The sequence below is a fragment of the Pholis gunnellus genome (genome assembly GCF_910591455.1).
Source record: "Pholis gunnellus genome assembly, chromosome: 7".
Taxonomy (NCBI): Eukaryota; Metazoa; Chordata; class Actinopteri; order Perciformes; family Pholidae; genus Pholis; species Pholis gunnellus.
The window spans coordinates 13,133,091-13,277,269 of record NC_136533.1 but is presented as its reverse complement, the minus strand read 5'-3'; the positions used below and the strand labels follow the sequence as shown (position 1 = coordinate 13,277,269).

At 42.1% G+C, this 144,179-nt stretch overlaps 3 protein-coding genes across 9 annotated transcripts; 2 read left to right on the top strand and 1 right to left on the bottom strand.

Moving 5' to 3' along the window:
- Positions 1 to 1,448: 1,448 nt before the first annotated feature.
- Positions 1,449 to 10,629, bottom strand: ttc23 (tetratricopeptide repeat domain 23). Its single transcript, XM_079163096.1, has 11 exons — positions 10,355 to 10,629; positions 9,926 to 10,100; positions 8,945 to 9,068; positions 8,492 to 8,658; positions 8,278 to 8,393; positions 4,544 to 4,715; positions 4,288 to 4,393; positions 3,851 to 3,978; positions 3,408 to 3,557; positions 1,678 to 1,760; positions 1,449 to 1,586 (listed from the first exon to the last, which is right to left on the bottom strand). Exons 1-11 carry the CDS (start codon positions 10,399 to 10,401, stop codon positions 1,472 to 1,474), a joined length of 1,383 nt encoding a protein of 460 aa, XP_079019222.1. The 5' UTR covers positions 10,402 to 10,629; the 3' UTR covers positions 1,449 to 1,471.
- Positions 10,630 to 33,890: 23,261 nt separating this feature from the next.
- Positions 33,891 to 94,088, top strand: mef2aa (myocyte enhancer factor 2aa). Of its 6 annotated transcripts, none has more exons than XM_079163079.1 (11): positions 33,891 to 34,098; positions 54,416 to 54,618; positions 61,930 to 62,133; positions 77,970 to 78,104; positions 79,464 to 79,677; positions 81,134 to 81,193; positions 86,678 to 86,862; positions 88,304 to 88,327; positions 89,864 to 89,984; positions 90,131 to 90,254; positions 90,445 to 94,088. In XM_079163079.1, exons 2-11 carry the CDS (start codon positions 54,565 to 54,567, stop codon positions 90,779 to 90,781), a joined length of 1,458 nt encoding a protein of 485 aa, XP_079019205.1. In that variant the 5' UTR covers positions 33,891 to 34,098; positions 54,416 to 54,564; the 3' UTR covers positions 90,782 to 94,088. The 6 variants fall into 6 exon arrangements, with proteins under 6 accessions (XP_079019205.1, XP_079019207.1, XP_079019210.1 ...); XM_079163081.1 differs by lacking the exon at positions 77,970 to 78,104 and adding an exon at positions 77,771 to 77,902; XM_079163080.1 differs by lacking the exon at positions 33,891 to 34,098 and adding an exon at positions 37,261 to 37,402.
- Positions 94,089 to 96,612: 2,524 nt separating this feature from the next.
- Positions 96,613 to 128,103, top strand: mctp2a (multiple C2 domains, transmembrane 2a). Of its 2 annotated transcripts, none has more exons than XM_079163831.1 (23): positions 96,613 to 96,725; positions 97,333 to 98,328; positions 99,257 to 99,313; positions 99,401 to 99,506; positions 101,895 to 102,037; positions 102,153 to 102,229; positions 102,336 to 102,450; positions 102,546 to 102,569; positions 104,914 to 105,087; positions 105,798 to 105,928; positions 106,035 to 106,221; positions 106,412 to 106,505; positions 106,607 to 106,709; positions 106,802 to 106,904; positions 107,012 to 107,113; positions 107,228 to 107,302; positions 107,591 to 107,710; positions 117,532 to 117,651; positions 118,723 to 118,764; positions 123,489 to 123,598; positions 123,703 to 123,812; positions 124,997 to 125,094; positions 127,231 to 128,103. In XM_079163831.1, the coding sequence occupies exons 2-23, from the start codon at positions 97,345 to 97,347 to the stop codon at positions 127,288 to 127,290; spliced, it is 3,135 nt and encodes a 1,044-aa protein (XP_079019957.1). In that variant the 5' UTR covers positions 96,613 to 96,725; positions 97,333 to 97,344; the 3' UTR covers positions 127,291 to 128,103. The 2 variants fall into 2 exon arrangements, with proteins under 2 accessions (XP_079019957.1, XP_079019956.1); XM_079163830.1 differs by having other exon boundaries at positions 104,911 to 105,087.
- Positions 128,104 to 144,179: the final 16,076 nt, after the last annotated feature.

Below are 144,179 nucleotides of genomic sequence, written 5' to 3'. Positions count from 1 at the left end.
AGATCGGGGCTTTAACTTTTCTTTTGACTTAGGCACTGCTGCCAAATATACATAGCTTTAGCATTTACTGTGTCCTGTAGCAGCAGCAGAACATAGTGAAGCTTGTAGCTGAGGACAGTATAGTCGGGATGGGAAAAAAAGATGGTAATTTGTCTTAAGAAACTTTGCAAGTTTTAAATACTGAAATCAAAGTGTAGTGCAGTAAAAGTGGCACTTAAAGTGTTTTTTAAATAACCGGGTTATCAATGTAATCGATGTGAAACGTGTTTGTAAAATATGTATCTTTAAAGGGTATGTGTGAATACCACACATTTCAAATTTTTTCGACGAGTAAATTAGATTTTACTCGTGAAAATGGTGAATTATACCATTTAGAACACCAAAAAAGGATTTTCAATTTTAAAAGCTAATAGTTAGATGAAAGAGTGAACAGCAGTAGTATAATCTTAAGGAACTGAAAGGATTCAGTGATTGTGTTGTTAAAGGAAATATAAATCACACCTGGTTTTGATGTACAGTATGTCTTGTCTAGATGCCCTGTTGCTGTTATCACAGTGTTGGCTGGAAGCATTCACCTTTACTGGAACATACCGTGGTCCATGACCGTGACTATTTCTGGATCATCAGCTTAGTGGCATTGACTGTCCATTAGGGTTTGTTGTGTTGTGCACTAGTTGCAGAGGCAGAAATGGTCCACTGGGTCCAGTGTGGTTACATGTCTTGCACATTTAGTCTAAGTGAATGCAACATGTACAATGTGTAACCATCGAGTAATGCATTCACTTGGCACTTTCACGTTGACGAAATGTGCAGAAATGTAATGTTGAGCATGTCATGCTTTTATAAATGTGTTAACTGTTAGAAATCTACTAAGTTAAACCTCAAATAAAGACATTTCATTTAAGTGCCCAGATATAGCATATTTCCATACGTTCTCATCTGCAAACTGCAGTAATTTAAAACAAAAACCCTATTACATCAGTGCACTTCAATTGTGGCTTCATAACAAATCTTACTTTACTGTTTATGTATGTACAGAATGTAATCTAGATCATGTGCAACATCCAGAAAGTATGTATAGAGACTTTGTAATGAGTCAAAGGTTCAATAAATATTGGTCACCATGGATAGGCCAACGTCATTGCTTTTATTAACATGTTTTTTGTTGAGCACAAATCCAGCCCTTCTTTGGAAATTGATTAATATCTTAAAACAACTATTAAAACACACTGTTGGTACGTTTTCTGAGTAAGAGTATTTCTTTTAAGCTGACTTATGTTACCTAATGTACAAAATGACACAAGATCATGTAAAAATGCCAGTGGACAGAATTAGTGCAAATGAAGATGATTTTCAGCAGTGCATTATCTAACAGCCAGACAAACTGTTACTGGCATTCTAAAATGAATGGCAGTAAATATTGGTCAAAAGTTGCAAGATTATTGTACTGGCAAAATAAAGAAAGAACATTTCAAGAGTCCGACATTGAGTTTCCATCATTGCCACTGCAGGGTTCAACTGAAAGTGTGTGATGTTTTGTTTTCCTTCTCCCTTGCCTGTGTTGTCTCTCAGCCACCTCTGGTGCCCTACAAAACACAGATTACAAGGTCGCACCAGGAGAATAAGATGTCTTGATATAATATAAAGTACAGTTTAATTATAGTTCAGCAGAATTACCGCGCCAGCATGTCCACTGCTTTTTGTGTAGCTTTTGTCTTCTTGTGCTGAGGACCGTACAACAAACTCTGGATCTCCAGGCACTAAAATAGAAAATATTATTAAAATAAAACCTAAAACAATAATGACAGCAGAGTGAGTGGTCAGTGGAAGACGAGAGGTGAAACTCATACTCAGAGGGGAATAAACACTTCCTAGCAACATGTGGAGGCACTAAACATCCCAAAATAACCTCTGTTGCAGCCCAAGGTTTGGAGAACACCTGTGCTGACCACTCGGGAGTGTCGGGTCAACAAGGGAGATCTGCTAGATTTATTACGAGGACTCCAAATCAACACCCCAGAAATCTGAGGTAGTAAACAAATTTAAGATGCAGCCTGAGCCATTTCCCACCCTACAGTTAGTTTGGTCCTATCACATGAGAGGAGAACGAGCAAATGACTCCGCTCTATGACATGAGAAAAGTATTGCCCAATTTTAACAGAATCCAGACAACTTTTAACCATAAACATGTATTTGATAACACAGCATGCGCATACAGTTGCGCAACAGACATGATAAAAGGCTGCCAATTCTGCAATCGTCATAAATAACAAGATGTGAAGAGAACTTTGTTAAAAGTAGGGAAAGAGTGAGCCAAAAGTTTCCCTCCTCACAAGGGAAAGTAAAACACACTGTTATCTGGAACAGATCCATTTGGCCTCCTGGATGTTTTCACTGTTGCTAAGGTTGATGTAATGGAAGGCTTTTTGCTCAGCAGCACTACAGAGGAAGGGGTAAATGTCAAGTGTATGTGTGTGTGTGTGTGCGCGCGATTGTTCTCCATGTTTTTTTAGTATATCTAAAGTTCTGTATCTTATGTATGAGTCAAGTTTCCTTTGGAAAAACTAAAGTTATTCAGTAATTGTGCAGATGGTGTCAGGATGACAGGAAACACATGCTCAGTGTCAGGGTACTTCCCAAAGGTTACTAGTTGGACGTGGTGTGGAGAGAGTGAGCCCTGATGCACCCTGTCAGTGGTAGTACCCTCTCCGCTCTTAAATGTCATAACAAAACAACATAGCAACCGGGCTCCTTCACTTACAGGCATGTTATTACTCGTTTGAAGAAACCCCCATTTACTGGTGTATTTTAGTACGTGTGATGGGCTGCAGAACTGAGCTCATACGGCAAACATGTGCAGTCATACTGTATGTGAACATAAACACATTCCATAAGGAATAAAGTAAAAGAGTAGCAGAAGAGGAACATGGTCAAATTAACTAAAAGGCTGCTGTTCTATCAATGCATGTGTGCTGAAAGACTAAGAATGTCACTTTTGTTTCAAAGGACATAATGGCATGCCTCACTAATTGGGGTCAGTGTCCCTTTAATTGACAGCAGTTAGCAAACTGTTGTTGTCCATCTGTCGGGCTCCATCCAGACTGAGGAAACACAGTCACTGTGTGTGATATTTTACACGGCACCCTTCCAAGATTAGCATGCGACTCGGATCTTTAGGAAGGCGGGTTGAAATAGCTCACCTCAATCTGACAGGGACTCTTTGTGTGTTTATTTTGAACTGGCCTCTCACTGGTATAAATGGACACACCCGCTGACTCCTGCCCTTTTATTAAACCCTCCCAAATGCAGCACATTGACAGGGACAATGTCATCTCCATCATTTCTAACATGCATTTACAAGTTGTAGCCAAGACGTTGTGCCGTTTGTGTTCTGTAACTTGTGATACCTTTCTCATGGTCCTGTGGGCCGGCTTCAGTCTGCCCTCACTCATCTCCACGCTGCCTAGAAGCTGAAGGGTGTCTGCCACCTCAGCACTCAGGTCACCAAAAGTAGATCTCTTTGTAGCGAGAGAAGCTTTCTGGATCTCCACACATCTCTGAAACGTTACATTGAAAATAGAGAAGTCATCTCTCTCCATCAGTGGTGGCAGCCACATCCCGTTAAGCAGGTGAAAGAAATGCCCTAACAATCACAAACTCTCAGGGTGTTTCCATGGTGCAGCTCTCTAAACAAAAAGTCTATGAAAATCTGCTTTGGGTTTCAAAATTACATGAGCAAAAATATGAGACTCTTTGTCTGGAAGAAATGACTGTATTGGCATTGTCTGTAAATGTGTGTGCGTGTGTGTGTGTGTGTGTGTGTGTGTGTGTGTGTGTGTGTGTTTGTAACCTCTTGCTGGCCACTGAGGAGGAGGAAACGACAGAAATCATCCTGGGCCACGAGAAAGGCTGGATCCTGTGAACCTGCAGAGTTTTTATATGCACTGAGACTCTCCTCAAAGTAGCAACCTGCAGATTCTACACCAGCATGGGAAAAAAACACACAAAATATGCAGGTTAACTTGTATAATATAAACGGCAATATGATTTTGAGATTTAGTTAGTTTCCAGATGTGATGTTTTGCAAAGCTACCATGAAGCACACATTTGTATTGAGACAGTTGACATGGGTGAATCATACTGACATGACTGAACCTCAACATGTCTTCAATGAGACTAGTCTGGTTTCCATAACGCCATGTTATAGAATTTCACATAGAGAAAAATCCTAATTAACCCGTTGATGCATATCGCACAGGCCTCGTCTGTGCCTGAGAATAAACCCACCATTGTGATGCGGCTCTGCAGCAGCAGAAAGGATGAGGGCCAGGCTGTGGGAGATCTGAGCCCCCTCTAGCTCCTCTGGGCTGTGACTCATAGCAATGGCATGGGCCTAGCAGAAACCCCCACGTGAAATAAGGCAGATCACATATCACCAAATAAGAAGTGTGGGAACGTTACCAAACAACAAAGCCCGGCACCATCTCAAGAAGCCCTCGTGTGTATACAGCGTGTCGTGCTGCGTGAGTGACATGCCCCTTGCCTTGGTGAGATGCTCTACGGCTCGGTCCAAATGACCTTTGTCCTGTTCGATGGCGGCCATGTCCCGATAGACCGAACACGTCTTCTCTGGCTCGCCACAGTCCTTCAGCCGCTGCAGGGACTTCTCACACTGGCTTAAGGCCTCCTCTGGTCTGTTCTGTCTCCTATAGATCCTATAGAGCAGAAAGGACATATAAATGGAGAGACTGTCAGAGACTGAAAGACAAGAATAAAGAGAGTCCAGGTCAGCCCACTATAGGAGGCAGCAGTAAAAGTAATGGGTACAGAGTGTACCCCTCAAGTAGAGTGTCTGCATCGCTGTACTGAAAAACATTTGCTCTGCCAAAGTGTACTTGACTAATACTCTATAACCATTAAAGATGTTATAATTAAAGAATGATATCTAATAACATTCTGTATTTAGAGTATCACTTCAGTAAAGTATATACCCATAAGCCTCTTACTTCATTACCATGAGCCTGTTCTACATTACAGAAGTAACTGCTTGGTCTCTAGCCAAACCCAGATCCTGCAGAGTGGTGAAGGCTTGTGGCTAACGGCTGCAGTTGAGGCCTGCAGACTATATTAGGGAAAGCTTGCACATTGCCCTTTTTAAATGTTTTGGGCTGCATCCTATCACTAGTCTCTTAACTGTCTCCTCTGGGACTGAAGGTTACACTGCAACAACGTCACATTAACTACAATAAAACTCAATTTGTCACCCATCTCTAGATGTGTTGTTGCTACCAAGTGTCTTTGCTCTTTTTAAAAGACGGTCACTTCCTTTCGTACTGTACTATTGGGTTGATTGGGCCTCAACAGAGCAACAGGGTGAGTGCGTGGGGGAGAGAGGATGAGACGATGGCTGCAATAACCACTGTAAGGACTCTGGATCCCATCAGGCTTCTCTGCTAACAGCTTGAAACCATCTAATGGACTCTAAATTAAATTCAACTCTCCAGTCAAGGGGGTGGCCTTTCTCAGAGGATGCGCCACTCACTGCTATACAATCTCTGGCTGTACATTGTTGTCACAGGAAACTCCTTCTCACAGTCTCCCACATCCACACTGAGCAGAGTATGTGTTACCGGAGCAACAATTCACTTACATACAGAATCCACACTGAGGTCACTCTGTAACAGCATGGCATTAGATTTACGGTTTTATCCATTGTGCCTTCCAGTATCATGAGCACAAGTTTTAGCAGGGGCAGCCTGTGTGGGAAGCTAAAGTCTGAGCTTCACAGTATTATGTCAAGCTTACATCCCAGGACTGCATGGATTTGGAAATTCACGGCGCCGCGGTTAAAGGCCAGCAGCACAGGTTACAAAAACACTTTGATTACTTTGAATTTCCCCATGAAACCAAGATTATCCTAACATGCTGTGATGGATAGAAGGAGTGCCCCGCCCATAAGTGTTCATTAGGCGGGCACTTCAGGTCCTTTTAGGGCAGCAGCGATGGCTGAAGCAGAGCTACATTCCAGCATGGCTCGAGTCTTGCCTATTCTGCCTGCATGGACAAACAGAGACAATACCTCTCTATCCTCTCATTCACTCTGCATTCTTACGCACTTCCAGGCAGGACGGTAATATGCCACATCCCACTGAAATATACCAAGAGTCCACAGGGCAGGGAATTTATATAATTAAGGATTTGTAGATGTGTTGCCAAAGCAAGCCACACAGCCCTCTTTTGTAAGCATTTCCAGAGGTGACGTAAGGTTGCTCTGGGCTTTCACTCGGAAAATGACACAGTAGGCCAAGCCCATAAGTGAAAACAGAGGGACAGAAACATAACAGCCTTCTCCAGCAAATCTGTGTGGTGCTTTAAACTGATGGCATTCTGATCGACGAGGCTTTTCATTGAGTGCCTCAGGAAGATGTCGGTAAAACACTGTGGAGAAAAATACTGAACTACCTGATCAGTCTTGATGTCATGGCCATTTACAACTAAATCCCTGCCACAGCAGCCATGCTGTGTGTTTATACTATGACTGTGGATCAAGTCAATAGCATACATATACACGAGGAAAGGGAGACAGGGCATCTGATTACAACAACAGCACAAAGTTGGTGAACACAGAGTGCAATTCAATCAATATGTTGAACATGATAATTAAGGGTGGAGAGGATATGGAAGATTGTCAATTAATTCATCATTCTAAAATAATTAATCATTTCGTTAAATAAAATCTGTTGACTAAGATGTAGATTTAAGGCAGCTGTTATAAAGAAGTGAAGAAAATAAATGATCTTAGCAGCCATGGCCAAGTCTGAGAATAGGAGAACACACAGATTTGAACCCAACAATAAATATCCCACCTGGCTGATCAGAAGTGCACACCTTGAGTGTGAATCTAAAGCCGAGCAGAATGTTTGGATCTAATGGAGAGCTGAGCGTACTTTATTGTTGCGGGCTTTGGTGGGAACATTACCCTCCATCAAAACAGTGTTCACTGACAGAGCTTTAGAAGCACGCCAAATCCGTAGTCATCGCATAACAAAAGAGATTTAGCAAGCTTACACACCAGCCAGAGTCTGCACATTTTTTCAATTACACACATCATGTCAACAAACTCTGACTCTCTGAAACAGACCAAGATGGCATCGTTTACAAATTCCTATCAGTGTAGCTAACCTCAGCCACTGACAAGGCGCGTTTCTCTGTAGATGCTGCAGGATTATTGTTTCAATTTACCTAGCAACAGGATTTTCAAAACATTGGGTCATACATAATCTCGGCTGTAAAATGGGGTCTCCTGTTAATATACTGCCACCCTACTACTGTCTTTGCTTGCATACTCATTTATACGGCTGTAAATGTTTTTTTCGAGCTAAAACAAAGATATTCAATTTAAACTCTGTGAGGTTGTCAAATGCTTTGAGGGAGACCGGCCTGTATTTTTTGTTGTCGTTTTGTCTTTTAGACATTAGCGGGCTGATCTCAACCCAGGTAAGACTATACTTTATTTGCTGCTAACTTCACCCACAGTAATCTAAACGATGACAAGTAGCTGCTATTTTTATGTTTGCCGGGCCACACAGTTCCTTTAACAGACTATCAGTCTCTCCTAGGTGTGATGTCTGTGCTTGGTGTCTCCACCATGATCCACTTAGTATTTAATCTTTTCCTGAGCATGTAATACTGCACTTGGGACCGCTGTTGTCAATACCACCACCAGGTTACAAATGCATATTGTAAAATGGTAGACACAGATCAATAATGAGAGGGAAAATACCTCTCTTCCATCTGTGCCGAAGAAAACCCAGCAGGTCTGTAAGCAATCATTACAACACACCCACGCTGACTGGACAATAACAGGGGGAAATCCTGATGTTTTACGTTTTACGTGTTGAACATAGGATACTGGTATTTTTAATAGCATAACCAAGTTAGCAAAAAAAAAAAAAACATGTGGAAGGTTGATTTCATGCCAATTGACGTGAATATATCACCATCTTGTGGCCAAACTTAAATGTAAGGCACTGCATTTGAAATGAAAAGGGTTTGAGAAAAACAAATCCATTAACAACTTCAAAACAAATGTAATGCCCTCCATGCTGTACTCTGGAAAGACCTGCCTTGTTACCTTTTAATTGGCAAAAGCACCACGGTTGGCTCAGGTATTACATACTATAGGCTACAAATGCTGCATTAAAGCCTTATTTTGACAACAGATCTGCTGTGTGCTGCTATTAAGACATTTCTAGAAAAATGTTTCCCCAACTGAACCTGGATAGACCAGCGGAGATTTCCAGCTCAGTCTTCATCTTCTCTTCCTGGTTGATGCCACTGAGTTGATGAAGCTCCTCAAGAACTTGTTCTGCCTCCAGAAAAGAGGATTCGGCCTCGTCAAGAGTAGAAAAGAGTCAAGGAACTTTTCAGCTTGGGTATTTGAGTAAACACTTCTATTAAAATCGCATACATTACTGTACAACATATCATGGCAAGGATATTTGGCTGTAAGCAGTGAAGCGCCTCCCTGTGTGAGGTGTACGTTCAGGAGACACATAAGGACATCGAGCTTTTCACCTCTGCAGGAGGAGATGGAGGAGCAGAAAGGCAGCAGCTCTCTGGCCAGAGCGGAGTGCTCCTGGGCCTGCAGTCCCCAGCCTCAGGGAACAAAGAACCATGATTGTGTGTAAATTAAACCGCATCTCAACAGTAACAATCCTTTCATTTTAGTTGGGCCTTACTGAAGCAAAGAGTACAATTACAAATGTAGAAGCTTAATCTCTATAACACATACTACAGCTACATGGATTTATCATACTAGGCTGAAGTGTGTGTCAGTTTTTAATAAAATTGTCTTAAACTGTTAGTTTAGTAACAACAGGTTCCTGAATTTCATAATATGCAATTTTACAATGTGCTCACAGTATTATCTTTTCAACATTACCTTTGAACTGGATATATGCTTTAGCCAGTCTGGCATGGGCCTGGGCTAGTTTCAGATGTCCGTCCCCATATACCAGCCTACACAGAGCCGCACAACGCACCAGGTCCTGAATGCAGGCATCAAACTGAGCGGACACAGTAAATAACTTTCAGGATCACTTCTCTTGATAACCCACTGTGCCATGTATCAAAACCCATATCAATAATACATCTGTGTTACACTTTAGAGCTTAGATTAGCATTTAGAAACTAATGTCAATCATTCACCTGCCTGGGTGTTGACCTTACTGAAAACTGTATGTTTGAAGACAGGTTCATTTGAGTGTGTTTACAGCTGAAACGATAAGTCAATTTATTGATTAGTCGACCAACGGAAAACGAATTGCCTATAAATGTGATTATCAATTGATTGTTTATCATGGAGATAGACAGCAATCGCTGGTTCCAGCGTCTTGGGTTTTGAGGATTTACTGTTTTTCTTATATCATTATAAACTGAATATATTTGGGTTTTGGCATGTTGGTCACACAAAACAAGCTACCTGGAGAAATATTTTTATGATGGACATTTTTATTTATTTTTTACTATTCACTGATATTTTATTGAAAAAAAATCAATAAACTTTCAACTTTTTAAGTTGATTCAATTTAATTGTATACATTTAAGTTGATTCAATTACATTTTTGAAGTTGATTCAATTCAATTCCATACCTTTTCTAAGTTTTATTTGTTTACATTTTTTTTTTTACAATTGTTTTACAATTGATTCAATATTTTTATTTTTTTATTTTCAGCAGTGCAGTTTAATGCTTTTAGCCTTCAACATTTTTCAAACAGGTAGTCTCCCATCTCTGTATTTCCAGCAATTTTTTTGCGATTCATTACAGCTTTCAGCATTCAAACGCATTTCCTCCAGGAAATTCATCTTCATCAATATGCATCTGCACAAATACCTCCAAAATGAATTTGTGGCTGAACCCACCTCTTGGTTGTCCTCACGGGCCTGAGCTCGGCAGTCAAAGTATTTGAGCTTTTCTTCAGGTGCCATCATAATAAATTCCCTCCGAGCATATCCTGTCTGAGGGGCACTCAACACTGAGTAACATGGAGGCGATGCAGTCACGCCTCTGCTGGTGCTTCCCAAGCTTTCAGGGGATCTACAAGTTTGATCAAACAAGGTAGGTCAGTGAATTTTTTGAAAAGGTGGACGTATGAGAGTAAAACACCTTTTTTTGTTGTATCTGTGAAGCTCCTGAAAACCTACAAAGATAGATACAGATCGAGACACAGTTAATACAGTTATAATACTCTTTTTGTCTTTTCATCTTCTGTTCAGTGGGTTAGTACCGTCAACATCTACCTTCACTGGTCAACGGATTAAACAGAATGTTAGAAAGAAGTAATCACTCACTCGGAGGAACTGGCTCGTGTTTTGGTCTTTGAGTGAACATCAGCCATTCTAACAGACAAGCGATGACATTTGTGTTCTCTTCGTTTTTGTTGTGGTTACACTTCGCGTGCTACTCTATCTAGCGTTCGCGGAGCGTAATTTACGTGCCCACAGTCCCTGACGCTCCTCTCTCCGTTTCACCGAAAACTACCTTACCTTAGGTTACGGTACGTCAAATGTGACGCAAAGTATTTCACCTACAGGAGCCAGTCTCCTAGACACTGTTCTGGACTGTGGTATCGTTGCGGAAGAGTTTCCATCTGCAGAAAATGCCTTTCCTTAAGGTAACGTACATTTACGCTGCGTAAAGAAGAAAGTGGGGTGCATTCAAGAGCCACGATGTTCTTAAAAAGTACAATTAACGCTTTAATTGACTTTGCAGCAGTGCAGCACAACAAATGGCATGATGAGGGCCTTATGGCAGGGCTTGATGTTTAGCTCCTGTCTTTAAAAGGGCCACTGTGTAAAAATATGGTTTCAAAAGCTTCATTTTTTTTAAAGTTGTGTTGCTATATGTTGCAAATTCCTTAATTAATGTGTGCTAATCGAGTTAATACACAATAAGCCTATACCTGGAGCCAGGTAGTACTCTTGCATAGAAACAAAGTTCATATTACACAGAGGAAGGGGTTAATGGTGGGTTAACAGTGGCGTATCATCTTAATATGGCCCCAGGGCCCCCAAGCTGGTTGACTTTCATCTTTACTGAAACGCCATTCAGTCTAAAGTATTTAAAACAAGGTAGAAATCTCATTAAGGCAGGCTTTTTCCTGGTATTGTTCAAATTCATGCGAGAACTCTTCCCGTTTTGAACATATGAATTGTAGTATTCTTATATGTCCACAAGATGTCAGTAGAGTAATACAAGAGTCCCAGTACCAGATATACTGTAGTTTTTAATGTTGTGCTCAAGGGAGTTTATCATTTTGAGGGATTATAATATTGTTTTGCTCTTTTAAGAAGTGATGGCTGGGATGTTGGCCTCTCCTTAGGGCACACTTCAAAGTGTTTCAACTGGCAATATGAAAACCCCAGGGCCGCTGTTCTTTTTTTTTTTCCCAGTGTTATCCAAACTGTCCCCTCAGTGCTTATCAGACCATTTAGTTTATGTTTTCTCAGACCTTCCTTTTGTCACCTACTCATGCCAGCCGTCTACAAAATAATAAAGCTTCAATGTAACTTTTCTTGTAAAAAATGTTATGATGCCAAATCCAAAGCATCATCACGAATAGAAGAAAAACATGCAACATTGTCAGTGAATCAAAACCATAGATGACTGTAACAATGACCGGTTGTACAGAGTTAGCTGCTAATAGCTCATTAGTTTTAATGGGTGGGTGCTAATTGGACTGAAGTCATGGCAGTGCACCGGTTTAGAGGTGCCACTCAGACAAAATGGTAAACAACGAATCTGGAAGCGTCAAGAAGAAGTTTTGTAACCTTTAGTAAAACAGCACATTTTCCTACAGTGCTTTCTAATTGGTTGTGGTTTCCTGAAACTACACCGAAAAAAAGTTATTTGCTAACAGACAGTCTTTTATCCAAATCCACTTCAAATTACACAGATTACATCTTCTACATAGCAACATGCTTTCCCCTCTCTTTAATTACTTATTATATAACAAGGAGTTTATGATTCATTTCAGTGCTGCACAATGTTCATTCATTTTATAATGTGCATACAATTTAGTAATTAAGTATAGATCTGAACTGTAAGTATAGATGAGGATGAAGAAATGGAAAGATTTTCAGGATTGAAAGAAAATATTGTTTAAAAAATACAGATAAGGAATACTCGTTCCACATCGTTCTGTACTTTCATAGACCTAAATGCTATATGCCCATTTAGCAAGAAGAGGAAATGTACATTTCCTTGTGAAAATATCCTTTCTTACATCAGCGCCCCAAATCCTTGCCAAATAAACAAGAAGTAACGTCTCTGTGGCTGCTTTGAGAAATTGGTCTCTGGAGAGCGCTTTCTAGGTTAATTTATTCTGTATCGGGCTGGCAGTATGTTTACTGTCACCACTTTTAAACTCGGGGCAAGGCGCATTTTGTGTGCAAGACTGCCTAAGATAACTTCTTATGGCTCCTTGGGATGGCTGCTGCCGGTTGATTCTGGCAGACCATGAGACAACCAGTTTATTTGTTTGTTTGTCCCGTGAGTTTTTGGCTGGCCGTTCAGGACTCTCTTTGGCCCCGGTCCCTGTTGGGCTTCTATTTCTGAAACCCAAGTGGCTCTTAATGAAGCTCGTAGGGTTGGCATGGGCCCTCAGCAAACGCAGGCCTGATCAGACCCTTCTTCTTCTGCCTTGGCAGCCACACTCCATTTGCTCCCTCTGGCTTCCTAATTTAGTAACGGTGGGTAAAAATATGTGCTAACGAACAAGGTCTGGTATGTCAGGCTGGCGTCCAGAGAAGAGGGAGAGAGGGGAGGAGGGGGGGGGGGGGGGGGGGGGGGGGGGTGAGGAGAGGAGGTGTGTGTGTGTGTGTGTGTGTGTGTGCGCGCTGTTTTCACAGCAGGGACCCAGTGACAGGGGTAGAGTCACTCAGACCTCGCTGACATCTGTGTGTTTGCGTGTATGTGTAGACGTTCAAGAGAGCGTGTGGGGGTGGATGATGAGAGGTGGAGGGTGAGCACTTAAAATTTCTCACCCTTGCCAAACCCCTCTAATCATTCTTCTGTTTTATTCCAACGACACTGTGAGGCTGCAAGGTATGGTGTACAGTGCAAATGGAGATTGTATAGAAATATGATGCATTTTCATCTTAAGTTACTATCTAATGGTGTTTTACACACTGTTAGCGGTTTTCAGAGTCAGGCTAAAGGAGGCTAGCATCTGTAAGTGACATGCTTTTAAAGTTGCAATTTAGGCACCATAGCGTATCGTGTAACGTGGTGCTTTTGGTTATTTTAAGCCCAACTGTTACCTTCTCTCAATGAAACATTAAAGTGGAAAAGCAGCAGCAGCAGCAGCAGTTGGTCACGCTAGCTGGTGTTGCACGCGCTGTTTTTAAATATCCTCTCTACAGTCCTGCAGTCACATCTATTACTTTTGAAACAGTTTTCTAATAAGGCATACTTTATAAATGCCATTTGTTAGAATAACCTTTTGGGTTGCTGGGTTTTTAAATATTTGGACTTTTTCACAAGAGCGGGCAAACACATACATGGTGACACATAAATAGTTTTTTGACTGTTTTTTTTTTGGGCCGGTGTGTATCCTCACATGTTTAATTAACTTGCGTACTTTCTGTAGAAGAGCTTCAGAGAATCCAGACCATAAGATATTACTTAAAAACTATGACACCTAAAAGCCATGACACCTCGGTGAACATTTTGAGTTTTAATCAGATGATTTTGAGCGGATGTATTTATTGCTCACTGCAAATTATTTCTGTTCAGCCTCTGTAAGTGCTTACTGGATCTGTAAGGCAACCCTTTTACATGATACAGAGCTTCCTGATTCAACTCTATGTATACTGCAGGTTTAGATTACCAACCATGCAGGCAGCGGAAGAAAAACATGTTTTTAATGTATGTTTACCCTATTCACCTCAGACTTTCAAAGTTCTCCATTTTCCATGGACCTGTTCCAACAAACATTAACGGTGAATAACTTTATTGAAGCATTTTCGGTGAAAGACACAGGAGAAGTGGTTCCAGTAAACTTTTTTTGTGGTCATTCAATGGCTCTGAATATTTTATTCTGAAAACATGTTTTCTTTTTAAAATGACAGGCCTGCTTTGAAATGACACCGAAGTGTTGACTCTTAAAAAAAACCCCAATACAGTGTGATGGTAAAATGAGCTTTTAATTCTTTGTTTGGGAGCTTAGAGCGCCCACTGCCCGAGTCTGTGCTTGCAATTACTCCATTTTCATCTGTCAAGACACTCGACCATCGAAATCTGCCCTTAAGCGCTTCATCACTTGCCCTTCCTGTTCACAGTTTAAGAGGCTCATGGCAACCTTGTCAACTTCACTTGTAAAACCAAAGCTTAAGATGAAAAGAGAAAACCTCCTTGTCTGTTGGAAGGCAGCACCAGCAGAAGCTCTAAAGTCACGGGAAGGATAACAGCTGCTCGATTTAATAGAAAATAATAACATGATACAACTAATTACACCGAGAGTTTGGGGGGAATTCCCTCAAGCTGTGCCCTGAACTTTTGCCACACAACTGCGCGGTCACAGACGGGCTCGGTAACAAACCACACCGCCAGCTTGTGCAGGAACAGTGTTTGATTGACATGCAGCACGACTCCTAACGTGCTGATTCAATACTCAATTCAATGCATCATTATGGGTTTGAATCCACAAAATGTGTGTTTCATAATGTTGTAGTTTGATATGCGTCTCAATAAGATAATAGAAAATGTCATACATTTGCAAAACTCTTTTTGGAGCTATTGTACCAGTTTTTTAAAGACATCATTTGTTGTTTGATTGTTCCCACGTAGTAATGGTCTAACAAGGCAATTGAGACCAGTTATCATTATGTCTTGATGAACAACTCTATCCAGCTAAGTGCCTTACCGCTTCACAAGAAAAGCAAGAAAGCAATTTATGGATCCACTTCTCAGATAAACACACAAACTCTGCCCTGTTTGGAGTAACTTTTGCTCGTCAGATATGTCACAGTTATTTGTTAGTACCACAAAGTAGCACCTACTTTTTTCATACAGCTGTCCCCACTTCCTGTGTTAGTTAACCCACAGACACCCTCCACTCAGCAATGAACATCAGCCCCTGTCATAACAAATGGTGTTTAGACTAGGAGTAGACAGTGTTTTATGTGATATCTTTTCTATAGTCTCTTAGATAATTGAAGAAAAAAATGTATTTGCTCTTTATCTCAGCTATTATAGCAATTCTGGAGTTCATAAAGTACACCACTACCTGTATAACACTTTCAGATATTCCTGTCTTTGAGTTCAACACAGTTTGAGTTTATTTTCAAATCAAATTCCAAAATTGGTGAAAACAGGCACATTTCTATAGCTGTAAAATTGTATGACTGGTTTACCACTTTAACAGAGTTATCCTAGTCTGACTCACAGCTACTACGCCAATGTCTTCACAGCTGCTGCACTTCAGATAAAGCATGTTATTTGCACAAAGAATAAGAAATGTGTTTCAGTGCCGTAATCAAAGTATTTGTGCAAGTAATGCCGCTGTAAAGAAGAAGAAACAAAGCCAGGCACTTAAGCCAGGCACCCCTTCCTTTGAACTGACTGAAGCTGTCCACAGCAAAGACATGATAGTCACAGTGCGATGAGATAAGCTCTCTTTCCATGCAGCAGCATCGCTCCATGCCAGTGCTTTGTTTGACAATAGTTTTGAATTCGAATGTGAATTGTTGTCTGCTATGGCAGAGACTTAGAATGGCTTAAACTTGTGTTTATCCTTACCCAAACCTTGGCCTAATTTGAAGCATATGCAGAAAACAAATCTACTATTGTTTCACCACTAAATCTTCTTCTCTCCTTTCTATTCAATGTCAAAATCAAAGATTACGGAGAGCTTTGGAGGTGATATATTGCCATTCTTTGTTTAGACAATGGCACACTAAACCAATAACTGTGTTTTGTGTGCTGACAGCGTGTACGTCCCTTCATAATTGCAGTTTTAGCAGCACTGTGACAGGGAGATATGTGTATGGGGGAGTTTCATCTTCTTCCAATGGCCCTGCAATCAAGCTTTAGCTGCTAAAAACATGGATCAGCAACTGTTTGCCAGACATTTTCAAAATGATGTAGAGGGGTTTGTCTGTAACTCTGGCCCCTCAAACACTCAAACACAAAGATAGCGCTGCCAAGGACATCCCTCCAAATAATGAGAGAATGGTGCAGCTCCTTGCCTTTGGTACACTGTAGTCCAGCCTTATACTCCCTTGTATCACCTTGTTTGCAACCAGGGGAAACGTCTGCAAGTTGCCCATTCGCTCACTCGGTGCTGCAAATCACAGTTAATTGTGCTACAGAGAGGTCCAGCATAAGCACCTTTCACCTGCTTCTTTATGTGTAAAATGTACATTTTCTGTCCAGGAAAAAAGCGAAACCAAGAACCACTCTGTCAGCTTTTGCAGTTATATGAACTTCAGGTTGTTTGTCCTTCTCGTCGTAACATATAATCTGTGATGCACATCTAATGTCCAATTATTCAACCAGTAATATTGCAAAGGACTTTTTCTGATATCATGATGAGAAAACTTGGTGAATACGGCACTTTTGTATGGTCGCTTTGAGCAGAAAATTGATGCCTTCTGCTTAAAACTGAAATGAATCACTCACGTTTAAGACTTGGCCAAACCGCACATTTAACCCCTACCCCTGTGAATACACTTCCAAAACCAATGGAAGCCATGGGGATACGAATATCAAAAGCGGGGGTTTTGTCACTTACCTTTTGACTATGAATGTGAATGAGAGGCAAAATGTCTGCCTGTGGTTCTTTGACCTTTGTGGCGCCTCTGCTGACTTGGTTCAGGTAAGTGCAGGTTGTGTGATGCGGTGGTATTAATAATGGAAGAAAGGCAACCCCCTCCCTCTGGCTGCTATGTGGGTCAGAGGAGGCTCTCGGTGGATGGGAGAGATTGATGAAGAGCACCAGGGAGAGCGTCGGAGTGCCTACCTCACAGCGTTGCAACCCGAGCCGCTCCCCCTGCACTTGTTCAGAGGCCCCCCCCCCCCCCCCCCCCCCCGAGCCGCACCGCCTGGCGCTCTTTAAATGACCTTCAAATTAGCCTTATATTTCAGGGCTCCAAACCATTCCAGGTCCTTCCTGGAAGGATGGTGGGTCTTGTTCTCACTCTCTATCTCTGCTTTTTCTTTTGTTGACCACAGATGGAGTAGAAAACAACAGAGCTTGTGTAGCAAAGGTGAGTGATTTTCGCTCCTGTTGGTTCTGTGAAGTGAGCTTTTTTACCCTTTCGTTACACCTACTCTTTCAAACATACCGTATTCCTTTGTCCCACATCCTCATTTCAGCGTCTGCAGACAATGATACATGTGGTGTTTTGAGAGGTTTGTGTGCGTGATGGTCGATGGGAGTCACAGTGGGATCCTTCTTCCACTACATCACAGAACAACACTCTGTCAAGCCAGCCATCCATCACTACAGCTGTGGTTTATGTACACACAGCAGGTCATGCTGGTCCTCTGTCCAGACCTGATGCAGAGCTCTTGATTAACCATTTGCATTAAGAGAAACACACCCTTTCTAATGCAACTAAATGACTCATATGCTGCAATTTGCAAGGTTATGCTTTGATGAAATTGCTATTTGCAAGGCTTTGAATTATGACATTTTTCAACAATTTGTAGGATGATTTGTTCACAATGTAGGTCTATTAGATCTAATCTCTCTACACCTGTGACAATATGTGAAGGGTAAAGAAGCTCTCCGCAAACTCACCTCACCAATCTACAATATACAGCTTGTGAAAGGAAAAAACAAACACCCAATCACTACGACAGTGAAACTTAGTTGATGCTTAGCTAAATCTATCTCTGAGCTGTGTAAACACGAGCAGCCTTAAAGGTGACCTTCTACAGTACAGGCATATGTTGCGCCCTGTTGGGAAAAGCTTTAACTTTTGTTTCATTTTTTGAAAACTGGGGTGAAAGCTTCAGTGTCAAGAAGACAATACACCTCCATGCATTACTAGCAATATAAATGTTATTTGCACAAGTGGCAATTTGTCATAGAGAGCTTTTTAACATCCTCCCCTTGTTTTAACTGACCTTGTGCAGAATAGTGCATGGAAACTTTTAACTTGCCAAGTGCAGATAATGTAGTGATTGCACGACATTATGCCCTCATCAGAAACCTCTCTGGACATATTAAATATAAACATATATTCATTTTTTGCGATAAATATCACTGATGAAGGTGAATAAGCAGAAAAAAACAAGATCAAAATTCAAAGCAATCTCTTTTCCTCTGCTTGCTTTTGCCAAACATTTGGAGTTAATTCTCCAGCTATCGTGATGGAAAATCGACAGGCGGGATTGTAACTCACAGGCAGCTCGAGAGTTGGAGAGCAAACATCAAGGGGAATCAAGTTGGAAAACATAATAAGTCATTGTGTTAGCTGTGTGAAGTGAAAGAGATGGTGTGAAAATAGGCAGGAGGACAGCCAGAGGTGGGGCATGACTGATGGCTGGGTAGGATGGGGGCTTGTTGCTCCAGAAGGGCAAACCTGGCCTGATTGATTGGCTAGTAGTTCAGAAAGGCCCCATGCCCATTTGCTTATGATGCTGGAATGCTTTGGTAGCATTTTGTAGAAGGAGTAAAGACAAATGATGAAAAGCAACCAATTTCCAATAAGATGTCAAATTATAGGGTGTGAATTAGCAAAAAGGGACAAACCAGTCATGGGAGAAGATCATCATGGTATTGTTTAAGCTGCGAGTGCTGTTCAACTGTGAATGCTGTCTTATTATGATAGATTTAAGTTCACAGGAATAGTTTTAATAAATAGTTGTGGCACTTTAACTCACGTCAGTCACTTTCACATGGTCAATTAATGTTATACTGTTATATTTGCAGGTATTTTGACATCAATCAAAGTATTGAACAAATTGAAATTTTGACCTGATGATGGCGCAAGATGAAAAGTTATCAAGGTATCAAAGTTACTTCAATTTTCCTGAGAGAAACATGAATGTCTGCACATGGCAGTCCATCTCATAGTTGTTGAGATACTTCAGTCTGGACCAAAGTGGTGGACCGACCGGCCAACATTTCCATCCTGAGAGGCGTGCCGCTAACATGGCTAAAAAACATGATTTTTGGTTTATTAAGCTTTCCTTTTGTCAGCTTAATTTTTTTTCTCGCAACACTCCTTCATTACAGTATTTTAATGAGAGGCTCGTGCATTAAACTTCATATCTAATCCCTCCAGTCTCTCCTAAATAGTGTATGGCTCGGTTCCATGAACTACAACAGAAAGAAACACTTACTTCTGGAATGTGCTTCACTGAAGAGCTTTTCTCCATCTGGATAGTGGGATTGCTGTTTCCTGACTATCTAGTATCTATCCAGAGAGGTTATTACAGAGAGAGGGATATCACGGTGCATTATCCACAGACAACGTATAATAACAATCATGGAAATGTACTGAGCACTTTGCAAAGAACATGGCCAGCTGTTTATAAGGAGGAAAGAGGATACACGCTGCTTCCACGTTGCACTTTTCCTCTGCTTTGAACTTACTTCAAACATTAGTCAGTGTGTGTTTAGTGTCATGCCAGCCATGTGGATGGCATATGCTAACATTGCAATTGGGTTGGCATGGTTAAAGGTGTGTGCGGTGACCAGTAGCTCTTGGTTATGTCCCTGAGGTGTAACTTTGATGTGTGGTATGGATGCCAGTGGTTGAAAGGTTGATGCCTGAGGTAAACGTGTGCATGGAAACAATTCAGAAGCAAGCAGTGTACAGCAGTAGCCACATGAAAGGCCCCTTTGTGGGGCTCTGCTACCTTACAGATGGTCAGCTTCCCTCGTCCATTAAATAATGCTCTGAACTCTCACCGGCCCAGATGTGCTGAATCTATGATGCTAAATGGAAACAAATCAGCCCGGCTTTACTCTTTAATTGAGCACTGGAGTGTTTATTTTCTTGAGACTGTCATAATAGACTCCAAAAATTCCCATAAAACTCAACTGTGAGGGCAGATTAGCCCATTTAACACCTCTAGACAGCATTTTCCACATGAGACGAGTCTTAAGTGCAGTTCTGCTGGTGGCAAGACTTCCACACGGGACTGGCCACATCTTTAGTCACTCCTTATTTCTGCTCTGTGATCTTGCACTTAGAGGCAACCCTTGTAAAAGCAGCAGTCGTGGGGAGGTCGCCCTGACATCTTTATCATAATTGCCCTAAATACCCCCATTAGAGAAGCTAGCCAGTATCCTCAATAACACTAGTCATCCCTGGTAGCACTGGTGCATCTAATTGCCTGGGCCTTTTTTGAAAGATTGCCTGACATCAGCACGGGTCCCTGTGGGCTGGCCCTCTTCATTCTCTGCCCAGCAAAGCATATCGTTATCGCAGCCAGCAAAGAGACCCGGCCTCCCTGCTCCTGGATAATTAACTGTCTGGCTTAACTGCATAATGGAAAAAAGGAACATTGGAGGTATGGTAGTTATTCAAGCAGGCCTTGGAGAGGAGAGGTATAAGACAATACTGGGGTCATCCATGCTCACCATTTTTCAGTGGGATGGGTGGTAATGTAGAGGGATAGGAAGTCATATTGTAGACTGGTTATGGAGGATTGGTTTCATATGATAATTAGGCCCATATGCTAATTGTTGAGGAAGCTTGATGAATTCCTTCAGCCCGGCTCTCCACTCCTGGGCTGGCTCTCTCTTATCAGCCGTCCCCAACGTCCCCCACTTCAAAAGGCTCAAACCATCTTTACATAGCATTACTTTCACTCTGTGTCTTTCTGCTTCAGAACAACAGTTCCCTATCGGTGTCTACCCCCCCATTCCAAAACATTTTAAAAAGACAAGAGCAGCAACAGCAGGAGGGGGGAAGTAAAGAGGCGTCCGCCGTAGTTTGACATTTACAAGTCTCTTAATAAAATGTGTGATGCACATCCCTGCGAGTGTGTGCGCACAAGTGTAATTAGAACACGGCAGGCATGTGTTTGTCTTTGTGTTGTTGTATGGCGGAGGTATCAAGGACAAGTGCATTAATGAGCACCTGGAGAGGAACAGCTTGTGTCTCCTGGTTAGTGTGACCGCGAGCAGGGCGCAGACTCCTTCACTGACTCAGATGACGTGACTGATGGAGGGGGAGGTTTCTGTCAGATCTGGGGCAGTCCCAGGAGCTGCAGTTTGTCTCGGCTGACAACGGCGCTCACCAAAGGGGCCCCCCCATCCCACACATCAGCTGGAAAGGCGAGAAAAGATGTTGTCCTTCGTTCTCTACTTAGAGACTGCTCTTCCTTTACAACATATTTGTATTGTCTTTTAGATGTGCCTCTTCTCTCGATATCCTTTTATTTCCTGAAAGTATGACAACAGCAAAATGTCAACCATGAATTCAATTAACTTGGTACTCATGACATTTGAAGTTTTATAAAGAAAAAATGATCTCATCAACACACTTTTCAGCGGGACAATATATAGAGCTTCTATCAAATCCTAACTCTCATAACACAATTTGGTGTCTGCACAACAGATGGGTGATGTCCATAAACTGGTCTTTTCACATACAGACACATCGATTAGATGTCTGTTCTGTATTCTAAATAGTCAATGTGAATTACAACTGTTGTTAGTCTCCAGCAGTAGAAGTCAAACCATATCATCATGACAACTTTGTCCAAATAAGGACAAAATTAATATCCCCCAAATGTCGTATTGATTCTTTGTGAATGGCAAAAGAACAAAGAGACTGAGTCATATCCTCAGTTATATATGGATGAACAGGATGCATATGGAACAAGAGATATGAGAAACCAGCTGGACTTTAGAGTTTGGCAATGCTTGAAAGTGTACTGAGAGACCGAGTCCAGCCCATAATGAAGAAGAAAATGTACAGTCAGTTCAAAATCATAACACGGCGTTTGTGCTGTGATATTGATACTAACTTATTAGAGTTGCTCTGTGGTATTACATTGCACTACTAATAGAATTACATTCACTGAAGTGTCTCCTATCGTCATCAATAGCACAACACAACAATGCCTTGTCTTGTTCCCTACAGTAGCTCTGGTATAAAATACTCAAATGTACAAGCATGCGTAGCAATATTTAAACACTGAAACGGATGGTTTAAGCCTGGATTTGTTACGGTGCATGTCTCATTTAGAGGCCACACTAGTGCTACAACTGTCTCTCTCATTCAAACGAGATGTTTAAGACGGCTCAAAGGCTCATTATTGCCCTGGGAACAACTGTTGACAAAACAGCCACTCTGGAGCTTTTTATCATCTTTATCGGCAGATAATTTTTCGTCTATAGATGATTCAATCTTTTTTTTGGTCGGTGCTTCTTTTCAGTGTAAGCTTAAAATTCCATGACAACTCGGCGAATTCCATCTGCTGATGAATATCGTGTAATAGAATTGATCTTGCCCTTGTTGCGAGAATATTTAGTCAACAACAAGATGTTGCTGTAATTTGTGTTCTATAATGAGGGGTGGCATGAAAAATAATGACAGACGTGTAACAACTTCATTGTACTCTCATTGAAGTTTTACAAGTTCCAGTCAGTGATGGGTTTTCCAGATTCCAGTTTGCTGGTGACAGAGCTGCTGGTTTTAAAGGTACAATGGCCCCTCTAAAACGGCTTTAAACACATGATACTCAGTAAAGTAGAGCATCCCTTCAACTGTTACGGAAAAATGAAGCTTGGAAAATTGGAGCAGCATATCACATAGTCCTTCTCCTCTCTGTGACTTCCTGCTTTTATTCAGCACACTTTGCTTTGGTGAACTAAATACTAGAACAGGAAGAAAAGGCTCACGGTGTTGAGATTGCATTCCGTTTTAACCAGAAACAGGCTTTTGAAGTAAGTTTTCCATCCAGTCAGCGAGGTTGGAGCTACTTTGCCTGCACTGCGTTGGTAGTACGGTGTTTTGAAATTTGCAGAACAGAACCTGTAAGAAGTATTCTCAATGCTCAGAATGTCCACAGACTTGATAAGGTTATCAATACAGTGCCTCCTCCTAGCAATTTGTCCATTGAAAATCCCCAGCCCAGCCCCCATTGGGACATTTGTGCTTGTGTTACAGCTGTCCATGTTTACCATTCTCCACCTCAGGCTCTTTCCACTGAGAGAAAGACGCTGGCTAGGGTGCAACTCTGCAAATCCCACCTGGATGTGGCATTTGTGACAAACAACCTAGGGGCATGGCTGCCACCCTTTCTCTTTTCACTCCCGGGCCCTGGCGCTCCTCCTCAAGCCCCTTCAACACTCTTCATAAGCTCCCCAAACAACCTCTAATTTGTGTCTTGATTAGTGCCATATCAATTGCGGTGTGTTGTTTCCCAAGTAACTCTAACGTGTGACATGGCTGTGTCACTGCATGCTCTCTTTTTCTCTCTCTCTCTTTCACACACATGCACGGTCTTCATCGCTGTGATAGCACATGAGGGGGAAGATATAGTTATTCAGGGAATTATCTGCCTCATTGGTGCCATATCTCATCCAATGCTTTTCTGCCAAATGGCCGTGTTTCCATGGAGCCTGCCTATGTTTACCGTGACGTGCCATGGCAGAGCCCTTTCTGGTACAGAGGGACTTAGAACACAGCAGTGGAGGGTATTTCAGTCCCCGTTTGGAGTTTTGGGGCTTACTTCTCCAGCTCTCCCCTCTCCTCCCACCTGCTCTCCTTGCTGTTCCTTCGCTGTGTGGCTGTGCTGGTGCTCCTGGCCCTGTTCTTGGACAGACAAGGCTAATTGAAAGGGAAGGCTGCTCTCTGCTGATCAGCTCTGACAGCAGTGTCTTGCCAGAGGTGGGTGTGCCACCCCATGCTGAGAGTTTTCACAGCAAAATAACAGTGCTGTCGTGAAAAACACAGGCCGTGCCACGATTACCCGGGCAGCTTGCCAAAGGAGCCAGATGAATTTTGCGGACGGAAGAAAGAGGGGAAACCCACTTTGTCTGCTTTGCGACTTTAGGGAGGAGAGCTGTGCCAGCATTTAGTGAAAAATCTCCCATTTCATTCAGGGTTAGAATGAAATTAAAACACATTTTTTTTTTAACAAATGCAACAATGAATGATCGTGTTGGATCACAGATGTACAGTCTGTCATTTTGTGTTGCTTTCCAACCTTACAGAATAAAATTAATTGTTCACAAAATTTGATATTGAGTAGTTAACAACTCACTCCCTTATCATCAAAACAAAACATTTACATAAAAGAGCTTTCTCTTAAACTATTAAAGAGAACAAAGACTCAAAAGTCCAATATCTACCTTAAATTTGCCTATTGGGTTTACATATCTAATGACAGGGTTTAGGATTTTGGCGATGTTTTACGGAGGTGAAAAAGGTGAAGGCTGATGGCAGAACTATAAATTAGCATCCATAGGAACTGATATTGAAGTATCATAACTGAATTGTCATTTCCAGGTGAACTATTCCTTTAAGTCAGACTTCAATCGTCTCATCCAGCAGATCGTTTTCATTTGCTTCAGGTTCTTCGATAAACAGAACCTCTTTTAAACCTTTGTGTTGTGTCTTAGCCCCCTCGCAGGGTTTTCCCACTGCCCGTATCAGAGGTGCCATGATCCAGTGTGACTTGATGCACCAGGACAGGTTGGTGCCCCTCAGCAGGCCCACATTGGACAGCTGTGATTACTGCTGACAATAATTTATGGTCCCCTCTGATTGAAAACATGAGAGCTTGAGATAGAAAGGCTGGTGCGGAGTCAAGGCACCACCTTAAGATATAAAACTGAGGCCACAGCTGCTGTCAGAAGCAAGACTCCTGCCAAGCTCTGCAGGCCTTCTGCCCATCCAGACGAACACAAGCTCTCATTTTGCACTCTTTTCTCTTCCCTTATACTTTCCTTCCTCTGTCTCTTTGCTTGGTTATAATCCTCTTCTACATTGTCTCTCTCGTAATTTATATCTGGCTAACACTTCTCTTATATTTTGTTCTCCATTTTCAACTTCATGCAAAAGCAACCTACATGTCCATCATATTTTGGAGGTACGCTCTGTGTAATAATTGTCTGAAATGAAAAAGGAACAAATACTTATCCACTCTGTCTGATCAGGTGTCTCTACAGTGAGCTTTTCCGGCCCTGAGATTACCATGCTAATCCCAACAATAGCAATGTGCAGCTGGTTTGAACAACTATCTGCACCATTGTTTATGTTGTCGTCCCCGCTGGATCGCACCGTTTGAGTGGATTTGCATTTACTATTTCAATGCCATATCCAGGGATGAGGATCTCTTCCGCTAAAAGGATGTATGTTCTGGGTATTATGTTCTATTTCTAAAAGAGGCCTTGAACCAAAGAGAAGGGGGAGCAAAGCTCTTGTGGATATGAAACTGAAATGAATCAATCTCTAGATTGAATTGAATTTTTTTTAATGGAATCAGATGGGATGAAATCTCAAATACACTTGAGTAAAAAGATTTGCTTTTAAAAGTGGTCATAGCTCAAATTCTCTCTTTGAGTTTTGGTTTCACCAAATAGAAAATTGATTGTATATTTAATACATGTTCATCTATAATTAAATCTACTTCAAAGTAGAATTACAGCCATTTCATACTTGTGTTTATGCACAGTGTTTTGTACTGTTTTGAATTCTAGTTATATAACAAAACAATATCAGCCATGTCCTGATATACAATATTCATCACTGTGACCTGGTATTACTTTATGTAATTGGTGCAATTTTACTAAATGGTTTGTGTTGTGTTCTAGTAAAGTCTTATTCAACTTATTACTCTGAATCTCCACACAAGTCTGTTGGCGACCTGTAAAAATAGCACCTCAATCTAAGGACGGAATATGTTTCCTCTCAGAGCGAATGGTGTGCAACAGCCTCACAATTATGTCAACAAGAGAGGAAATGGAATCGCTCCAAAATTCAAGGTGCACTGTTGTTCAGAACAACCATTTGTATTTATATGACCACAGTATGTAACAAAGACACATATGTATTGACTGCATAGAGGAATGATAAAAACATCCCATCAATCAAACGAGGTGACAATTACTCTCCCAGTTCGTCCTCCCCACTACTCTGACGAGCATAGAAAATGGATGGGTGACAGAGAGAGACACAGACCGAGAACCCGACCACCGATCAGCATTCAGCTGTATCAATACCATATATGCCAATGATCAAAACAGAACTATCTGCCACCTCAAACAATGTTAACTTATATGAACAAAGGACCTCTGGGCTTTGAGGAATCAACACAACGACCTTGTTGGTCGCACCAGGGTCAGTTTGTGTTTTGAAACCCTATTTTCTCTATGTTTTATTGAGACATAAGCCCGACCAGAATGGCTGCTGATATAAGTTTTATCTTCATGCTCCTGATTACAGAGTCAAACGTTGCACCTTCTACGCCTGAAGATGTATTTTTTTTCTTAATCTCATATGATTACCCTTTGCCACTAGATAGTGGTCATTAATTATTCCTCCTATAGTGACTGACAATAATGCCTGCACTTTGTCCCAGAGACAGCACAACCATTCATCACGTTGTCACCTCTCACGAGGGACTCAATGGTGTCCATTTATCCAGTGTAATAAAAAAAAATCTGACTTTACTGTCTGTACGTATACTAGCACCCGTGACCATGTATGACAAAGTAAGCAAGAAACCCCATCGAGACCTGTTAAAGTGGTTCAAGATTAGGTATTAATGATATTTCAAATATCCATTATACTATTAGAGAAAATGCGAAGATGCAGAAAGTGAAGCCAACATTGTGGCAGGGTTTGCAGTTTTTTTCATGGGTGGTTGTTACCGGTTGCTTGATATTTTTTAGCTCAAAGGGGCCTGATACTATCAGACTTCCTATCTCTTTTTCCCTCTCATCTCTCTCTCTCTCTCTCCCCCTCCGCCTTCCTCGCTCACATTCACTCTCTGCCACCTGCACACACTCGCACTCGCACACATCGATGACATAAAAAGACTGCTTTCTGATGAATAAATTTGTATATTTTAGAACCTATCCCTGTTTCAGCAAGTATTCTCCAGAGGCCCTGGCTTCTCCTCTCCTGAGTTCCCCTGCAACCCAGTGGAGTCATTAGTCTGCTTGCTGTGTTGAACTCTTTAATCATCTGTGTGTTACATAAAAAGAGGACTATTCCTCAGTGACACACAACGGCATGCTCAGCTTGGTTGGGGCTTGCTTTGATGTGCATAGGCTGTTGTGTTGTGTCTGTGCTATAGGCTTCTTCAGGCTCTGTTTTTCCATTTCTCTGTGGAGGTGAGATAAGATGTCAGTCTTCCTCTTGTTGCACTAAAGATGCGACTGCGAGTGTATAGTTTGCTACTAAATGGGAGCATTGGGCCTTTTTAAACATACTTCCTACATAGTCCCAGGTTTGAGCCTCTGCCTGCGGCGCCTGGATCATGTTTATTTTTTTCTCGTGTGATAGTGAACTACTTGCATAGTTCTGATTGATAAAAGCCCCTCATTATAGTTCACATATTTACGTCATTAACGCTTTCCTTGTGGTTATGTTATAACCGCAAATGTTGTCCGAGTACATTTGATCAAAACTTGTACTCAACCCATGCACATATACATTCTGCATCAGTGTCCCAAAGGGACGGAGGCAGGCGCCTGCTGCCATGGTATCAGGTTGCAGGTCTGTCAGACACAATGGTGAGGAGTTGCCCCGCGGCTCGGCCTGAGCGGGCAGAACAATGGAGCCGCAGTGCAGACGGAGCAGCAGAGGGCACGACGAGCCGATCTGTCAGCCTGGTCGAGCTGCATAGGCTACTCCGGCCCCAGACCCTCTCTTTCGCACATACAATGGAGAGTGGGAGGTCAAGAGCTTGAGGAAATGGAGGGGAATTCCCAGCGTGCTATAATAAAATGGAGTCCTCTATTTCGGTGACTGGAGGAATAGGACACAGCTAGGCTACACCCAGAATACATCATAACATTCAACGATTACAGTGAAGTCATTTCAGCGGGTCAGCATGCAGCTGGAGATAATCAATTCACGGGTCAGCGGTTCACTCTCGTGGACCATTGCTCATTACTTTTGCATGAAAGTAAATGTCTGTCTGACAGCTGAACTTGTACCATGAGACCATTCCCATGCTCTCTTCATGGTTATCAGAACTTGTTAAAAGTAATGTGTGGTAGTAAATTACATTTTCAGAGGGGGGGGGGGGGGGAAAGCATTTTGAATGTTATTGGAATAATGTGAAGGATTTTGTGGTGCACATCTAAATAGGCAGTACAATACGTTGAAAGATAAAATTGAATCATGTCGAGGCATGACATCGGATAAAGCTGAATGTGTCTGATCTCCTACACCAGTTACAGGAATAAGCGTAATCACTTCAGACCAATTCTGCTATGAGTTTATACAGCGCCGCCATAATATCTCCATTCTCGCCTTTTATCTGTCGAGCACATGTACACTGCCGCAAACTGTTTAGGGGGGGGACTAGGCGTTCAGACGGGGCTGTGGACAAACCGAGGTCCTGAAGACGGCTGCCCTCAGACTGGTGACTAAGGGGGGCTAGTGAGAGCCAGATTTTGTTAAAGCTCTTAATAAGGCACAGTGTGATATATAAGCCCGCAGGCGGCAAAGCTCTGTGTGCAAACACTTCGGCAAATCGTGTGATAGGGCAATCTGTGTATGGAACAGCGGATGGCCTAACAACTCTGTTATTTCAAACACGACCCTATTTGGCCTCTCTGATATCCTTAATTTTGTAGCTGAATTTGATATAGTGCTGCAAATATTTGCTTTGGCACACGTTAACTCTGTTTGCCTGGTATGTTACGATAAACAAACCGCAATGGTGTACTGAATGTAATAAATGTTAAACAGTGCATGCAATTATACACTTCACATATCTGGCCCTCCACACTGAAAGCGCGCTTTGTGGACCCGAGCTCTATTTTGACAGATCGTTATTCCCCTTGCTGACCACCTAGGTTTACATTTAGAAATGAACTGTTTATGAGATGCCTAGGGTAGACGGCACATTTTAGCTCATATTTTAGTGTGAGGAAAATATATATTTTGATGTCAAAAAATTCACAGTTTCAGGGAGCAGAGGTGCACAGAGAAAACCGGTTCATGCAGACGCTTTAGATCAGAGTGTGTACTGCATAACTGGTAGGTTGTTGTTTCATGCTGTACTGTGCTTTCTGCTTTGCCTCTTTTCTGAATTCATTTTTTTATTAGGACTTAGGAGCCCGTATGTCCTTTTTGCCTCTACCATTTGTGCTCTTTCTATGCCCTCGCCATTACTGTACACAATAACAGGTTTTATCTCCTTTGTGTATTACCTTTATTTGACCTCTCTGGTCTCATAAAAAGTATTTTCCTCCTGCCACAGTATCGCTAGTTATTCCTATTAAGTCCATGAAAACCAGGGATGTTTTTTTGTATTAGACAAGGACTTGATAAACTTTTGCTACAGGACAACAATATTTGAGATCATGGAGGGACAAACATTTAGTTGTTTGTTTTGGAAGGGCTGCACACCCATTGTTCCCATGGAGGTTAAAAGCACATATTGTATGTTTCTTTGGGCTAAAGCATCAGCCAAATGAATGCAATCTAATGGCAATAATGTTTTGATGCCTCCTTGCCGGCGACAGTCGTGGCCAGAGGCATTATGTTTTCGGGTTATCTGTCCGTCCGTCCGGTCAATTCTTCATGACTAATCGGATGAAATAATGAAGTGATGACATTTCGGACAGGCATGGATGTAAACTGCAACATGACTGGTTGGCGGAGGCAAACAACCAGGAGTCGGTAATTCTAGTTTGTTAAAGTTCAGCTATAAGTCAAGAGTCACCTAATCACGCTGAAATACAATCTCTAGTTTAATGCTACTGCTGTGATTAATTACCTCAAGCTAGAAGGAGTGTGTGAGATCAGTAGAAAGTGGGGCATCAGCGGTCAGCTGTATTTGGATTATAAGTCAACATGCTGTTAGCTGCACTGCTTGCTGAATCAGCCGTTTCTTCGTAAGGATAGTGAATGATCTTAATCCTGTATATCCAGGTAACCTTCTCTGAAGGAGGAAGAGAACAAGAGTAGCGCCTACATTATAGTCAGACAATGTCTAGATAAAAAGCACAACATATCTATGCAGCTACTCATACGTAGGTTTAGGATCTTTTGGTTTTTATAGCTTTTTTTTTCTTCCCGTGACTGCAGAGGTACTGGCATGCCACAGCTACCATAGAGGAAAATGAGTGAGGCGTCCTGTTTTTGTGTTGCAACTTCTCTGTGGGAATACATATATATATATATACCCTGTAGTTTCAGAGAGGCACCAGCAGTTTCTATTACTTCTTGATAGTTGTTCTGAAGCTTTTCTCAGGATGGTGACAGCCTGTAGCACTGGTGTGAGAGGAGGAGAAGACAAAGCACTTTGTACTCCGAGTCTGTGTGTGTGATTAATGACAGAGGTGTGTGTTGCAGTGGGCACCCTCGGAGCAGCTACAGATCAGTCTTCCTGTAAGTCAAATCTGACACTCACCAACCCGCCGCCCCACCTTCTACCCCCTCACCACCATCAAACCCTCAGCACCTCACAGCCAAGTGCACCCAGCACGACATCGCACTCATAAATCATCCCAAACAAAGCATGTTTAATCTGTGACGCGCAGACCTGACACGCAAATTTATTACCTGTTGTAGGAAAACTGCATGTGCCCCACTGAGTCAAGCCTCTATTTACCTTTGAGAAACCAGTGAAATACTGGAAAGACAAAGTCTGCTACAAAGAAAGCTGATGATGGCGGTGTCTTTCAGGCTGAAATCAGGAGACAAAGCCCCGCTTTACTCAACCATCCCGCTGCCTTTTCATGGCGGATGACATGCTTGCACGACTTTCTCGACTGCACTTGCCAAAAAGATTTAGGGATTTTTCTCAAGCACATTTGTAAAACATGAATACCAAATTATCTCTTGTGGATTAGACTTGGATAGCTGCTCTATGCGCTGGTATGAGTCATAACGCTTAGTGAGAAATGGGCACCTACTACCTACAATTGTGTGATATGGTAGGTTTTTAGAAATCAACCGGGCAGCGATAGAGCATTGTGAGGGAATATGCATTTAATATTGTGCTTGCCTTCAAAGGCAGCAGCATAGAAGCCATTCAGAGAATATGACAGCAGAAACAAAAGTTTGGATGAGGTGTTGGAACTACTGTATTTTCTATTAGGCCTCATCAGTGTGCCACCTATCGGATAAAAAGGTCTAATGTGAAAAATAAAAGTGTAATTTGGATTACAGTGAAAAACACCTTGTTTTTTGTAAATACTGCCTACAGGTGAACAGTGACAGCATATTCAGATATCTTATGCTTTCATGCTATATAGTCTGACAAACTGAATTACAGTAGCATTAGCTTGATGTGAAATCGTTGCTAAAATGCCAAGAAGAACTGGCTGAAAGGCAGAAATTATAGAGTGGTTTCTCCCACACATTCCCTTTGGCAGTCTCCCTTGATCCTGCTCGTCCTCAACATGTCTTTACACTGTAAATGGTGGGAATGAGAAGTGATGGCACCTGCTGACTGGCTTTGGGGATGTCAGAAAATCCCACACACGAACACACACACACACACAACAAGGTTTTTGCATATGATGCAATCGTCGTCAGAAAATCTGTGAAATTAGCCAACAGTGAAATGCATAATGATCCTTATGCCTCATAGAACGTCAACGTTTTATCCCTTAAAAGACAGAAAATGCATCATGAATGTTCTTTTTCTTTTTTAATAAGTGTAATCACAGACATTTACAGATGTCTCTTAGTTTTAAAAAAAGGAGGAAATTAGAGAAAGTGTCTTGTTCCATTTCGCTCACAAAAGAAACGTGTTTGTAAGTATGAAAACCGCTAATATCTCCCAGCAACTTATGACATTGTGAATTATTTGAGTCATTTCAGGTGATTAATTAAATAATACTTGAAATTAGGGACAAAATGAATAATGGTAAGAGCAGTTTCATTCCTGACCTTGTTGAATTTTTAATGAGCTCAGTACGGCGGAGACTACATTTTATAAATGGAGCTATAGGCTCATGTGAATATTGGAGATAATTAAAAGAGCGGATCTCTGTACATCTGCAGGAAAAGAAGGGGGCTCATCAAGCAAACGGCTCCACCTTGCAGTTGATGAGCATTCAGCGGTGTGATAAACAGAGAAGAATACTTGAAGCAACCCAAGAGACTGGTAATCTCAAGAGAGATCATCAACTCATCATAAGGACCTTTGTGCTGTCGTTCTCTGCCTCAGGAAGAGCACAGACGCTCAACAAAACCTACTGCAGCGTGTCAAAGTTGTACAGAAGTGAGATATAAACAAGATGAAAAACACCACAGAACATTTGAGGAGTCGTGTCGATCATTAAACCTGAATAACAAATACACACTGCAACTGCGTTGCCTCGATTTGCAAAGAACATTTTTCTGCAGTTGACCACAAAAGCTAACTGGACGTTTCTCTTCTGACCCACATTCACTGGAGATCTCATAGCTCTGTGCTATCTGCTCCACTTTCCTCAGCAAAGTGACATCATGAGGGTTTTCATTTCAAGTGTCATTCGCTCACATTAACAGTTGAATGCTATTCTGTGCTATCAGTTACTTTTAATTACAGTGGGTAAAGGGAGAAGAGATCCAAACTGTGAGACATGGAGTATATTTAGATCTCGATCTTGATTATCCAACCTATTGCTGTGTTCTCCTCAGATATGACTTTTTTGGAAAAGTTTTGTGCCGTCAATATGATTAAAATTACTGTGGACGGAGAGTTTTAGTACTTTAAAACCATCAATTAAATGATTTAACACATTTTTAAGTACTTTACTAACTCTTCTAGATTTGTAATACTTTTGTATTCATTTATTTTAACCACTACTTGCACATTTGTTTCATAAACTGGTGCTTATGTCGGGAACTCACACTCGAGAGTATGCAATGGGTAACTTTATAGTTCAGAGTCGTTCTCTGAAAAGTCACTGAGACCACAGTATGGCATTTGTTGGCAGTGTTTGTCCCAAGACTGAATGTGTAGGTTGCAGCGAGTGGAGGAGCAGGGATTGGTGAGAAGTGTTGAGGGCTTTTCACAAAGGCTGTTTTAATGAGCTTCAGATAATGAATTGTTATTTCGGAGCTCGGTGGTCAGACTGCTGTCTCAAAAAGTTGTGTGACTCAGTGATCTGCTTGTGCTTTTCTCATTTACAAAATAAACATCTATTTCTTTCCCCGCTATCATATTGTAGATCAAACTTGACTTATATAGCCTAATAAAGCTCGCTGTATGAGACGACTGTTTTAGTCCCTTTTTTAATTGGAGAGAAAGAGTGTCTGGGTCTATTTGTGGTCTGGTGCAATGTTGGAAATGCCAGCTGTCGTGCATCAAAGCCCTGCTGGAACAAACCGTTATTTGGCATGTAACTTGTTGAAATGCATCACTTACTATGTCATACAAAATACATTTTCACCTATAGTTTTAAAAAAAAAAGACAATCTACCTCACATGAACATTTGATAAAGTTTAAAAACAGTGTAATCTACATGATAATACCTTTTATTATGAAGATTCATTTTTACTATGAACCAAAACAAATTCATTTTACTGCCAGCTTTCTGTGGGAGGAAGGAAAAATATTCAACACTTTCTGGAGTTATGACTGACAGCTGTGGCTGGTCCAGAGAGCGCCGAGCCAAGCCCCGTCACACACAACGCATGCCCGACATATCTATGTCCATCTGGGGTCCTACCTTTCAAACGACTGCCCCCCTTGCTCTCCGCCTACAGAGAGACCAAGGGACAAGCGGAGGAACAGCGTGTGAAGACGGGCCTCTTAGGTCTCTGAGGGAAGCATCCAAAGCCAGCTGGTCTGGCTTTGAGGTAAATCAATGGACAGAGTGAAACAAAGGCAGCCGAAAGAAGAGGAAGTGTTGTAGACAGAAAGAAAGGAAGAGAGACAGAAACTAGTTTTTTCTTGATTGAAACAGCAGGTTCTGTGAACAACAACGGCAAACAGGTGAGACACAGGTGTCAGGACAGGTCTTGACTCCTTGCACATCATGGAACTGTGAAGCCAATTAACACTACTGTCATTCTTGTTTATAGTGAATCTACAAGATAGTATCTTTGGTGTGATTGTGTGGATTTGAGAAATTATCCCACCACATATACTGTAAGCGTCATGTTGAGGTGAAACTTAATGAGCTGATCATGTAAATCACTACCTTGGTGTTGTTTGTATTTTTTGTTAACATCACAGTTTTTTTTTGCTGGCATCATTTTTGGGAAGATGGGAGGCAGGGGTGTATGTCGAAACAAAACTGCTGCTGAAGGAGATGCTGAGAGCAATTTGGATCCACACTGTCAGTTGGCATCAGCGTGAACTCACTAAGAACCACCGCACAGCAGAAACTTTACTGATTGAAAACACTCCAAGAAAACAGCTGGGGACGGCTTCTGTCTAATTCTTTGTTGTTGTGACTATTGTTGCTCACAATGCAGAGGAAAGTGCAGAATACCATGCATGACAATAAAATGTGAGCAACATGCTGTAAAAATATTTCTTTATAGAAAATAAAAAATATTTGATGTTCTTAAATAATGCAATATTGCTAACAGGCTTTCAGTTTTGGACCAAATACTTTGAGAAGACGGGAAACAATTTACAGATTTTAGGCAGGCAGGTAGGTAGACGGGTATGAAGCCTGTCCAATCATTACATTTGGGCCAAATTAAATTATCGTACAAGCTTTTACAGTCCTGCGACAGCCACAAAGGCTGGATTCTTTTCTTTTTTTGTCAGAGCATTTGATTTATGCTGTCAAGATGTGATGGGAATTTCAACAACAAAAAAGCTACCCAACAAACAAATAAAAAGTAGTGTATTGTGATACAATGTAGCTGCAATGTTATGGCTTAAAATAAAGGACTGATGTGGGTGTGAGAAGCAAAAGGGAGTACTAATCCAGCATCACTGTGGCCACCATGGGAACAATAACGGTGCCCTTCTGGTTTAGCATAAGTCTCGATTTTTTTTCTTTTACTTTGAATGGGCATGCATGTGTGATTACATGTAATATGCAATTATCCTCAACTGGCAGAGATTGTAATGGACGAGTAGACTCTTATATCTCCACTGGCCTGTTAAAAATTCTGGCAGGTGGTAGTTTTGCTTTTGGAGCCTGAGTTTGTACGGAAAAGCAAAAGTGGTCCAACGCTCGCGTAAACTGCAGGAAGAGTCAGCCCACATCGCCTCATGTGGCAATAAAGCATGCCCTCGTTTAACGTGAACCGGTGCATGACTAAAAGCCAGGAGCAGGATTATGCAGATTACATTTAATAAACTTTCAAGCAATCGATTTTTAAACTCCAGCTTCTGAATTGTGAATTTAACACACACACACATACACACGTATGTGTGTAGTGGTAAAGTAATGCAGGGACTGTGTTGGACAGGTATTAAAATCCATTAAGGACAGTTGTGAGTCCTTGGCCTTGAGCCCCGAGGAGGAGGAAGACTTTCCCTATGGGACTGGGACTAACTGGTGAAAAAAGGTAGCACAATACACCAGGGACCAAGCTATACTAGACTAATACAAATGAGCTACATACAGCTGGAGCCATGCTTTGTGAAAACTCCTTCCCTTCATTAGTGAGCATGCAGTGTAATATAACAGGATGCCATTAGAGGAGGATGCTAAAATAATCACGCACTGTTTTACTCCTCTGCCGGGGCAATGGTGCCATCAAGTCCTTGATTCTGGTTTCAGGGACACCAGATTGCTTTGGCTGCTATTTCAAAATCATAGAAAGAGAAGTAATATGACATGGAAGCAGTCATTCAAAAGCAACATGACATGCCTTTGATGATGAGTGCAACATGTGTAATTCATCTGACTCCCATGTGATAGCAGGTGTGGAAGCAGAGGATTCAGATCCTTTGTTCAAGTAAAAGATACTGCATTATAAGTTAAAGCCCTGTAATTGGAATTGTACTTGAATGAACATAATAATTGTATGCAAAATGAAGGCTACTTAAACTATCAAGAGGAAAAATCCTCATTATGGAGGTTAAATTACCACTTTTTGTGTTTGTTATATAGATTTGTACAAAAATGATTATGGTTTAATATACATACAATCTTAAACTACAGTAACTATATCGGGATAAAAGTACATTTACTTGTAAAATTTAGTGGAAGTGTAAAGTAGCAGAAAATGAATAATACTCGAATAAACTGTAATAAATGTTGTTATTTGTATCACTGTATTCACGCACTATGTGAAACAGGTAGCCCTATTAACTTGACATATGTATTTATAAAATGTGCCCAGGTGCATGTAGTTACTATATCTAAACCTGGCCACACGTGCCTCCCATTCATATTAAATTCATAACTGAAGCAGAGGATGATAATTGTGCTCAATTTCTATCGCACCTGCTTCCAAACGCCAGCGTAAACAGTCCAATGAGCCAAGCACTCCACTTCCTCTTATCCTGCACGTACACGTGCTATGCTCATGTGCGAGTCATCCAGGTCCCGCCTCACTCATCTAATTGGCTGCTCAACAGATGCTGAAGATTCTTATTGGCTATGGGACGTGCCCTTTAAATCAAATTCCATTGCTGTTGTCTTAGAGATGTGACGTCAAATGTGTCTAATGTGATGAGGCCAAGCCGAGTAATTTGGGAAAGTAGTTGTCCTAAATTGGTCTTAAAGAAAACATATTTTACTTCAGTAATTATTGTGTTTGATTTAGTTGTGTATTTGGTTTTGTTAGTTCTTTTGACTAAGTTTAGTCTGTTTTATAACTGACTGGTCCTCGGGGCTGTCTGGAACAAAGTTGTTATGACACGAGTCAAACAACAGCAATGCATTAAAAACCAATGTAGCATATATATATTATAAAGGCTATAAACAGTAAACTATTGCGCAACTTACATGGCTCAGATTCATTTTCACTTTATTTGCGTTTTTTTACGTTTTTATTTACATTTGTACTACTTATTCTAATGTTTTGACGGCGGTTTGTGTGCGCGCGCGTGTGTGAGTGTGTGTGTGTGTGTGTGAGAGAGAGAGAGAGAGAGAGAGAGAGAGAGATAGAGAGTGAGCGAGAGAGAGAGAGAGTGAGCGAGAGAGAGGCAGTTCGTCATATAAGGGGAGGAGTCTCTCGCTGACAAGAGGGAGACTGGCTTTTTCTGAGTTTGTCAGCTCCCCCTAAAATAGCAGGCGGCGTGTAAATGTGAACTGAAATTACGTTTATCCACTGGAGCCACCGATATAGAGTGTCTATACACGGCGACTGAGTTTGGAGTAAAGGTGAGTAACGGAAATAGAAACAATGTTGCTGAGTGTGGCAGCGCTACAGTGAGTGAGAGTAGAGGAGCGCAAGAGGGAGACGTAGAGAGGATTTGGGAGACGGAGACGTTATCTGTCTCTCTCTGTATCTGTCCTCTCCGGGGTACGAGGGGAATGTGAGACAGGCTACAGATTGCAATTCTGTCGCACTTAATAACATCAGTCATGTTGAATTATCAGTTAGGTTAAACGTAATACGTCCAAGTGTGTGTGCGTGTGTGTGTGTGTATGTGTATGTGTGTGTGTGTGCGTAAAGGGTGCAGTCAGACGCGCGCGCGCTGTTGATATCAGTCAATTGCGAGAAACTTTTACAGGAATCATTGTCAACAGTAATACGCCGGTGATAAGCCTAACTGTAGATCCTTAAAGATGGTTCAGTCGGGAGTTGTGAGTCTTAAAACTGCCTCGCGTGAAATCCTGGGATCGAAAGTGCGGATCGTCAAACTGTAACTTTGTAAAACATGCGCGTCGTTTGGGTAAAATAATAATCGATGTGTATATAATAACACCGTTGATCCATCACAACAAGAGCGGGCTACGGTTCACAGTAGTGGAAGTTGAAGTCTGAATTGAAACTTCTAAAAACGTAAACCTTGCCAACACACTTCTAATGTAGCAAATATTTTGTATTATATTTAGAGTTTTAGCATGTTGGCGCGTGTCAGCTTTGATCATTGCTTGACATTATTTGTACTGAAATCTAGGTGGTGCTGGTCAGCCTGTGCACGGTGACATCGCTACACTTGCTTATTGCCAAACATGTTGTTACCAGTGGTGTCTGTATAAGCACAAGTAGCTGCATGACATCACGCCTAAGTTCGTTTTATTCTAGCAATTTAACATGATATACAGTGAATCAGGCTGATAGTATAGTTCCTGGTTATAAAGTAAACCACTCAGTCATTAGTTTATTTAAAGACATGATGAGGGTTAAAAACTGAAATAAGCTCAGCTGAAATGTTCCTACTCGGGTGAATACATGTGACACATTTTGGAGCTTATTATTGTATTGATAGACTTCTTTTTATTTTTGAAAGTGACAGACTGTGGGACAGTACATTTTCGGATAAGCTGTACGGTCAGTCTGGTCACAGAGCTTGTGAGAGAGGATCTTTGAATCTGTGGGACTCTTGTGACCTTAACCCCTCGCCAGAGTGGGCAGTGGCCATCAGTAACCTGACCTTCTCAAATTTTTTCTAGTGTATGCGTACACTGTGAACGTCTCACTAATATTGTACAGAAGTAGAAGACTATATTCAGTTGTAGCAGAAAATACAGCTATCATAACCTGAAATTGTGCTCTATTCACTTCTCTTTTACAAGTTAATTCTTGCTTTGGAAATTGTTTGGTTGTCTGACATGTGGCAACTCGTAAAGTGTGTTTTGTGTTCCTGTACAGATGACACACAGTATATTTTGTAGATCGGTAAATCCAAACTGCATCAGCATCCATAGAAGCTGTGTATTCGGTGTATTGTTTATTATTATTATTATTATTATATATAAAAATGATGTCTTTGCCTTTTACCCCAGTAGTAAATATTTTACTATACATCCCTCAGTTACCAGTGCGATCCAGTGACACATTTTATTGTGAAAGTAATTCTCCAGGGACATGAGTTGTTGCAGCACTATTAAAGCATGCTTGTATCTTTCACTGTCCATTTACTGTTACCGCTGCTCTGACGGCGTGTACATTACCATACCAGCTGGTTGCCTTTGATTTCTAAAGCAAAGCAGTAAAACACCCTTCAATCTGCAGTCATTAGCTTCTGTACTGCCCCTGGCCTCGCCAGTAATGGGCCTTGTTGCTCATGATCCACATCACGTGAGCTCTTATGTCTAATGTGTGGATGAGGGATTCTGCCAGCGCTGCTGAAATGAATATCATTTGAACAATTTATGTTGGGTATTAGTCAAAGGAATGAATATGATGTGTGTGAAGGCAGGCGCAGGGAAAGCCATCACAAATGTCTCTCAGTGAACTGTTGCTCTAACCTCAGAGAGCCCAAATGTTCTACCTTTGCCATTACGCAAACACACACACACACACACACACACAGAGGTTTGATAAAACATCTATTAGATTCCACCCTGTATCATTTAATCACCGACGTGGTGATGAAGTGAAATGGACGGAGGATCTTACACGATGACTACCACTGTTTATTAAATGCTTTAGCCTTGTTACATGTTATGTTTGTGTGCCCCGGCATGTCTCTGTAAATGTGAGTAAGTGCGCGTTAGCGTCTCAGCACAAGTTCTCGGTGGAAAGGGAGAAATGAGAGGTGGCGACGGTGTGAGGAACGGGCAGCTGCAGCATCTTTTACTGCACTCCTCATCCCACTTCAATCTCGGTGTCTCAGCTTCTCCTTCCAGGAGAAATGTGGAGTGTGTGGGCGAGTCGGATCTGCAATTAACGCTGGTTGTCAGAAAGAGAATGCTGGCGTTTACACGATGCCTCTGAATCACTGAGTGAAAGTCTATCTCCTCCACTCTCCTCCTCCCAGGACATTTTTCCAAGGAGGACAAAAACACCAGAAAGCTGAAAGCCAAGGATGTATCGAGTGAAAAATAAGCGATAGAAGCCGAACATTCTTGGTCCAATAAAGAGGATAGTGTTTCTTTCATTGTTTGGTGAGCCAAGATGTTCTTTTATACTGCAAATTTTGCTCTAATCTAGCAATTATGGATAAAACCATTGTTTTCTTTATAACTTTAACATGATTGTGAATCTATTTTTCCAATCTTTTGGCTTTATTTAAATACTATGGATCGTTTTCTTAAAGTGAGCATTGTGTGCTGTTGACTTTTCTGGTGAGGAATGTGAACATTAAATAGAGTTTCTTGGTAGATGATCCGGCTCTTTTTAGGAGCTGAAACATCAGAAAGGTTGCACGAGTTCAAAGGCAAATGTACTGAGGTGTTTGGAGACTCTTAAATTAATAATTTTTTTTTTTTTCATTTTTCTTTGTGCACTTACTTTAAAAACTGGTGTTTTGTAAAAAAAAGAAAATGAGGATCACTCAGCATCTTAGTAACATGATTCATTGTTTATTGGAGCTCTATCATCAATATGGAGATTCCAGCGTTTTCCTGTGAGACCTGGAGGTTGGATGCAGAATCTTGAGCCTGGCAGATAATGTTTCTGACCGCAGTTAACTGTAGACTGTCCCCTGTAGACTAAAGAGAAAATACTTTTGTAAACAGATAGCAGGCGGTTGGTGTACAGCAAACCATTAATATGCCCTTAACTGTACATTTAAAGCAGAAAACTTCAAATCACTTTCAAGTCCAGAGACACATTTTTAATAAAACCCTTTTTTCTCTCTGTGTTTGCTTCATGTTATATAGGTCACTGTGGGCCTTGGTTATCACGAGTACCTCACTGCGAAGAGGTCCTGGCTTTAGTTCCTGTGTTTGCATGTGCTGCCTGTGTTAAACAACATCTTCATGTGCTGTGATCATGAGCCGTGGGTCTGCTTGAGAACTAGCACTGGGTGTCAGACAACATCAACTTGCTAAATACTACTTACCGTTTTACATGGGGTGGTTGATTCTAGGTGAAAGGACTGCTCACTTAACCATTAAAATACAGTGTTTACATTTGAATACAGCTTTAAATATAATTGAGTCAATTCATAGAGCTCAGACTCAGGTTAATACTTACTAAATAAGTGTTTTACTTTCCAAATATCTATAAATAAATGGCATAGATACTGCAATAAAAACATGAAATAACTCAATATTAGTGTCTGTTGGTTGTCTTCAGTATTGTTTAAGCCCTCTAATAGCCCGGGGTGAGCTCAGAGGGTAAATGTGTTACTCGCTGAGGCACTGTTTGTATAGCAAGACTGCTCGCAGTGACCTTTCAACTGTCCTGCCCTTGACTGAGACCTCTGGTGGTTAAGCCACCCAGTTTGGCTCACTCAGCACATGTGCTGCTGAGCAGGGCAGAGCAGCTTAAGGCCGCACCGTCTTTTCCTGTCGCCCCCCTGCTCTTCCAAAACGAGGCCGATCGGAGGTCTCTTCACCTCCTCCACCGGGACCACACGCAGGAGAAGCAGCAGGAAGATCCTCAAGCGGAGCCGCACTCTTAACTCATGCCGTCGATCCGCTTTCGCCGCTATGACCCCTAGTCTGTCTCTCACTCCAAATCCATACTGGACACTGACTGTGACTAAATACAAGCACACAAACGCACGGTGTCACAAAGCCAGCGTAGCAACAGTAGCGTCCTAAAATAACACCGTAGTTGCTTTCTTGTATTCTCTAATTATAGTGTTTTTAGCGTCTGTTTGTAAAGCACCATACCATTACTTTTGAGTTCCATCAGTTGCTGGCAACTGTGTTAAGTTTTGACAGGCCACATTCTGTAACGGGCAGACAGAATAGCACATGCACACTCTGTGGTTTGGGAGGTTAGACTGTGAAAGCATGCATTGGAGCAAAGGGGAGGTGACTTTGAGAAGTCAAGTCATTTAGCACCCTCGCAAGATGCCTCATCCTCGTTTTGGCTCTCTGGAGTGCAAGAAAAAAACCACAGCATCACACCGTGCATCATCCTGCGAGTGAGTTGGCCACATTTACAGGGCATACAAACCAAACGTGTGTGTCCTGTGGTTTGGTTAGTCATTGTTTTTAAGCTTGTTTTCTTATTGTTGTTCCATGAAACAGACGTTTGCCTACACGGAGATGTAACAATAGCGAGTGACTATGTTGCGACTCAATACTGTGGTTATATTAAGTTGAATCGTGTATAGAGCAAAACTGATAGTTGAAAAGGAAGTTAAGAAAGACATCTCTTTGCTGAGTTGCATTTTATGTGAATTTTAATGAGACTCTGGAAAAAAAAAAAAAACATAAATCAAAGGAATATATTATAATCTAATTTACTAGATCAAAAGATCTCCCATGATTGCTAATATACCCCACTGTATTGAATGCCTGATGTTCTACAGTAGATCTTAAAAAGCATCTCTCACTGGAGATTTATCTTCTCTAACTTTGTATCGAAGTGGAAGTGGAAGCATCAGGAACAAACAATTGAATTATGTGCAAAGTAAACTTCCTGCAAAGTCTGGTAAGCTCTGTGAGATGAAGATGTTTACGCTGTTCTAACCAAGCGCTAAAGTAAGTGATTTGAAACATTTAATTGAGCCTCCTATTATGTTACGCAAGATAGCAAAAAAGTAGAGTCCACGGAGAAGTGTTAACCAGTGGCTGGTGTAGTGAATACAGCTGTGAGACCTCGGTGTCACATCTCCGCATGATGACTAAAAGTCCAGTAGCTGCTGAGAGGAAAAGTAGAATCTCCCGCAGCTTGAGCGGCCCTGTGGCCGGAAAGAGGTCTGGCCCGCGATATCGTTGTTTTTCTGTTTGTCTGAGAAGCCTGAACCAGCTGGGGGGGGGGGGGGGGGGGGGTGATTCCTCCTATTATTCTGCAGCACACCAGCCATATGAACAGTGAGGGGAAGTGACCCAGCACCCTTTGCTCTCTGGAAGCTGCCCCAGCCCGCCACAGGGCTCTGACTTGTAGTTCAAAGTTGTCTTCCTCTCTCTGCTGTCAGGGCTTAGCTCGAGCAGCGGTAACACTTTTTTTAGCCAGAGCACCAGCTTCAAAGCTGTTATGCGACCGAGGTACAGTTTGTTGTGTTTATGTTGTGTGTGTGTGTTGATTCTGGGTGATAACACCATGTCCACTTTAGGGGAAGTGTAAGCCTGGTCAAGTATCACTTTTACAAGTCATGGTATCTTCTACAGACTTGTGCAGTTAAGACGGCATCCTAAAGGGTCAACATTGCTCCTCCTCCCTATTTAAGTGGACACAGTTTCAAAATCTCTCGCAAAGTTTCTAATTCAGTCAAAATTAGCCTTTTTAAAATCAAGGACGATTCTGAAAGTATTGTCATTGCATCTCCAGTCTCTAGATCCCAGCTCTCCATAGTGTGACTGCGATTGTGAGTGAGGTGTTGAGTCTGCCCGCTGTTTGTGCGTCCGCCCATCTGTCCTCTCCCTTTCTCCCAGTCCACTTTCCATCTGCGGGCTGTGGGCAGCAGATCTAGTTGAAAACGGCGTAGTGTTTCCACCAGTGAGCTGTTGCCAGCCTGTATTCATGTCAGACTCTGTTGTTGTTGTTCAACCCCCCCCCCCCCCACCTGCCCCTCAACCTCTGTCGCTGGTCCAACAAACAGAGGTGTTCAGAACAGAGTTCAGGACCAGAGGCTATCAGCAAACAGTTTGACTGAAAAGATTCCTGGAGAGGCGAGCAGCAGCAGGCCCTGTAGGGGTCTCTCCCTCTCTTTCCCTTTCTCTGTCGGACTCCCCCCCCCCTCCCCCCTCTCTCTCTCTCTCTCTATCACACTGTTTGCGCACAGTGTTCATGTGACAGCTCGCACACATCATCTGATTTGGGAGAAACCGTAGGCTATAGCTGCAGAGATTTCTATTTTGCTCAGTGAATGCTGTTTATTGATGTCAATAGAGATACAAAATGAATGAATATGAAAACTGTCTTCTCAGTGTGACCGTACAGAAACCTAGTAACGTGAAAAAAAAAAAAACCCATGACAAACATTTACAAATGCCGTTTTTCTACATTTCCAGCCTGAATGTGTCACCCTGTATTTTCAGAAATGGATGAGTAATTGCTTTATTGGTAAATTGTTTTACATGAAACAAAATGTGTGAATAACAGGCCTGGGTGAGATCATTAACGGCCTAATTCTATAACATGAAATTGTAAGAAAAAAAAATCAATGCAACTTCAGCTAGCCTTTTTCCCTGTTTGTTATGACTCATGGCCATCCTCACTGCTCAGATTGCATAAACCTTTTATGTAATGGAACACTGTGGGAAAGAGGCATCGAGTGAAAGATAAAAATGTGGAGAGAAAATCTAATATTTATTCTGAGCTTTTTAATTTTTTTTTCCCATTAAAAGCAGACAATTCTCTGAAGGCAGATAGTAAATATAATCCCAAACATATGGACTACATCTACGTGTACCAAAAACTGTTGTCTTTCTACAGCGCTCAGTGTTTGTTTGGTTAAATCTGCCTGCTGATCATCAAACACTGGGGGAGAGTTGAATATCTGGAATCTCAGTGTCTAATCTGTACCCACAGTGTTTCCAAAGATGTGTTGAGATCGAGTAAATGCGCTGCTGCTGAGACACATTATGCATGACGTCCCTAATATCCTTACAGTGTGGATTCCCCCTGGAGGAAGATCTCGGTTCATCCTCGCTGTTTACCATTTCTGAGTTTGCGGTCTGTGCAACATCAAAAGGCTGCCATGGCACTTAACACAGCTCGCAGGGATCCTTGGAGGGTGGGGGACTGAAGCTCCCTATGGTGTTGGCATTACTATTGTTCCCTGGCGAGAAGTCCATCTGATGATAGACAACCATGCAAATGGACACATGCCATCGCACCACATCAGACCGCACAGCACCACACTTTAATGCTGCGCACATTTATAAACCTCTAGGACCAGGCTTTCATTAGTTTTATATATCCGTGTGTGTGTGTGTGTGTGTGTGTGTGTGTGTGTGTTTTATGTGAGTGTTAGAAAAACAGAAGTTTCTTGTTGATATTCGCTCCACCAGTTTACAGCAAAAAGTAATGAAATAGTGGACCGCGAGATTTCAGATGTGTAACAAGCAACGTGTGACACAGGAAGTGCCATGTCAAGACATTGGCTTGTTAAACTGACATACTGTCATAAGGAATGTTGGTGATGGAGGGCTTTTGCTCAGAGACATAGTAGTTTGTTAAACTGATCGCATTAATATAAAGTGAGTAGTTAGCTATTAGTCTGTCCATTGCATTTTACAGATGGCATACTGTAGATTGGCTTATTAATATTTACTTCTACGGGTAAAAAGTATGGAGAATATAGGCTGCTCGAGTTGTTCTGATACCAGTATCGGCAATGCCTGCGACACAGCCTAACATTCTGGATCAAGTATTGGCGAGTATGGGAGTCTATGCATTGATCCGGATATCGCATATAATTTATCAGCTCATTTCCTTTTACATAGGAACAACAACAACACGTGTCACTTTCTACCCGATCCATACACCCCGCCTGATCGCATGTGCCACTCAACAGATATGAGAGAGAAGCGAGACGGCTCACTCGTTAGCTACTTCCAGCATCGACTTCCGACACGCCGGTTGTATGTCTCCGGAGCTGATGATGGAAGTAGCTAATGAGTGAGCCAGCTCGCTTCTTTTTTCTTTGTCTCTTTTTATTTTTTAGAGTTGCACGTGCGCAGTACCGACTCTGTACTGTGTTTGTCTGTTCATGTTTTACTAAGGGTTTAACCTGAGGCAGGCCATACAGCCATGATAGCAATGTTAGAATAATAATAATACGTTTTTTCTTTTGCTTTTAACATACTGGTAATAGATTCGTGATGGGTATTGGCCGATACGCAAGGTCAGTTATCGGAAAAAATAGTATCGGAACATCTCTAGTATTTACTGTACCATTATTAATTACAAATATAATGTCATTTCCAGCTACCACCTTTGCTTGGATTGGAAAAAGATGAAACCGGTTTTAAAGGTATTTTGCCGTGGGCTGGATGGATCCTTTCATCCAGTTGGTTTGTCTTTAAGAATTGTGGAAATACCTTCAGAACGGCATTAAGTGTTGTTAAACAATCTTTTTTCAAAGATTGCTGCATAGTTAATTTTCCCAAACTTGGATGCTTAGCTCTGTGGCTCGAATGTTAATGCTAGAGGCACAAACTAGGGCTAGTTGGACATTATAGCAACTGTACCTTAATGTCTATAATCTCTCAGTTATCAAGGACATTCCTTTTTTTATTTAACATAATTAATCACCCTATTCTTGCATCAGGGTAGTTATTATCATTTTCTTTGTTAAAAAAAAAGTTTTCAAGGGATTTACCTTGAGGAGAAGAGCAGCTTTTCAACATGAAATGGATATAACTGTTAGGAGAGGGTCATCGCTTTATCCTTGAGAAACTGAGAATCCATTCATTGGCTGAGCTCGAGAACCTGACTGACGCAAATGGATCATTGGGAATAGAAGTGTCCCAGCAGTAATTATGTTACAACGCCGCTGCCGCACACTACCACTGAGGTGGGATGGGATGGGCGCGGGGTGCTTCTTTTAGTCTTGTTTCCCTTACATCTTTCCACAGAGTTAACACAGTCATACTGGTCGCTCTCTCCCACTCTCTCTGTCTGACCCTCCCTTCCTTCCTCTCTTGTTTTCTGTCTGTCTCTTTTCCATACACACACCTGCTATCAAACCCAAACACACACATGAGGAGCAGTGGAAAGTTTCTGACTAACGTTTATCCTGCTCTGTTGAGCGAATGTCTCCTCCCTGTTAAACGACTCTTAAAGTAAGGAAAAAGTTGGTAGCTGATCATGTCACCCATTTGTCACTGTTGTCTTTCTGGCCTCTAGAGCTCAGCTGCCTCTGCCTCGAAGCTGAAGCAAAAAACGTTCTGTTTCGTTTTTTTTCCCGTGGTATCCAGGGCTCTGTGGCACTAAGTCAGTTAAAAAAGAGACACGAAATTAATGTAATGTCAATGGCGTTTTCTCGTGAAACCCCAAAGGCACTTAGTCAAAGTCACCTTGCGTAGTCCTCCTGACAGTACTGTGAGAGTGAGATGGAGGATGTCTGTCTGGTAGTGCTGTCAGCACATGATGCCCTGTATTATTGGTTGTTATATCCACTCATCGGCATTCAGATTTTTTTTTTTTTTAAGATTGGATAGATGTCTGGTATTCATCTGAAGAGTGACATCGTTTCCATTCAGTTGGGCTGTGTATCGTAGTGAAACATTTTCTCAGCGAGAGCAGGTTCATCCTGTGGGGTTTTCTTTCCTTTTGATGTCATTTCGGAGGTGATAAGTAGCTTTCCGTCTGCGGGTCCCTGTCTTACAGCACCCATCCCCCAGCCCGAGCAAGGTGCTAGCAGCATGGAGGATTGTTTGAACTTGCATCGATCCAATGTGGGATTACAGCTGGGTCATTGGAGAGTTGGACTGAGCTACCAGTCATCAGGGCAGATTAACCACTCGCTGTCTGCTCAGCTGCCATTTCAGTGCAGGCTCTCACTGCATGTCTTTGTCACTGTCCCTACTGTGCAGGTCACCGTCTCCCTTTGAACAATGCGTTTTTACATTTTACTCGATTGAGTTAGGTTCAGACTAATTCAATATTCCGAGGAAACATATTGCCTCGTGAAATAAGACAAGACAGATGTTTGACGACCTTCTGATGGCTTAGCTTTACATCTGTAAGCAATTTATGAAACAATTGTCTTAATTTTACTGTCTCAACATTCTGGCCTGCAGGTTTACCATAAACCAGGTATATGTGTTTGATTTTCTTTCGACACCTTCGGGGAACTCGTGTCCTAGTCATTTTACCCTCTCCTTTAAATGTTATTAAAATCATTCTCCAGTGTGAGAAATGTCACCCCAAGCAACGCTTTGCAGAGGAAGGGGAAGTGCTGCAAGTCCATGTTTAGCAGACCGCCCCACCTCGCCCTTTACATTTCTCAAAGCCTCGCTTTTTTCACTTTTTTGTTCGCATGCCCTTGCGATAGCTCTTATTAATTATATCTCATTAGTTGCCGTGGAAACTGAGGTGAGGGAATGTATAACATGAGTTCAAAGAAGGAGAGAAAGAAAAAGAAAGCGAGAAATCATGAGAAAACGAAAAAAAGAAAGAAGGGGGGAGGGTTGAAAAGAGGGGATGGAGAAAGTGGTTGTTGAGGGATCAGCCATGTGTCAGATTAACATCAGGAGACATTAACACTAGTGATGCTGCCGGGGCCACAATCCTGCTTTTCACTGCTGGAGAGGGAGATAAGCGCGCTCTCACAAAAGGAGACGAGAGAGAGAAAGCGTGAGAGGGCTGGCTTGCCTCCACTCCCCTCAGGCCAACAGCCCCATTTACAGGTACAGCACCTCCTGATGAAAGCGAGAACAAAGAGGGGGATGTTCATTTCCAGCCGCGCTGGTGTCAAGGCTCCATTGAAACAAATCGGTAAAACTGTGGATTTAGGCTGCTCCGCTTTATGTCTCCAGTCAGCCAGAAGCTAATCAGAAACTGAGCCACAGTGTTGACACTTTGAGTTCGATACACTTAAGTACGTTTTCATGGATTACTTCACAGAATCCGCATATCAATGCGCATCAGTTTACAGCATCCTATCAGAAATGTACCTCTCTCATAATCGTGTTGTTTCAATGCATATTTACTCGTATTGTCAGAGCTGTGATTCATTCTTATGCAACCGGTGGAGTGTTTGAATAACAAGGAAAGGTCTCTGCCTACTAATTGTAAAGTGAGTGGCTGAGAGCAGCGTGTGCACGCCGTCCAGCCTGCGTAATGATCCTTCCAGTAAACATAATAAGCACACAGAGTGAAGCCACAGGAGATGAGCCTCTGTTGTTGTTTAGTCTCGGACTCAGTCGGGACGATAATAAGGGGAAGGATCAGAGGGGAAGGGTGTCCCCAAGGTGGTCCCTCCCTTTCTTCCTCCTCTCCATCTCCTACCAGGCTCCCCCTGACTCCCCCGCAGAGGGGTAAGTAAAAGGGTCGTGAATAACAGGAAGTGGAGGGGCAGGAAGTTGAGTCTTGTCTGCCCACGGCCTGCGGTAGGATACTGAGGCTAACAGTGCCTCGCACAGGAAGAGCAACTGTCACGGCTATGCTCAAGACTTTGGCTGCTGTCCATCACCTTCAGAGAAGTGAAGGCTTGCTTGCTTCTTTGACACAAGTCCGATAGAACGAATTCTCGGAAAACCTTTTAATATATTTATATGAGATGAGTAGACTGGAAAAGAGGCGGTGTGGTGTAGTTGATACAGTTTTGTTACAAACGTACAGAATAACACTGGCCTCGTTTTTTTTTGTTCGTTAGGAAAACATAAATCTACCTCTGTCATTTGATGTTACCTTTTATATAGGACAACGGTTGAGGAAGAAATGCCTCAACTTTGTGTGGAGTGAGCACAGGCTCAAACGCAGAGAGGGAGGAGGACGTGCCGGATCCAGTAATTACACTGGGAATTGAGCATGTTTTATTGATTGTGAAAGGGCCAGGCCTGTCACCAAGCCTCCCAGTCTCTCTCCATGGCCTGTCTTAAGGGAGAAGGAGGCAGACTGACCCACCTGTCACTTGACCAGTCTCACACCTCGTCATGGAGAATCAAATCGGCTCTGGTCAGAAATGATTGTAATGCTTAGGTACTTCCATGGATACAGCGTGACAGTCTATTTAACAGAAGGTACAGTACGGCACGGACTCCCTCTGTTAGACACGTCATATTGGCTCTCTGTCAAGCTGACGTGGTCGTTCCTATGGCGACATATTCTCTGCACATCGATATATGTGTTACTTAAAAATGTTTGATAAGCGACTTTCAAAAGTGCTGGACTCGTTTATATCGAAGTGGACCAGGTGTAATGTATCAAGGGCTTTTAAAAGAGTATGGGAGGAGATGCTGTTAGATGCTTTGTGTGTACACATTAGGGATCCACATACAATTTACCAACCTCAAAACAGCAGACGGACCATCACGTTGTGTCTATGGATGTTGTACACGGTTTGTGCTTTAGGATTACTGGTGTTGTGAATACAGACATTTCAAATAGCTCTGAGCTGCTGTGAGCAGAGATGTTCACACCTGATGCTGCACTTGTTGAAAGGGCCACATTGAAAGGGCCCCTCTTGGTATAATTACAAAACTGACCTGTTAGACAATGTAGCTCATCCGTTTTTTAATTTCAGTATCTAAATGTTTGCTGTAAGGTCAGTCCATGTTTCTTCAGCTTTTCGAGCTTTAGTAAACACGTATAAAAAAGTAAATCATCCATGCAAAGATGCAAAACAACAAGTTTCACATAAAAGTGCAAACCACAAACTTCAAACAAAACAGCATCAAGTTAAAAACAACATAAGAGCGTGTTAGCTTACTGCTATAAATGAATGGAGTGAAACAGAACACTGTATACTTTTAATGACCGACAGCAGTGGCCAGATGCATTACGGTTTTAGGTTGTCCGTCCCATGCTCGTGTACGCGATATCTCAAGAATGCTTCGGCCATCTCTTCAAACATCCACCTGGACCCGAGGGGGAATTGATGACATTTTGTTTTTTTTTGGCCATCACTCAAGAATGAGTATGCTAATCATGACAACATTTCACACAATGTAGGATACAATGGTGAAGGGATGACATTTTCCATCCAAAAGGTCAAAGATCAAATTCAATGTGACATCATAAAGCTACATAAAGCTAAATACTTTTATGGTCATTATTCAACGCCATAACTCAGGAACAGAAGGAGAGATTGTGGCCATATTTCGCATTTGGCTGGATACTAAATTGGTGACACTAAGCTTAAAACTGTGGGGAATGTATAGATCTTCAATGCTGGTGGGTTGAAGATGTGAGAGAAGGATCCACATTTTAGAATTTCAAGCTTCTTTGCAGCACCATCCATATTTGAAGCATTATCCACTATCATGGCTACAACTTTGTGTTCAATTAGAAACTGCTTTATTGGCCAAGCATGTTAACACATTTGGAGCCAAGGTACTAGTATGAGATCACCCTCTTCACTTATTCTCTCTGGATGACAACCAGAACAGGCTGTTCCTTTGGTAGCTCGAATGGTTTCGCTGATATTGAGCTTCAGGTGATTGTCGTTGCACATGTGATGAAGCTCTCTATCGGTCCTCTGTACTCCTCTCTAAAAATAGTCCCTATGTGAAGACGGCATGTTCCTCTCTGGAAATGATTACATTACATTACAGTCATTTAGCAGACACTTTTATCCAAAGCGACTTACAATTCAGATTCTATCATATTTCTACACCGTAGGCCCGGCTACGGGAGCAATTTTGGGGTTAAGTGTTTTGCTCAAGGACACATCGACATGCGACTAGCGGAGCCGGGAATTCGAACCGCTGATCTTCTGATTGAAGGACGGCCCTGCTCTCCACTTAACCACCGTCGCCCATATTCACTGGAATTATACATGTCAATTTAGTGATAACTTCAAATTTGCCAAAAAATACACTTAAAGTTACAGTGTAAAGGATTTATTGGAAACAATTGATTGTGATATTCATAATTATGTTTTCAATGGTGTATAATGACCTAAAACTAAGCATCTTTTTTGTTAGCTCAGAATGATCCTTTTATATCTATATATGAAGCGGGTTCTCTTCACTGAGTCCGCCATGTTGCACCGCCATTTCTTTCTACGGTAGCCCAGAACAGACAAACTCTGAAGGCCTCCACAGGGCGGAGATATGTTTTTCTCTTTGTCTCCGTTTCTCTCTCTCACACACACACACACACACACACACACACACACACACACACACACACACACACACACACACACACACACACACACACACACACACACACACACACACACACACAGAGCACATGATTTAGGCCACAAACAGATACTCTGTCCCCTCCTAACACTCAAGAGAAGTCAGAGTGTCACACACAAACATGTAAACTACATGTTTACAAACTACAAACTCTGCTACAGTGCGGACATTGTTCTCCTTTGTAATCTGACCATCTTCTGACATGTCTATCGGTACCGGTGCCAGCTGAAAATGTCCCAATTAGTTCTGGAGATCAAAATTGCGTTATTTGAAGTAATATGAAGTATGTTGGGATTTGGGCAACGGCAGCATTAGATAGAGTGATAATTCAAATCCTGAAAATTAGGTTTTCTCAGCTAAATGTTTTAGCTTTCAACTAACACTAAGTCACAACACTAAGAGTGCAGCACACCTGCAGTCTGAAGGCCCTCTCAGCTTGTCATTTCGTATCTGTGTTTCAGAAATGTAATGACACAGTCTATTATGCCTCTAGACTTGAACTGTCCTGCTGTGACAGCTCGTCTGCATAAAGAGAGGAAAGGATGTGTGAGAGTGTCTTGATTCTTTCTGAAGTACAGTTTCATGCTCCGGTTACATTGATGAACACATTCACAAACACAGCTTGCGGTAAGTATATTCAGACCAGTCTCAGCAGATGATTACAGATTAGTCCACCTCAGATAAGCTCCCCCAACACCAAGTTCACACTTAGGCGCAAGGACAAAACTGAAAAAAACTGTTAAGTAGTGCATCAAAATTCATAAAAAGAAAACAGTACAAACCCCAATTACCACAGATCACATACTACTGCATACAAACAGAGAAAGAGATTATCTCTTTACCTCTATGCAGATTATAAACACCACAGTGGTCAGTTGTCTGTCAAGTTCATCACTTGCTGCTCGGCACAAAGCAGTGAACAAAAAGTGTCATGTGACGCTGTCATGTGATCTGAAGTAATGAATCTCCATTACCTAAAAGAAAAGAAAGAAAGAGTCAAGAATCCTTGAGAAATTTTGTTTCCTGTCATTATATTTACTTTTTAAATACACAAAGAATTCACCAGCAAACCTGTTATTTCCAGTTAATTCACTGAAGGTTTCAATATTATACAAACACAATGAAATATTATGAACTCATCACTTTCTGCAACTTGCGCTGCTATTGCTTTCAGGGTGGCTCAGGTATCTCTTTGGGGGAGCTGAACACCCCCGATTTCCCTCTTCTTCGAACACCACTCTGTCAATGTGTGTGTGTGTGTGTGTGTGTGTGTGTGTGTGTGTGTGTGTGTGTGTGTGTGTGTGTGTGTGTGTGTGTGTGTGAAATGGGGAATGAACAAGAACGTCGTCATTCTCCTTGGCCTGTTGTGATGTGGTTTGGGGAAATTCTTTGTGAGGGTGCAGGCGGTGACTTTCCTGGCGCAGACAGCCGTGCGTGGGTAGTTAGCGAGGTGATCTCAGTCAAGTTTGCCTACAGTGGAGCCCCGATTCAGACAGCCAGACACCATAATGCCAGTCCATCTGTAACCCATAATGACTGTGTGCCACTGGAACCGGTCATTTTCGTTTTCACTGCCAATCCGGCCCCTGGCGTCCTCGCCTCACAACTGCTGACTGCATCTAACGGCCTGAGTTGTTAACCTTTCTACATTTGTACTCATATGGGAAATGTAGTTGTTTAGACGTTTTTTATTCGCTGGGTGTAAGTGATGGATGCGCCTCCAGGGAGGGGACTATATCTCTTCTTGCAGAGAAGCAGAGACAGGACAGAGTAAGATGTTCCCTGGGGAACAGTGCGATCTGAACCACTGGCCAGGTTACAAGCTCATGTGGGAATATAAACCCCACCCTCCTTACCCCCACTGGCTTTTCCTCCAGCCCAGGAGATTTCAACTACTGTCAAACCCAGACTGGGTGCTCTCTTAATCATCTTAAGAGCAAAGCTGGCATCAGGGCGGGTCCGCTCGAGAAGAACAATGAAATGTTGCTGTTCTTTTTCTGCAGGAAGGGAAATGTAGACAAATTATTTCTATTGAGGTGAACGTCGCTTTGTAAAATGCTATAAAGAAAATATAGACGTTAATCTAGATGCAGAAACATCTCTATGGGGAAAATGAAGCTACAGCCAGCAGCCCGTTCGCTTGCCTTGGCGCAAAGACAGGAAACAAAAGGAAAACATATTTTATTACTGTTGGAGAGAGCCAGGCTAGCTGGTTTCCCTTTATGCTAAGCTAACTTGCTGCTTTCTTTAGCCTGGAATTTAACTGACAGATAGTGGTATCAATCTTTTCATCTAACAGTGCAAAACACCTGTTCAGTGAGTCTGGTGTAGCTGCGGCCCTGTCAGTGTGAAGCCGTCTTTCATTGACTTCAGCTGTGGTTCAAGTGCAGCAGCAGAGCAGATAAGGGTCCACCATGTGGGTCTCATACTTTCTGAATGTGCTTGAGAACAGAAAGCAGAGCCCTCCGCTGCTTTGAAGTGCTTAAGGAGACATTGTTGAGTGTCAAGTTAACTTTCTCCCCCCCCCCCCCCTCTCTTTCTCTTTCTGTCCCCTTGCAGATTGTGGTGTTGAAACGCACATTGCGAAGAAGAAAAGAGTGTATACAAGAAGAGAGACTGTTGCACAATGTGCTAGGAGAGTGCGGGAAGAAATCGTGTTGTTTTTCTGATATTGTTGAGGTGTCAGAGAGACCAGAAAGGACGTAGCCATGGGGCGGAAGAAGATACAGATCACCAGGATCATGGATGAGAGGAACAGGCAGGTGAGTGTCAGAATTTTCTACCTACATCAATCCATCTATCGATATCATCACTCTATCAATCTATATATATATCTCTATCTCTCTCTCTCTCTTATCTGGAGCACTTTTTTAAAGGTTCAAATATGGTTTACGTCGAATAATATAAATATGTAATCTTAATAACTTATTTCTTAGCTTATCTGACAAGATGCTACCTCGTCCTTCCCTTTGTGTCTCAGAAGACAGTCTGCTTTGTACCTGTTTGAAGGTTACAGTCGTCTTCTATTTTCCTTTGTGACTTGGACCAGAGTTCAGCAGCTGTCATGGTGTGCATGGATCTAAAAAGACATACCTCCCTCCCCAAAGTCCCAGCCAGCGGAACAGGGACCATGACATTTCTTTGTCAGCGTGGTCATATTTACAGACATGATTCCCCTGCCACCCTGCAATTTCAGCCCGAGAAGTTGATGAGGCAGCAGGAGCACTGGGCTGCAGCGGGGGCCTCCTAGCGTGGGAGTGAACTGAGGGCAGCGAGGAGCACAGCGGGCCGCCTGTGGCCTCCCCACACTGTAGGGCTTGTACCCTGGCCCGGCAGTATGGCTGGGCCCCTTTGCTGTAACACTATGTGTTTGCAGCTGTTTGGTAGCAATTAGAAGCAGCCACTGCACCACAGCACCCTCTCATTTGCAGGGTGGGTCAGCAGGACACACAGCACCCTTCTCTGCCTCGGCTACACTGGTCCCAGCTAGCCGCAGAGAGGGAGAGAGCTGGAATTCAGTCTGTCTGCTCATGTTAAATATAAACTCCTAAACAGCAAAACACTGTACAAAACAGCCGAGGCCTGTTTGAATCAAGAATAACAGGCTTTGATATCTATAGCAAGAAGGCTGGGTCCATTTCTTTTTTAGCTGCGCTCTCTTTGATTTAAGAGCTAAGTTGAGGAAGCGTGAGCGCAGTTTTTGACAAATTACACCAATTATTGAAGATGCGTAGGTTTCCCATAGCCAAATAGAACAGATCTTGTTAACACGCCCTCAAAATATAATTTGCATTCTTCACAGGTGGAACAACTATTTTGCTGTGCACACAGAAATATTACAGAGCTACAGTGGTGCTTCCTCTCCTGAGGGTATTACAGTAACATGATACGGTACTAGCCAATCGGTACCCTGACCGTGTCTGTGTCTTTTACTGTGAGACTAGCAGGTCAGCCAAGTGCAAACGAAAAATCCACACTGTGGGCCAATTATCAGTCTAACACCTGGCTCTGGGTTGGATCCAAGCAGGACAGTTGGAAGGATTCATTGCTGGTATCTACACCGTATGCAATGACCTGTGACATCAGGGGGAAAAAGAGAGGAAATTACATGAAAAAGGGTTGTCAACTGTTCGCTAGGTGTGCATGCATGTATGAAGGGAGTGAGGGAAGACATTTAGCTGTATTGTTTCACAGAGAAGTGGACCTGCAGAGAGAAATGTTGCTTCTTATTAAAGTGTCTCCCAAAGTCGAGTGTTTGCATCAGATTTTAAATGTCTCACTGTATAATTTGTGAGAAAGTTTATCAGCAGAACGCAGGCATTTCAGCTTGCATTTAGTTTGTTTTAGCTGCCTCAGCAGAGAAATTGCTGTAACAATAGGCCGCCCTGCAAAATACAGCTTCGGTATAAAGTGATGTATGCGTGTGTGTCTTTCTCTCTTTTTTTCCCCCCATGGGCCATGAAGCGAATGCCATTTCCCTGGGGCGTGCTCCTACACAAGGGGGAATATCCATTAGCATACGGTCCCCATTGTCGTGAGACAATTTGAATCTTTATCTACGCCGCTCTGCTGCTAGCTATCCATACTCTTAGCATTAAAATGAAAGAAGTCCCTAAGTGGGCTAATTAGATAGTATTGCCATACACAGGATGTTGTGTGGGGACAACGGGGGCCCACTTGCATTATCACTGCAAGTGCTTTCGGAGGGCTGTTAACCTTTCAGGATTTATAACACGGACTGTGGCAAAGGCTGAGAAGGTCTGTAATTGCACAATCTATCAGGAATTGTGAGTGCAGAGTGGAGACAGGCAGTGAACTTAGCTGATATTTTGCTTCAAGTCATTACCTACGCTGTATAATGACAATACGTTTTCATAATTCAGAGTAATGAAGTGTATTGTGCACAAATGACAAGTAAGATAAGATAATTACATTTAGTCCAGTTGTTGCATACGTCATGTGTAAGTGAGACCTTTTTTTTGCAGCTTCGTGTTGTCACACTGCTGTGTAGCCCTGCAGCGTTGAACAAAATGAAACATGAAGGCAGCAGAGGTCCTTTCATGCATACCGTAGGACGGTAAAGACCCAAATACTGAGCCATTTCCTTCATAAGTGATGGTCCTACAACACAGCGACGCACGCAGTCATCAGCCAGACTGACACGCTGATTGCAAATGAATGCTAGATAACAACCATTCAACAGCACCACCCTGGTTGGTTCTCCTCATTCACAGTATTCACAGCAATTAATGCAGTTTGACTCACAGACTTGCACGCATTTAGTATACACTATTATCTAACATTCACGTTTTCATCTTCTCTCTCTGTTTTACTATCACTCCCGCACATACAATAGCCTAACGGTGGAATAATATGGACCAGTGAGATGTGGCCCCTCAAAAAGAGAAAAGTATTGTGTTTTGACATGGCAGGTTGGGAACTCACAAACCGCACAACATAACAACAGTGGCACTTAATGAGCATTTTTTCGGGTCTTTCACCTACTTTCCCTGGATCTGCAGGGGGGACGATGGTGGAGAAGGGAGGGCACACATTAGTCTTGGAAGTTAGTGTAGGGAAGAGGCTGGTGTGAGCAGTGTCTAGTGACGTCTTATGGATGTCATTAAGCAGGCTGGGGGTAATTGCCCAAGTCATTAAAAGTTTGATGATTTTGCTGCTGGGTGGAGGGTTGCCTGCCCTTGCTGTGGCTCATTTTGGATTGTGCTCTGGCACTTCAGATGCCTGTAGGCGCCGAGCAGCTCTATCTCTCTCACTTTCTCCCCAGGGAGCAACACAGCGCATACCTCCCACTTTTCAGCCTTCACCCATTCCTGTGGTTCTGAGCGCTCATCATTATTATTTTGACAGGTAAAGAGCTTGTTAATAGACCATGGACAGAACAGAGGAACACTGTTAAATGTGACAGCCATCGTATATATTATCATTGTTCAAGATGATGTGTAGTTTCCATAAAACTGTGCTGAAGCAGCAAAACACGAAGTCAGGTGCTTGTAATTTTACTGCCGAGGGTGCACCTTGTATCACTACAATGCTCACGGATGATGCAGAATTATTTGCAATTTTATCAAAATAGCACATGGCCTCTTATTACAATTTCAGTTTTCAATAAATTAAACAAGCCAATTGTCTTTAAACTGGATCATTCTGGTTATTGATTATGATATTTCTAAGAAACCTACTTACGTTTACTTAACCAGCATGTCATCCTCTCCACTAAACAGGATCAGTCACGGCTACTCTAGGTTTCAAGGTCAGGCCCACCCAGTAGAGGAGGCCTTTGCGGTCTCAGTTGTCCACATGGGGTTCCTGGGGCTGTCCTCTCTCCCAGCCAGCGCTGATCCATGCAGACAGTCGTGGTGGCCCTGGCCTGTCTCCCAGGCCTGCACACTCTGGCACCGCGTAGCCAGGGCAGCAGCCACAGGGCCTGGGTCACTCTGCCAGCTGGTGCCAGACCTCTCTGACTCTCAAGCCCACTCTCATGTCTGCCATGGGGGGCCGTCAGAGGTGACATGAGGTTCTTATAAGGCCGCTAGCTCATCACCCCTCTGAAGGTGTTAGTGACTCAGGCATCTCCTGCCGTACCCCAGTCACAGCTGCACTCTGAGTCCCAGATGTCTTGTTTGTCATCTTGGCACCTCTGCCTGAAGACAGACATTGATAGACCTTTTGATTGACACATCAACTGTGTGTGAACGTGTGTGTTGGGGTTTGTTGTAGCATATGTTCTTATATACTATACCGTTGTCTGTCTTGTGGAGGATGGAAACAATAAATGTAGCAGTAAAAGCACGTGTGGCAGGCACATATGCTCGTGCTTTAGATTTTAGATGCATTTGTCTCAAGAATATTACACATATATGGTTAAATATGGCATGCCCAGCTGTCGTAAAAAAAATAAAAATTATTTTATTTAAAAAAGCAACTAAAACTAGTAAGCACAGTTTCTCCAGAAGGCAAATTTGCTTGTTGCTGTTTATCTGAATTGTTTGTAGTTTCCCCTTGATCTGCATTTTGTCAATTCCTGTAAATCACAGTAAGATTTCCATCAGTAAACATTCCAAACTTGTATTTAGGCAAATAGGGTGAGTCTCTTAAGGTATGCGTCTCTCTGCTGCAGCACCACTCTGTGATTTTTACTGATTTGATTGCAGATTTTTACACAAACATTTGCATAGTGCACCGTAAAATATTTGTTTAGAGTCTTGAACGTAAAACATGAAAAACTGCTACCCAAAGTATATAAAATATACATATGAGAAATGAATTACCAAGCTCAATTAAAGCTCAGTAAAACAGGTCATGGTGGTAGGACACTTGGGAAGAAGTTGGAAATGCAGAAAGTGTGAATTGAGAGCAGAATTACCACCTCATCTTGACATTGTGAGAGCTTCTTAAAGGTCAGGGCCTTGCACAGTCTAAATGAAATGCTAGCACCGTCACTGATCTGTCTGGTATTGTGTGAGCTGTTGTAACGACCTTATCAAAAGCAGAGAAAGTTGGAATCACTCCAGTTTATTGGAAGTTTAAATGTGGCCTCCCTTCTCTTGACATTTGATTTCTCAGAACATGTGTAAGATGCACCGGTACAGCGATACAGACACAGCTCAGGCTAATCCTGTCTTTGTGAATTACATGAATTAGTCAGGGAGCTAGACTGCATGTGTACCACATCTTACTATAGAAGCAACTCAAATTTTTTAAACCACATTGAGTGTCTTTGTGGGTGTCTTTTGACTTGGTGAACCATAGGAAAGCTCCGCCAGTGAACCTCCCACTTGACCTCAAGGATGTCTGTGGTTTTCCACTGTCTCTCTAGTCACCCCAGAGAAGATGTGGGTGGATGGAGGTGATATGTGTGTATGTTGGTCTTTATGTCTAGAGCTGTTTTGTGTCATGACTGGCCATACTAACAAAAGGAGGCAAAACTGTATAAAATAGCCTCCTTGGTTCACTGTTAAAGGTAACCGTATGAGTACAGAAGAGCAATGTGGTCGCCACCTTTTAATGGCGGTGTGAGCAGCAGCTGGCTTTTGTAGAAGTACTGTGTTTGAGGCTGGGGCAAGGACCAAGTCTCCATGCTGCTGCTGAGGTTGAAATGAAGCGGTGCCTGGGTCAGCAGCGCTGCACTCAGCACTCTGCCACGCATCCAGGTGGAACAAAGTCCTCGCTCAGCGTCTCATCCTGGGCTTCCTGCTGAAAGGTGACATCTCCATGGCTTAACAGCCACATTCATCTACTAAAGAGCATACAATTTGTTAATCATTTTCCCACATGACAGTCCCTGCTTTCCAGTTGATTAGGCGGACAAAACAAATATGCAAGCAGGCAAATGAGCGGGTGGGCAGCCCTGGTGTTTAGTCAGGGGAAACTAGTGTCAGCTGGTTAGAATGGCAGGTGCTCTAGGTGGGTAGAAACGGCCCTGATTCTGGTCACATCATATCCCCTTATCTGCCTCCATGCAGTGAACCACCTTGAGGAAATCATCAGAAAGACAAAACCCTCCCATGTTTTTTCTGTTCCACCGAACTCACTCGAAGGCTTTATGTGTCTGCCATTTGCAAGGAAACATGTCATTTGATTGAGCTTGTATATAAACCTCGTCATTTTACCAAATAGAATCTGGTTTGTCATGCGAGCTCGACTAACATCGGGGCATTGAATAGAAAATGACACGAGGACAGGCTCCTCCATGTCTAGAGCGGGGATAATAGTCCTGTGTAATTACCTGTAGTGTGTAAGATTTGAAATTCATTTATCACAGTTGGAGTGACCCGACTGTCTGAGCGTTACATAGACGCGATGCAACACATAGGATTATACTGCATTATACCAGTTAAAATGAGGGTATAGCCGCAAGCTGTGTCCAATTAAAGTTGAACAAAGCCAGCTCATCTGCTCAACTCCTCTCTTAGTAGGTCAGTGAAACTGATGGAGAATACAGACACATGCACTCCTCTGTGGCTCCGAGCACAGCTTTCACATTCACAAGCCACACTGTATAGTACACATTGGACAAGACACACGCACGAACGACAAAACATACCGAACCAAAAGAGAAAAACGGCTGCCTTTCCATCCTCCCTCCTTGTTAACGGTGTTTTTAGCTGGAGAAATGACTGTAGCATACTGTAAAGAGGTGGTGTCACATGATGACATGTGTGTGTGTGTGGGTCTGAAGCGACCACAGAGACAGAGCTGCAGAGATACAGGACATAAAGTCACTTTGCAGAGAGGGTTGCGTTACCACTGGAGTGATGTATGACCCAAAGTACCATCTGAGGGCTCATGTTACAAGGCTTATGCTGCACTACAGCGATAGCTTTCCGTATATGGAGTCAGGGGCTACAGTAATGTATGGACCCCTGTCGTTGCCAAAGCTCTGACTCAGCTCGCTGACTCGTGCCTCTAACCCTGACCTCTGTTCTGATAACTAGACATTTCAGACTTGTACTATGTCATTGCGATCATTCCTAAAGGAGGAATGATCGTGTTATCTGTCACCTTGGTTAGCATAACTGTTGTAGTATAATGACACTGTTAATATTGTTATTTAGCACCTGAGTAGGAGTCTTAACTTTGAGATTTTATACTAATTTTAAAAAGTTAAATTTCAGCCTAAAGCAACTCCACAGTATTACTTAGAGCAAGTATCAGCCGTGGATGTACATTTACTGCACATAGTACAATTCTTACGTACCTGTAATTGCAGTATTTCCATTTTATGGTATTTCTTACTTACTTCTACTCCACTAACTGAGTGAAGTTCTACATTTATTTGCGGGAGTATTGTTACTCTATGGTATTGTCACTTACAGTTATGTAAAATATGTGAATACTTCTTCCACTACTGATAATTGTGCAATAAACATGGATTTGGAAATGAATAAACTACTTCCTTCTGTTGCAATAAGAATCCTAAATTACCATTTACACTTGTGAAAATTGCGCGAACAAATTTATGTTTTGTTTACTTGACTTTGATCTCCTTTTTCATTTCGAGAAAAACAGTTTCCCTCGGTAATGGATGGTTTTGTTTTCTGTGTGCTCCTCAGGTTACCTTCACAAAGAGGAAGTTTGGCCTGATGAAAAAGGCCTATGAGCTGAGCGTACTATGTGACTGTGAGATAGCCCTCATCATTTTCAACAGCTCTAACAAACTGTTCCAGTATGCCAGCACAGACATGGACAAAGTGTTGCTGAAATACACAGAGTACAACGAGCCCCACGAGAGCCGAACCAACTCTGACATTGTAGAGGTGAGTGAGCGTCGCCTTCTTGCTTTGTGGGGAAAAACGTCTTTCACATCATTCCTTTTCCTATTTTCTCTTCATTACGATTTGACATACAAAACTTACATTCAGATTTAGACTAAATAAATTATTTTAGTGCTGGATTAAGACTATAAGCTATATTTCTTTTGTGACTGTACAGCTCTGTAAATGCTCCACGGGTGTAGTGTTTTAGACAAGCAAGAGGGAGGAACAAGTAACAGTTTCCTTCTAGTCACCATTCAGATAGGGCACAGGAGGTCTGCAGTCTCTGATAAGTTCAGCTGCTCTCGTGCCCATCAACTGATGTGGAAAACCTATCTCTGCGCATGCATGCCGCAGTAGCTGCTGACCACCACTGTTTCCCATAGATATTGTACCTGTAGGGCTCAGTTCTCTGGCTACTCCTCATCACAGACCATCAGCTTGGCTATAGCTGCAGTGAAAATACAGTGTTTAGTACATTCCATACTGCTCTATAAAACTCAACAAGCACTTGGGTTTCCTGGCAGCTCCTGCATGCCCGGCGACTAGCGGAAGAGTAAACCACTTGTTATGCCAGCATACAAAACTGTCAGCCAAAAGTGTAGAAGCCAAAGTAAATGAGAATGATTAGGGATGCATCCTGTTCCAAAGATCTTTCATTGGCACACACTTGTGGTTTCTCGGCTTATTCAAGATGTGCTTTAAGAGGCTGGTATCTTCATTCTGACTTAATATACAATGTATGTTAATGCCTATTGATGAAAGCCTGATACTGCTAATATGTAGTTGCCCATTCATTTTTATAGCACTTATTTAAAATAAGATTAGCTTTCTCTGCACTAAGATACGTTTTATTAGACAATGCAGACTGCTCCATCGCAATTCTCTGGTGTCTTTACTGCCACCTAAAACAAACAGCATTTTTTTTTACTGATACTCAATTAAGAGACATTAAAGGATTAAGATGGGTGAGATTGAAACATTTCAAGAATCCTAGCTTTGGAAAAGACTTTCACTTGGAGGAATTAGTGAAATTACATGCGGCATAAAGGAGTCAGCTGTGGCCCATTATCTTTTATTCATGCTGCTGCTGCTGCTGCTTGTGAATTACCTGCTTGGCAGAGCTGCAGAAGAGTGCTTTGGCATCCAGTAGACTCATGCAGTCACTCCTCCATCAGGGGCCCTCGGAGCAGAGCAGGGGCTCACCTGCATAAAAAATACATGGATACATTCCTTACTTACGTAACAGTGACCACAAATTTCCTTTTGCCGTGACTCTGAAAGCTGTCTTACTTTAAAGAAGCAAACGCAACAGCATCTTATACTCTTGAGTCTTCATAGGGGTTTGTCACTGCCTATCAGTTTGGTCTTTCCACTTATTCCACGTATGTAACATAAATCTGTGGTCGACCAATGTATGTTTATGTTGACAGCGTGGTGTAACTGGAATGTACATTGTACATAAAGTAGCACCAGTGGTCCCATGCTGATCTCCCACTTAGCCCTTCTGGCTACTCTCAAGGAAGCTGCCCCGTTGCACAAAAGGCGAGAACAAGCCGCTTTTGTCCCCGCTCACTCGGCCAGCATCTTTGCACATATGCACAAATGCATAAATGTCCCTCTGCCTGCTGGCTATGTGGTCAAGGTTCAGAAGTGAGGAAGCAGAGCAGAAGTAACCAAACCCAGTCCAATTCGCAGCATCACCACACAACTCTCACTACTCAGTTGGCCATATTGCCGTTGTTGGTGGTGGTTCATAATCTATGAAATTTGATCATCATTTAAGACCAATTCTGATCTGAACTGTTTTCCTGTCTGCCTCTTTTGGCAAATACTTATTTTCAGCCTTTGAGCTTCTCTACAGCTGCACAGATCCTTGTGCACTACATGGAGGAGCTGATGCCTTATTTATGGCAAGAATCCACCCCTCCTCCATTTATCTCGTGAAATGGGTCTCACATGAGGACACTTACACTGGACACTTATCTAAATGTTTTAATTGTGTTAAACCCATCTTATGCCATGCAAACAATCATGTGCTCATTTGTCCGGTATGGGAGGCCAGAAAAACCCTCTCCCGCTTTCCATTGGGAAGCTCGTTCGGTGTGAGAAAGTAAATCAAAGGTCACATTCCTGCTCAGTAGTACCATCTGTAGATAAAGGCTGAGCTGTGCAGTGTGGGAGAACAGTCTCCATGTTTTCCACAGATGGATGCATGCCTGGGCCACAGTTTGATAACTCAGTGGAGGGCTATGGACTTTGTCTCAAACTTGGCTCGTAGTCCAAAGCAGAGCAGTCGGCCCAGGTTTTTCTTCTATGTGTATGTTGGTGTGTGCGTTTGTCTGCGTCTGCATGTGTTGATAGCGTTAACCTTACCAACACTCCAGGCGACAGGTGAACTGTTGTATGAAATCTCTCCTCTTATGCATTCACCTGTGTGTAATCCTTAACAGTATGAAGGTGAAACATCATTGTTTTTGTGACTGTATTCATTGTCTTTTCATCATATTGAACAGTACATACAAACCCCTAAACACAGATAGACGCACACACGTACAGACAAGGTATACCACCAATAGATGTTCTAATTTACTTTGTAAAAAAACCCACATTGCTGTATCTTTATTCTTTTGTAATGCAGAAGAGCAACACACTCCTGTCTCAAGATCATAGTTTACAGTCATTTCTCTGGAAATAAATGTGGTATTTATTATGGTTGTGTTGTTGTGAACCAAGCAGAGTAGGCTATTCATGACAGAAGGTTTGATGGTGTTGTTCCTATTGTGTGTCTTATTGAATTCTGTGCCGCAAATCCAAATGCTGCCGTTAGTCATTAGATTAATCTAATAATATTGACTCTTCCTCCACTCTCCGCTAGTGGAGCTAATGAGATTTTGCTCATGCTCCGCCATAACCTCACACCGTTCTCCAGCACACAGAGCGATCACTGTGTCTGTGGAAGAACCCTTGAAATCAGATTTTTACTTCACACGCATCGTTTGGCATTTATCTGTCGTCTCTTTGAGCAATTCAACACAATTAAGGTATATGGCATATAATAATCAGGTTTTTGCATTAAGTCAACACTTAATTGTAATCTTATAACATCAGGGCTGTGAATAGGCTTCTACCCAGTTTGAGAATGCAATTTTAGTCAAATACCAATGCTGCGTAATTGTAAATAACTGGGCAGCCCCATATGCAAAGCATTGCCTTTTCATTGCTCTTTTTATGTCTTTTACCCTGATGATTTGTGAGAGTAAACAACATTCATAGGGAAATTCTGCTTATCTTCCGCATAATAAAGAGGGGCGGCCATTGTTAATGTGACTTGGGAAAAACAGACAATCCCCTCTCTATTTATGAAGGAACGCCCCCTCTCACAAGACCACTACAGTGAGAGGAAATGAGACCAAAATGATCAGCTAATTTCCATTAGGGTTTTATCTCATGATCTCTATCAACTGTTGTTATGAAGGGAGCTGTATTAATCATTCAGTAAGATATGTAAATTTTGACCACGACTGAATGTCAAGCCCTGTGTTTTCAACTGAATCTATTTTGTTTGTGAATTTCAAGACTGCCCTTTGCCGATTTTACATCGACTAAAGCAACACAATCATCACAACTAAGAGTGTGTGTGATCGTGTGCCATATTCTGTATTTGATTTACTTTTACCAATGAAGACAATCAATGGATTATTCCGCTGTGCTTCAAAGTGCATTTTCAGCGACGTACAGCTTAAAAAAAACAGATTTTATTGCCAGTTATGGAATGAACCCTATATAGTGCTTTGGGCCGAACGTGCAACATGAGTTTCCGACAGGGGGTGTTTATGTTGTCAATCAAAGGCTGAGCGGTGATTAAGACTCATTTCTATCTTAATGAATGCAAATTGGCACATCTGCTATGGTGGGCTAGCTGTCCAGACTCTTCAATTAGCATGATTGATCAATTATCCTCCTGCTGGTGGCTCACTGGAAATGGAGGCTGGGGAACGAGAGAGGTGGGGGTAGGAAGAGAGATAAAAGAGCATGAGAAGAAAAAATGAACAGAAAACTGTCCAAAAATGAATAAATCAGATGCTTTATTTGATTAGAGTCAAGAATAATGGAATTTCATTTTACTCAAAGAGGCCTCTCTCTTTAACACACAGTTCTTGGAAAATAGACGAGATGAGTAAAATTGAAAAAGATGTCATTTTATCGTTGTTTTTTTTTACTCTTTTGACAAAGACACGCACATCCAGGTTGGCACATAAAAGGGCAGGATAGAAAGCAGAAGGTGATATTCCTCCGATTAAAACAGAGAAATGCATTCAGTGTATTATTGCAACAAAGTTTTTAACAGGTCATGTGGCTCTGAATGTTTAATCATGACTTTTTTTCTACTTCATTTGTTTGTTTTTTGTATTGCATTTCCATTGTGATACATCAACTTTACATGAACAAAAACCAATTTGCATTTTAAATAATGCGTCTGATTCTCCATCAGCAGATTTTCTGATCAAATATTCCTGTGAGAAATGAGCTTCAGCCATGCAAATATTCAGTAGATCAGTACTCTTTCAACTCTGAAGTCTGTCGAGGATAGTGTGGTGCGCAGCTTGTTTGTGTTTGTTTTAACAGAAAGCATAAATCCTTGAATATCAAAGCACACTGGTGAGACGTATCTGAGTAGCAGAGGCAGACTGTCCTCTGTGTGTATTTATAATTGTGGCACAGAAACATAACAGGACGGTCAAATGAGGCTCTTACAGGGAAACTCACACACACCATGTTCTCTAATGCAATAGAAAGTATTACAGCAGCAATGTCATGGCTAGTATAGCCGTGAAGGCAGGAGAACATATTTTGTGTAAAACTTTCTATGATAACAAACCATAATAATGAGTCTTTTTGTAGTTTTGTATTATGGTATATAAATAATAAAATAACAATATCTGCCAAAACTGATTTGGACATTTAAGTCAACTATAAAAGTTTACTTTATTTAGTAAATTTATCATAATAGACACATGAAGCTGTTTTTTATACTAACACATCGTAAGTTGTAGCTGTTGGTAACACGACAGAATAACTAAAGATAATTAATTATTCAGTCAACTCCCAACAACAAAGTAAATGCACGTCCTATGTCAAGATTTGCAAAAGAATTGTTTCTGCCTTAACGCATCTGTGCACCAGATTTTTGTTTTCTTTCCATTTTTGCAGACTAGTAGACTGGCACACAGTAGAACCCACTATACCTGGAAAAAACCCTGCCAGCGCTTATTCAAAATGAGACTCAGTTCTACATCAAATGTATTCTGTAACTTATAGAGGTGACTCATTTATCTTGTCATGTACTGTTTTAAAGATTGATTTAAAAAAATAAAAAAAAATAGATTGGATGAGGTCACCAGTACACATTTTACATTTTCACAATTTGGTGTCTATGTCTGTAATACTGACTGAATAATTATCGGCATTACACTCATACCATTGTTGTTGGGTTTGAGCCGTAGTTTGCATAATTATACGTTGGAAGTGTTAATGCGGTTTCATGTATTTCAGAAGATCTTTTATCTTGGTTCCATCTGTGCAGACACTGTTTTTTATTTTGTATTTTTATCTCTGCTGCAGTTTTCTGCTTCTGATGCTATTTTCTGATGTCTTTACTTGTTTATTCTGAAGAAACTGATGTTGCTATTGACCAAAACGTAAACGTCATCACTTCCTTTGCAACAGTGCATATTTCTCTGGAAAGACCAAACTCTACCTGCTGTTGGTGCCACCTTTCTTTGTGTTGATGTTTTTCTCAATAAACTTGTGAGCTACCATTTATAGAAACGTAGAATAGCAAGTCAATTAGACATTTCATATCTTCAGATGATTGCACTTCTGGTTGGAAAAAATCCATAATTTCTTGTTGTCTGACTGGTGCTCATTCTTTGCATATAATTATCTACATCATTATCCATCATTGCCGGTCTATTAACAGTGGCACAGAAAGGGAAAGCAGCTGTTTTAATGAAACAACAAAGTATTAATTTAGATCTTTTTAAATTATTTTTTTATTTTGATCAAACTAGTGCAGTGTCCGTTCAAAACATGCCTGTTCAGAACAAACACTTGGCCTGTGGTGTTGCTGCTCGCAGCTTTCTCAACAAACGCTCATACAAACAACTTCACACTCAACACAGCGCTTACTTGTTACGTTGCAAATTCAGATTTGGCTCACAAAATTAATCTATTAATATACAATGCATTATTATTCATTAAATCATCCAGCATCATATTTTCAGAATTGAAAGCTCCACCTTGAATGGATGTGTTTTTAACATACCATACTTGAAGTAAACATTTGAATGCAGGACTACTGCGTGGTATTGATAGTTTTACTATTGGTACTTAATAGTTTTACATCAGGAAGGTTTTGAATTGCCTTCTTATTCTGCCATTACCAACATTCCAGTTGGAGAAAGCATGAAAAGTAAAGCAAGATGGTGTTTGCCTGGGGCCCCCAAATCCTTAAATCCACCCTTGAAAAACTCACCCAAATCATGGTTACTTGCCATCAGAAACATCGCTGAAATACACTGAGCGGATGTAATTTCCAATCAGGCGTATTAGTCGCTTGTTTTGACAAAACCACTGATGTTATAATTACGAGCATGGGTCTAATCAGCGGAGGTATTTTGCTGGCGATAATGTTATTAGTGTTATGAGTTAGTATTATGTCTTACACCTGGGAAATACTGTCTCACTCACAGGGGAGAAACACAGCCAAGTTGCGGCTTACTCATTGTCTCACCGGTGAAATACATTTTGTTTGGAATCTGCTTGCAGTTGGCTGTTCACTCGTTTTTGACTCGAGGGAAGTGAAGAAGAGTTTGGTTGTTAGGTGAACTGCAGTTAATAAGCCGCGGTCTGCCCGCTGCGGACGCCGGGCAACATGCTCAAGTCCAAAGGCACTCCCTTTGGTTTCCAGCAATACACCCGCCAAGTGTGACGTAGAGCAGATGAACGGTTCACAAGATATGCAAAGAACATGCAGACGGACAGAAGTTTTATCAATATGATGTATTGTTCAATGATTTAAGTATTGATTACACTTAATATCCAGCTCTTGGCCATTATTTATCTACTTCAGTCCTCAGTCACCACTATGCCATCATCATATTACTTTATTCCTCTTTTTGATATTTCACCTTAGGGCTCACAGCAGCACTGATGAGAAATCCTTTTTAAGCTAAATCAAATGTCATTGCTGTTGACATAGACTTATTGGGTCGATGTTGATTTTTCAGGACTTTTCAATATATGTGAAATTTTCCGCCAGCCCATTTTTAATATTACAGAAAAAAAAAAAGTATGTGCACTTTTGGTCTCTGGTGATTTATTGGAGTGATATTAAAATTATTTTCTATATTTCTATTTGGACTGTAGGTCACACACAGTATTGCAGATTATATTAAGTATGATGGTATTACTTTAAGTATGGCTGTTTTATTTTAATAAATAGATATGTACATTCTCTGTGATGAGGTTTTTTCTCAAGCATCCTCTCTATGTTGCCACGTAAAATCTAAACCTGTCAGTCAATCTGTTGTCTCTGGAGGGGATGGTACATTAACAGCATGGGCAGTCATTAACGAGTGTTTCTGAAATTCTATTACCGCCTCTTCATTTGGGGCTCATATAAACACATGAGCGACTTTCTATTTCCCGTGCGCACAGAGTGTTTTGTATACCTCAGAGCAGTCATTTCACCTTGGGGCCAGCTCCAGAGTTAACTTGTGTTGCTAGTCAAAACAAACACACCGGTTGTCCATACAACACCAGTATCTATTTCCAGACTAGTGCAGTAGGACAAGTTAAAAATAAACATCTCTCAAATATTATCAAGAAAACAAGAGAGAAGGGTTATCTTTGTTAGCCCCAAGAATACCTCTGAGCTTGTTACTTACAGTTATAGTATGCGGTTTAAATTTGCACCTGTGAGCAAAATGCACCCTCTGGGTTTTATACATTCTGTATATGTAATACTTTATTACTTCCTCTTTTATAAAGTCAGGAACGTGGAGTCAATTCTCCAGTTCCTTTAATTTATTCCCACTCTCCTCTTGATGTACAGCATGGCATCTGCATTGATATCTCTTATGGAGTGATCTGACTCTGGTGAGTCTGAAAAGTCTTCTCTTGCCACAGTGAGTGGAGCAGTATTAATGGTTCTGTTTCGAGCAACACGCTGGGTTTCAAAGTGCCCCTTTTTGTAGGACAAGGACTCCTTTTCCTCTGGGCTTTCAGTGAAAAAGGGTCACCAGTCCTCTTTTGTAGTTTTCTGAGTGTAATGAAACAGTTGTGGTAATTTTCATGCGAGTATATCACATGCTGTTCTGTAATGGGTGTCCTGTGCTGGAACAGATACACAGTAATTGCCACCTGATGGCAGACTAATGGCCTTTGATTTTTGGAAATGTAGCTTGATTATTTGTTTGTAATGTGTGGCTATTCAACAGTTATCCTTTTGAATTGTGCCTTTTGCGTCATGTATCACATCTCACTGTTTTATATTGTCTCCGGTGTGTGATGCTTGTTACCAGGTTACAGCAAAGAGATTTGAGCTTTTAGCATGTGTCATACTTCACCGACGTCAGAGCTTACTTTCCACCCTCTCAACTACGTATGTATCTTTTCAAATCGAAGGTCTCTTAGAGAGCATATAATAAAAGGAGACACAACAACAAAAGACCACAAGCTATGTTGCCGTCTTCTAAATATTAGTTTCCAATCACACTAATGAGTTAATACTTGAAGGTCAAACATTTGCTATGCTAAAATCTGGAGCTTAACAACAGTACAGTTTAATCAGCAAACAGAAAAAATGTATGAGTTGTTTTTTAAGCTGATTTACTCATTTGTCGTTTACTGTTTTATTCTTATAAGAAAATGTTACGTTTTTTTTATTTGAAAGTGTTTGGGAAATATCAAACTTCTGCACAGAGTTTCTTGGAGCCAGTGCTTGGTAGTCAGTTGGTTTGTTTGACAAACTGCTGACACAGACAGTTAAAGGAAGACATTTGAGCTGGTGACCTTTGCCTTGTGCCGAGCGTGAAAGCAAGTTAACATCATTTTACCTTTCTGTCAATATAATATCTATTGATTCTAAAATGACTACAGGCAGGCATGACAAAACTGTATATACTTCCAGACATTAATTTGGGTTTTTTTCAACGTGGAAGACATTATTTCTCTCACCTTGGAGAGCTGGACATAGTTTTATCCTGTTCTCAAAGTTTTTACTTATTATTTTATCTGTTTAAATGCCCCAAGAAATGTCTGCTTCTGTATGTACAGGTACTTCTGTCTGTCAACATAACAACTGCAGGCGAGTGATGCATCCGACTTTTCATTTCTGTGGAAGCTGAAATAAAGGAGAAGTCCATTCTATTCTGGCTGAAGTACCTGTACATACAGAAGTAGACATTTCTTGGGGCATTTAAACAGATAAAATAATAAGTAAAAACTTTGAGAACAGGATAAAACTATGTATATGTTTACATTTTATGTTGTTATTTTTGCTGGCAAGTATGTTGAAATACTTTATACAAATGTTTTCTTTCATTTCTTCATCGTCATAATACTTGTCAAAATCGTCTAACAATGGTGTCAAATTCAAAACTTAACATTTCTGAAATGACGATTTTTTTCATTATTCTCACAATTAGTGTTTACTTAGGTTTACTCGACAGTATTTCTCTAATAGACAGGGTGCACAAAAGTAATGCACTGTAGTGAGTACTGTATCTGCTAATTCACTTATAGCTAGTAAGAAAAGTAATGGAAACATGATTTGTTACCCTTCTGCAGTGACGATATGTTGGATGGCATGCAACAATGCATTAGTTTCTCAAACTGAGCTCAAACCACTTACCTGTCATAAACTGTGGTATGAACATGAAATAGGTCAGACATTGACTTTGCCTAATTTGGTTTGATCTAGTTACAGAGCAACAGTGATGCTAGCTATGTTAAAGATCACCAGACCCACAAGCCATGAGTCCACCCTCCTGCTTTCTTCAATGACCTTGCGGGCTGAGCGTCTGAAATGAGACCTTGCTTTCGTGGACAGCGGCTTCTGTGAGTTAGCTTGTGCAACAATCAGCTTGCCCTTGTGCCCCCCTCCTCCCACTCTGCGTGCTGTGCGGCCAACCCCTCCTGCCCAGGGGCGAGGACAGAGCAAAGCCTGCTGGGATTGGGGGTGGGGGGGGGATGGGGGTTTAGCTGGCACTGTGCCACCTTCCTCTGACTGCCTGGCCTGACTGGGGGCAAAGAGGGAGGCTGCTGTGTCTCAGATTGATGAGGACAGGTCTGTGGTCTGGGTATAGAGTGTTGCAGAACAGACGTCCTGCTGGCACATCCTGCCGTCTCTGCCGCTCGCCCCCCAGCCCTCCGTACTCGCCTTATCGGAACTCCTAATTGTCCTTATGAATATTTTAGAGGCGAGCAGGAATGGGAGTTCAGGGTTGGGGGTATGGTTTCAAGGGCCCTGACAGCTAATGATCGACTCAATGACCAGAGAGAGAGAGAGAGAGAGAGCGGGAGACAGAGAGACAGGGAGTAGAAACGGTTAGAAAGATTTTCAATAATCTATATGTTAATGTTTTTTTGCTGGAGTGTAATTCAGTCTGATCAGTTTTTAATGTGTGCCACCTTTTCTTTATGTGGAGTGGGAACAGAGAGTGTGTTCTCATTCTTTTTAATCTGTAGATAATGATGACATTGGTTTGCCTTTATCCTCAATTTGTAGTTGAATTCCCTCTTGTCTATACTGAAAATATGCAGTCTGCTGATTGAGACTGTTCCCTCTGACTATGGCGGCTAATAGCTTTGTCACATCAGTCATTCACCACAGTCTCAGAGCAGAACGCTCCAAAGGGACTGCTCACTGCACAGCAATTTCCTCTTATTCAGTAAGATGGATGAGCTATTTTTAATTGGCAATTTAGTTGGTCAAATGCAGGTAATCCTTTGCAGTATACAATATAGAATATGATTAGTTTGTTCATGTATTTACCTATCGCTGGTTTAGATGTTATGAGCATGACTCACTTTGGATTAATATCTCACCACAGTCCGAGTTCATTGTGGTCTGTCCATTGCCATTCAGGTGGGATTGAATCTCACTATGTATATGCAGCTACAAGAAAATAATATCAAAATAAAATGCAGACGGTCGAGTTGCCCCCTCCCGCTGCTCTTCCTGTCCACTGTATAACTAGACAATGGCGTGAGCCACAGGAAGGACATGAATCCAGCCTCATATCCTCATATCGGTCAGTAATGTGCAACGTTCATGAGATTAAACAAGATATGTCTGGGAATTACAGAGGTCTCCTTATCTAATTGCCCCTCACTTTCAACTCACAATATGTGGTGGGAAAATGACGAGAGAGAGAGAGACAGACGAGGAAGCCATTCTACAGTAACCTAGAGCTGGGCCATGGCATTACAGTGCCCACCAAAGACCAACCAAAAGAGGCTTTTATTCCCCTCAAGTGAAGACTACAGCACCACAGGGGAAAGAGAACATGATGGTAGTGAAAGTCTCTTAAGATGTTATATAAGAGCAGAAATATTCCTTCGCAGATAAAAGCTTTCCTATCAGCCGCCTCCCCGCGCTGATTTCCTAGTGCGTTCACACTCAAAGAAGCCCTTTGATAAGCACATTAGATGGAACGGCCTGGACACAATGGTGATGTCATGAGGATTAGCACGCTACCTCGCTTAGTGTAGCGGCGGGCACATGGGCTAATTCACAGCGACTGCAGTGCGAGGAGACCCGGCTGAAATGAGGGGAGGCCGCAGCACAACAATCGGTTAAAATATAGCTTTTATGTACTTTGGGGAAGGCTGGAATAATGCATTAAACATTCCACTTTTGGAACATTCTGTGTAATTTCCAGTTGGTTTGCCATCTTGCTGTTGAGTGGCCTGAAATCAGAGCAGTGATGCACCAGTCAAAGGTCAGGTGGTGCTCTGCCAATACTGAAATCTACTGTAAGTAAAAGCTGATGTGATTCAGGCACAATGGAAGAAACAGCTTCTCGTGCCTTCCTTTCAGCTATCTCCCCCACCATTTTGAAGTTCAGCTTTTATACCAAACCACTATCTATCTCCTTTCACCCTGCCTTCTGTCCACGTACAGCTTGTACAGTACATGAATAAGTTAAATGCAGAAAGCTCTCTTGACACAAGAGAGGGAGAACATTAGAGTGAAATTGTTTTCCAAGACTCACAGCAGCATTGCACGTTGCTCGGGCCCATTTCACTGAGTGTACTCCTCAAGAAACAGGTGATGTAGGTGGCTTATGCAATGGTTTGAGTTTTATTTTTAATCCATGGGATAGTGTTTGCTTCAATTTCGCCATAAAAAAATGTGAATACAAGGCTTAAAAGTACATCTAAGGTCTTGAATTGACTTGTCTAAGAAATGTGCATGTGTATATATATATACTGTATATGCATAGCAGTTCTTAAAGTACTCATTGAGCTGATTAGATTTCTGGAAAAAAGAATCACATTTATATATATATATATATATATATATATATATATATATATATATATAAAATCAAAGTGGTTTGCATGTTTGGGCTTCACTGCTCTATAGCCTTCTGTACTGAACATATACTGCAAATCTGCAGAGGCACTTACTGTGCTGAATGTTCCCTATGGTTACAGCTACTGTAGGTTGATAGTCAGGGCTCAGGTGGAGATGACGAATAGATGTTTTCTTCAGGATAAGGAAGCCGCAAGGCCTCTGGCAATGGAAAATGTTTTTTTTAAGAGAAGTTCAAGTATTACACAAGCAAACGGATGGACACACAGACATGCACGCAAAGACAATGGTGCCCAGTTGGTTTGACGTCAGCCACTCTGAGTCTCATTTTTATTTGAAGAGCCACATTTCTATCAATACAGGTTTGGACTGCTGTGAGAAAATAGCAGCTGGCCTTGTTCCCACTCATCTTTGTGAGCCTCTCAGGACCTTGTGAATAGATTACACAAGTTCCCTTGTCCATACTCTCTACAGCCCCCCTCCCGCAACAAACAGCCCATATCTCTGCTGTGAAAATCCCAACCTCTGCTGTATTCACATCCAGCCAACTTTACTTTCCAAAGCTGAAACCCCACAACTTGATTCAACATTTGAGAGGCATTTTGAAACTACGTTTTATCCAACTATTCATTATGCAAAAAGAAGTTGCCCATCTAATTGTCCGGTAAGTTTGACTCCTTTTTAGGTCAGAACACTGTAGTGTCTTGAGCATTGACATGTAAGAGCAAAGCTGATCTGGGGTCGGGTGGCCTTCAGGGCTCCCTGTGGTCCCTTCTACGGCCATATCTCTGCACCGCTGCCTCTGATTGGCCAGCGTGGGGAGCCAGATCTTGACAGGTGTTTGGAAAAGGGACACCTGTTTGGCCATGTGCTGGTCCAGTGATCCATTTACTAGGAGCTATGGGCAGTGTCTGTGGGACGCCCAAAACATGCCAAGTCATTTAACAAAAGAATTACGGCCATGCTTTCCCAGGCCTTCAATGTTTTATGCATCAGAACACCACAGCGACGATTAACTCTTGCACACCGAATGTTGTCCATACACACGGCACCTTCGATGCATCTTTGTGAGGATAATATGTATTGGTGATTCCTGTAATGTTTCATGGAACAAATCTGATTGCTGCCTGCCCTTGTCTGCTGCTATCTGGTTCCCGCTCACCCACTGTGCTGCTGCAACCCCTCCCTAAATGGCTTGGGCTGGTGGGTGCGGCGAACCGAAAGCTGGCCAGGCTTGTTGTGAAAGTAGAGCAGCCCTGCACATCTCACGCAGCCGTGTCCGACCAACATATTCCCATAATGAGTAGGTTGGAACCTAAATTTGCAGGTTGAGATCAGATCTTTGGCTCACTGGTGGAGAAAGTACATAGTTTAACCACAGTAAACACAGGCCTTTCAGGACCCTAACTAAAGAGGGTTCATTCAGTAAACAGGAAATGAACCAGCAAGGCGTTTTCTTAGAATGAGAAGAATGCCACTGCTCTGTACCGCACCAAACAGTAATGCATCTGTGTTACAATGCTGGCCATTCATTATCTAGAGGACTTCTCTCTCTCTCTCTGTCTCTCTTTCTCTCTCTCTTTCTCTCTCTCTCTCTCTCTCTCTCTCTCTCTTCTGGTCATTGTCAACACTTCATATGTTTGAAGAGATGTGCGTGTCTGACTGAACTTCTGTATTTATTTGCACAGCGTCACGTTTCTGTAGATTAACATTCCTGTGCCCCAAAACGTGCACCGCTTCGAAAATGTCTGCATGTGAATGCACGGGGGCGAAGTGAGCAGCGAGGGATTTAGAATCATCTGGGGTTTAATGAGCAACGATATTATGCGGGACTCTCATAAAGCCATGGCACAGGTTTTAGGAAATGTAACTGAGGTTGTGGTGAGCAGTGCTGGGTTAGCCGCATTGTCTGCACAGGCCTAAACGTACTGTCACATCGCTGTCAGAGGATGTAGCAGCTGTAGAAATCCCCCCCCCCCCCCACACACACACACACTTGCCGCACACACTCCTACTCATATAGTTTCTATTTCTCACACACACACACACACACACACATTTTCCACTTTCTTGGGTGATGAAGACCAGAAACGGAGAGTGCGGTCTCATTAGTGCGTGTAGGTTCCTCTCGTCTGGCTCACACTCTGACCCCTGCATCCACAGGAGTCAGTGACCTTCCTGTAGACGCGAGGCCTCCGAGGCAGCCCACAGACAGGGCAGGGCGCTGCTGTGGACCTGCAGTAGTCTGATAGAGGAACCTTGAGAGCCACACATAAATCATGTTTTGATGTACACTGCCTTGATATCACATGCTGTCACATGCTGTCAGCAAGTCTTGTTAACACCGCTATTCAGAGCTGTAATGAGGAGCAGAGAACAGCCTGTAAGAAAGTGAGCAAAAGAGCACTGCGTTGCATTTAAGTTGTATAACATCTTTTCTTTCTTTTTTTTTTGCTTGAAGTTAGAATAGGCCATTTATTACGTCAAACCACCGTATGTCCTCATGAGTGCTTTGCTTTTACAATAATTGCTCAATTTCATGCTCAAATAAGCATCTTTGACCACATTTGATTACCCATTTCTTTCCCCCCACATGCATTAACATTGATGATTTGACAAGTGACAACTATGCTGAATTACAGACTGGGACTGTTTTAAAGGTTTCTTATGATAACTGAAACATAATGACAAATGCAAAGACACACTTGCAGCAAGAGAAGGAAGAACACAGAGGGATGGTGTAAGGGAGGGGGGAGAAGAAAAAGAGGAAAAGGGAGGAGGACAATATTTAGTTTCTCTGAACACTTCTGAAGGGTGAAAGGATATAGAGTGACATTTCAGTTGGTGCAGAGCCTTGTATTGAACTTCAGTTCAGCCTAGCATTGGTGTAGCAGCTGTTCATGTTGTACTTCAACAAAATAAAGAAATTGGAGGACAGATAATGATTTTTGTACATGTTTGATTTATATTTTATATATTGGGTACTGGGATACTGCTATATTGTTTTTCTTCAATTGTGCAATTTCCTTTCAGAAATTGAGAAACAAAGGCCATAATGACTGTGCTAGTCCTGATCCTGAAGACTGTTTTGGGCACAGCCCCCTCATGGACGACCATTTCGGCAAACTAAACGAAGAGAGTGATTTAATGTACAAGCGCTGTGGTGTAAGTACTTTCTTTGTCTCCTGCTGTTTTGTGTTGATTCCTGTCTTTATGTTGATGTTCACTACAGGCGCTAAACAAGAAAGAACACAGAGGTTGTGATAGCCCGGACCCCGATGCCTCATATGTCCTCACTCCTCACACAGAAGAAAAGTATAAAAAAATTAATGAGGAGTTTGATAATATGATGAGAAATCATAAAATCGTAAGTACTGTCAATGCAACGTTTTTGCTTGGCTTTGTGGCACAAAGGATTTTCACTCTTTTTTTCATTTAACTTTTTCCTCTTTTTGTTCCCCCCCCCCCCCCCTCAGAACCTCTGTCAACTTCTTTCAGAGCTTCTCTAGCTTTAAGATTAATGCTCCCTTCACTGGGTGTGCATTTGTTTCTTATGTTGATTTGTTCTGCAACTGATATTTTGGCACACCCTGATAAGATCACATTTCATGTGAACAGGTGAAATGTTGCATGCTTCTGCTGGAAAGATTACACCCTAGTATCATGGTCATGTTATCATAAATCAAACAGCAGTCGCTATTTAAACACATCAGGAATGTGCAGTAAATACTTACTCACATATCGTGATAGTTTACATAAAGATCTGCAGGTTCTGTGATTCTGTTTGTTTTTTTCCATCTCAAACCTGATTTTCATCTCTTAACATAAAAAAAACACAGTTCCTTGGTAATGTAAAATGTAAAAATTCTCCTTTTGAATCTTTCTGTTACCCCTCTCTCAATGCATTCTAGCATAAAATATCTCTTACTCCTGAACAGCTCCAGCATTGAAGTGTTCCCAGAGCACACTAACACTACACTATCATTTAGCATCTTCACTCTCCTTCATCAAGTACCACAATGGCTCACCCTCTAAAATACCACAAATCTTTTGTGATCTTATCATGCGTGACAATATTAGAATTTTGCAAGAACGTAGTGCTTACTAAGCAGTCGTTTTTCTCTATGTTCCTGACATGAAGAGCATCACTTTGCCATTAACAAACTAATGATAACACCTGACTGGCTCACTGGATAATGCTATGATGAAACGTTCTCACTGCCACCTGTCATTCTCACTTATGCTTTGCACAGTCAGTACTTTGTAGGTAAATGCAAGTGAGTCACGATTCTTGTAGTTGCGAATCCCCACCACCCCTCTCTGCTGCACTAAGAAACACAATGGTGTTTCAAAAGGCAAAAAGTACATTTGTAGTGCTGACTGCTGCAATGCCAAAGTGATCACCTGAATGCATGTTTTTTAGTTTGTCTGTGTGTTGCGGTAACACCGAAGATGTGTGTGTATTCTCTGTGTGATGACGATGTTAATGAGAATAAACTTTTTTGAAGGGGGCAGAAATGTTTCTTAAAATGTTTTGTTATAAAGCAACAGCCAAGTTTAAAATGTGCAGTGCTGTGATGTCCTTGTTTAATAAAGCAAACCCTCAAGGGAAGCTCTCTGTTAATGATGCCATGACAACCACTGACCCGTCAGATTCATCATTAGACCTTGGGTTTTGAGTGGGTTTGTGTGTAAACCTCTGTGTGTGTTTGTCTCCCTCTTGTAGCCCACAGCATTGCCTCAGCAGAACTTCTCCATGCATGTGGCAGTGCCTGTATCCAATCCTAACGCCATGTACCAGCCAGGAGGGACTCTGGGCAGCCAGGCCCTGGCAGCCGCCGCGGCCTCCCTTAGTGACATTGGGATGCTGTCCCCTCCACAGGCCTCTCTGCACAGGAATGTGGGCTCAAGTGGAGGACCCCAGAGGCCCACCAGTGCAGGTTAGTAGACAACAACCCCTGTTAATTGGTCAAAGTGGTGTACAGAGGACGATCCAAACCACTCAGCGGGATTTCTTTAATTGATTAAACGCCCTTTCCGTGTTTTCATATGTGATTCTTTCATCTTTCTAATAATTCTGAGGGCATAAACCGTTTTTTTGTGGAATAATTTGACAATTCTGGTGAGAACCGATGGTTGTCATCCAGGAAGACATTAGCCTAGCATAGCATAGAAGCTAGCTTTGGTTCTCTCCAATACATAAACTAATTTACTCCTCTGACACTCATTGCCACATTAGATCTTCTTTGTTTAATAACGGAACTGAATAATGTGTGGCTTTTAGGGAGTTACAAGCTGTACTACTCTTAACTATTTTTTGGATGAACTAATGTTTGCCCAGCATTTCTCTCAGAGTCTACGCTGGTTGCTTGGCAACTTCACATTGACGAAAAAAACGCTTTGTTAGCATTCGTTATGCTAAGCTAGGCTAATAGCTCTAGCTTCATACTTAGCGCACAGACATGGGTTTGATATCGATCTAATTATCTGCAAGTAAGTAAACAAGCATATGTTTAAAGTTTTGCTATGGTAACTTCAAGTTTTATTTGGTTCTCTCTGAAGCATATAGAGTTTTATTACATTTTTTTCTGGTGGATTTGGATGTAAACGGCCTAAGGTCAAGCAGTCATGTCACAACACACTTGAGCTCATGTTTGTGTGATATCTTTTTTCACACCCTCTGAAATGCTTATCATCACACCGTTTACAGTATCTGCATTGTGGAAAGATAATGTCACTCTACTTGTTTAGACTGTTCTGACTCAGTCAGTCCAGATGGCTTTTGAAGATTCAGCTACACTGCATATGATAGAAGTACAGGCAACAAGTTGTGAAATGCTTCATTCAAAATTAAACACATGTAAAAAATTGGCAAACACCTCCCAAAATACAGGGGGGTTTACTTCATGGCTGTTTTTCACAATAAGGCCTCTCTCTTGATTATTCACTGCTGTATCTGTGTTGGTTCTTACTGGATCAGCGTATTTCTAAAGCTAACAACATGCCTGGGCTCATGCGGCAAACTTGCATTGTTTGATTTAAGTGTATCTCTTGAAAGCGTCTACTTGGTAGAGTTTTCATTTGACTGTTAAGAGAGGATACAGTAGATGATTTCTAAGAGAAGAATAATCGTTTGTTGCAATGGAATTCTGCAGTCACCATCTCCGACAAAACACCATTCTGAACGCAGCTTGATGTAGCTCTCTTTAGTCATACAGTATATTGAAAATGTTCCCATCATGGGGACACTGGCGAGAGCACATGCCTCCCTTTCGTGCGCTGTGAAGTTAGATCTACATGACATTTTCACGTCTTGTCTGGCATCTCCATCACATGCTCTGCTAGCTTGCACAAGGATGCAGATGGTTAATCGTATCACTCTGTGCATCTCATTAGGTGGCATGCTGGATAACACAGACCTTTCAGTGCCAAGTGGTGTGGGCTCCAGCCCAGCGGGTAAGTCCTCCCGGAGAGATTTATTAGCTCTCTGTAGCTCTGCCCAATAGGCCTCCTGCTTAGCACGCGAGCTGGATAGTTGCGTATCCATCTGTGATTGGTCCAAGACAGTTGTCACTATTATTGACTAATGGTGCCTGTGCCTGACTACATTTCCACTGCATGCGTAGGGAATACAAGTGTTGCTCCTCTCCACAGAGGAAATGTATTATATGCTTGTTAAAAGCATGTGTGAGAGATGGGAAGTGGCTCAGCAGCATTCACAAAGTGTGGTGTTTGTGCTTGAAACCAACTCGAGTATAACCAGGCGTGGCAATTAGCTGTCCAACTGACTTTGACAGATAAATAAACGCAGTGTTTCCTTTCAACTTGTCACCTCTATGTAGCCCTCCCTCATCCTGTTTCCTTCCCTCTATTGACAGGTGCATCTGTTTTCCCCCACTACTCTGGCAGCCCTTATAAGGCTGGAGAAGGTCTGTAAGATGCCTAGACCAGCATAACCCTTTCGGTATTCGGGCCATGACATCCCACTAAGTCCTCAGTACACAATGACCGGACAGCCTGTCATGGCTGCAATGTGCTGTGAGAGAGGCGAAGGCAGGTGGAGTTTAACTCTTTCCTTGTCACTTAGCCCGCTGTACTCCATATAGCATTTCTGACAAAATGCAGTATGGTGTTACAAAATGGTACGATATTAAATGTTCATAGCTTGTGGACGACCACAAGAACGTAGGCTTACGATGAGAAATTTGGTTAGGCATTAGAACGTATTAGAAAGTATAAAGAGCACCTCGGATCGGTTTACAACATTTAAAGAGAGTGCTGGATATGTTTTAAGTTTAGGGTGTGGTACCGGGTCGGGGTAGAGTTAGGATCCTCTGCCAGGGGGCGTCAGCATTTGGCACAGTGTGAGCATGCTGCAGCTGTTGTTTGTACCAAGTGTGTAGAACAGCAGAGAGGGTGGAGGAACCTCTCCAGCACTGCTGTCCGGTGACCATTCCTTACATAGCTCTGATTTTTCACAAGTTGCAGCTTTGACCACAGCAGAAACTTTTCAAAGTGGCCAGATGGAAGATGTGCCGTGTGACATCTTTACTGCTGTTCACTGGTGTCACCAAGTTGTATATATATATATATATATATATATATATATATATATATTATTTTTTTTAAATAGAAGAAGTGGATTATTTTCCACACTACTGTTGGGTCTCTGTTGATGATGGGAAGCTGTTTTAATTGTGGGATCTGGAGGAGTTATTATTGACTTATTAGCTGATTTTTAAAATTGCCTGAATTGCAAGCACATGTGCTGTATGTTCATGTCACAGTGAACCTTACTGGCAAGGTTTTTCATGCAAACAAATTTCAGTCAGTCCTTTTTTTTTAAATAAGTCATCTGTTGTTCTTGTCTAGTCTATAGCTTTACAGCTACCACACCTTCAACAAAAACAATCTCTTTGTGTCTGATTTTATACTGTTACTCTGGTGAGCAGTTCTGTAATAGATATTTTCTTTCAACAGCTTATACAATTACACCTAATTACATGCTGGTCCTTGACTGGTATGCATTTAGAATTAAAGTTGTGGTGAACTTGTAGGATTTAAGAGCGTGATATCTCTTTCAACAATGTTGGAGCATGATAAGCTTTTGAAACACAAAGCATGTTTGTATGTTCTGCAGATCAGGTAATGAAATAAATAGTTTGTGTTGGTGCAAATTTTGACTTTCAGAAAATTGTCATCTTTTATTGTAGGTGGATTGAATGTGAAACATGTATTAAAAATTGGAGGGTGATGATGATGGTGATTATACCCTTGCTGAATACAAAAACAACAAGAACAATTATTAACCTTGTTGCCATGCGCCTTTTAGTCTTAACAAATCACCTTCTGCACATCCTGTCTGGTCGTAGTTTTCTGAGACACAACAATAGGACTGTGCATGGCATCTATTATTAGAAAACAGTTTTGGAGGCCTTGATTCGTATTTATTATTTCTTGTCATTCATCAAGGCATTTTTTCTTTTGCCTGAACATGACGCACGTGGGATATTCTTTCCCTCAACCTTAAAATGAAAACGGAATGTTTCAGTTGTAAACACAGCCCTTATGTAATGCCCCTTCCCAGACCGTGTTAATAATTCAGGACAATGAACAGAAACCAAACAGCTTTCAACACGCGCTGGTTTCAGTCAGAGAGGATTTATTGGCACTACTGAGCCGTTAGTGAAGTCTGAATATGGAATGAGGGCAGACATCAGAAAAGCCCACTGAAACGATCCCGCTGAAAGGCTGCGTCTTAACTTGTGGCTGTTACCTTGGCTCAAAATTAACTTTGTGGTCCGAGTATTTGTTCAGACATGTGTTCCCTTCTTGGCAAGTATTTGAAAGAAGCGGGATTTATGTATCATCAGACATCTGAAGACATAATCAGAGGCAGATTCCAAAGATATGTGAGTCAGGTGGGTTAATCCAAGTCTAAATAAGCTGGTGAATACAGCACTGATTTCTGTCTGTCGTTACCCTGTGAAGCACTAGCACTGGTTATCAGCCCAATGTATGTTGGTTTAAAGGAAAATTACCAAAATGTTTATAGAAACATATACACATATACATTCTGTTTTCAGTCAAAAAGGACAATTAGATGTTTAGGCTCTGTTAAAGTTACATTTTCTTTTTGTCAAAATCTCTATACAGAACAGTGAACAATGCAGGTAGGCTATGGACACAGTAGTATTTGATAGAATAATTAAACCGCCAGAAAGAAGATTGTGTACATGGTGCTCAAAAACAGCGACGAGAGAAAAGGCTATTTTTCAGGATAAACTTCAGGCCTCTAGCTATTCTTTCTTTGCAGTGCACAATGTATTACATTTTGCATTATAATATATATTTTAAATGAAGGTATATATACATATAATGTAATCATGTATGTGTTATATGTTTTATGTTTGATAAACGTGTCTTGTGACACAGAAATAGAAACTAACCAACTTAAAGCGTGACTTTTGGTATTGCCACTGACTCAGATTGTTATTATAAGTGTCTGACAACATCATGGAAAGGACAGAGAAATAACACGTTTTTTTCTTAGCTTTCTTAGTCTCGCTCTGAACGTAGCATCCACATTATTGTCGAATTTCAGCTAACTATTCAGACATGATATTGAAAATCTTTTAGATAACGCTAAGCTATTCTTTGTGTGCTCCAACTCAACAAACCCTCAACACCGACACACATCTCTTCAACTCTCACCCACGTTTTCACCGTTGTCTTCTGGCAACAAATCACAAACAGAAAGCGAAGGGGTAAGAAAAACCTTTTTATTTCTCTGTTGGCTCCTTTCCATAATGTTGTCAGAGATCTATATGGACAATATGAGCCTGTCAGTGGCCAACATAAGCCCTCTTAGTGGACATAAAATGATGGAGAGCAGTTACCCCGAGCCATTACAGCCTGCAGCACTCTGGCTCAATACTGGACCAGTTTCAAACATTGTTGTCCCCATTAGTCGCTGTGACGCTTAAACAGGGGGAAACCTGGGTCAAGGATTGGAAAATACCAAAGTTACCCTTTAAAGTTTCAGTTGGTAACTTTTGTTTAAAGAAACAAACGTCAAACTGTCACTTTCTCCTGACAGTAGTGCATGAGACAGATAATCTGTGAAAAATAAATCATGTTCCTCTGCCTCCTCTTAGTGCTCCTAATGGCATTTTAAAGATTCCACCGCGCCGAAGGAAAACCACCAATCAGAGCCCAGGAGTCTCTATATTGCAGCTGTTGATCACTGCTTGTGAAGCTCTGTTTCTCAGTGAAGCTGAGTCTCTGTTAAAGTAAAATATCAGCGCTCACTGATTGTTAACAGAAAGTCTTAACTTGCCGTATTGCGAAGCTTCAATTCCTTTACATGCCAGTCTATTTGCACTAACATCTCATTCCCACTGAATGACATCTTCACTGCTTTTAATCAGGTTTGCTATTTTTAGGGCCTTGGACATTTACTCTGATAATTCTGTAAACATTTTACTCTTGCAGCAGCCAAGGCTTGTATGATCAAAGCTAGAACTGACGGCGATAGCTGCTTGTATATACTGTTGATTCAGCTGTTAGATACTATTGTCGGCTTCATAACTGTTTATTTGACCGTGAATTGTTGGTGTCCTTATCTGTAGTCAGAGGGGCTATTGTTCCATTATGTTCCTATGCAGGAGCCTACTCATTGTGTACACACTTTGTGTTTCACTGGGATACACTGAACACAATGGAGAAGTCAGCAACTTGTTGAAGTGTTAGTGATCTGTTGATGCAGCGCGAGACGCAGTTCATACTTTCTTCCCTTTTATTTTCAAGATTTCAAAATGTAAATGTTGTAACAGTATAGTTTTTACTTTACTTACTTTACTTACATAACTTGAATTCAATTCTAAATTCATGCGCACTTGAAAAATTGCTTTTGTTTGCTTATTTTTTTCATAACAATTCACAGCTCCATTTTTATTACGGTGGATTTTTGTGGAATCCGAAGCATCCCGCCTTGTTCAGACGGACTCACAGTATCTTTCAATTAAAAAAAAGCTACTGTAGGTCGACAACAACATAACAAAATCAATCAAAATACTACGTGAAGACTGTTTCCAGTGATCTAACAATCTGTAAGGGATCCCCATAAATACAGGAGCACTTGCATTTCTTGGTGCTAGTATAATATATTATTTGTATTAATTATTTTAAGGTACATAACATATTACAGTATTTTATACAACATGGTACCGTATCTAAAAACAGCTACATGAATCTATGCAGACATGTACTGTAAGTGTTACAGACAAACATCTATATGTTTCACTGTGAAAATGATCATTTCTTGAAGTATGTCTCAAAGAAAATCATTCTCTGTCCACAGTACCCACGGATAATATTCACCCTTTGCATGAGATAGTTGTCCAGCGATAGAGTGGGAGTGAGGTGGATGGGAGTTCCTAAAATATATTAGAGGGGACTCATCACTTTGCTAAGAAAGGAAATGACTAATGACGATGACATGAACATTAAGGTGTGAATGTGTAAGGAAGTGTCTCGCACTTTGCTATTGTTTGCGTGCACAGTGTAAAAACAACACCAAGAGATCTTTTATTGTTTTTTTATTCAACTGTAATGGCAGCTATTTCTTTTAAGCAGTCACAGTACATTTGTCAGTGAACTGCTCCTCATCCCAAGATGCAAAGAATTGACTTTGATGTAATCATTCACAATAAAAATAAAAGGCTCATCAATTTTGAAATGGACATTTTATTTTTGTAAATGTGCAGGATAATTATCCAAGTCTATTAAAACTTCCCAGAGGGTTGGAAACACTTAACGCTGCGTGCTGCAGCAAGCTGGAAAACAATGCTGTGTGAGAGGTTTGCCTGATGACTGTGAGTGTTGTCAGTCACAGTCCGTGGTTTGATGATGTGTTTCTGTCGCTGTGTACCTCTGCAGGAAACGGTTTTGTTAACCCCAGGGGCTCTCCAGGCGTCCTCAGCTCACCCAGCGGCAACGGCCTGGGTAAAGTCATGCCCACCAAGTCTCCACCACCACCTGGAGGGAACATGGGAATGGGAGGCCGCAAGCCAGACCTAAGGGTTGTTATCCCTCCATCTAGCAAAGGGATGATGCCCCCACTGGTGAGTACACAGCACTCCACTGCACACAAGTATCCCCAGCTAAAGGACCTTTAAGTACCTCTGCTGCAGGGCGGACCCGAGCTTTGTTCACTGTCATCTAGACTTTCATAGCAGAATGTTTTGCAACATTTTGCCACAACCGTTTTGGATATTATCACATCAACGTAGCATGCGAAGGACTGTTTATCTGCCAAGTGGGACTCACTCACAGGGTGTGCAGGCCACACCTGAGCAGCGTTCTTCTTGTGCTGCATTCTTCTTCTATCACCTCCATTAACATGTGGGCAGAGCCAAGAATCTGCAGCCCGGGTGTCATAAGTCACACTCAATTATTCACATTTAAATGAGAGGCTTTCTCCAACTATAATAATGAAGGTGCAGAGGGCTCTGACCACAGCGAACACCTGAGGCTGAACTAAACTCTCTTGGTCATAAATCAACATTCGGAAAAAAAAAGCGGCCAGCAAGTATACTATTTCCAACTTTGCGTGTTCCTGGAGTTGTCAGCAACAGGAGCCACTCCATGAAAATGATTGTGTTTGGTAAATAAACCCCAGGTTACTGTGGGTGCTCCTCCTTTGCAGAGCTTCAAGTAGCCTGGAGCTGTTTCTAAACATTGTGTATTACCATGTCGGCATGTGGAATCAGTAGAGCAGGACAGGTTGTGTTGTAAGAGGTCTGAAACAGGTTAGGCAGAGAGGTACTGTGGGTACTTTTGGAGTGGTAGAGGCTGTGGAGGGCGCAGGCTGTGGCAGGTCTGCAGACAGCCTGTCATTAGGCCATAATGGTATTAAATTAATCACATCTCAGTGTGACAGAGTGTAGATGAAGACTTAATCAGGGGCCCAGGGTGTGAGCCAGATAATATCTTGTCGCCCTTGTCGTGTCTTCCTGCCGCTATTGATTGAGTGTGGGTATTAAGACAGCCCTGGCCTGGTCGCAGTATGTCCCACAGCACAGACAAGATGGAAGATGGGCTGTGGGTCCTCTTTCAGCACAGGGAGGATTTGAAATACTCTCCTCTACTAAGTACCCTGCGGCCATTGTTGGTACCAGCGAAGGAAATTCATATGTCAGTTTTGGCTTGGAGATGAGTGCAATCTCACATCCAGGATCAGATCAGTGTTATCAATATCCAGAAGAAATCTATCCTCGCTGGCATTTGTCCAGGATTTGACTGCTTCTTCTTCATCATTTACATAATAAAGACAAGTTAATCGGGTGCCTATGCTTTGGACAAAATTGTTCACGATGACAACGGACTATAGACATAAAATGTTCGATTTCAAAATGACTGGAGAAGTCATCCACACTTTTATATTCCTTAACGCCCCTTTTACTGTAAAATCGAGATAGCTGGCACGATTTTCCAGAGCGATTTACAGTCGCTCTGCTTCTTTACTGTAACTCTGCCTCTTGTCTTCTCTTCTGTTGAGGGCAGTCGGAGGAGGAGGAAATGGATTTGGTGAGTTTTGATAAATGCCTGGTCAAATGGCTGAAATGTGAACATGCTTCCGGTAATCACACATGCAAGACTAAAGGCAGTGCTCGAACCGGAGATTGGCTCTCAGAACTGCCAGCAATAATACATTAAAAAAATGTTTTGTCACTGCATGTTTTGGGTTTGGCCTGTGAAAATTGCCTCAGCCTGCTAAATTGGCTCCTCCGTTCCCAACACGTCCACGTTAGTCATGTACCAATAGGAGTGTGTGTGTGCGCGTGTGTGTGTGTGTGTGTGTGTGTGTGTGTGTGTGAGAGAGAGAGTTAGAGAGAGAGAAAGCTACGTGCTAATTAGAAAAATTTACATTTTTGTAACTCTTGTAGTCACAATCTGAATTTAAAAAGTGTTGGGTAAAAATCTAAATGATTCATAGTTTTTTCTTCGGAAGAGAACATTACATCATCCTAAATGACATCATGCTGTGAGATACTTGGGGTTTGGTGAAGTCATCTGGCTGGAGAACAATGCAAGGAAGCCATCAACTCGATCATGATGCAATGCTGCTTCAAATGTAGCCGCTGGCAGCTGCACATATGTTTATTACATTGTATTCTGAGGATTTGTCACAGTATTGTTCTAAACTATGACTGCATTTGATTAGTGGAGTTGGAGTGTGTGCATTTGTAGCTCACAGCGCAGTTTGCGGCATGACCACACCATGCTGTGTAGGTGTGCGTTTGTGTGGCCTGCATGCCGGCCACTGCGCTAAAGACCACTGGCGCTTTACTCTACGTCACTCTGGGATTATCCTTTTGCACCCACGCACCAAAGAGTTGTTGATTTGATTGTAAAACTGATCACTAGACTCACTCTGATCCCTGAATGAGTCGGCAATAGATGCTGTGGCATGGGGCTTGCTCATCACAGGTGTTCCTCACCTACACTATCCCTATAACAGCATTCTTTTTTATGTCCAACAAAGTCAAATTCATTTAGCAGAGTGTAGTGAATCTTGATTAATAATTTGTTGTGCCTGTTGCTGCATGTCGGTTTTGTGATGACTACATCTGTCTGTTGTCTACTTAAAATATATATTTATTGTGATAGCTGAAATCTGTTAATATTTGTAATCTTTTAAAGCCCGTGGTAATTATTTTTTGGGATAAATTCACAAGTATATCTGCAGTTTGTTTTATACATACACATAATACTAAGTAAAATATATCTGGATGATGTCATGAAATCCCATAAAAAGCACATCAGTTATTTAATGTCTCTTCCAGAGTTGTTATCTTCGTTTTGACATATTTGTAAAAACACAAATGCAGCGATCAGAATATTGACTTCCATGAAGCTACACCACCACCTAGTGGCAGCCTTTATTATTACATCGATAACCCGGATTACCACAACACATACTGCATAGTATATGCAAATTCAACACTTGCCTCTAAATGAAATATCTTAAATGATAAGACAATGTGACCATCGCTGAGGATTAGAGTGTGTTATATTTTCTGTTTATGCCTTTTCTTTGTTGTTTTTTTTTGTGTTTTGCAGAACACCCAGAGGATAAGCAGCTCCCAGTCACTGGGCACTCCAGTAGTGTCTGTCACCACCCCCAGCCTACCCCCACAGGGCCTGGTCTACTCAGGCATGCCCACCTCCTACAACCCAGCTGGTGAGTCTGGCCTTCCTCTCCCCTCACACTGAAAACAACCGCCTCAGCCGTACTACACACTGTTGTTTCTTGCTCTTTTCTCAGTGACACATGGTGTTGTAGCTGAAATAAGTTCCCACTGTGTTTGGCTGTTTTTGTTTTTACAGAGTTCTCCCTGAGCAGTGCAGAGATCTCTTCCCTACAGGGCTTCAGCTCTCCTGGGCTCTCACTGGGCTCCATGTCGGCATGGCAACAGCATCAACTGGGCCAGGCAGCTCTTAATTCTTTGGTGTGAGTAACACACTTCCAAACAAAGGCACACTCTCCAGACGCCCTCACATAAATGCAACACCCACTGTGCTCTGTGATATCATGCTGAATCACACATCTACATATTCCTGGCTTCTCACGTTGCTGCGCTTCACATTTGATGTCTCAATTTCAGACTGAGCACAAAATGTCATGTTTATCTTCCCTGCAGTGGTGGAGGTCACCTACCTCAGGGCTCCAACATCTCCATCAACACCAGCCAGAGCATAAACATCAAGTCCGAGCCCATTTCGCCGCCACGGGAGCGTGTCACCCCATCTGGCTTCCCCCATCAGCATCCGCAGCAAGGGTCCAGCCGACAGGAAGTCCTGGGACGGTCACCTGCTGACAGCCTCAGCTCCTCCTGTAGCTCTTACGACGGCAGCGATCGCGAGGACCACCGGCCAGACTTCCACTCCCCGCTGGGGCTGGGCAGGCCCCCTGCCGGCTCTGAGGACAGGGAGAGCCCCTCGGTCAAGCGCTTGCGCATGGACACATGGGTGACATAAAGAGCCCCGCTGAAGCCTCCAGTCACCAGCCAGTCGGAGAGGGGGAGGGGTTAGACATGGAGATAAAAGAAAGAGCAAGGGTCCTTAAAGCTATCATTATGATACTATTATTCAACTCCATTTCAATTTGTAAGATGACTGAGTGGCAAATGTTATAAGACGTGTCAGAACATATCTAAAGTAAATTCTCAAACTGATACGGTAAGATAAAAAAAAAAAAAAATCTCAGTTAGCTGGACTGAATGATATGCACAAGCAGGTGGTATCAGGTACTTGGTGCAATTCAGATGACATTTTCTGAAGAGAGATGTTCAAAGAAAATTGTTAAACAATAGGCGGTAGATTATTGTAGTCACTGGTCTAGTCAGACACTTACATGTAGTTGCTGTATTGCTGTTGTGCTCGCAAGTTGCAATCAATCAGAGAAAGTTGTGTTGCTTTCAGGCTGAGGACCCTTACATATGATGTTCACTGCAAGAACTATCTTTTAAAATCATGCTGTAACCACAAAAGACCTTTATCTCAAGTGGCCTCTTGTAAGTTATTGATTCAGGAGATACAGAGAACACCGAGTTAATTAAGACTATACAGGAATTTGGATCACACAGTAAATAATAACAGTTGAGACTACTTTAGTGAACAAATGAAAAAATACAGTTTTTACTCGAGGTAAAAAACAAAATAGCAACCGAATTTATTGCAATAATGACATACTATTCATTTTATAATTTAAAAGAGTAGGATATATAAATGTGCAATTAAGATAATGCGAACCTGTCCAGTTGAGCTGGTGAGAAAATCAACATGTTCACATTTGTGTAACAGTTCATCAGTAATATAAGCCAAAGCTGTTCTTTTGTGTTGTTTTGTACAGTTGCTACCGTTTCCTAACATGTCACTCAAAGCACCGTTTTTGTCATCAGTTTTAGTTTTTATTGTGCTTTATTGCGAACAGTGTAAAGTCGTATAAAACAGATCTTGAATTGATATCTAAAGCCATGAACATTTGCTGTTCTGTTTGTATAATTGATCATTTGAGCCAAACATTTTCTTTTGTTGTGTATATAGCGACTTTAATATATATCACCAGGGTGTGAGTACATACTGAATGTACTGTACCAACACCGTTTTCAAGAAAAGTATATTTTTGTGGATTTCAGCCAAGTTTACAAGAGTAGACCCTTAAAAAGTAGATCTTTCACTGGTCAATATTTGCTATTTTGTTCATTTTACTGTAATCTCTTCTAAATTGAATTATCAACATAAACTCCCATGTGTTTTAGTTCCCGATGGTCAATTAGTTTTTTTCCTCTCTTTATTAGTGATGACTGTTTGTCCTGAATACGTTGTAAAAGCAATGCTGTGAGGTTGAAGTTCCACTATTTTCTAACTTGTGAAGGATGATCACAAGGCTAAGGGAAATAGGGTTTCTTCCCTCCTATTGTGGTTGTATACCAGCAGCTGCTGAATGCACTGCCAACATTCAAACCCAAGGTCCCAGCCCCACACTGAAGAATACTAGATTGTTATTGCATGTAGCTCAACTGAAAGACATGTCATCTCTCAAGCCCTTTCCACTATCCTGGTATTGGTTCACTGAATTAAAGCAAAAGACAAAACGTGGCAGAAGTGGCCGCTGACCTTCACACAAAACTGATCACGCCTGTGCTAATACACGTATGTGGTTGTAAATATCACAGTCAGTCATAATTATGTACAGAAATACTCATGTGTTTCCTGAATTGGCCCCAGAAATTGTATCTTATATCAATGCCCTATTACTAGTAAGACTACTATAGGCCCTTAGGAGCCGGAAAAGTGAAAATCTGAAGGCATTGAAGTCATGTACGCAGAAGGTGTTGCGACGCTTTTATCACACCGTGCAGAGACAGAGAGGCAAGAAAGGTGCTGTGACTTGTTTTCGTCTTCATCATCACAGGTGCAAATACTTCAGCAGCGAAATCAGAAACCCAATGTCATTGACTCCAATCTCACTGCTGGATTGCACACATTTGTATGAGAAGTTTGCTGTACGCGAAAGGTATCGCTCTGCATTCACCGGGACACATCTTGTGTGTGTTTCTGAGGTTTTTCCGCCCCATCATCAGCTCCGTGGTAGTTCTCAATATACAACCGTAAGGATCTATGCAGTTTTAGCCCCAATTCACAGCACATATGCAGAACATGATGTCATTACAGGTCACGTTTAGGCCACAAAGCATCAGGAAGAAGAGCATCTGAGGATTGACTGTTAGCCTCTTATCCTGGAGTGCCACATCTGGAGGTTGCTGGACTACAAGTTACATATAATACATTTTATCAAATGATTGATTTGGATCCCCCGGGGCAATCTCTTCATGTTCATATACATTGGTAGACATACTTTACATAATATGTAGTAATCCATAATGCAATCCAGTTTAACGAAGCAGGTGAAAATAGCAATAATAAATGACTACAACAAAAATAGTCTGCCTGTTTTGGCAGCTCCACCTCGTAGTTGAGCACATACTTTAGCACTTGATAACATATCAGGGAGTTTTGTAGTTTGTCGATCTATATGCACAGTTAGGAAATGCCTTATCCCAAAGAAAAATTACATTTAACATTTATATTTAATTTTCTCTTGTTTAAAAAAGAACAATACAGATATCACTCCAACTTAACCAGACCTGCCTCTTCTCAGAAAAGACCCACATAAGGAAATGCACGGTGAATGCACGGCGATACAGTTCACTTTGCTCTTTTGGTCCGTGTCCAAATTGTGCACAACTGATGAATGTGAAAGGAAAGGGTAATCAATGCACCTGTAGAGGACTTTCTTCACTTTGCTGTGTAAAAGTACACTGCTTTGCTTCTTGGCTTTTATAAACAGAACTATGTGTTTGGTAAGTGTTTGTAGTTGATAGTTCACTTAAACTAAAGAAGCTGTTTTCGGTTTGTTTGCTCAGACCGTTTGGCGGCACAAGCTGGACTTTGTTGCCAATATTGAAATTATTTGTTTCAAAATTGAAAGAAATTTTAAGTTAACATTTTCTTTCCCATGAATGTGTTATTTTATTTTCATCATACAATAAATATTCAAGTGAACTTTTTATTAAACAATTAAGATACTATGCTAGATATTGTTGTACAAAATTTGTATTCTTCACAAAAGTACAAATATTGGCTTTTAATGTGTAATTTAGGTTATCTCTCTTATTCTGTATAAAATGAAGTAAACAACTCTTGCATAGAATTTGTTCTCCTGTGAAGTCCCAAACAGTAGAAACTGTCAACTTTATTAAACACCTCAGTGTATGCTCAATCTGAACTCAATGTCTGTTCATCTTTGAAAATTGCATTTCTCTTCATTGCGTGCATCAGCTAGTGCACTGAGGCCACTGTCATTGTGACAGTGAAGATCTTCATCTCACTGACTTTATGTAAGAACATTCTTTGACATACTCTTTCAATGAAATAATCAAATCGTGTTTATTTTTTATAAAATAGTGCTGCTTAACTTACTGTAATTGTAATTTTACACATGCTGGATTAATGGCTCCATGCAGTCTGGCAGCAGTGCTCAAATAAAACTGCTACATTGTTGAATATTTCATTACCAGCTAAGGTCTTGCATTTCAAATCTTCAGTAAAATTGTATTATCAAAATTTAAAAAAGAAGGAGTTCTAATTATAAGAGTAATATATTGTCATATTGTCAGAAATGATATCATTGGATTATTATACTATGATTTCACATGCAGCAGCGTGCTGATGTTCAAACTGGATTTGATAGAGCTAATTTTAACTGATTAATTGACTGAGCCTATATGGGTGGGTAGTTTCAGATGTTTTGAATATTAATACCATAAAATGAAACAATTTTATGAAATAATTTTATGAAATAATTTTTGTAGGATACCTTAAAATTGCACTTAATTGCAGTGTTTGAATACATGTATGTAATTACTTTTCACCAGTGGTGACAGCAGCACTTGTCTATACCTTTTTTGTAGCTTCTTTTCGTACTGCACATAATAAAGAGACTGATACAGATTAAATGCAAGAAACATACAATTGAAACTAAAGTGTTTTCGCAGGTGACATCTAGTGATATTTCATTTTAGAACAGTTTTGCAAGACGACCCCGTGTATTTCCACAGTATCGCCAGCAGGAGGCACTGTAGTACAATGCATGACAGAGCTGCAGTTGGACGGCCTAGTGATACATCGCGCTAAACTGAGTTAATTAAAGGTAAGTTCCAACAGCTGGCGGTACTGGAACACTAGCCAAAACTACAGGTAGCTAGCGTTAACCTAGCTCTTTTGGTTGAACCTGTCTTTACAAAAAGAGAAAATAAGGGTAAGTTTCAGCATTTCAAGAACAACCATTTCACAATTCAAGCCGACTTTCAACTGTTACTTTAACAACGTAAAATGTGCTTTAAGTCAAAGGTGAGAAACATTGTGAACCCTCATGAAATATGATGCATCGCTAACTGAAAACTCCCAAACAGTAACTTTAACTTTGCCGAGTTAAAGTTATCCAAAGCAGTTAAAGCACTTTTACTTTAGGTGTAAAAGTTAATTTCACTACTTAATTAGCATTTTTACTAAAATAATGAGTAGAAAAACCCTGCAAGGCAATCAGGGGTCAGCTGTGTAATTGACAACCTCAATCTTTCACGGCTGCTTTCAGTGTGAAGGCCTTGCATGTGCATCACTCAGTAGATTTGTCCCCAAGTGCATGTACTTGGCTTCCTGTCCGTCAAACCAGCTGTGCTGCAGTCTGGACCAGGTCCAGTGTGCATGTGTAGAGTAACCAAACCGGGTTTTGGGTCTGTTTGAGTTGTGTGAGGAGGAGGGTGACAGGCCACCTGCCACAGGGGCTTGCCCTGTTCAGATCCTCCAGCTCTGCCTTTCAACTGGGAGCCAAGTTGGGGTTCTTTCATGTGGGCCTGATCTCCTTAAGACACCAGCAAATATTGAACAAGACTCAGTCCAGACTCAAACACATCTGTTGTCATATAGTCTCCATTGTTGGGCACAGACAAGGAGAGAGGGAGAGAGAGCGTGAACACCAGTGGGTCTGTTGCATTAGCTTCGATGTGTGGACAGAAAGCTATAGTTTATACTTTGCAAACACCAATGCTCACTTTTGACGAGCTTAGGCTAAACCATGTTCCTCTGTAAACAAACATGGGGCTGTGTGAGAGAAATGGAGTTTTGGTATGACAAGGCAACCGCCGACTGCCAGATTCGTGCTGAAGATCAGAGATGAGATAAGACGAACAGATAGCCAACATTTCATATGCCTCAGTCATGTTGTAGAATCCATCAGTCGTATTTTGGGACCGTTTTGGACAGATAAGAAGGACAGTTGTATTGTAGAATTAGGGTAGATTATGGAATTAAGTATTTTTCTCAAATACTTGGAGCTATAAGAGAACACATATTAGAGGAAGTGTCGTGCATGCGAGTCTTAAAACAGACAAATAGCCTCACAAATGCAAATAAATATTCAAATCAACAATAAACAGACTGCAGGCGATAAGCAAACTGTGGGCTGAACTGTTTCATCACGGTGTTGGTGCCTCTTAATCTCCAGCCACTGTGTCTTTTATATATATTCAATATTTGTCGTCGGATTCACAACTGAAGTCAGACTGTATGTAGCTCAATCCATCACAACAAATAACTTGGGTAGGACCCAACACTTATCTGTTGCATTCTCAGAGTCGTTGAAGCTCACCTTGTGAGACTGGAATTGCCAGTTTCACCCAGTTTCGCCTCCCCACCAATCACCTGCCCTAAAAGTTGCCAGGAAGCAGGAAACTGCATGTTGTGCTGCCTGGGACGCCTTTTCTTTGACTCCATAGTTGGGATGGTTGAGCTGCCTCTCGGTGGAGACGGACTCAGTGTGTGGCTTCGTCAAGCTGCTCGGCCGAGGTCGACTTGACAGGTACAGTATCGTGCTTTCGTTATCTGAATTCTACTGGAATAATCCGGGAGCTAATGCCATGTAGAATGATTTAGTTTATTCTAAAATGTTTGTGAGATCAGATATTTGCCTGTCCCGCTAATGGTAAGATTATTCCAGGATTATTCTATTTGATGTAGTCTGCCATCTACTTTTGGTTTAACTGAGTTAATGAAGTTATGCGTAGGCATTGTTTGTGTTTTATTACAATAGGTGAAGGCAGAAATTGGCCTCAGTACAGATTCAGATGGCAGACAAAGAACAGAGACGTCTTTGCTATTGTCTGTGTATAATGGCAAATCCTGTGTTGCTACTTATTGAACTACTATACACCACGTACAGTGCCTTTTTATAAAATGTCAGGCAGGAAGTGTAACGCAGGACAGAATAGGAAAATATATTTTTGAAGATGTGTTTACCACCTTAATCAGTGGTCACACACGTACATTTTACATTTGGCTGTTCAGACAAATATCACCTTTACTGAGTCTACTGCTCACAGGACACCTTGCTGCATTTTCCTTAGGCCTGTATACATGTAAAACATGGCATCTTGATCTCACTGTTCTTTTTTTTTTTCTTCTGAAAGTTTTCATTCAAGATGGAAATCAAGAAAAAGAACTTCTTGGAGAACCTTCGTCTGAAAACTAGGTTTGTGAACCTGAAGAAGCCGGGGAAGAAGGCCATCTCCAAGCAGGGCAAGAAGCTGGCCCATCGGCGCAGCATTTCTGTACCAGACCTACGGTTTGTTCCAGGTGAAGAGTTTCCTTCAGACAGCAACTTGGCGCCCACTCCCTCTGATGCCATCTTCTTCGGCCACTCCCCTGGTCGGAGTGATACTGATTCTGTGGCGAGTGGCTCCATCGCTGATGAACCGCTTTACACAGATTCAATCCCAGAGTATAGACTCAGAGTTCCCACAGGTCGCACAAATGCTGCTTTGAATAGAATAAGTGCACCAGCGGGATTGAACAGTTACGAGGAAATTGATAGTGTGATTAATTCACGCTCACAGAACAAGGTGGCCTGTACTCCAGAAGGTCTGTATGCACAAGTAGACAGAAGACCCAAGGAGAATGCATCTAGATTTGCTTTTGACCCTATTGCTGCACCAAGATCTGTTTTTCCCAACGCATCTTCACCAAGACCAGACCACATAGAGAGTCAGAGTCTCTCTGGGGAAGTCGCCTCAGGAGACAGAGTGCGTTCAGTTGCTGTCGCTGCAATATTGGCCAGAGCAAGCTCAATGGGTGACAAAACAAACCCGTATACAGACAAGAGGACCACATCATTTGAGCCTAGAAAGACATTGTCTGAAAGGGGAACCCCGCCAACAATCAGGGTGAATGCTCCCGCAGCTACGTGTCAGATGTTATACACCCTGCGTACTCCTGCGGAGAGTGCAGACGGCACCTCTTTGGACTCTGGCAGTCCCACCGAGGAGCGAGTCAACATGCCCTGGACGACTGACTCGGAGGAACTGGACCGAGAACTCTACTCTCCCTTCTCGATGAGAGAGTTTAATGCCGAAGAGGCTCTGCTGGAACAAGCCCAGGCTGAGGAGGCCCAGGAAGAAACAGCAGAGGTCAGTTTTATTACCAGTGTATTTACATTCCATCTCAGATGAAGTCTGCATGTAATGTAGACTGTGTTATTTAAAATTTGTATCCAGATGTCAAACTTGTGATTTCCTTTCTACAGTGATAAATCAAACGAATGGAAATCCAAAGTAATCTAGTCCTGTGCATGTACATTAACTTTTAGAGCCCCTACTCTTGTAGAAATTTACATGGAAGTGATAATCTCACAGGAATTAGATACAAGTATGCAAACTATAGTGCTCTATTCAATAGCATGTAATGTATTCTCACAGTGGTTATAGCGGCACACTTTTATTTCGCTTTCAAATAGTGTGGTTTGGTTTTTCACCCACTTCAGCTGTTATGTTATAAGAGCTCAGCCTCTAATGTGACGAATGGCATGAAAGCCACATTCCTTTTCTAAACCTAAGCTTAGACTTTTATTACACTTTATCCCTGTAGCACTGACACAGAGACATCGTTTATAAACCTGTTGTGACAGTAACTATTCAGTCTGCTGGTGCTACATCCTCCGCAGATGGTTGGTGTTAAATGTAAAGGGACCACATGGGACTTGACTTTATACAGCCGTTTGGTATAGCTGACTTTTGTGTCCTCTTTTGTCTAGATGCCTCTTAGATACCAGTTGAAAACCTGTAGTACTAGTTGGAGACACAATGGGCAGGGAGTGGTCTACTAAAAGTACTCAAAGGGTCTGATAATATCTTACTTCCTACTGCTGTTAGCAGTATTTACATTCTGTAGTGACATTGGTTTTCTTCCTAAAATACATTCTCCATAGTCATGAGTACGTCTTTTTAAGATTGAAGCTGTACACACTCACCTACTTTAGACATCTCAGCTTGACTACTTTTATTAAGTGTTTGTATTCTGATGATTCATAAATTGTCTTTACATCATTTTTCCGTGTAGATGTCCAGTGAACCGTGTGATTTCTTTGATGAAAATCAAGATCTTCTGGAAAACCCTGTGAGTACTTACTGGACTGCCCCTTTGAAGTGAGCCAAGCATTTGAGTATAAGAAAGTGTATAAGTGTGAATTGTTCTCCGACGCAGGTTCTGTCAACAGGGCCTGACGTCCAAGCACCCCCGTGGCAGAGATACCTCCTGTACATCAACCTGAAGCAGGGAAAGAACCTGGTCATCCGGGACAAGCGCTCCGGTAGGTCAAAAACCTACAGGTGGTCCATAAGTCCTGGTCTCTCACCATCTGTAAGACTAAGAAGCTGCCTCGCTTAGATCTCGAGAAGATGATTACTAACCCTTTACAAGCTAACATCAAACTGTTGGGTGGATCATTACAGATCAAGAGATACCAGATCAGGTTTCCTTTACTTCCTAGAGTTGTTTGTTGGTTGGCTTGTGGCTACAGCTAAAGGGGGAGCGTTGGATGAAACGCAGCTGGTACATACACCTTGTTAATCTTGTCTTCATGAGCCAACCGGACAGTTGTATATGGGGAATGTGTTACTGTGTATAAAGGAGACCGACTGTGTTCAGTTAACACATGTCTTCACTTGTGAGGATGACTTCTCAGGAGGTGTGCGTGTACAAAGAAAAACACTAGATAGGTATGCAGTCAGACCAGTATGACAAAGGACACACTGAGCTAAAGCATAATTATACGTTGTGTCATGATCTGTACATGGAACAACTACTTTTGCAACTTTTTTGATTCATATATTTATTCTAAAGTAGCTGTAATTGTTTGTTTGCTATTATTATTATTATTAGTCATATGCAGATATAGAATCAATGAACTTTTAAAGATTGTTTAGATTCTAACACATATGACTGAGTTGATTTTAATAACTGGATGATTGATTATCCATGTACGATGATTTTGATCAGAGAGAGAGACAGAGAAACAAAGTGTGATCTACAAATATCAGCTAATCTTGACCGCTCTGAGGCTCAGGAGAGTTTACGTTGGGAAAGCAGCGACCTCAGGTGGTCAGAAGTGGAACGACAACAGCAGAAAATTCATAGATGGATACATGTACTCTATTAATCCAAAAATAGGAAATGTTGTGTTCCAGTAGCAGGTTATCCACAACAGTAAATACACAGTAATTATACATAGTAGCACTAGAGATGTACATAAACTATAAATATACCAAACTACAATAACAAGAATACATTTTAAACATAGGATAACATACTATATACATTAGACATAAGTGTGCACATTTCTTTGTTTTAAATTGAATAAAATGAGGTTAGCATTGGACTATAATTATGTGCAAATTCATCATGTGCAGTTCTTAAAGCGCAACATTGAGTCAAGTAAGGTTGAGACAGAAACCTTGAAAGCTGATAGTTGTCTGTTAGATAGAAGTGAGGTGTTTCAGAAGGTCTTCATGGATCTTAAAAACTGCAAGTGTGACTATTTTTAAGACTTGCATAATTAGTTTCACATCATGTTAAAAACGATAGTTAAAACTGGTCATTTTAGACTCTGCTGTAGCTTTGGGATATCGCTGTACAGCCACACAGTGAAAGGACTTCCTTCTTGGAATGATGCTTAACGTTGTTTTCCCTGCTTGGTGGCAGAGGACCCTCCCAGCCCAGTGCCCTCCTCCCTGCTAGTTGAGACCTTACTTTCCCTGACAAGATGGCACCATGATGATGCAATCCCCACACGCCCCCTGTCTCTCCACTGTTTGCCCAACAATCAACACCGTGCCAAAGGCTCACCAGTGGCATACACTGTCATTACATATTCTGAAAGGACCCACGCCACCAGCCCCCCCTTCCCCGGTTTTTGTTCTCCCCTTTTTTCCCATTAATTTCCATCGTCACCGTTCTCAGTCATGCCAGAGCTTTTCTCCTTGCTAGCTGCCACATTCTCCTCCTGTCAAGTTGCCTGGAGGTTTCCCTGTCACAGGCTGGCAGGGTGGAGCTGCTGTGGGTCCTGCCTGCCTTTGCGAGATGTTCATTTGGAGTGGGGAGCTGACAGGCCTGACAGCCCATCCCCACAGGGCCTTTGTCATGTGATTCAAGCCTCCCTGCAGGCTCTCTCAAGCACCCCCTTTATTCCCCTATACAAATGAAGGCATGGGACTGGCTTTCATTTTTTGGCCAATCTGCATGCAATTGCAGAAACAAAGAAGTCCCATACCCCCACCCCACTCGCAGACAGACTTTCTTAACAGGCTTGGGAGATTAACACTGGTTGCTTCTAGATTTTGGTTTCTGGTTGCCTCATGCTGGCGAGTGTTTCTACTCTTTCACAATTAAACAGTTACATCCCTATGCTTTTGCCATGTGTGGGGTGCACCCCCTCCTCACATATTTCAGTCTCTCACACAACCAGCATGGGGGAAGGGTGTGTTTGTGTGTGTGTGTGTGTGTGTGTGTGTTCATACAGTGTACATTTTTAAAGTGACAATATGTTCCACACGAAGTAAACGTAGTTTGCTTTTTGTAATTCACTGTTGACATATATTTGTATAAATGAGTGTTTGTGCACTGTGGTTGAGGTAATCACCACTTGTGTCACACAACATTATCTGGCTAATTTGCCATTTTGTTTGTGTTTAATTCTAAGGGACCAGTGATCCTTATGTGAAGTTCAAACTTGAAGGAAAGCAGTTCTATAAAAGCAAAGTGGTTTATAAAACCCTGAACCCACGGTGGAACGAGTCCTTCTCCCATCCTCTTCGAGACAGAGACCATGCCGTGGACGTTCGGGTAGGCGTTGTTTGTTTGTTTGAATAGAAGTGCATTATCTAACAATTCAAGAGTGATCTTGTACCAGCGCATACAATTTCTGTTTATTTACTTAATATTTGTAATATTGTTGCAGGTCTACAATAAAAAACGGACCACTGATGAGTTCATGGGCTCCAGCACTATTGTTCTGAACAATCTTGAATTGTACAAGTGAGGAATTTATCCTAATATTCTATTTTAAGGTATAAGCTCATTGTAAGGATATCCATAAGTGGTCATCATTTTTAATCTTCACATTCTTTGTGTCTCTTCACAGAACCTATGAAATGGAGTTGCAGCTTTATGATCCAAAAAGTAAAGAAGATGGCATGGGAGTGATCGTTGTGGAAGTCTGCTTAATGTTTAGAGACGCCACCGTCAAAAGAAGCCCAGTAAGAGTGTTTCTGATAAAGGCAGTATTTGTTGATGCAGTCCCCAGTATTACCTGAATTGTTTGTACTGATTCATGTATTTTATTTTCCCATAGAGATGGCCAGTAAGGAAGAATAAGGTATGGATTTGTATATCATTACTTTTTTTTAACTTAACTTGAATCATTTCCAAGTTGTATCCGGAATGCCACCCTGTTTTCAGTGTTACAGTTTACACGGCCGTGCTCCCGGTTTCCCTGATCTCAAGCACTAGGGGGCAGTAGCTCACTGTACTATGGAGCAACAAAGAATGAGGTGTACGCTCAGGACTCAGGCTTTTGTGTGTAACCTTGGTTTCAGCACAGCCTATTTCTTTTGTGGTTTCTTAGTGAACCTTTTTTGCAATGCATATTATTTTCAGTGGTATCATTTGCTGTGGAAAAAAAAAGTGATACAATATTACGTTCTGATCAAAACCAAAATAATAATATTGACTGAATATGTTGTCGTGAAAGAGACCTTAGATGGATCTTATAAAGCAGTATTTGGTTTTGTAGTAAACAAAGTTCCGTATCCTCTCAAGTGGTTTTCAATATATTGCAGCTGTAATTAGATTCAGAGTGAAATAGGATGGTTGCTGTTTGGGACTCGCACTGCAGCGAGTGGGTTTATATTCACACCTATGTAGTCACTACATCTGCCACTGTTCAGTCTCTTGATGGTCCAGTAGACAATCTCAATTTGAAATTAGATGACAAAGGAATGAAGCCATTTTCATCCACATTGTAGGTTATCCACTACAGATGGTTAAAGATACTCAAAGGGAGACAGAAATGTGTGATGGGACTCTTCACAATGTTCGGCTGCCTAAATCACAGTGCTAATTTAACAATGTAACAATGCCATTTTTTTTCCCATTTCATTTTTGACAAATGTACAATATCTTATTGCATTTAACACCTATCCTGGAAGTGCTGAATACCCAGCTCTTACAGCTCCACTCCCCCTCTTTGTGAACATCGTTTTCTCCCTCTGTGTTACCACCACAGAGACAGGGAATGGCAAGTGCCTAAGTAAAACTCTGCTGTGTGATAGTGTTTCAAACAGGAGGGGGGCGTATGGGAGAAGTGTGGGGGGGCTCTGCTGTTCGAGGCATGTTGCCAGTGTGGGATGCCTAAGATCGGCACTGCTGATAATTCCCAGGCATAGCGGGCAATAACCCAGATGTTAGGATGTAATATCACAGCTGTGGATGGACAGTGCTGAGGTGCTCGCCAAATGGACCTGGGTCTGAGCTCATCGTGCTTGTCCCCATGCTGTCCCACCATATGGAAGCAATCGCACAGCCCTTTTAGGACCAGGAATAGATTCTCTTTAGGGGCCACTTACAGTTAAGTGGAATTGTTTTATTGGCCGCTGAGATAGAAATGTGTCCAAGATAAACACTTGGGATGACTTGGCTGAGGCCTGTTTTATATCGCTCCTCCACTCCCTCTGTTCCTCTCCTTTTGAAGGGGGCTGATATTTATAGGGCTGTGCCTGTGGTATTCCATGTTAATTCAGGTCCCTGAGATGTGCTTTGATCCCCTCCGGATTGGGTGGCAATGTGGGTTGTGACCCCGCAGTGAAGAGGAGGGGCCGGAGTGGCAGGGGAGTTGTAGTGGGGCTGTTTGAAGCGGCGTCGCTGGGGCAGTCGAAGGAGCTGGGCAATCAAAGAGGCTGGAGCACATTACGGTCCTGCTCTTTAATTACAGTCAGCCCGACACAACCTCTCTGCTGTTTGTTTTTACAGCCCTGGCCTATCACCGCATGGCCTCACGGGAACTCTAACATGGAAACATATCAAGGCCTCTCTCTCTCACTCCCTCTGTGACACACGGCAGGAGAAGTGGATTGTTTGCTGGGCTTGTCCTTGATTTCCAAAAAATCCTGAAATGCCCAACATCTTCTTTAGTTTTGTAGATTCACGACAGATTTAGTTGAAACTATTTGTTATTTTGCCGGTTAAATAAATATTGGATGAATTTGCCAACACGCAGTAAACTGTGATGCTGGCCATACATACTGCATGTATGCATAATTTGCTGATGAGAGAGCTGTGCGGTTTGCATCATTACTCACTGCTGCCTGCTGTCTCTTGTGCAGTATGCCAAGTGTCCTGCCTCCCCACACTCAGTCTGGGAGCCAGTGATGAGTGGGACTGTCACAGCCAGGGACATCTGGCTGCTCGCTGACGTTCCTCTCTTCCTTGCTCTCCAGGAGCCTCCATGGTGTGGCTTACCTGTCAGTAGAGATGTGGTAATGTGCTCCCACAGAGTTGTGCTGTATAGTGTGGACCTTTTGTCCTACTTTCATACACTCTGTGAACATGATGAGGTGCCAGGCTGAGGCAGGTAAACCTAGGGGAGAGCGCAGAGCTTGCACACACATTGAGCTTTAAAAAAACAAACTTCTACTCTCTGTGTACCCTTTGGCCTGCAGCAGAACCAGGCCGCAGCATCCCCGCGACCAGCTGAGACGCAGAGAAATCTGCCGAAGAACCAGATGTGGACCGGGGTGCTTGGTATCACCTTGGTGGAGGGACAGGACCTGCCGCAGCATGGCGACGGGGACATTTACGTCCGCTTTCGCCTCGGTGATCAGAAGTACAAGAGCAAGGTTGGACTTGTTTCTTAAAAGTCTTTCTCTTTTCCTACTTCTCCTACACTCCCTTTTCTCATGCTCCCGTGTCTTTTTAATGTCTGCTCTTTATACTTCACGTCTTTCTTCCCAGCCTCCTATCTCTTACTTCCCCGCTTCTCTCGCTCAGCAGGTGCCTGTCAGTGACTCACCTCCACCTTGGCTCACTGGGCCATGGCAGAGGCAGCTCATTAGACTGGGCAAGGCTGCCACTCACTTCTCCCTGTGCCTGTGCCTCGGGTGCTGGGCTTCATTGCCTTCATTTGCATACCCAGCGTGCCCTGTTCATCTACCTGTACTTGTTGGCCTCCCCCCTGATGATTCTATGGTGCACTTGTCTTGTGTTGTCGTGTCATTTCTTTGTAAACCTCTCTGCTTTCCTCTCTGCTTGTTTGTTTGTTGGACAAAGCTGATTCTAATTGGAAGCTGTCAGTGTTTACAATCCCAGAGTGGCTACTGAGGTGTACACATACAAGCACACACAAATCACAAATACAGGCGCATACACACACAACACACCTCTCTTTCTCCTCTCCTGCCTTGTTCTGGCTGGACTGAATGAAGACTTAATTCACCTGTCATGCAGGAGCTGCTCAGTCTGATAATGCATTAAACCTGATGTTGTGTCAAAGTGTGTATGTGTTTCCATGTTACTGTATGTGCTGAATCTGTGTCTTAACTGCCCTCAGAACATTTGCGTTCAGGCCAATCCACAGTGGAGAGAGCAGTTTGACTTCAATCAGTTTGAAGATAACCAGGAACCTCTGCAGGTGGAGGTGTACTCCAAGAGAGGGAGGAAGGGTGAGGAATCATGGGGGATGTGAGTATTTCCTGGTGGGTCGTGCAAGTTTTGCTCACATTTGCTCCACCACAGAACCAGTTTGCCTCGTGTGTTTCAATGGAACTATTTTCCTTTTGTGTCTCAGGTTTGAGATTGACCTATTGAGACTTCCACTTAATGAGAGGCAGCTCTACACTCATGTGCTGGACCCAGGAAAGGGCAGGCTGGTGTTTCTGGTCACCCTTAGACCCTGCTGGGGAGTCTCCATCTCTGACATCGAAACAGCTGCCTTGGAGAAGCCTGATGAGAGAGAAGCGGTATTGGAGAAATTTGTAAGTTCTATTCTAGTTTTATTTAAAATTTTTCTGTGACATATTGGGATAACATCCTAGTCCCAAGTGCTGGTGGTTCATTAACATTAATCTAATTCTGTTTAGAGTGACATTTTATGTGGTACTTTATTATTCATGCTCATAAAGAGTTTAGGATAACACGATTTTAATCATTTATTTTTTCCCCCAGAGCTTAAAGAACTCACACAAGTGTGTGGGGGAGGTTGGCTTCCTTCAGGTCAAAGTTGTAAAGGCAAATGATATTCCTGCCACAGACCTCAATGGTAATCGTCAGAACTACTCACTTTTGTTTTCTATCATCATGGTCGTGGCTTTTTTTCTTTTTTTTAAACAATAAATAACCACTGTTCTTTGTCATTTGCAGGAAAAAGCAACGCTTTTTGTGTTGTGGAGCTCGGCACCAGTAAGCTTCAATCTCACACAATCTACAAGACCCTCAATCCTGAGTGGAACAAAGCCTTTACATTGTAAGTAGGACACCTGGAAAAAAACAACATCCTTCTTATTTTGTGTTGTATATTTTATATGAATAAAGTGTTTCTTAACTCTTATGTTACAGCCCAATAAAGGACATTCATGATGTGATAGAGTTGACTCTCCTTGATGAAAATGGAGACAAAGCCCCAGCCTTTTTAGGGAAAGTGGCCATTCCATTACTGACAGTTAGTTTGTTTATGATCAGCCACCACATTACTTCTGTGACAGGATTAAGTTGGTCTTACATGTTAATATCTGATTTACAAAATACACATTTTTTTATTTCTAAAAGGTTCAGAATGGGCAGCAGATATGTCTGTTCTTGAAGAAAGAAGACTTGGAAAATGCATCAAAAGGAACCATCACACTGGTGCTGGAAGTGATCTACAACAAAGTAAGGATCTAACTAAATATGTTCAAACCCTTTTAGAAAGGTTATTATATTTCATATCATATAGCGGGAAGTGTGTTAAACTGCAGTGTTTATTGCTTCCTTCTTTTGTCCCAGGTCAGAGCTGGTATCAGAACCTTCAAACCAAAGGAGACCAAATTAACAGAGGAAAACCTGAAGTTCTCCAAAAAGGTCATCTCTCTTGATGTTTTTAGCAGAATTTAGCAGATGGAACAAAAAGGCTTGCCAGTATGTTCTCCTCACATCCCAATAGTAAAGTATCCACAACAAAGCTACACACGGTCGCAGTTTGGATCGGACATAGTCAAACTCATTTGTTTAATTGGCTTTAAACATCTAACTTCACAAGTAGCAAATAAGGGATTGTAAAGCTCATTGAACCTTATTGCAAAGTCATAAACATTATGTCCAGTATCAAATGATACTAACTGTTGTTTTGTTCCAATTATTTCCCATTAGGTTCTTGCCCGGAATATATGTCGGGTTCGAAAAATCAGCACAGCAGTTCTGTACACGTTACAGTACATTAAAAGCTGTTTTCAATGGGAGAGCACGCAACGGAGTCTAATAGCCTTTCTGGTAAGTCATTGCCTCACGTTAATGAACTCTCTTTAAGCCTTGGGGCGAACAAGTTTTGTCCCATTTCACTGCAGCCCAGATTTTAACTCTTTCATTTGATGCGAATTAGATGTTGGGGAGAATCTTTGGTTTAGTCGTTTTCTCTCTCACTAGTCTTTTTCCCATGAAAAACAATGGCTGCCTTCTGTTTCTATCCCATGCGTATGTGATGGATGTGCTCTATCCTTTAAATCAAACCCCACTTGGCTTTCCTTCAGTTCTGATGACATTAGAGTGCATTTGAAGGGGTGGGGTTTCCGCGTTTGTACATCTGACTTCTTAGCAAAGCCTCCTAGCCCGGGGGACGGTGTAAGGAGGATCACAGTCTCAGCTTCCTTGGGTGGAGGAGTGACAGTCTGCCTCCGAGATTTGAACCTTGTTTAAATGTCTCTGTTTAGCTGTTTTTAATGAGGGTATATGATCTAAGGTCCTAAGCTTAAATAATCTTAAATCACCCCGTGAATCCCCCTCAGTACAGCACATGTAATGTCATGATTAAGAGTGTACACTTGCCATGAAAGCCCTGCCAGCACCGTGTCAGGGTGAGGAAGCGGTCACAGACAGGGTGTGTGAAGAACTCTCCTTTCACCGCCTTTCTTCTGTCTGCTCTGTCTCAGAATGACATGCAATTCATACCTGGTGTATTCTGTAAGCCCTTCTCACTGATCCTGAGGTGCAAATCCCCCCCAGGCAATGGCCAGGCTCAATGTATCACAGCCCTTAGAACAGCAAGGCACACAGACAGGCAGGCAGGCAGGCGGACACACAGACAGGAAGACGGAGAACAATGCAGGCGATTGTATAAGGATAGAGTGGGAGGCAGGCTACTATCTGGGAAAGAAAGTTGGAGAACAGAAAGAGGAAGACAGTCGGGTAAGGGTGCGGTCTACCAAAGGCAGATAGCGAGAGACTTGGAGGCAGGAGAGCAGGAGGATAGACAGGTGACAGGTCAGCGGGATGGGGCCATCTTCCTCCACCTATAATTAGATCCTCCGCAGGCGATGGGAGTGTGTGGTGGCACACTCTAATCTTTCATTTCCACTTCTACTCCACCTGCTGTTTAGGAGTGCAGCACACAAATGGAGATCTTAGAATGAAGGAAAAAAAGACTCGCATGCTCACTACTTTCATCAGGATCATCATTGCTATTGTAGTGTTGTGCTTCCCAATCTGATTTTTGTCAGCTGTGTGTCATCTGCTCCCCATCAGTGAGTACGATAATTCTTGTGACATTGACTGTAGCTGCTTTGTCCTTTTTTTTTTTTTTAAATGAAACAATTGCTCTTTTAATAAGACTCTTAACACATGATATTTGTAAAAGCAGACAGTACCAGTGTAGTCAGAGTACGCCTTTGTCTGCGATTAGGTGTGCTTCAAAAATGATAAGTGTCAAAGGGGTAATGGCGAGAATTGCCCAAACAGAGTAAATCTGCCACGGTGTTTTCATCACCCACTCATCAGCATACTGAGAGTTAAGCGAGGGAAAAGTTCTTTTTTTTGCAGTAAGTTATATTCTCATCAAGTAAGCACAGGGAAACATGCAAATCACATGTAAATATTAAAACGCAATTGATAGTAACCGGGGGGAAAAAATTCAGAACTTCATTCAGTGAGAGCAACAATAAGGTCTTGACCGACTGTCATTACACGCCTAGTCCCATGCCGCCATCCACACAAGTACCTCTGCCCACTCCAAGGGTAGCTACTGTACAGCCACTCCTCCTCCTCCTCCTCCTCCTCCTCCTCCTCCTCCTCCTCCTCCTCCTCCTCCTCCTCCTCCTCCTCCTCCTCCTCCTCCTCCTCCTCCTCCTCCTCCTCCTCCTCCTCCTCCTCCTCCAAGTCATCATTTGCAATTAAGTTAGTGTTGGGAGCTGTCTAAAGCAGCATGCCACCATGTGCCTTAATGAAAGCAGCTCCCACTCCTATCTTTATATCTTTAGGCAGTGGTAATAAGGTAACTGATTCAGACATTGACAGATGGCCTCTGCTTGCATCTCAGATGTGCATAATTATCCCACTAGTGTCTGCTCTTTTCCACAGCGGCAGGCAGCGCAGGGCTTCTCAGGGTCTGCTGGTAGGAAACGCTGCAGTGGTGGGTCTAGCTTTAATATACATTACAATACATTATTTATCAAGCAGGCAGACCGGTCCTACCCTTTTACACCATATACATCCTGTAATGCATTACCGCTGCTGTGGTTTCTACTGGGACTGCGGGATGCTCGCGTAGTGCTTTACCAGGAATACTCAGCCATTATATCACTCAGTCCCACAGGCCAATTCTCTGACCTCCACACAGCATGCAGTCTACATTTGTATCCTGTTTATGTAGATTCTTGTATGCATTATGAGGTGGTTGTTGGTGGTATTCAAATTTTGCATGAGGGATCACTGCTCTGGTTCATGTTAAGTAAGTGAATGGGAATGTGAAGTTCTTTTTTTTGAGGGGGGGGGGGGGTTGGCGGGGGAATAGTCTTCTTTGTTGAAATCAAGACAACTTTTCTCTCATGAGTGGCAGAAAGCTGCAGATTCATGAACGTATACATTTACAGATTGATGGTTTATTTAGTTTTCGTGCTATCGTGTGAGGAATGGAAATACTTGCAGTATTGTCACTGTTTGCGAGGGCAGGAGGTTACTTGTTTTGATTGTGCGATCTCATCAGCAGAGTCCATACTGTTTGACATCGCCTTCGATTTCCCACCAATGTGTAGCAGTTTTAAAACAGAATCTCTCTAATTAGGTAATGTAACTAAAAAAAGAAACCAGAAAAGAAAAATCTCTTACTCATTTAAACAAAGTTCTGGCAAATCCTCATAAACATTTTCATCAGTGAACGGAAAAACAAACAAGAAATTTAGATTTTTTTTTTTCCCCTCTTGTTTATGCTACAGTAATGAGCCTCGGATCTGCGCTTTTCAAGAGTTTGACAACAGTATGTTCCTTTTCTGAGAGAGAGGAAATGTGACAGCTAAAAATCTTCATAAAATAACGGCCTTTAGATGTGCTTTTCACTAAGACTGAGCGAGATGAATGTGCTATACATCAGCAGTGACTGCAGAGGGGTCACCCAGAGTTCTTCGCTGCACACAAGAACAGGACCTGTAGATGGAGCTACAGCACTGCTGGAAACCTGAGCGGAGGCACTGAGGAGATCGGTTACTTTGCTCAACATTCGTGGGAACAACTTGGGAGTGAAATCCTCCACTCTGTGCATTACACCAAGAAACACAAGTTTCGTCCACACCAAAAAGAAGAAAAAAAGAGAAGCTAAATGAGCGTGTATTAGACAGCCAAATTAATCTGTTTCAGAAGTTTAAAGTTGAGAACAATTTTGATTTAGATGAAAGTAAAAAAAAAAAAAAAGAAAAAGGATCATTTACATTTGAAAGCTGATTTTGAGCTTTGCTGTCATTAGATCGCTTTAAGTATTTAAGTAGAATTAATATTTTAACATATGAGGTGCCTCATCTGTCAGGAGTTGGACTAGAAAGAAACCTGTACACCTTATGTGAGTATTTGAACCGTTTTCTTTCTGTCATTGCCAGGTAGCAACCGCTTTAGACATCATTTGACAGCCTGTGAAATGCTGATTGCTTCACATCACACACTGTAAAGATGGCATTTGATGAATGTTTGATGCGATGCAGCTGTAAACACACTTGGCAGCTGCAACGGGCACTTTTTTGGGGGGTTGATAGAATCATCGTCTCCCCCAGATGAGGGCAGAACCGGGTCAGATCTGGCTCCAGAGGTCTCGGGAGACCACCTGTGTATAGAGCCACAGCAGTCGGGGCCGTCAACCAGAACACCAGCCTGGCTAAGATCAAAGCCGTAATCAGACTTTAGGTAATTGTTCTTGTTAACGCTGTCCCTGAAAGTGAGATGCTCTGTGAGTCTAGGATCTGCCTGTTTGTGGTTTACTGCATTGCAGTGTGGCCGAGCGCTTGTGAGAACAGCAAGACCGTGCACGCCTGTAAGTTGTCTCCTTGTTTCTGCTCTGCATCTGTTTTCTCTCTGTTTGAAAAAGTTGGAGGCCCTTCAGGAGTGGGTTTCTTCAGTCTCATGGGGTTATGCTCTCCATCTCCACGGCTGTGGGAGTTCTCACAGACTGTGTAGTGGGAATGTGTCTAGTCGAGAAAAACACGATGACAGTGATGGCGATGGTGTGTATTCACGCTTTTGAGTCTGAGATCTATTAATTATTAAATGATAGGCTATGCCTACTTGCAAACTGCTCAGCAGTGCCTCCCGATTTAACAGTGTTATTATTTAGCTGCCCTGGCTATGTGTCAGTTGACAGCTCTGGCTGAATGCAGCGTGTAACCTTGAAACATGTCCCCTTATTAGTGGGATTAATAAGCTTTCTCCGTTAATATTCACTTCATTAGAACTGTGAAATTGTTTCTATTTTCATATGTTTTAAAACATGCATTTCTGTTTTGAGAACACATTTGATTCAATTCAAACTGACCGAATTCTTCATTATTATTTTGTATTATCAGACAGTGCAAACATGTAGTGCTCATATTTATAATAGCTGGCTGCATACTGAATACAACAGGTATTTTCTGTGCCTCGCTTGTACTTAGTTGCTTTCTATTACGCAATCTTTATGTGTGCTTTGTGTTTAACCCCATTGTGTGTGCCATATAATAATGACTGCCTTTAGCATACTCGCCACCTTCCTGGTCACAGAGGACACTTCTCCCCAGGCAGCTGAGGCGGTGACCTGTCCGCCCCAGAGTGTGGGTGTTTCGGGGCCGGTCTTGGCCCCGACGCGTTAACGTGCGCGTGAGCCGAGCTGACAGGGAGCGAGAGTCAATGCCACTCCCTCCCCACCTCCTCAGGGGGAAACGGCTCGCATGGCAGATCTGTCACCCAGGAGGTCGCTCAGTGTTAACGCTCCCGACACGGATTAAACACTAGTGGCCAGTGCTGGAGTGCAGGGTCAGCGTAGCCACCACTGACAGGCACCACGGGGCCCCCGCCGACTGCCCTGCTCCAGCCTCGCACCGGCGCTACTCTGGCCCTGGCATGTGTCAGACAGGCGGGGAGACAACGGCCGGAGCTGGCCCTGTGAGCAAGCGCTAATGCTTCACCTCGCACGGCTGCTCTTCCTCAGTGCTTTGATAAAGAGCTGCTATCAGGTTTGCACTGCACCGTGCACGCGTCCTCACAAGCGGGGACATTTGTTTATCATTAGCTTGCCTTTTGTTTTCAAATTGTAAAAAATATAGTGAACACTGAATCAAGAGAAAATAGAATATATAACATTTTTGTTACAATTTATTTTTAGGATAAGGAATAGTTTGCTATTATTTAACTATGGTGTTATTACTAAAATATTTTTGTTCAGCTTTTATTGAGCAAAATGTATTACAGTAAATATGAATGTTACTATATATGATACCATATTTTATATAAAAACTGAATTGTGAATTGTAATATTCTCCAGGACTGTTAGAGCGGATTTCACCCCGCTGAAGAGGGACACGAGATTCCCCATTTTATTGCTCTTACTCGTATGTAGCCTCTCCTTTTCTCTCTCTCTTCCTCTCTATCTCTCTCTCTCTCTCTCTCTCCCCAGTCGATAAGACTTGAGCTGAGCGTATGTGAAATATTTATTCAGCGTTAGCTCAGAGCACCATGGCTGCCCACACACTCTACCTGCCCCGAAGAGAAATCTTATCTGTGCTTCCTCTGCCTCCGACACCCCCTGAAAGCCTGTCCCCACACTGGCCCGAGCTCAACACAAATTACATGTCTCATTGCTCTGCGTTTACAGCTACTTTAAAGCCTGCCGCTCCTGTCCCCAACATAAGCCCTCAGCCAGACTCTGTTTCAGCTGGGCTGGAAAAAAAAAGACCTGCGTGAGCTGAGCTGCTACTTGTGCCTTTGATTCATTATTAATCTCTTTTTTGTATTTTAATTGAGGAAGTAATGCAGATTAATTGCACTGCCCTTGATTTCACCCAGAAAAAACCCCATCTCTATTAGAGTAAAGACTATTCAAGGTTTTTTAGAGGTTCCTATTTATTTGTTTTTTTTTAAAATAATAATCATTGTAATACATTCTTTAAACCATATTTGCACATTGTCACACACACACACAGATATTAGCTTTTCTCTGTCCATTACACACACACACAAATGCTGAAACAACCATACACATAAATACACAAACCCTGCAGCCTGTTAGTCAGTCTTGTTAAACTCTTCCAGTATATGTTCACGTAATCTGGCATCCGGCCACAGACCCCATGACTGACCCTCATAATGCTGGCTGGCGCTCTCCTCGCTTTGTTTAGCTTTCCAAGTGGAGTGAAACTGAAGAGAGTAATGAAGATACAGCCAAGATTAAATCTTCCATGCTTTTGGATAGTACGTAGTCTTAAGAATAAGGGTATTTTGGAATGTACCACGTTAAACAAACAGTTGTTTTTAGTTAGCTGTTTTCGTAATGATAATGTATGGCCTCATGCTGTGACATTACACTGAATTGGCTTTTCAACAGTATTGTGTGTTACGCTGATGTGACGCCTATATTTATAGCCCGTTATCTGCTGTAGTGTATAAGGAGAGCATTTGGCAGCCTTGCAGTCTGGTGGTACGTCTGCCAGTCAGTAGTTTGGGTTGGTAGACTGGGCAACCCCCTCCACTGTTAATCAATTTACAGGATGGTAGAAACTCTTATAGAGGGTGTCTTTGTCCCTTTGTTCCTGCTACGATCTCTTCTCCCTCTCCTGGGAGAGTGTGGGTGGTGGGAGCTGCCATGCCTGCTCAGCTTTAAGTTATTTTATTCACACTTTTAATCGCTGAGTGCTTTATTATTAGGTACTGGATTCTGCTGGCCAGGGGATCTGCATGAGAAGGCGCAGAATGCATTTAGAGGAATCATATTAATGGCACTATAAAACAAATCTGTCAGGCTGTTCTTAACCCTGCTGGCAGAATTGCTCTGCCCAGGGTTGCCCCCTTCTCCAAGCGCTTACAGGTGGCTAAGGAGAGTGCATCTCCATCATCTACTCCACCGTGTGCTAATAGTTTTATTAATTCATTCTTTTTCTCCCTCCCTAGGCACCCTGTGCATAATCATACAGACATTTTTCAGCTAAATGGTGTTTGTCAAGGGAGTTTTCCTACATTAGAGACACTTCTCCCAGACATACATACTAACACTTGTTCAATTACAAGTCGTTTGTTATCCAATTCTGCTGTGTGTAAACCTAAATGCTCAGGTGTGTCATTAAGTATTACCTCCCTTGCTTTTGTTTGTTGCTTTATAGCCTTTTTGGTTAAATAATTTTTTTTTATCACTCATACTGCAACATATTAGCATTGTCGTGTTTATAAAGTTCAAGGTTTTACTTGTCATGCGTAATTTGTTGACGGATGAAAAAATACGCAGTCAGGCCCTTAAGACTGATATGGAGCCTCTTTGATGGCAATTAAAATGTGGATTCTTTTTTTATATGAATTTACACTTACGCCTGAGAGGTTGCACTTTGTCCAACATGTCCTTTAATCACTCAGCTGCTTGCTAATAAAACATAAACCACTTAGTGGGGAATTAGTTCTGTCTCCATTTCACAGAAACTCTGGAGAATGTGGGGAGACAAGGGAAAGGTTTAGTCCTGCCTCTGCTCATTACTGTGGGATGTCTGATGGCAAAGTCTCAGTCTGTGCACCTGAGTGAAGGAATCCGAGAGCTTTTCCCAGATGTTTCTCTCCATCGTTTTTATTAGTGTTAAAAAAAAAAAGCATGTAAATTCTGAACACATGGGCTGACATACCATGAGGGAAGAATTGAGAAGATATTTCTGACAGTTTTGGTTTATACCCTAATTTAAGCACTCAGTTTAGACACTAGGCATTGTATTTCTGTAGGCTTTTATCTTGTCCACTGAGCCAGAACGCGGTGAGCAGAAATTTGCATTAGTGGGCGATTATGAATACCTGTGACAGATTCTCGCTGCCGGCTCCCTGGGCGGAAATGAATTGGCTCCCTCTGTTGACTTGCACAGGAAGACAGAGACCAAGCAATTAGACTTTAGTGGTTAATGTAGCAGCTTTTGCAGGGAGGGCAAGGAGGTTCAACATTCCTGCTGGGCTCATGTCAGTTTCCAGGCACATTTTCCCTCCTTCTCTTTCTCCTTTTTTATGAGAATACTGGGAATATGACAAGCTACCTGTCCACCAGCCAGCTGAATTCCTCTGGGGTGAGAGTAGCGTCGCTTTAGAGTCGCCTCATGGGAACTGAGGTGACAACACATGACGTAGGTTATTCATAACAGAGATGAGATGTGCTGCAGCTACCTCTGCACATCATGCATATTCAATGTTTACCTTTTTTTTTTTTATCCGCCACAAGCTCTGGTTTGTTGCTGCATACGTAATTCAAATGAGCTCTAAGAATAACATATTGTTCCTAATGTTCATTTCTTTATACCTTGGTCATCCTGCTGTGTTTCTGCATTATGCTTTGACTCACCCACTATCTCCCAGGTTGTATTGAGGGATAATAAGCAGTACAGTGGTGACGCCTAGGGCAGTTGGGCCACAGTGTTGTCTGCATTACTCACAGTTCACGTTTCCCTGGTGGCTGTTTGAACCTAGGCCTGGTGTGGCAGTAGGTAGACCGGCCCCCAGAGCACCATACACAGACTCTGTACTGTTGCTATGACAGGAGCAGTCTGCTGTTTACAGACCTGCTATTGAGGCCTGAAGGCCCCAGTGGTTCACATCCTGTCTCGGGCTTAACTCGAACATATTGTTCATAGTCTAAGCACCCTCAAGCACTTGGAGCCTAGACCGCACAGTGCTATCATCGTGTGGGTTCAGCTTAGCAGTTCTACTGTTTTGAAATAAACTTTGTAAAAAAAAACAACAACTTAAAAAAGTAGAAGGAATGTAACTGTGCAAAAGGATGCATTAATTATAGAAAACGTTGTGTGTATATAAAGCATGAGGAAAAATGTACATTGTGAAAGATGTCTGCGGTAAATATAAGTGGACCATATGTTGGATGTATTGGCACATAATCACATTATAATAGATTTTAAGATTCAACTTGCTGTGGGGGACATTTTTATTTCATCCTTGTCAGCCGGCTGGTGTGATCCTCCTCACACATTCCTGATCATTTCAGTTGGAGACAGACTAATTAGGCTGTCACTAAATGGGTTTAAATGCAGCCGTCCAATTAGTGCTCTGCTGTGAAATGCAGTGGGTGTTGTGCAACGTGCTTAGCACCACTCCTTTACAGAATTATGAGGGATTACTCATTCAGTGTGATCCATCTTATTTCTACCAGGGGTCTTGGCTTTTCTCAGTATCATCGCCATGGAGGGGGTAAATGTAGCAAATGCTTCTCCAGTTGCCATATGCGCCTCGTCAGAGAGCCTCGCTGCTTCCGAATCTAAGAGGATTTGATGTGCTAGTTAAAAGACAGCATACCATGCCTATCCATGTCATACTTTCTGTTCCGCAGTAAGACACTCTGCCAGCACAGTGTTATTGGTGTATATAAATAGGATTTCAAGATATTAAAAGTTGTCCCTGAATGTGTGTTACTTTCAAACCACTAAGAGTCAAATCTGTTGCCATCGGCTGTAAATCTCAGAGGCTTTACGGTCTGTAGTGCTTTTCATGAGATTTAGGACGTGGTTAAATCCATTATATATTTTGTTTTGGGAACAGGCTTGCTGATATTTGAAAGCTTAGGTCCCTGCTATAGTGTGATGGGATTTGCGTTCTACTGTCATGTCCTGTCTTCTCAGATCTTCCTTGTGACGGTGTGGCACTGGGAACTCTTCATGCTGCCCCTCTTCCTGCTTCTGCTCATTGGCTGGCACTACTTCCAGCTCGCTACAGGGAAGGCCAGCTCCAACCAGGACCCGGTGAGTGATGTACTCCCAACTCTCCAGCGCTCATACATACACAGCTGTAGATGCATGTCAACTCTGGTCAAACCCTGTTGGAATGAAATCCTTTTGGCACATTGCAGTTTTAAAGTAATGTTAATTAACAACTCTTGCACTTGCATGTAGACTGTATAATACAAGAGATGGTCTATAAAATGCACCTCACAGTACAGCCAGTTGTAGCAGCATTCCCCGTTGTGTAGCTGGTTGAACTAGTTTCTACACTTTCTCAAGAGGCCCAATGAAACACCAAGCAGTAAGAATCAAATCACTGTAAATGTGTGTATTGCCTATAGTCTGTTGATTTAGTATTGTCACATCTGTAAATGCAGGACTATAGTTCTCTTCACAACATGCCACTATCTCCTCTCTTTCTACTGTTATGGAAATGATGTTTGCCCTACACATGTCTGTGAAGGTTAATGCTGTTCACACTTCCGACTGACCCCCAATTTCACTGTGTTGTAAGCCTTCTCACCGGCCAGCCGAGGGCCTGGCCTGCTCACACACCCTCCCCAAAGCCACATCCCCGGCCCGGTGATTGTGTTTATGGCTGCTGGCAAAGATGCCGTCCCTGGGCAATGTTAAAGTCCAGGCTCACCCTCATATCCAGTGTTGAGACACTGCCACCCCTCTGTGACCCTCTGGCCGGCAATGACACAGCTCTGTTCCGAGGCAATGTCACAGTGTGCAACACATTGGGGTCAGGGATGACTTGATATAAAGTGATCTAGGCAACAGCATCCAAATTAAATGTGTTTTTTTTTTTTTTTTTTTTTTTTTTCCTCTTTCTGTTTTTCTGTGTGCTTATGTTGTGGAGAAATGAGATTGCTTTGGTGTGACAGTGCTCTTGTGAGGAAGGCCCTCTTTCACCTCTCCTTTTGTGTGAGGTCACCCCTGTGATGCAGTCTCTATGGAAACAAGCCTCTCCCAATAGGGGTGAATGTACTCAAAGAAAATTTCATTACTAGGTGTTTGTTAAAAATGCTCCAGTGCCCACATGTCCCGTTCGTTTGAAATCACCCTCTACCCTTTATTTTCTCTTAGGTGAACACGAGCATGGGTGACGACGAAGAGGAAGACGAGAAGGTATTTTATCTTGTCTCTTTCTAACATTTTACCGGATAATATGTTTTGGTGGAATGTTGTCTCTTCTCATTTTGCACAATAAACATAAATGCATCTTTTAGGATGAACCATGAAAACAGTTTTATCATTTCCCAGTGACATTGCTCAATGGCTTGTGTAAAAATCATTTTCGAACTCATCAGAAGCGTGAACCCTGCTAATATTTCTTTCTGAATAACCAAGGTTTAAATCAAAGGCATAACAATGTGTGCATTGCCTCAGCTGGGTACAAATTCACGATACAGCAAATAGCTGTTTATACAATTAAACACCAAAGAGCCATACGGGTTCTACTCTGTATTTTCTGATTTTCTAGAAATATTTTCATGCATCCCCAAATGAGGGCAACATCTATGAAACAGTTGCAGCGTGTAGATCTTTATTCCGTTCCTCTGGTAATTCAGTGTCACTCTCCAAATGCACTCCGCCGAGATACTGCAGCCCTTTGAAAATCTATAAATCAAATTTAAACAGCACCGTCAATAGATTTTGCACAGCTGTTGGGGTTAAGGCAGTAGATTATTATTTTTTTTGTACCATCATTTTCTTGATGGGTTAGTTGTGTTGAGAATGACCTTTTACAACCAGAACAAATGAACAAAGTAGAATAACACAGCAGTAAACTTTACTTTGCCCTAAAGGTTATCAGTCATTTTCACTTGTTCGTTTGTGAGAAATCATGAATGATCATTTTTATTAATGTGTCTCTCTAGTGTCTCTTGAAAAACAAAACAGGAAATCTTTAAGTAGCCTGAAAATTATACTTCCCCACAGCACATAATATTCAATTACACTCATCCCACTGTTTTCTGTAAAGAAAGAAGAGTTAACAGGGATGTGTATTATTGCTTTATGGCAATGAAGTGTGGAGCTAACACAAAGCCTCCAAGCAATGACCCTTGTGCTGCGTGTCTAGGCCCAGGATTCATATCCATAATGCGCTCAATATATTCTGCTGTGATGACCTGAGGCTATGAAAAAAGCCAGCTTCTTTTAAAAACACAGGCACATCCACCAAATCCTGTCTGAAAGGATGGGCTAATTCCCAGATGAAACTCGCATGATATGTCTGCACACACAAAGTGGGAAGCCGCACTTGCTTTCATTGCTAGGAACAGGCAAACTGGTGCTTAAACAAACAGCAGTGACACCGGAAATTCTGTGTATTTATGAATATTGAATCAGACAGGATTACCGTTATGCACTGAATTTAATATCATAGCTATATAGAATGATTATTACATTTATCTTTACCTTGAAACCTCAATATAAAATAGAGGAATGTTGACCATTTATTTTACTAAAAAAGCAGCGTCTTTAGACAGGTTAAAGATTCTCTCAATAAGCTGCATGCGTTTGCGAACTCTTAAAGCTTTTTGAAAGGTTTTCCATGAGCCTCCCTAAGCCCTTTCACACTCAGAGGAAATGAAATATCTCCTTTCATTTACTAATTAAGCAGTCACCCATGTTTGTTTTAAGCTGTCAGCTTTAATTTAAAGTGGCTTTTTTGAAAGTCTTGTTATGGTCTTGCTGTCACTTGAATGTGATATCATGCAGTTAGATCAAGCAGTGTAGCTTTACACCTCCTATCAAAGTCTTCTTTAAAAATATTTGGGGTTAAAGAGTGATCAGTGTTAAATTCGATGACTTCAAAGCCTTTGCTTTCCCCCCCTAGTCTTTCCTCTCACATGCGAATAAAGGCTTTTCCCTCTGAGAAGGTTATGATTACCACTCAAATATGTTTTTTATCCCCCTTTTTCCCCCTTGAGGAAGGAAATATTTAAACCTCAGACAGAGCAGCAAGAATGTGAAGGCATGACGTTAAAGAGAGACGAAAGGCAAGGCAGTGTTACAGCAGGATAATGCAGAACAGATTCTCTGACTGTGAACAAATCTGTCCTCAGGGAAAGAGACAGCTTACAAATTATGTGTGGGCAAAGTGACTTCCCTTTGGCCTTAGGTATCAATTGTGCAGATAGACCATATTTAATCATAACATAAAGAAACAGAGAGGCAAAACAAGTCCATAGATCTCCAATAGAAATGAAAAGGGAAGATGAAACGGCCCTTTCATTGCCCCCCCGGCTGGCAGTGCTGGTCTGGGGTTGACTTGCTCCCAGTGCCTTGCCCAGGGGAGTTTGGGGGGGGGGGGGGGGGGGGGGGGGGAGGTGATTGTGGGGGTGCTAGACTGGACTATGGGGTTACTCCATCTCTCACCCGATAGTCCACAGTCACCGCTGGGTCTCCTTGAGCACACCAGTCAGACAGACTGCTGGTGTCACGATCTGTGGTGTCCATTACTAGAGCTACCGCACACGGACCCACCAACACATTAGAGCCCCTGAGAGCTGTTTTTCTGTTTTATCCCGGCAAATTGTTTGTTAGCATATTTCATCTCCATGTGAGATCATTTTCCTGGAACAGGTGTTTTTGATTTAGATGCACTTCTTATCTATGTCAAAAAAAAGTCACTAGAATGATATTCAGTCTAAGAATTCAAATTTGATTTGGCACAGTTTATTCTAATTAGAATGATGCTAAATGAGCTTTTTCCAGCCTTTGATAACACCCCACATGTCTGTGAGAGTATGTTTACCTTTGTGCAGGAGATCAAATTGGTTCTCCATTACCGCACCTTAAAAGCAAGCTTTTACAATTTTATCTGAAATGAGAATATGATTTCACACAGGTTTTCTAATCAGTAGACATTTAGGATTCATTTAGACCATCCCCAGTTTACCCATCCTTTTCCATTTCAGAAGGAGATCTTTTTACTATTTTTTGTTTTCTCTGCACTCGTGTACATGCTGAAAGAAAAATGAACAAAGATAAAGAATATTATCAAATGATTATTGTAGGAAGGACTTCAGTTTTGGTCGCTAAGGAGATGGAGGACTTCAAGAATCTTAAAGTGCATGAATAATGATAATCACGAGAGCTTTGCCTGTCGATGCATACTTCAGAGTACATCTATTTGTCTGTTTTTCCTTTAAGAAATGAAAGCCAATACAGTGTCTCTTTTTGTTCTTGCCGGAGCTGTATTTCTGGCTGAATTTACCTTGCAAGTGTCTCAAGTGCAGTTAAATAATGCTTCATATCTCTTATTAGGTAGGAATTCTAAATTGCGTAATTGGGTCGCTAAAACAAATGGAAATGTGAAATGAAAAGCAATGTGAGCCGAACTGATGAGGCTTAATATCTAGAGAGCTATCATTTGTCAATGCGAGGCTCTCTGCGTCCATCAGCTGCTCACGGCACAGATTGTAATGGCTCTTAGCAGACTCTACCAGTGCTCCCCGCTTTTAAAGTAAACCGAGGATAGAGAGCTCAATTAACACCTGATGTGGAGTAAAGGACACGCAGGAAGGTTTGCTCAGCCCCCCCCCCCCCCCCCCCCCCCCCCCCCCCCATGCAATGCAGTGGAGTGGAGTACGATGACGCATGAACACAGATAGTCCTCTTTCCCCATGATGAGACCATGAGATGTTGATCTCAAAGAAAGCATATTTGTGATAGTTTTCCCTTTTTTGGACAGTGCTGAGCCTCCAGTGTCGGTCCAGACCCCAGCCTAGTGGGGGAGGCTCTGCTAGTGTGGGAATTGCTCTCTTCCTGCGCCTTTCGTTGAGAAGAGTGGGCCTGACAGTGGGGAGTCTCTATGTGCTGGCAGGCCGTGTGTTCCCAGGGGCTGCCTCATGAAGCTCTGATAAAGGCATTCTGTCTGGACCCTGTCAATGCACACAGGCCGCGGCTCCGGCTGACTTGTAACATAAACATATAGACATCCCCAAGCCTCCTGCTAGGGTTCATCAGAGCGCCCTCCCCCAACACTCTCATTCCCTCTCATTCTTCCTCTCCCGCCCTCTGTCATCATTCCTGTCATTATTTCCTCCTTTTGATGTGAGGCTTCTCAGCTCTCTTTAGCTTGTGTTACTTGTGTTATCTCTAGTCACTCCCCTGCCTCTGGAAGGCTTCACACCCGTTGTTATTTCTAGCCTTGATGGGATCACATTTATTTTTTTATTTTGAGACCACTCCAACCCCCCCTTACATGTTGATTTATTTCTTTGCCAGGCTCGGTCATTATTCTATCAGTGCATTAAAAGCACATAATACTTTATGGGCAGTGTTAGTTGACACGTAGACCGTAGACAAGAATCATGCCAGTGAAAACATCCAACTGGTGTTCTGAGCAGGGTGAAGTGTTTTTCTCACGCGGAGAAAGTGTTCGGGTAGGTTAGAAAGCCTGACAGATTTCTAAAAACATGTTCAAACTTGTCCCGTGCAGGCTGCTGGAAAGGAATCTTTCCTAAGTGGTGAAGCCCCTGCTCTTCTAGTCATCTAGTCTGGCTGATTGTGGATGGCCATTTTGTGTACTTTCCATCTAGCAGAGAGTCTTGATTGTGCTGCACTTGTGCAACGGCTCTATTGTGTGTGGCGGACAAAAGCTGAAATCTCTCAGCCATCCACGTAACCGCTTCAGAGCACTGAGTCTGTCTCATCTTCTAAAGGATAGTCTGAAGATGTACAGTGTTTGCTCATTATGGGCCATTCAATAGATAAATCACACATAATAGCACAGCAGAGATAAACTGCTCTTTGTCTACCCAGCCCAACAACTGACATACAGTGTACCTCATCAGTGTCTCTGCATTTTTTTTTTTTTTTTTTTTTGTTTCCTTTTTTAGGAATCCGGAAAAAAGGGTTTGATGGATAAGATACATATGGTGCAGGAAGTAGTGCTGGTTGTCCAGAACGTTTTGGAGGAAATCGCAAACATCGGAGAGCGAGTCCAGAAGTAATTTGACCATTTTATATTTATCCTACAAAATATCTTTATTTAAAAAAAAAAAATGTTTTAATAGATCTTCAAATGAATCTGACACAATATTTCTTTTATAGCATATTCAACTGGTCTGTCCCCTTCTTGTCATGCCTGGCCTGCTTGATGCTGTTTGTGGCAACTGCGCTGTTGTATTTCATCCCTCTGCGATATATTGTGCTGATATGGGGTAAGTTCTACATCTAACAAATTCGTAAGTTTAATTCGTAAAATTGTAAAAAAAAAACTAAAAACATTTGTGCAATCAAAACTTTATTCTGTGAATACCTAAAGCTGACAAACTCCCACTATTTAGATCTGTCATTACTGTGACCAAAACATACTGACGAGCATATAAATCAATGCCCATGCCATTGTTGTAAAACAAAACTCTTATTCAAGCTTCCTAACTGCAAATCCATGATTTAATAAAGTACAGTAATTTAAGAACTCTGCCATGCCTACACCTCTGCAGATGCACAGAGATCAGACAGCTGCAGAGGTTTGCTCCGCTCAGTGTGGGCTGATGCAGCAGAGGCGAGGCCTAAGGTTTGTGTGGAAACAAAGCAGAGATAGACTAGCAAGCTGCATATAATACATGATGTCCTTGGGCAGTCTGTAGGCTCCTGGTCTAGCCTCTCATTATCCGCTGTAGTCATACAGAATAGACAGTCATCTCAGTGGTCAGGGAGATATGCTGCCCTTAACGGGCTCTCCTCCTCCAGCTGAAAGCCCACAACCACTGTACTTCCACACTGCCTTCAACACAATCAATACCAAAAAAAAACATCATATCAAACAAAAAACACACAGCCTGAGACACTCCTCTGCCTCCCCAGTTAACCCCCATCTCTGTGGTTGCAAGGCAAGCCTTTCAAGTTGCTTGCACATATTTAAGTCCTTAGGTTCTTTGTCTGCATGTTGAGGTACAGGCGGTACCAAGCTGAGAATATAATGGTCCCATTACAGGACCCTGGAGATAGTGTTTTTTTTTCTTCTCTGTGGTATGCAGCTATGTGCAAAGTAAATATAGATATGCTAGAAATGATTACAGTGAAGCAAACAAAAGTGAGGAAAAGTTTTCATAAATGCGTGCGTCTTATTTTCAAATCGCTGTTATCATTATTCATCTCCTTTAATTGATTACGTATTGCTTTACCTTGTCTTCATTGTATTGGTCTGGCTTGAATTCAGTTTGTCTAAAATGGATCAATTGAAACCGCATCATATAACACGGTTGCTGATACACCGGTGGGAACTCTATAGAGAACATAGATAGAGTTACACAACTCTTTTTATTATTTCATTTAGACACTGTAAAGTATGCTGGTTGGTGTGACACCTTTATTTATTAATGTGTTCTTGTTTTCACAGGTGTTAACAAATTTACCAAGAAGCTGCGCAACCCATATACTATTGACAATAATGAAATACTGGATTTCCTCAAGAGGGTGCCTTCTGATGTTCAAAAGGTAAGGGTCCAATTTTGCATACAGATAGGGAAGGAATTCCCTGAAGATGTCGGCATTATTTGCTGTACCAGAATTCCCAAGTGTTGCGGAAATATATCCTCTGGCTTTGTTTGATTATTAATGGACTCTCTCCTTTAAAGCAGCCCTGGCCCAATTATTCCTCAGCGCAGCTCCATGTAGTCGCCGTATTGCCTGCGTGAGGAGATGCTCAGATCTGTCCTCAGCCATATTGCTGCAGCCTCGTCCGTTATTAGCAATTTTGTCCGTCTGATTGAAGCGCTGTGACATTAAAGTTGGTGATTGGCCGAGGGCTGGCAGAGGGCTCCTGACGTCGCCGACTGTTGTGTCAGCGCAGAAACTCTGATGTGGCCTCAGTCACTTCAGGGCGGTAGAGTCAATTAATGTAGTCGTGAGCCCCAGTCGTCTTGCTGGGTGCCATATGTGATTACATATTAGCCATGGCTGATATGTCATTTGCATTTACATCACAGAGCTGAGGAGAGCTGTCAGGGTCTTGTAAGTGGTGCTGGGTGCTCGCCGTTCTCTGACTTAGAATTTTGCTCAGCCAGGAAATGAAGTGCCACACAGTGCCTTCATCTCCCAGGTAACTCGCCAGACTGAATTCAGCGAGAAAGCCTGACAGTCTGGATCTGGAAAGACACTCTCACCCCAGTCTGTTTCTCTGCGGCACCCTTGATGTCCTCCTGCAGCAAGCCATTGCTGACTCCTCTGTGATGTTGGAGGGAGCCTGTGTTGTTTGAGATTTGGCTGACTGAGTTGGCAAAACAAGGTGGTGAATACATTTTGATTCAGAATCCTTTGTATGTCTTCTTCCCCATTGGGATACAATGTTTGAGCTTTGAAAATGACTCACTTTCAAATCTCATGGAAACAATACTTTTTAGCCTGGTTTAAAGGAGAAACTACATCTTGAAAATAGCTCCAATCATAAAAAACAAAACACCCTTAGATTCATCATAAGTACGTTTCATTATGTCCTGTGAAAAATAACCTTAACATCATATACACAGGAGACCCAAAACAATAGACCACATATTTTGTTTTTGTTGACTTGGAACTTCAATCCTCTGATAGGTGTGGACACAAAAACACCACAAAGGCTGAAAATTGACTCCTGTCTTTCTTGCAAATGTGACTTGGCAATTAGTGCCTGTGCACATCTACAAAGTCTGCCTCAAACGGGGACTTCTGACAACACTGTGTCTGTCCTGAAATAAGAAGCATCTGTCAGTTCTGAGGACAGTTTCATGTTCTGATGCAGGAGGCAGTCACTTTGTTCCCACATTCCATCTCCCATTCTAATAATGGAGAGCAGCTAATTAGCATATAGTTCTTGCCTTTATTCAACAGATTTACCGTATTGTTGGAGCTCAGCAAGCATGCTTCAAAAGCAACTTTTCAAATTCCAGCTCTTCTCCTTTTCAGTTTAACCTCTGATCAGTCCTCTTTGGATTATGTAGGCAGTTTTAAAGGAAAATGGACAATTGAATCAAATCTTCTTTTTTTTTATGTCAAAGAGAACATGATTCTACAACATACATCTATTTTGTAAATCCATTTGAACGTCAAGGCATTTCTGGAAATATAAATACTAAGACATTAGCGAATCTATCTACAGCTTAATTCCACACATGTAACTAGCTGAACAAAAAGTTTAAATGTCACAGTGCAGGTCTTGTCTTTCTCTGAAGAAATCAAAATCACACCAAGCCACGAAGAAAGTTACACGTCAACTGATTACTCAAACAACACTCGCTTTATACAGTCTCAGGCATAAACAAAGTTTTCTTGAGGGGACATAACTTTCAGTGAGTGATTATGCAGTTTGCAACTCCCTCACTGGCCTGGCAGGTCATCCCAACAGTTGATTTCTGTTTCTAATATTGTGATTGTGGTGCAGAATGAGGGGGGCGTACACTGGTACGGAACCCTTGACTCTTCAAATCCTTCCTCCCTGTGATTAATCCCCTCTGCTCCTGTGTTTAAAAAATGATTCATTACAGGCGAGCCCGCCTCGCTTTTCCCTGCACCAGCTCTCCTCAGGGGAGCCATTACCGTGCGCTCCACTGAGCTCGGATTACCTGCCTCTGACCAAACTCCTGTTTGTTTTTACAGGTGCAGCACAGCGCGCTGAGAGCGCCCACCAGCCAGAACCAGCCGCGGAAGAAGAAGTAAGCCTTGCTGGATGAAAGGCTGGTCTCCTTTTTTGAATACGCTACGACGCAGTCCACCTGACAACAATGCTCCAGTGCCAGCAGAGCCCCTGACCCATGTGCACCCCCCCCCCCACCCCACCCCATACCATCCTAACTCTGCCCCCTGCTGCTGAGGGGCAGCCAGCCGCTCTCTGGCTTGTGTGTGTGCCACCCCCCTGACAGAGGCTGTGAACTGCAGCAGCTAGAAGGGCAGCACATGGCGCTGTCAATCACAAGCCTGGAGGTAAAGAAAAGAGAGCGCTGCAAGGCTCAGCCTTCATCTTTGGATATCATTTAGAAAAGGAATGAAAACCGTCGGGTTTGGCTTACCTTAGACCTCTAATGCTTTGCTTCTTTTTAAATCCTTTTTTTTTTTTTTACTTTGAAACTAAGAAATGTGCCTTCCGGTCAAGTTAATACAACCTCAACCGAACATGGAAATGTTTTTCTTTATTCATGTGTTAATATAATTAAAGATCAAAAGGTCATATATATCGCAATACATTTTTATGTTATAATCAAAATATGTTTTCTCGCACATTTAACATATTAGGACAAGTACTGAATGCTATTGTTTTTGTGGTACGGATTTAATGTATATAATATAATTCTGTCAGCTTTCTTATTTTTACATCGGCAACAAATATATATTTATGTATTGCATGCGTTTTATTTTCAGCTGACTTTTTATGTCACTGTATTAATTTGAGTTTTATTTTTACTCAGTATCTTGTCTGCTTCATCAAATGGAGAATTTGCAGTAATCCTGAGTAAAGAATCTTGATCAGTTTGAGCTCTTGTTTTTTGCCCGTGTTTTTTCAATAACTGCACTCTAGTGAGGATGGATTACACCACTTCTTTACTTGAATACACAGTAAACACATCTGATTACACAACACAGCCATTGGAACAGAGCTCACACACCGGCCACCGCTGTGCCTTGGTTACCGAGCTCACATCAAAGCTGTGTAGCTCCAGTGTGCTTCCTAATGCATTGCTTTGTTGCCTTCTCACAATAACAGGGTCCAGATGAGAGAGAAAGAGCTCATCTCACAGAGAGTACTCTCTCCATCCTCAGCACTTAGTGCTTTACATTTCCACTAAAATCACCTGGTCTATCTAATGGTTACACACACTGGTTTTTTTTCCATCCGTTTTCCAAGAAGAGGGTGTAGTATATCCTCCATCAATTTTCTCATCCATATTTAGTTTACATACAAAAAATATATTGTAGACATTTCTGGCCATTTTTGGTTCTCACATGAGTGCCTTACTGAGAAAGAGAAAAACAAACTATTAGCTGCAGTAGTCTACACAAGAGGCTGTTCACCATGTGTTTCCTCCTTTACCTTCTTTCTGTCTCTCTGATAGTAGACAAATGGCCAACACTCTCTTTTAAAGTATTCAAAGTAAGAACCGAAGTTGGGCTGAACTGAGCCTTGGACCCCACCACTGGGAGTTTGTTCTAACTGATTGGGGGACTGAGCATCGCGGCCGGGTTCCCCCCTCCTCAGCAGTAGCACGCTGGTGAAAGAGCATCCATCTGTGCTTTGTGAAGAGTTTGATTGGCTCAGGGGGACCTGGTGGAGCCCCGGGCTATCTCTTTTGACAGGCTGATAGAGACATCACTGGGCTCTCCCAGGATCTGCCACCAGGGGTCCATTTCAAAGTGAGAGGGTGTGGAGGTGACCCTGAGCTTCTGACGAGCTAAATCCCACACACTGGCTGAAACCCTCCTACATTCTTGGCTCCATTGGGGCTGGGGGGGCTGGGGGGCTGGTTTTGGCTGTGCTGGGAGGAGGGCAGAGCCGGGGAGGGAGGTGTGGAGTGTACAAGGAGATCACTGGGAAGACCCGATGAAGTGTCCCCAAGAGGTGAAACCAATTAAGCAATATTCCCAGGGTACTTCTAATCGACATTTCAGCAAACATTCAAATTGCAGCATCGGGACATCTAAATCTGCGACAGAACCCATAAAAAGTAGGACCTTTAAAAAAATACTGACTTTGATGAAAAGCGATTTTTAAGTTGAAATAAGTGTGTCGGATGTGGCAGATATATCATTGAGGCAAATGCTGTCAGTGACATTACGAGAAGTCGTATGGGAGTATAGCCTGCCTCCAAGCTGTCAAATCTTTGGATCTGTGGCACTGGGGTCATGGACTTGGATGTTCTCTGTATCATTCATATTCAATGGATCATACAGAAGAGTGTCACAGGGTTACAACAATTGTTGATTTGGCTCTGCATGCAACAATGCACACTCATGCTACCTACTCATACACACATATGGTGCACACAGACACAAGCGCCTCTTCAAAGAGGCATAGTCATATTTAAGGAATTATTCGTCAATGCTTTTTCTCCTGGGAGAGGGTACGAATCTCAGCAGAGGAAGTCACCGTGCAATATGGTCCCCGAATGCAGTGGGGAAAATCCCTGGATGTTCTACAAGCTTGCTAATGAACATTTGAGCCACACGGCAGTTAACATTGTCTGATCGCATTTTTTTTCCCCCGACTAGTTGTTGTTGTTGTGCATGGTGTGGCAGTGATGTCTTCATCAGGCTGTCAAAAAGGAAGTGCCTGCAGCTGTGGCGGATCCCCCCAGAGCCTGTCACACTCCTTGTTTCCATGGCAGTCCTTCAGGCGGCACCACAGGCTGGCTGTGTGCAAGGACCCATACAACCTGTTTTTTCAGCAGCCGGTCCTCTGATGTTCAGCCCCGGAGCGGGCGTCAAACTACCAAGTGCAGAGAGAGAGAGAGAACACTGCACCCTTTCTCTCTGTCGCAGTTCTGCGCTGCTTTACAAGGAGATGCATAGCAAAAAAAAAAAGAAAAAGAAACCTCATTTGAATAAGCCACTATTCTCAGCACCTCCTTAGTAATTGTTACATGTGCAATGCTGTTAAGGTTGTCTGACCTCTCTGAGGGACATAATGTGCACAGTAGGACAAAGTAAGAAAAGCACGACTCATCGTTGACTTACATGTGTTAAAGCTCTTATGCATGTGTTATTTGGTCTGCTTGTACCACCTGAGAAGCAGGTCACGGAGATCAGTGGCTGCGCTCCAAGTCCCAACTGGCCTAAATTAAAGGTGCAGAGGTTACGGTCTGCCTCTAGACAGAACTCTGACACCAATAAAGAGCAGAATCTGCCAGGGCATCAACTTGGTGGAAAACACACTCCAAATGGCAGAACAGACCGAGTTTGCTACAGTTAGATTGTTCTGCCTATATGAGCACAGCTACCTGAGGAGGCTGCATGGGGAGCTTTTAAAATGATGCGGTTGCCTGCATTTGCTGTTCGTTCCAGATTGTAACTTAACCATTCGGCACATTGCTTTAGTCTCTCCCGATGATAGAATGTATAAATCATGGTAACCAGGATGGATGTTGTCTCTGGGAATAAGGGAGAGAATATGACTGCTATAACAACCGAGAAAAATGGTCGCTAATAGCAGCTGTTTACAGGAGCTCCAGTTTACTAATAATTCCTTGTGTGGCCCACAGTACACACTGGTGTTAAGACATGGCAAAAGCCATAATACTTTATAGCATCAAGAATAGAAGATGGCCTTTAAGAGCTGAAATTAAATCATTGGCCTTTAAAAGCATCTCTCTAAGGGCCAAGCTGCATTAATAAATTCAACTGATTCTGCTTTAATATTATTCAGAGTGCATTAAAATGAAGACAACAGCTGGGATCATGCCCAGTCTCGTGAGTATTGCTTGGGCCAATGAGTGCCTCTGAGATGCAAAGCATGTCTAAGAGCAACCCAGTGTTGTGGATTGGATTGGATTGGATGGGATGGGGGGGGGCAGACGGTCTCAGTGTTACAGGTGCAGGCCTGACAGTCGCTGTTCCCGGATCAGAGGTTGTCGGGTACTGACACCGGCAACAGGACACCTACTGCCTGCATGAAAAACAATGTCACATGGGAACAGAGACCCGGCCACCCAGCCAGTCAGGCCAGCTACTGCCACTATCATGACAGTACTGCTCATGAGAACTACAAGAACCTTCAAACTCTTAAATGCTTTGTTTTCTATAGCCACTGCATGGTATGAGCTTACTTTATGTTAAGACAGATAAACTGTTGGAGAAAATAACTGCACTGAGGCTTTGAAGAAAGGAGAGGAAATAAAGTGTTAAGCGTTCTAACATTTGGTGTTACATCAGTGCTCTATAGTTAGCACAAGCACATGTGTCAGGAAACAATACAAAGAATAATTGAACTGCATATTTCATTCTAATTATCAGTGATATAACGCAATGTGACTCTCAGCCTCCTGAGGAAAGAGCACCATATTTTGTTTGATGAATCTGCTAAAGCCACCGCTAGTCTCGCCACTAACCCCTGGGGAATCAGGTATCATTAGAGATATGAACAGATCTGCTTTTTGTCTCGCTGAAAGAAGGGGAAAACACATTTCCTCCGTGCTGGCACATTGGTGAATGTGAAAGTGTTCAATATTAATAGCCTTTCATCAAGGACACAATTAGGACACCTCTATTTGACACATTCTATAGGTTCTGAATGAATATGGATATATGCTCCCAAGGAAGGAGCCACTAGCTGAATAACAAAGTGAAGTCTCCGGCAGAATGAAGAATGCACAACATGACAATCGGGGTATTTTGATCCAATGTGAATTTAAAAGAAGCGGGAGACTCTTATGTGTATTATTATTATAATTCACGGCCAAGGGCAAGTTGTATATTTAGCCACATTAGCATAAATGCCGGTATACAAACAGACAAATGCAGCACATAAAGAGGCCACATTTCTTTCATCTGGTACACTTGAAGCATTACTTCTCATACTTGGAAAACGCATTGACACTGCTTGTGTGTTCCAGCACCTCTGTTCCTTTCAAGAGAATGAAAAGGAAAACGATTAAACCCTAACACTGGTCATGGATCAGTCAGAGGTTCACAAAGAGCTGATCTGATTAGTGAGTGCGGTTTAGGATATGCAATTTTCTACACCAGAGGTTTGTGGTGCTGACTGCGAAGCTAAGGTGTGAAGAGGGCTGTGGTGAAGTGAGGAGACTAATCACATGTGTTTCACCCCTGAGCACCGTCTCCTCCAAGCTCTGCCACATTATGACACAAGAGAGTCATGTAGCACACGAGCACAGTTAGGCCCATTAACCAGAGCGGCTAATTATCGGCTCCTACAAGGTCTTCAAGCTCCCAGGCAATGCATGCTCTCATTTCTGATTAAAAACATAAATGCGTGCAGAAAAAAGAGGATCAATTACAGCGAGGCAGAATAGATAACAGCCCCGTACCAGAGTAATTAGGCTGGGTGTTTCATCGGAACCGCTTGCTCTATGATGAAGGTTTAAAGAGTCCAGTGGCAGAAACACCACAACTGTGTTTGTTTTATTTATGCTGCTGCAGTGTCACCCACCGGGGCCCAATTAGCCTGCGACTGATGCCTTAGAAAACCTTCTCGCTGCTCCTCTTTGACAGGAAATGAAAGCTGCTCTTGCTTATGTCCTTTGAGTGACCCGTGGGCTTCAACCTGTGAAGGGCAGACTGGCCAACAGCGGTGACTCCAACATGCCACCACAACCTCCCTCCTCCTTTCAGGCCATTTGCCAGTATACTTCATACCATTTAACTGTGTCAACAGAGTACGCCGGGGATAATGCGCCATGCTTTGGAAGTATTTAGGCTACAGATTCAGTTCCACGCCACTTTCTCCTGGCTGATTTGATAGTGATGCTCTGTAATGTATGTAACAGCCTTTTCAGCATTCCTTACCCACATGAGGGAGCACCACCATAAGGAATGAGCCTGATTGCAATGTTGGCTTGAGCTCTTACGCCAGCTTCAAACCGTTTGTCAAAGTAATTTTCTTAATTAACTTCGATGTGCTCTGATTAAAATAGTATTTACCAATTTACATCATATCAGGCAGCACTGGGTTTATATTGGCTTCCATGGACGTAATGCATATGTTTTACCACAAGAGAGAGAAGTAAAGCGCTAAATGATCTAGTCCAGCTTTGATATGGTATTATAAATACTCTCTTTTAGAGGACATGCTCATTTTAGCAAGCAGCTTCTTTTTCAGTCTTGATAACAATAACCACTGTTCTTAAAACCACTGTCATAGCAGTCCTTCACACCTCCTTCTTTTCTCCATTAGAAGTACGCAGTGCTTCATGTAATCCTTGAATTGCTATACACACACTCACACACACACACACACACACACAAACACGGACAGACAGTTTATTAGTTTCAATAGGCAAATGAAAGAAAAATGTCTATGGTCCTTTAAGCAAGCAGCAAGAGACCAATTAGCAAGTATCTCTATTCAATTTCTCCATATCTCTACTTAGTGAGTGTGAGGGAGAGAGAGGTCTGGGGGGAGGAGTTTGAGCGGTACAGACAGGAAGAGAGAAAACAAAGCCATCATCTCCCAGTGCTTGCCCTCCTCTCCCCTCTCCTCTGCAGCTCCAATTACTGGCTTCTCTCCCTGCCATCAGTATGCAGCAGGGCCGCTCTTCTCCTCCACTCGCCCCAGGCCATTGAATACGTTACCTCCGCTATGGGGCTCGGGGCTCAGGGGCACTGCGCCCCCTAACCCCCTGGATAATTTGGGATTCCTGCTCCTGCCTTGGAGAGCTGAAAACAAATAAAACAACCAGATAAATAAAGAAATAAGGTTGCCTCACAAATATCCAGAGATCTACTGATTTATTGATTTGTTCATTCCACTACTTATTATTTGTAAATCATTACTGATCTGCAGCCACCCACACCTACATCCTAAACTGACTGCACTTCACTCACGGCCAAAGTTTTGAGCAGCTGAAGCAGATGAATATCATTTCAAAAGTTTATTTCTCATCTAACCAAAACAACCACAAAAAAAAAAGAATGAATGTGTGGTCAACTTTATAAAGTAATGTACATAGTTGTCCCCATTGCTTTGCAGGTATCCACATTTTAAATGTATTATTTCAGTGTACATGTATTTTTTATGTTCGCTTTATTCATGTTTGTAAATCATGCAAACATTTTTTGAACCTTGTAACATTCAATAGACGTCACTTTTTTCTCATAGAATGAAAACAACCATCTCACATCTCTTTTACTCGAAGCATTCTACAAAAACGCAAGCCTTTTTTTGTTTTAAGCAAAGACCATTGTCAGGTGAGAATAACCATTTTCCTTCTTTTGCACCCCAAAATCTGCACAACGCACTTGAGGCGAGTCTCTAAAGCTGTTCAAACTAGACTGCCTTTGGCTCAGATTTCTTTTCCATCTCCTTGTCTTTGTCCAAGGTTTAAGGTTTAAGATAGCTCACAGCTACAGAACATCCACGTCTTATTAAAGCACTTCAGCTTTCATAGACAAAACAGAAAGGTGTGTTTTTACAAAAAATGAACAAAAAGATATTTCAGGGACAAACTTGTCAAACTAGCAAAAAAAAACATAATCTATGCCCCCTACATCACTACTTGTATCGGTATAACAATGCTTAAGTGGAGCAGAATGTACTGGAAATGCATACAATCATGAGGTGGAATGAATAACAAAAGAGTGCTCCACTGCGGATCTAAAATTGTAAAAGAGCATCTCTGTCTGTCTCGAGCCTTTTATGTTGACAAACACCTACACTGTAGTTCTCATGCAGTGGTCTGCGTCCACAGCTGCTCTTCCCACTCGCCTGCGAGCAGATGCATTCTTTGCTCTTTTCGGTCTCATGACTGACTGAATTGTTTTGGAGATAGGGATAACAATGAAATCCAAAGAAATGGGGTGGAAACGGTGGCGTGAAAAAGGAGATCTTCCACTTCATTGTGCCGCTCGAGGAGGTAACTGAGAGCGAAACCCCAACGTGGGCCGTCCAAGTCCGATAGCACTCACATCGCACCCAAACCGCTCCAATCTCCTCATAGTGACATTAATGCCTGTTTAATATGCTTCTGTTTCTCAAAAAAAAAAACAGTTGGTGTAAATGATTACTAGATTACTTAATGTAGCGCTGAATCAATTCTCAAATGTGTCTGTCCCTGCTATACAGAGCAGGCGGGTTGGGAGAGAGGGAGACAGTGAGGATGATAGAGCCATAGGGGGAATTACGAGGCTTTTAAGAAGGCACTGTTGTTACTCTCGGCTTCTTACAGGATTTTGTCAGTGGATGTATCTGCAGTGTAATAGTTGGCAGCAACTGGTCAGGCGACGTTAAATTTGCTGGCCACATGACTTTATTTCGTGATATTGTCACATAACGCGTTCACAGATTCCACCGTGATGCAATGTAAAAGTGAGGTAATCCACTTACAATGATTAAGAGGCCCCGTTTTCTGTTTTCTTCCTTTACCAGCAGATTCCAGTTTCAACTTCAAGGCTTGTTGACCGCAATGAAGCGCTGCTCCATAATGGCCCATATGCAGAAAATTCTCCATTTGAAACAAACCACATACAAGGTGGATTTTGACAAGCTCATAAAGTATCATCTGCTTAAATGCCTTATGACAATGTAAGATTAATGACGGCCAATTCAGTGCTATAAGCAGCAGAGGTAGAAGAGGCACCTGCTCCTCAAAGGCCACCTCTAATCATTCACATCTGGACTCCCTGCTGACATACTAACCTGCTGTTCCTAAGGAAAGGAGATCTGCCTCCCAGATCCTCAAACACTTTTCTGGGCCCGTCGTATTACTTTCCTAATTCAGCCCAGATGTGACGTCCCCACTCCGCCATCCTGTCCCCCCCCCCCCCCCCCCCCCCCTCCCCTCCCCCCAGCTCTGCTTCATCTCATTCCCACCTGCTAGCTGACCCGGGGACCCAAGGCCCAGACTCTCATTTGGTTTGCCTTTCTCAAAGTAAAGTCCTCTTCTTTGAATTACAGCAATCTTTTTTTTTCTTCTTTTTTTTTGCCCAGCCTGGAGGGTCTGTAGTCGAGTCTGCATACTATAGTAAGTACTGGAATCTTACTGTCACATCCTCGCATGTCTTCTGTTGTCTTAGTAAGAATCCTGTTGTTCATCGCGGAGTGGTCAGCCCTCCACGTTGACTAACGACTGGTTTGGACTTCAGCCTGTTAGGCTACATGCATACTGTAACATCACCGCAGCTGTTCTTCTATACCACCTAATGAATGAATTAACAAGCCGTTTTAAGGATGTTCTTGATACAAACAACTGATGATCTTGCATATTTTACAGTGTTACCCTCAAAAGATTAAAAAACGACTGGAAAATGAAAGAAATACTATTGGAGGATGAACACTACTGGTTAGCACTGACCGCCTGAAAGATCTCTACTTTAATTGGATTGCTTGGCTTCCCCAAGCTGATGGACATGCTTGTCTCTCAGGACCAGTGAGCGTCTGTCTCCACTGGATGGGCCCCAGTAAATAATCTCTCTCCCCTAAACGCTTACCGTTAATTGTGTTTTTTTTTTTCTTCCTCTTCTTCTTCTTGAGATGTGGTGGGGGGAGGTGGGGGCGGGTTGGAAGGGGGGGGGGGGGGGGGGGGGGGCGGGATAATTAAGACAATGCCTTTGCGCTTCACTTTGGAGCGAGGATCCCACTAGGGCTGAGGCAGGTGCCTCTTACTGGAAGAGACTTACTGACAAGACCTGCCAATCAAGCCGGCAGAGCTCTCCATTTCTTGAGCTCTTAGGTGCTCTATTCCCTTTTGTCCGTTTATTCCAAACACAGTTTTAAAATGCTGGGGATTAAGCAGGTAGCAAACAGGCCCAGTCTGTCTGAGGGAATCAGTGTTCCCCAGCCTACGAGCACATCGTCTGTCTCAGCCCGTATGCAGCGGCACTCGTGGTGGAAGGTTTTATCTTACAATTGATTAGAGAGCTCATACTTCAGAAGCGCAATTGTTACACTGAAATATAAACAGTGCAAAACGTCTCTGACTTTTGATAAAAGCTACTGGGAATATGGATGTCAAATAGTAGTACAAATTCATTTGTTTTCTTTCATATTTAGTGTGTTTGCCAGCTACAACGGTTGTTAAGTTAGGTTTGTTGGGAAACGCCAAATAAACTCCTTGGTTCCAATGTCAAACACTGTCCCTAAATGTTCTCTGTATTTCTTAATTCCTGCTGAGCATTTGCATGGAGAGTAGTATAACTATACAAAGATTCTTTGAGGAACACAGAATGGTACTCCTTTTTTGTTGTTCTCATATCTGACCTGGAGGGCATTGTCAAACTGTGCAGAACCGTGCAGACATAGCATATAGTTTAATAACATAATCAAGACAAAAAAGTAATGGTTGTGAATAAAAAAAACGCTGTATCTCTTTAAACTTGCTCCTCATCTTGTAGACAGGCTGGAGAGAGGTGCCAGCAGCTATTCACAACGAAGCGGAAAAGCAGGTCACGGAGTCACGGCCACTAAGAGCCGCTGTGCTATAGAGTCCCACTGACAGGCTTGTACAAGGCCAGGGCCTCATCTGGCTGCAATGCCAGAATTTAGGCACTGAATATGGTCCACTGTTGAGACACATATAGAAAAGATATCCTTGCAGAAATAAAACAGAATGAATCCGTCCCGAATATTTACTCACCGTTGAAAATGAATAAATGTTTATTAAAACAAAGAAAACCAGGATATGTTTACCTGGTAGATTTTGTTAGATTTTCATGTAATGTGTTTGTTTTTTTTTTACATTTTTATTTTTAAAAAATGGGCAGCCTCTTGCTTTGTGCTAAATGTGATATGGAAGTTAAGTGAATGGGAGAGTGTTTCTGAATTCCCCAGCAACCATAGCCACTCGTCACACACAGACAGGAAATGGACAGCCACTTTGGGGAAATTCAATTCAGTTGTCGTCCACTGTGAAAAAGATTGAATCATGTAGACATTTGAGGTGATTTAATGGTGTTAACATACGCACAGTGGAGCTCCATGACTTACGCTGCACAGGCTTTGGATTATTGAGTTCAGTGTAAAATCAGTCACTTCTCCAGAGTCCATTTGACTGGGAGAAATGGATGGACATTAGCAGGAATTCTGAAAGTGATCCATTTTTTGGGAGGATAAACTAGTGATGGATTTTGCCTCAGGTGCTGTTTTAACAGTCGCTTGAAATTCACTGGATCTCACTTCTACGATGTCTTTCGCCAAATGCATTGTGGTAACGTCAGATTTGTACACTTTTTAAGTATTTATGCAAGTTACGATATGTTGAAAAAGAATATAGCAGGGGGTTGGGCTCAACGGGGTTGAAGCCGCCTTTGTCTGTCCTTGATGTGAAGGGCCAGAAGGTCTGGTGCATCGATGAGCCTGGCCAATGAACATTAGGACGCCTTTCATTTGAAATGTTGGTGAATTGTAAGCTTTGTGAGAGACCGTTTGTTCAATCAGAACTCAGAGTGAAGGTCTCTCTGTGAAAGATGGAGGTGTAGTATAGTGGCAGCATTTTCACCAATAATTGATCGCACATAGAAACAATAAAAATCATATTCATGATATATGCTATACTTGTTATGCTATTCTTTAGTTATTGCTACAGATGGACCAAAAACAGTCAATGATGTCATACAGGACTTTGACGTTCTTTATGGACATAATGCATTTTCTGTTTCCCCCTGCCAACCTTTCTCCATTAACTGCATGTTGTTATGTATCTTTGCGAGAAAAAATATGGCCGAAGGGTCCTTGGCTTTAAGCGTACATGATAAATTATCCTGTGATGAGTTCAGCATTTCTTCCGCCACTCGACCAATGTTTGAATGAAGATGTGGCATACAGTAGTTGTAACCTCAGGATACAAATATATTCGCTTTGGTCCGGCCGGTCAGATCAAGCATGTGAAAGAATGGAAATGTTTGCGTAGTGTGTAAGGAAGATGGTCTCTGGGGACTGCTAGCAGGGATTTTCTTCTTGTGCTACTCATTCAGTATTCCCCTTTAAACTATATAGTGTATAAATTGTCAACATTATTGAAAAAAACAGTACAAAACAATTTTGTTTATTTTCTTACTTTGTACTTGTTATCACACTACAGGGCTGCAGGGCTGTCAATACAGTGCATGATGTTTTAAGTACAGTATGTCCATAAACTTCATAAGACATTGTCTTTGAGTCCACTATCCCTGATCTAATATATCTATTTAAAAATGTACAATATACAATTTCAAACACCATCACAGTCTATTTTGCCATAAAATCCATTTAGAATCCTAAAATATAATTTTGTTATTAATGTTAATTTTGTTGATTCTCCTTTCATTCAAACATCAACTCCGGACACTTTATAAACTGTGTGTTTCCATTGAGACTCCCACTGAATTCTCCTGAGGTTTCTGTGTGAGTGGCCAGCAGACTTGACCTCGAGTTTCACTTTTTACACTTGCAACAAATAAATATTTTTAAAAGAGGAATGAACTTGTTCTCTCCCGACTCTGCTTGTTATTGTCAGTTTAAGTTCATTGAGTGTTGAGCATTCACAGTTTTGTCCTCCTCACCAGCAGATATATGAACAATGTCCGTTTCTAAAGACCCCCTCATCACTGCAGAGAGCGTGGGAGAGCGAGTATCTGGAAACAAGCTTTAGCTGACTTTTTTCAGACTACAACAACATCCTCCTCCCTGTGCTCCATGCACATGTCCTCTCACTACATGCATTATAACCCTGATGAGCTGACCACATCCTTGGAACACTTCACAAGATAAATAATTGAACCCTCAATAGCCCTTGATGGACAAAAATTGCTCCTCCAGCTGCCACTTCTTCTTTTGCTTTGTTCTCAAGAGCAACAACAACAAATGGGCCTTTGCAGAATCCCACACTAAGAAAACACATTTCACAATGATAACACATAAGAGCTGGGGTTACATTACTCTCCTGCTCAGATGATTTGTGCCATTAGGGGTAGCCTATGTGTTGTACAAATAGTAATAAAGAAGCCTTCAAAAGAGATATGTGATCTTAAAAGAGTGTTTTATCCCAGCATATGACTGATGTCACCGTCATCAGTTATCTGTTACCAGCTAACTTGTCTTTTCAGCAATCAAGAGAGAAGGCAGACAAAGGTTTCAGAGGAAGACGTGAGGACCTTGAACAATAGGTGGCAGTGTGCTACCACAGAAGGCGGCCACAGTATCTGCAAGTTGTCTGAATCCGGTCTTGGCAGAGGAAGGCTTGAGGCTGTTCTGCGGATTTAATTAGACAGAAACAGATACTCACATGTTCATTTCTCAGCTGCCTCCCATCCATTTCTTTACAGTCTGTTGGGGAAAAACGCTTTATGGTCCAATTGTAACTTTAACTGTGAGCACAGAAAGAACCACACATTCATAGTGAAAAGCCAAGTGTTAAGGCCTTGTTTCACACCTCCTAGAGGCAACCATTAAAGCAGGTAGAGCTGTCAGAATCACAGGCCAACTGTTAAAATACACAAAAGAGAGGGCAGAGACTTTTCTTTCTATGGATAAAGAAAGTATTTTTGAAGAAGTTTTGAGGTGTCCTCTTGGCTGAAGACCACACCCATGCTACTCAAACAAAGACCGATAGAAAAAGTATTTATTCCAAAAGACAGAAATACTCATATTTTATGAAGTCATAATGATATCAAGACACAAGGCAATCTTGTTTCACTCAGTATAACTAAAAACATATATTTAAACAATTGGGTTGTATGCTCATTATATTTTACGAGCTGTTTGCTTCAGTATAATCTTCTGCTTAACACATTACTCACAATCAAAGAAATCAATCAGTCTCCATTCATGTGAATCAACGTTTTCTTCCATGTGGCAGCGGGGTACGCTAACATCATGTATGCTAACATACATGACGAATGCCAGCAGAGGAACAAAGCATGAAGAAAAAGAGGTGGTGTAATTGAATCAAGGGAAAGTGAGGCGGTGTTAGTGACAGTGGGGGGACATGGAGCTGGAAGTACAATATTTAGAGCAATGGTAGTTGAGAAAGTGGCTTGGCCTACCACTAACCTTCACATCCATATTCAAAGCAAGGTGTCACTGCATGCAAATTAGAGGTAGCCGGGTAAAGCACTGTTAATGAACCCAGCCATTGAACTCCATATACAGCAGGCTTGTCGTTAGATAGGTGCGCCATAAATAGTCCATTTGGCCGAGAGCCAGAGGGAGAGGCTAAGGCAGAGTCACCAGCAGTAGGATAGGGCCTTTATTGTGTTATGACAGACAGAGGGGACGATCAGACAGGATAGAGATATGGGCTTTCCTTTCCAGATTAATTAAAGAAAGGATCAATTAACAGTGATGAAAACCATGGCGGCATACTGACTAGCTGATAGGCCAATCAAGCCTTGAAATGCAGAGTAGTTGGCATGTTTTATCTCTCCAAACTTAATTGCAATTTTCCAGAGGGAATGACGTGATCAAAATGGCGGGGTGAAATTAGCTCCACGTAGTATTTATTTGATGCATTTTGTTCTGTGATTTCACTACTAAGTATTGTATTTATATAGGTGACTCTTTTTTTTTTTTTGCCGTGCACACAGAAGTTCCCAATTTCCCAATTTATTCCTCCCTTGTTCACCTTTATCATGGTAATTGTGAACACGGTTCCACTCCTCAACATTAGCTTTTGCTGAGTAGCAAAATGCCTTGGCTGAGGACAATTTGTCCCACACTGCCCAATCATGCCAGATGCATGCGGTTATACAATATGGAGCATTCATGAATTAATTTGCATATTAGGACAAGAATTGTATCCCCTCTCACCGCTGCTGCTCCACGGCAGATTCAAGGCAATAGCGACCTTACAACTGATGAAAAGAACAAAGATTTGACGGCTCACTTGTGCGGGCAAAATAAATGCAGTATTTGCAAAGAATTACAGGAGGGAAAAACATGGATGTGATGAGGAAGTTTACCAGAAGAGCAGGAGTTTGTGTAAGTAATGTAGCAATGACCTTTAACCCAAGAAAACAGAGGTTATATCTTATATATATCTAACCCCCCACACACGGCTCACAGTAAACTAACCTCCACTGCTGAAAGTAAAATAATGCAACAAATTCAAGTTGCAGTGGTGGTCTTTAGAATGTTACCATTTGCTTGTTTTTAATAATTTATCCAGTTGTTATAACAATATTAGCTGAAATTAAACACACACACACACATTGCTCATTACCTTGGGAACACAGCCCACCAAAAGCTCATTTCCTGTTGAGGAAGACTGCCTAACCCCGATTGACCCTCAGATATTCCCATTACCATGGGCCAATGTTTAAGGGAAAGCTTATTGAGCTACCTCAGCTGGAACACCCACCACTGATTTATGAGCTGGAGACTACTCTGCTTTTAATGGTTATCTGTTTATTTTCCTCCCCACAAATCATATCAGAAACAAGGAAACAGGAAATATTATTCAAATGTGTCAAAAAAAAGGAATCAAAGGAATCGCAGTATTAGAGTCTTCTGCTTGTTGAGAAAATTCTGAAGTGTAAAAATAAGATGTAAGAAAAGACAATTTATTTTGAAATGCCCTCTGGGAGGGGGGTATTTTAAAAAGTTTATTTTAAAGTTAATTACTCATTTGGTTTAATTTCTATTTTTAAATGAGTGTGTTTTTATGTAAAGGAAGTCAGTAAAAAAGAGATTTCAATATAAATTGAATTAATCTAATCCCTGTCAGTCTTTAAATGGCATCCCGGTGGAATATATTCAGTCCACCTACGTTCCTCTGACACCTTTCATTACAAGAACAAGGTCTAAACTGTAGACGCCGTAACCTCTCTGCTTTTTACGGCGGTGTATGACCATTATGCACAACAAGAATCCAGAGATCTATCCATGTCAGTAATGCTGCTAGATGGAGGAGAAGCTTAAGTGAGTCTGTCATGGTAATTATGGTGGATAGTTGAGGACTATCAGGTCCTCAGCTCGCTCACTGCCGGTCTGATCTATCCTGAGCATAAAGAGTCTCCTGTGAGCTTGAGGGAAATTGAAAAGATGCACTTATCTACCTAATGGCAATAGCTGAGGCAAATCACATGCATTTTATGGCAAGGAATAACTGTATTTGAGGTATAGTATCAGCATGTGCCCTGTGGCCGTATTCAGCTGCTGTGTTTGATTATCCATCAGGCTGTGTCAGAATGTGAGTGAGTGCCACTGTAACCAGCCGACTGGTTAAGGCAAATGCAATATCACAGAAGTGTCATTCATTTTATAATTCGCTTACTGACAATCCAAGTCATTCTTTGACAGGAATAGTGTGTGAAAGCAGGAGCCATTGAAAACGTACTTACTTTTTTCCTGTAGTAGGAGGAGGATTAATGGATTCTGCATTGTCTGCTTCCATGCCATTGCTGTATGTAGTTAAGAGATGGGTTTTTTTTTAATCCACAGTGATGGTTCTGTGGCACATTATCTCAAGTATATAAGTTACTTAAACGAGACAGTGGGACTCTATGAAACCAGAGTAAGCCAGTAAATGTGAGGCAGAGCCTTTTTACAGTCATTTATCTGAAAATGGCAACATAATGTAATAACATTTGGGAAGTGACTGTTTTGATTGGGATGGGATAGTCTGCCGAGCTGCAGTTACATGCTGAAAACACAATATTAGTGTCCATCATTTGAGGTAACTAACAGGGTTTGAATTTCAGGGTTTTTGGGAAATCTAATTAGTCTGCCAGACATCCAATTTGCGTTTTGGTTTAGTCAAATGTAGCTGCTGCATGATATGCTGGAGGCCACAAGACCAGAGGAAAGTGGCTCATTTGTGTTACATAATGCAAATGCATTGCTCTTGATGTGAAATAGAAACTTTTATTTTGCAAAGCAAAGAAATTACCGACACTTGATGTACTGAGGACCTTGTCATCAAAAGGTTCTCACACAGCGAGCTGCTCCGCAAATCCGATATGAATAATAT

Coding starts and splice junctions, on each gene's coding strand:
- ttc23 (XM_079163096.1), bottom strand. CDS start 10,401: ATGGCTGATGTTCACTCAAAGACCAAAACACGAGCCAGTTCCTCCGA. Junction 8,394..8,491: donor TTACAGCCAAATATCCTTGC/CATGATATGTTG, acceptor ACTCTTGACGAG/GCCGAATCCTCTTTTCTGGA. Junction 3,558..3,850: donor TCCTCAGTGGCCAGCAAGAG/GTTACAAACACA, acceptor GTAACGTTTCAG/AGATGTGTGGAGATCCAGAA.
- mef2aa (XM_079163079.1), top strand. CDS start 54,565: ATGGGGCGGAAGAAGATACAGATCACCAGGATCATGGATGAGAGGAAC. Junction 86,863..88,303: donor AAGGGATGATGCCCCCACTG/GTGAGTACACAG, acceptor TGTTGAGGGCAG/TCGGAGGAGGAGGAAATGGA. Junction 90,255..90,444: donor GCAGCTCTTAATTCTTTGGT/GTGAGTAACACA, acceptor TCTTCCCTGCAG/TGGTGGAGGTCACCTACCTC.
- mctp2a (XM_079163830.1), top strand. CDS start 97,345: ATGGAAATCAAGAAAAAGAACTTCTTGGAGAACCTTCGTCTGAAAACT. Junction 98,329..99,256: donor CCCAGGAAGAAACAGCAGAG/GTCAGTTTTATT, acceptor TTTTCCGTGTAG/ATGTCCAGTGAACCGTGTGA. Junction 99,314..99,400: donor AAGATCTTCTGGAAAACCCT/GTGAGTACTTAC, acceptor TCTCCGACGCAG/GTTCTGTCAACAGGGCCTGA.